A 144,179-nucleotide genomic window follows, 5' to 3' on the forward strand; every position below is an offset into this window, starting at 1 on the left:
CCCGGGCCGGGTCGCGGAGGAAGCCGTAGGAAGGCGTCCAAGTCCCCTCAGGCCGCCCCGCGCCCCGCTAAACGCCAGGCCAAGCGGCGCTCCTGAGACGGACGGCTCAGGGATGGGAAATTCTTTCGAGGAGATGGTAGCAGGACCACTCCTTCCCCCGGTGGAGGGCCGGGGGAGAATCCTTTGTTCAGCTGCTGGCCCCCGGGTCAGCAGCACCCTATGTTGGTCAAAGAAAGAATTAACACTCCCATCCCTGAGCCCACAGAGTCCGGTGATGACGGTGCGCGCCACCCACGGGTCCCGCCACTCGCATCCCACTCTGTCGCCAGCCTCCTGGCAGAGCAGACCCCAGTGGAACGCTGGTCCTTCCCTGGTCTCCTCTGTCAGGACGCAGCTGTCAACCGTGCCCCCGCACCGGGACGCCCCACAGCCTCCCATGTCCGGGCCGGTGACGCTGCATCGCTGCAAGCCCACACCGGGTACGTCTGTACACCGTATGACCCCGCTGGTGCAGTTTCTGGATGTCTGGCTTCAGCTTCCAGGGCTGTCCCGCTGGGTCGAGCGGACCGTCAGGCGCGGCTATGCGATTCAGTTCGCACGGGTTCCTCCCTGCTTCCAGGGAGTCCGTTCCACCATGATCGGGGCCAACGCCCCCGTCATGCGAGCGGAGATTGCCACCCTACTGGCGAAGGGTGCGATCGAACCTGTCCCTCCAGCCGAGATGAATTGCGGGTTTTACAGCCCGTACTTCATTGTACCCAAAAAGACCGGTGGGCTACGGCCAATCCTGGACCTGCGCATCCTGAACCGTTACCTTCACCGGTTTCCGTTCAAGATGTTGACAGCGAAACGCCTTTTCGAATGCGTTCGTCCACACGATTGGTTTGCAGCGATCGACCTGAAGGACGCCTACTTCCATGTCTCCATTTTGCCTCGACTCAGACCGTTCCTACGGTTTGCTTTCGAGGGGCGGGCATATCAGTACGCAGTTCTACCATTCGGGCTATCTCTGTCCCCTCGCGTCTTTACGAAGATTGCCGAGGCAGCCCTTGCGCCCCTTCGGCAGCACGGGGTCCGCATCCTGAACTACCTCGACGACTGGCTCATACTGGGTCCCTCTCGAGAGCAGGTTTGCGGACACAGAGATCTGGTGCTCCATCACCTAGCCCGTCTGGGCCTTCGGGTCAACTGGGAGAAGAGCAAACTTTGCCCCGCGCAGAGGATCTCTTTTCTCGGTATGGATATCGACTCGGTCGCCATGTGCGCGCAGCTTTCGAGCGAGCGCGCGCAGTCTCTGCTGACTGCCCTTCGACAAGTCGAGGGCCAGAGTGCGGTTCCACTGAAACATTTTCAGAGGCTCCTGGGGCATATGGCATCTGCAGCCGCGGTCACGCCGCTCGGATTGCTTCATATGAGACCGCTTCAGCACTGGCTACGCGATCGAGTCCCGAGATGGGCATGGCGGTCTGGCACGCTCCGGGTACTAGTGACTCGGGCCTGCTTACAGACACTCACCCCGTGGTCGAACCTCAAGTTTCTACGGACCGGAGTGTCCTTAGAACGAGCTTCCAGGCATGTTGTTGTGACAACAGATGCATCATCCACGGGCTGGGGTGCCATGTGCAATGGACAAGCAGCCGCGGGCTCCTGGACAGGACCCCAGCGCCTTCTGCATGTCAATTGCCTCGAGTTACTGGCTGTACGGTTCGCCCTGCACCGCTTCCGAGCGTTGCTGAAGGGTCAACATGTGCTAGTCAGGACAGACAACACGGCCGTAGTAGCGTACATCAACCACCAGGGCGGTCTACGCTCCCACCGTATGTCTCAACTCGCCCGCCATCTCGTTTTGTGGAGTCAGAAGCGCCTGAGGTCCCTTCGTGCTGTCCACATCCCTGGAGACCTGAACTGTGCAGCCGACGAGCTGTCACGGTTTCAGCCTCTCCCCGGAGAGTGGAGACTCCACCCCCAGACGATCCAGCTGATATGGGAACGGTTCGGCGACGCACAGGTAGATCTGTTTGCCTCCCAGGACTCTTCCCATTGCTCCCTGTATTATTCCCTGACCGAGGGCACCCTCGGCACGGATGCTCTGGCGCACAGCTGGCCGTCCGGGCTACGCAAGTATGCGTTTCCCCCAGTGAGCCTTCTTGCACGGGTACTGTGCAAGATCAGGGAGGACAAGGAGCAGGTCGTCTTGGTCGCCCCGCTTTGGCACGGCCAGACCTGGTTCCCAGAACTCTTACTCCTTGCGACAGCCCCTCCCTGGCCTATCCCTCTGAGACCAGACCTTCTGACTCAGAGACGGGGCACCTTTTGGCACCCGCGTCCAGCGTTCTGGAAGCTCCACGTGTGGCTTCTGGACGGGACACGGCAGGTTTGAGTAGCCTTCCACCTGCGGTGGTCGCTACCATCACTTCCGCTAGAGCTGAGTCTACGCGACGTCTCTACGCGTTGAAGTGGAACCTCTTCGTCACATGGTGCTCTTCCCGCCAAGAAGACCCCTGGAAATGCCCGATCGGGTCCGTGCTATCGTTTCTCCAGGAGGGGGTGGAGCGAAGGCTGTCTCCCTCCACCCTGAAAGTGTACGTGGCCGCAATATCTGCCTACCACGATCTCCTGGGAGACAAAAAGGTAAGTCAGCACGACCTGGTCATCAGGTTCCTGAGGGGAGCGAGGAGACTGAATCCTCCTCGCTCTCCTCTCGTTCCCTCTTGGGACCTCTCAGTAGTCTTAAGTGCTCTGCAGAGGCCTCCCTTTGAGCCTTTGCGGTCGGCCGAGATTAAGTTCTTGTCTATGAAGACGGCTCTGCTGACCGCATTGGCCTCGCTTAAGAGGGTCGGGGACCTGCAAGCATTTTCGGTTGACGAAGCGTGCCTTGAGTTCGGGCCGGCTAACTCTCACGTGATCCTGAGACCCCGGCCTGGATATGTGCCCAAGGTTCCTACCACTCCGTTCCGAGATCAGGTGGTGAACCTGCAAGCGCTGCCTTTGGAGGAGGCAGACCCAGCCTTGGCATTGCTCTGTCCAGTACGCGCTCTCCGCGCCTACGTAGACATGACGCAGTGTTTCAGGACCTCAGACCAGCTCTTTGTCTGTTATGGTGGAGAGCGGAAGGGAAGTGCTCTCTCAAAGCAGAGGTTGTCTCACTGGGTGGTGGACACCATTGTTTTGGCTTACCAGCAGCAAGGTCGACCATGTCCCCTTGGTGTGAGGGCACACTCCACCCGGAGTGTGGCCTCCTCTTGGGCTCTAGCGCATGGCGCCTCGCTAACAGACATCTGCAGAGCTGCAGGCTGGGCGACACCCAACACATTCGCCAGATTCTACAATCTCCGAGTGGAGCCAGTGTCCGACTTTGTACTCGCCCCCCCGAGGGGCCGGTAATGGACCACGCTCAGGTGTCTTCGCTTGCTCGCCATTCCACTCCCATGACTGGATACGTGCGATATTTTCCTCAGGTGAGCTCCCCGAGAGCCCTGAGCTCCTCCAGCACTGTCGACGCCGACATCAGTTCAGTCTGCCCTTTCGAGCCCAGACCCTCATGTCCGGCCAGGTGCTCCGTGTGCATGGTTCCCCTCTGGCGACCCCCACACGAGTATTCCCACCGTAAGCCTCCTCAGTGAGCAGGTGTCTTTCCCTTGGCAAGTCCCTGCCACCCCTAGGGTTAAAAATCCACCTTCGGCTGGTACCCTAGAGATCTTCCATATGCAACCCTCAGCGGGTCATATGTGTATTCTCTAAGTCCTCCCTACGGTAGGCATCTTGGCATTCCCTCACTGGGATATGCTTCCCAGTGTACCTTGGTAATCCTGTGATAAGTGGGAGTCCTAGGGCCTTAAGTGGCGGGATCTCACACTTACGCAGGGCACTGGTTGACAGCTGAGTGGCGCTGTTTTACAGGTTCCCCCATTCGTTAGTCACTAACGTACGTCGTAGTGACTGAACGAAAGGGAACGTCCGGTTACGTATGTAACCCTCGTTCCCTGAGGAGGGAACGGAGACGTACGTTTCCTTAGCCACGTCAGCTGTGCTGCCTGGAACGCTAGGAGTTCAGTCTTGGCTCCTGCAGCAGTAACATAATGCGATGTTCGCAGCGTACTTCCTTATATACCCACGAGGTGGGGCGGAGTTACGCATGCAAATTCCGCATGCCCATGGCATTGGCACTGCCATTGGGCGCTGTTGAATACGATGAAGATGATTGGCTTCTAAGCGAAACCCCCATTCGTTAGTCACTAACGTACGTCTCCGTTCCCTCCTCAGGGAACGAGGGTTACATACGTAACCGGACGTTTTCCAGCTGCCTGTAAGATGTATTATGAATCGACACGCCGCAGCTTCAGATCATAGTTGCCATGTCCGCGTATAACACGCGACTTTGGGCAAGTCGCGTTAAAAAATCACGAGTCGCGGGTTGTGGTTTTTTGGGCTTATTTTAAAAAATGTGGTTGCTTGTTAGGAAAATATAATAAGCAACTTCGTTTCTTTACATTTATGGTCGCTGTTTTGTCCAATACATTGACTGACACTGTCTTCTCACAGCTAATAGCCATTCAGTGCAACGATAAGTGCTGTAGTAATCCGTCCTTTTATATCCCGCCTCCTTCTCCCCCTCATTGAAGAAAAATCGCGTTCCACGTGCAGGTATGTGACGTTATAAATGCACGTAATGATAGTCAGTAGACATAAATAGACGTATACATTTTTACAAACAGTAGCACAAGCAGAGATGGAGAGGAAAGAGGGAGGAGAGGCACCTATTTTAATTAAAAAAATATTTTTGTGTATGTAATGTATTTAAAATTACAGGCTATTATAAAAAAAACAAGTCTATTAATAATAACAGTAGGTATGGTTCGAATTTATTTTATTTTAAATATGTGGCTATATTGCAGCGCTCTAGTGCTTGTGTCCCAATGTGCACACTATCCATCCTAAATAGTGTGAAATTAGTAATTTTCAGTACTATTTAGGGCAGATAGTGTGCACAATGAGATGCAGGGCTTGTCTTTTTCACGGTTTGCAGTGTGCATGTTCACTACTTACTGCCCCTAATATGTGTGCACTAACTCCGACTATGGGTTACCATAATTGGCCTCCATGTCACTCTTCACTCTTCAAACCTCTTCTGTTCACAGCTGATCGGAGGATATTGTGTGTCCTTTATTGGAATTTGATGATTTTTATAAAATCACATCTGTTTTTGCTTTTCAAACTCTGAGAGGTTTCAGTTTAATATGTTGCAGGCTCATTTATTGATAAAAAATGATTTATTATAAATAATATTGATGATAATAAATAATATAATAATATGGGGCTTGTTTTGGGCTTGTTTTTGAAGCTGCGGTTGCTTATTTGTCTCGCGAGAGTTGGCAACACTGCTTCAGATCCAAACTGAACTTACATAGCAGGCGGAAACTGCGAAGTTTAGCTCGGAGTCGATCAAGAAGAAAAAGGGTAAGATTTATTATATTAGATCCGTTTTTTGTCAATGTGAGTATTTTTCAGGTTGCTTATTGTCTTTATGGATTGTATTACAGTTGCTGGAAGCGAGAGTGTGCTGGATGAGGTGGACGTTTGGAAGTGCGCGAACATTGAACTCATGTCTGATGAGGAAGACGGCTTTGTTGACGGGGTGTCTGGATGGATTGTGCGGCCACCGCCCTCTCGCAGCCTGGAGCTCTCCGAACTTTACATTACGAGACATTACTGCTGCACTGTACATAGTTGTGTGTTTAACAATAAAGCTCTTTCTTTGAATGAACAGCTGTATGCTTATAAATAAAGCTCTTTCTTTGAATAAACGGCACGGTCCGTATAATTTTCCCATATATTCCTTGATGGTATGAATATTTCATAGCACAATAACATTAATATAAAACAAATTATTACAACATAAATTATATATTTATTATTATTATTGGGGTTTACATTTATAATGAGCTAGGGGGACCAATAATGATTGGTTTGCAGTGATCTGCCAACCAATCACGAGGGATTTTTCTTTTTTAAATGTAGTGGCTTCAGCCAATAGTGAGTGAGTAAATTCAAGTCTGGCCGTTGACTCTCTGGTTTCGCTGCTATTCATATGCTAATTAGAGGCGTCGCACCTCCGCGGGCTCTCTCAGCGGGGGGCTCTCCACCTACGTCATGGTTCGTTTACGACAATTTGTGGCACAGACGAACGCGACGTTCGCTGCCTCTAAATTGTCGAAAACTGCCGAAAATTAGGGAGATTTCCGGGAGTATACAGGCGTTTATGGGGTCGAAAATCCCACTTTTCATGCAGTGTATGGTTCTTTTTAAAAATGTTTGATTTTAAAACTCTGATATCATGTTTTTAGGTGTGAATATTCCCAAACTCTCTAAAAAAGGCGATCTCTCTGTGGGTTATGTGATTGTTGTCATATTTATAAATATATATATATATATAAAAACATGTATGTAGGCCTAATTAAAGTAAAAATGATTGATAAACACGTCTTTCGAATGGAAATAAATAACAAAAACTTTGGGTATCTTGTTCATAATATTTATTTTCATATAAAAGTAACAGAACTTAAATTACATCCAGTTTATCAGCAACAAAGCGCACAAGTGTGAATCCCGCGATATCCGCCTTTGATCTCGCAGGTGTCGGATCCACTACGAGAAGAGAGAACTGTCCGGCTTGCCTGCACTTTTTTCACTCCTCCCCTCACTGCAGCCGCTTAGTCTCGGCTGAATTTCAGGCGAGGCGAGGCGCATCTCAAACAAGCCTATTTTCACACCTCTAAACAGCTTTGCCTTCCACCCCCTATTGGTCCTTCATCTCAAACTGGATTGGTTGTTTTTTTAAAACCACTCCCAAAACCCAGACTGCTATTGGAGGACAGGACGCATTGAAAACCCAGTAAAGTGATTTTATTGGTTACTTCTAAGGCTAAGGGTGGGCTAGGTTTAGTAGCATAGTGACTTGATTGGTTATAGGCCAGCTATGCAGATTTTGCTCAATAATATATGATATATATATAAATAAAAATAATCCCCTCTCCCTCCCAAAAGAAAAATACACACAAAACAATATGAGAAAGTCTGAAATATTTATTAAAAAGGTATAAAAAAAAACAAACATTCTTAACAGCATTATAAATGAACATTAAAACAATGGTGAAACAAAAACAAGTGAACTAAATGTATTTAAAAGGGATGAAAATGTAAAGGAACAAATGTAAAAATATAAACAGTCCAAAGAACATAAACATACGTTAAAATGAATTGGTAAAGAAACAAGAAGGAAAAAAAAGTGAACAAAATGCAAAGGAGGAATGTTTAAAGGACAGAGATGTAAAGGAATAAAATACACAGTGTACATAAAAAGGAAAAGAATAAATATACAAATTAAACAACATAAAATGAGAACAATAAATGTATAAGACAAAAAAAAGTGTATGTAAAATACACATACATATTCAAAGTAAACAATATAACCAAGTAAAAGAACAAAGAGCATTATAAACATACATTCAAATGAATGGGGGAAAAGATAAGTGAACAAAATGTTTCTAAAGGAAGGCGACTTAAGAGGAACAACAATACAAAACGTGGAGATCAAAAGCAACATGGATATCTAAAAAGGAACAAACATACAAAGTATACAATATAAAACAAGACAAAGAAATCTATAAATTAAAAAGTGTATATAAAATATATGTAAATATTCTATATATGGAACCAATAAAAGTATAAGTATATAAACAAAGTAAGAAAAAAATAAGTATATAAAATGGAACAATTGAATATTAAAATTATAATTATAAAAGAATTGTGACCAACTCTAACACAATGTTGTTTGAGTTTTGAACATTTTTCAAACTGGCGTGATGGGCTGGTGATGTGATGCGTAGTGTCGGTCAGCCTAGTCTGGTTTGTAGTAGCCTAACCATCCACACTGGCCTTCCATCAACAACAGCATCATCATCTTCATCATCATCTTCAGACATCAGGTCTATAGTTGCGGTCTTCCACAGGTTCTGTGTTGGTTTGTGCAACCCTGGACCTGGGGCCCGTTTCAGAAAGGAGGTTCAACCAACTCTGAGTTTAAACCTGAACTCTGAGTTGACTTACTCTGAGATGGGAAACTCTGAGTTTTGGGTTTCAGAACAGCTGAATTGAGGTAGTTCAATCAACTCTGAGTAGACTGACTCTGAGTTAAGCTCATGCACTCCAACTATGAAAAGCCACGATCAATGGAGCTCCGAAATTACGATTCACCATGGCAACAGCACCCAACAAAAAGACGTTTGCATACTTCCGGGTCAATACACAAGTTTAATTATTAATTATTTTAATTAAGTTTAATTTACATGGTATCCAAAAGGCAAACAAAGAATGTGGCAGCAGCTAAAAAAAACATAATTCAATCAGGAAAAGCTTTAAGCATAAAATGTTCATGGGTGTAGGTTTAATGACTTTACAAACATTTGACATATTAAATAAATATTCAGTGTCCAATGTGCAGCAGCTTTTCCCACATAGACCCTTTTCATGGTGCTTTAATGGTCATCAATATCGTAAATCCTGCAACGTTATTTTTATTTTTTTTTAATGTATGTACATTTATAACACTAATACTTTGTATTATATTACTTTTACATGAAATTACAAAAATCAAGTTACCGCTGCTGTGAGAGTGTTTCTAATACACCATCTATGGGAGTGATAGTTAAAATTAACATCTTTCTCTCTTTTCACTTCCGTTATCAATCTCACTCTAATTTTTCCATCTTTTTGAAAGTTGTGAAATCACTATTGTGGAGTTTTTCTTTTGCTATTTGAGCAAATGGAGACACAAAAATATTTATTTAATGTATTCTCTCTTTCACCGCTATAAGAGTTAACCCAACTATGACGACTTCAGTTTCGGAAACCCAGAAATGTGAAAAGGGTCTGTGCTCTTTCACATAATGAAATATTCTCTGATCCCACCTGTTACATTTATTAATCAGGGTAATGACATTAACATTTGACTTCTACTCTCAGGCCAGCCAAACACCAGCACCACTGACAGTTGAAGAGGAGATGGAGGAAGAATATTAACACCCAACAGGAAAAAGAATAAAGTATTTGTAGGAAATAAAGATGACTATAAACATTTTTTAATAAATGTATTTAACAGCTGTGGTGGTGGTTATGGCATATATCTCGTACTACCATCTGGCAGCATCCTTCCATCCCATACAGTAATCAGTTTTCAAAAAGTGTGATGATGGGAATATGAGTGTCATCAATGCGTCCAACCACTGGAAATCCTAAAGGAAATTCTAATTATTAGGATACTTCTAGAGGATTATCAAGTGAACGTCAGGATCCTGTATAAAAGGATATGCCATTTTTGTCACTTTGACAGTGTCCTCGTGATGAAAATATGAGCAATGAATGTTCCTGCAAAGAATGCTTTTCTTACTTTGTATTTTTGTCAAGTGGCAGATAATTTAATTTGTTTTAAGTAAACTTCGCTTACTTTAGATTTAGATTAAATTCATAATTTTTGGATATTTATACTTGAAATACGACCAAAATACTCAGTAAGAAAATAATTTGTGCAGTTTGAATGAATGAATAAAGTATTTAAACACTGCTGGTGCTTTAAAAAGGGGGAGGAGAACGAAAGAAACTCTGGGTTTACCAAAGAAAACCTGCTCCAGACCAGGTTAGGTTCACAGAGTAAGTTACCGTGGTAACTGACTCTGAGTATAAGTTACCTCTCTTTCAGAAACGGGCTTGACTTAACCTGCTTTCTCGGGTTTGACATACCTCCCATTCTGAAACAGAAAACCCAGAGTTTCCCTTATTTCAGGGTTAACCTACTCAGAGTTTTCACTTAACCTCCTTTCTGAAACGGGCCCCTGGTCTCCAGCAACTGCAAAACATGACAGTAAATTAACCACTAAAACTCAGAGAGGAGTATAGTAACATTCTGGAGGGAAAACTGCTTAACCGGTTTCTTAACTTACCCGTCTCTTTCTCTGACGGTTCTGTGTGATGTTCTTCATAGTGTTTCTTTTCTGGGCCTTTTCAGACTGAGCCAAAGAATACTTCCTCAGCAAAGTCTCACAAAATAAAATACATCTTGCAACCTGCCAAATAAATCATGAATAATATATAGTTCATGCCAATAAAAGTAAGTAAAACAATTCAATTAAAATGTATTTGTATAGCGCTTTCACAATACATATCGTTTCAAAGCAACTTCACAGAAAATGCATGCGTCTACATTACAGAAAAAAACAGAGAACATTAAAATAATTACAACATTTTTAAGATTACCTTTTACACATTCAGGGTCAACATCTGTAAAAGTTCTTCAGGATCATGATCCAAAACTTCTGGATCATTAGGGGGGAAGAAACATGCACACACACAAATGAATATTAATTTGTTTGATAAAACATTAATATTAATTATCAACTTACTGACATGGACTTGCAAAACGTACTCACCAGGCCCATACAAAAACTTCACAGTAGAACCAAAATCCTGGTTTGCCTGTAATTCTTCAGAGTCCAAGGATGGTGTTTTCCTGTCCTCTCTGCTGAATGAGTGAACATGATCTCAGATTACTCATTCCAAAGCTCCTTTACATTTATGACGAGCTTGATCTTAAAACTAGCTGACAGTAGGGATGGGCATTATGACCATATTATTCTACATACATGAGACATTTTATTTCACAATAACGATATCACAATATATTTATTTTATTTTGATAGATATTTTATTAAAATGCTACAGAATAATACTGCTTTAAAAGTCTTCACTGTATGATATTCTATGAATTAATATCAATGGATTCTTAAAGAAGCAGAAGGTCTTCTCTATTCTTTTGTTTGATTAAAATGATGACAAACAGCAGTTTATTAATCTGCTGCCCCTTTCAGCACAGAATGACACGCATCCGGGTTTCCCCACGTTAACTTGAACTGTTTAACTTACTTAAGACAAAACTGACTGTTTAAATCAAGTGAAAACCTCACATGACAGGGTTTCTGAGATAACTGTGTGCATTTTACAGAAAGATAATTCATTTCGGGATCGCATGCTGTCTGAGAGAGGCTTCCCACCCAGCCCCAGACGTCTTTTGGACGTTGTTTTTTGGGCTAAATCAAGTCGGCCCGTCAAAGCCTTCATTTAGCCCAAAAAAAGACGTTGAAAACTGGGCTCTGTTTGGTCTGTCAGATTTGATCGGATTATCAAATAATTCACTCCATCAATTTGACATTTATGTAAATTTTACGTGACTTCTACGTGTTTTAATGGGCGCGCGCTGAACATTCACGTCACATTTGAACTGGCGCAGAGGGCGTTACCATGGAAACGGAGCATCAACTCAACTCAACTCAACTGACAAGAGACAAGCTGCAAAACTCCGTCTCTCATTGTTGTTTTCATAATTTCAGGTAAGTTTAGTGCCTAAAATTACACAAATTGTACATACAAATGTTACTGACACTTTCTTTCATGTAAATGACACGCTTGCGTTGAATATTACTTTATAGAAATGGTTTAGTGTCTTCGGAAAAAGTCCTTTAGCATCTACTGTTGCAACCGTTATGCTAACGTTAACTATTACGGTAGGTTCACTATAGACTTGAGCTCTTGTTTATGGAAGTTGGGGCTTTTAAAATAACATCTTATGTGTAGATGAGATATTTTGATAGTTTTGTTTGGAAGTAAGCTAATTTTAACCTAAATATATATCACCATGCTTTTGTAATTTTCTTTTGCAAAATTATAAAAATATATATATATATATATATATATACAACATTTTTTTGTTCTTTTAAAAAGGCTTTTATTGTTTACACTGTATTAGTATTACTAAATAAGTAAACCTAAAAATGTAAATTCTGTTATTTTAGGATATTTTTTTGCATATCTGTATATTACTCTTTTTCTATTCTGCATTTCACCTCTGCTATAGTTTATTTCTAATAAACCTGGTATTGTACAGGCTACTAAATATTTTTGACTAATGTGTGTGTATTCTTCCTGGCTGATGGCCATAGATGGAGCATACTCCTGTCGAAGAACATCTCTAGACATTATGAACCATATGACTGGTAAGTAATACCAAAGTCCCTTTATGAAAACATACATTAGCCTAACTCTGTCTGTTTTACGTGTTGTTATTTCCATATTAGAGATGTGAATGCGGCATCAGATTTGAGATGAACCGCGGCGCTGAACATGCCAAACCGTGGGTGGAAAGCGGTACAGTTCGCTTTCTTTTGCCGAGAACTTTTACACCTTTACACTTTTACTGTTAAGTTAAAGCTACATATTCATGCATGAAGGTAAAATCATTGTTATTCTGTTAACAAAGACATTCTGACAAGATTCTGTCATTTACTCTCCCTCATGTTGCTATATATGACTTTCTTCTGGGGAATACAGACAAAGCCATTTGAGATTTGAAGAACTGTTTTGCCCATACGATGAAAACAATGTTGTGTCCCGTTGACTTTCATTGTATTGACAGAAAACCCATACATTTTTAAATCATACCATTTTTGGTGATGACATGAGGGTGAGTACAAGATGACCGTATTTCCAGTGTACTGTCCTTTTAACATTTCAGCAGTTGACTTGTTTTTTCTTTTCTAATTGTGCAACATTTGCAATGTATAGGCAGTAACAAAACTGTTGAAAATGTTAGTAAATTGTTCTCATGCTATTAGTCAGTTTCCAGTCTTTTGTGCCCTGAGGTGGAAATGCCCTAACAGTGATGGTGTATACTTTACATTTTGGACAACCATTGTTTTTTGGGGTTTTTTTATTTGTATTTACATTTCTATTATTGTTTTCATTCTCACTTTAGATGCTGGAGAAAAACAGTCAGGCTAAAGCACAAAGTGGAAGCTTCGGGATTGGGATGGTGGAAGCAGCAGAAGAACAAGAAGATGATTGAAGTTGTCTGATTTACCTAATGTATAACATTTAACCAAAATGTTTCATCACTCACCTTCATGTTGTTCCAAACCTGTAAGACTCTTGTTCATCTTTGAAACACAAATGAAGATCTTTTTAATGAAATCTGAGAGATTTATGTCCCCCCATTTCACAGTTTACCCCAGTAAAGACATTAAAGTAATCCATATGACTCCAGTGGTTTAACCTCGATTTTATGAAGCGACATGAAGGCTTTGTGTGCGCAAAAAACAGCATCTTTATTCACAAAATGTATATCTGACACATGTTCAGCACCATGCATCCGTGTTGTGTTGCTGTGAGAGCTGGTGCACTTGTGAACATGCGTCAGAGATACATCATTTGTGAATAAAGATGCTTTTTTTTGTGCACACAAGGCATCTGCTAAAAATATCTTCATTTGTTTTTTTCACAAAAGTCTTATGGGTTTGGAGCTACACGAGGGTAAGTAATTAATGACAATTCATTTTTGGGTGAACACCGCTTTATTTAATTTTAATGTTTTTATAATTAGCCATTGTTCTGTTTTATAAAAAAAATTAATATTTGAAAAAATATATATATTTATACAGAAAAAATTGATTAATTTTATCAAAAGTCACAGTAAAGACTTTAATTTGTTAAAAAAAATCTGTTCCACAAAAATATGCAGCAGCACAACTGTTTTCAACATTGATAATAATCATAAATGATTCTTGAGTATCAACTCTAGAATGATTTCTGAAGGATCATGCGACTCTGAAGAGTTCAGCTTTGATCACAGGAATAAATTACATTTTACAATGTATTCATATAAAAGTTATTTTTTATAGTAATATTTCACACTATTATGGTATTTACAGTATGTTTGATCAAATGCAGGCTTACCCAGCAAACATGCTCCTTTGGGGCCCGTATGGGGCCCTTGCGGGTTTCCCACTGTGGGCCCAGATACCAGTGTGAAATGCGGGGCACGTGTGGGGCCATAGTGGACTAAGTAGAGTGGGCCCCAGTTGATGCCATTTGGGCAAAGTGTGGGTATTCTGTGGGTACACTGGAAAAAGTGTGGGCAATGCACAGATGTGTCCGAATAGACCTGTAGCCATAACAAACAACAAGATTAGTTTGGTTCTACTTTGCATTTGCCACAATACACACACAATAAATTCACTTGTTGAAAGTAGAACAAATAAATTGTAAATCATGTTTCAAATAATTTCATTTATTCACAGTCATGTAAAAAAAATAAACTATACTATATATTAACATTCAAAAGTTTGGGGTCAGTAAGATTTTTAAAATACTTTTGAAAGAAGTCCTTTCTGCTCATCAAGGCTGCACTTATTTGATAAAAAGAAACTACATTAAAGAGTGTAATATTATTGCAACTTAAAATAACTGTTTTCTGTTTTAATATATTTTACAAAGTAACTATTTTTCGAGTAACTATGTAAAAGTCTTTACTGTCACTTTGATCAATTTCATACATCCTTGCAAAAAATTCTCTCTCTCAAAACAATAAAAACATTTTTTTTATAAAACAGAAAAATGAGCAATTATAACCACATCACAACACATTAAGTGGATTATGAATTCTCTAATAAAATATATCAATTCCCTCGGATACCAGTAGATCTTTGCCTCATCTCCAGTCTTCTGGTTCTTCCTCTTCTTCCACCATCCCGGTCTCTTGCGTTATTGAGCCATGATTTAACAGGAGTTTCCACTTCAGATGCTCCGGCCGGGCCGCTTTTTGTGCCAGCATCTAAAGTGAAGAAGAAAAAAATAAATAAATATTGTTAAAATGATTAAAATGTTAACATTAAAAAACATTTTTTTCTTAAAATAGTTCCTGGTGTTGTTGTTTTTTAATATTCAAAACAAATTTAGGCTGTGTTGTTAAAAAAAGAAAGATAAAGAGAGCAAACAAATTGAGGGCATAAAGAACTGAGAACAATATACTAAAATTGTCAACACAATGTAAAGAAATTGTCAACTTAAGCTTGGTACAAACTCCGCAAGAACAAAGAAATTACTTTTGTATCAAGCTTTATACTCACCCTCATGTCATTCCAAACCTACAAGATTTCTTCTGTTTTAAAAAATTATAAAATGAATTGTCCTTACAATAAAAACATCATTGTTGATCCCATTTACTTTTTATTGTATTGACAAGACAGTCGAAACATTATTCAAAAAATATATTTTGCATTCCACAGAAAAAAGTAAGTAATACAGGTTTGGAAAAACAGGAAGAACTATCCCTTTAATGTCTTTATTAAGAAATCATTGATGACTTTAACTTGCAGCATGAATACGTTTTATTAAAATAAATGCAAACACTTAGAATGTTTCTGACAGTCAAATATGTATTTACACAGTAAAAGATGCAGTGACCTGTGCCCGAGTGTAAAACAATTCAAGGTAATGAATTCAAGCAGTTTTAAAGTATATTTTACCTCAGAGATTAACAGTAAATGGCCTAGTTGACCGTTATAACCGTTAAGTTAGTCGTTTAAACTTTAAACGGCAGGAGAGTATAACGTTAATCAGATAAACCACTAAAATGAGAGAGTGTAGTTTAATATCAATTAATTCGTTACCATTTTGGCCTGTTTCTCTAATTATAATAGGAAACTCACATATTAATATGGAAACTTAAAAAGCTTAAATTACCTGTTTGGAGCAGAGTTTGACGGTCCCAGAATCCGGAATGACAGCTGAGCTCATTAGCGGTGCAGTTCCAGCAGTCTCATTGGTTAGAATTGATCACGTGATGACGCCATCTAGCGTATTACTAATATGTAATTTCTTTTCTGTTTTTTTTTTGTTGCCATTTCAGAAATGTAATAGTATATAAAAATATAAAATTCATCAGTGATGTTTTTATTATAATAAAAAATAAAATAAAAATAATGTATATAAAAATATAAATGTAGAAATATAACAAATAATGTTATAAATATCCACTGATGAATGGCAACAATAATAATGAACAAATCAGTGAATGATCAACCATTTGCATTGTTTTATTGTGACAAATGTTTCTTTAATTTAATTAATTACATTTAAATATTATTTAATAAATACAGTAAACAAAATTAATCATGGACTTCATAGAAAGTTTTGCATTACAAGATACAATTTATAGTATTATAATAATTTAGTGTTATTTATGAATGTATTAATATAAGTGCTGTGATTTATTGAAATCTAATGGTCTAATGGAGTTTAAACTACTGTAATATGGTCCCTCTGACTTTATCAGTCTGTCTGGGAACAGCTGCAATGGAGGCTTCCCTTATGGTGGCCTCAAAGTGGAAAACTACTGGATGCCCACAGTAAACCCTCATTGGGGACCAAATGGGCAAATCCACTCTGGGCCCCACAAGGGCTAAACCACTGGGGGCCGGTGGGGTTTTGCCCACAGTAATCCCACATGGGCCCCCAAAGGGTTTGCCCTTGCCCACACTGTCCCACAGAAAACCCACACTTACCCACAGTGAGCCCACACTTGCCTGTTTGCTGGGTAATATGTGATCAGGAAAGTGTTTTTGATGTGTCAATAAACGATACTCTTTTGTAAATTGTCTTATTGTGACAGTAATTATGAATATTAAATATAATCATACATTCACGGTTGAAATTAGGCCTGAAAAGACGTCTTTTCACCTTTCACTTTTCAACCAAATTTGAACGTTGTTTAAACGTCTGGCAATGTCGTCTTTTCGACGTGTTTTTGCTGGGTGGGACAGTGCTTTCGTGCTCGTACACACACACACACACACAGTCACACACACTCACTCCCTCTTTCCCTCTTATCACTGCGCTAAACGAGGCTCTAACTGCTGCAGTGAACTCTTCAACTACCGCCCAACATCCAGATCTCAGCGCCACCTGCTGGACAGACGCCGCACTGCAGCTCCACTCACTGTTGAAGACAGCATTGTTGTCCTTGAACTCCTTCCACTGCTGATACCATTTAGAGTCCTTGTGAAGCACAACGCCCATCGCCTCCCTTCAGGAGAAAGAAAACCACTACGTTAAGATGCTATTCATGAGTAAATGCGTCAAAGTCATTCAGAGTTCATATATACATATACACCAAACAGGCATAACATTATGACCAGCTTCCTAATATTGTGTTGGTCCCGTTTTTGCTACCAAAACAGCCCTGACCCGTCGAGGCATGGACTCCACTAGACCCCGGAAAGGCTGGACATGGTCTCAACAATGCTTAGGTAGGTGGTGTGTGTCAAAGTAACATCCACATGGATGGCAGGACCCAAGATTTCCGACCATATGTGTAATATTTCTGTTGCTCTTTGCACTGTTTATTTTCTGTTCAGTAACGCAGTTGTTAGTGGAGTGTTTTGCAAACTGCCCCATGTGTGTGTGGGATCGACGATGCTGATAATAAACCCCTGAGAAATATCAGATACGTGAGTTTTGCTTACACTTGGCTACAACCATTCAGGCCAGCTATCCGGCCTCTCTGTGAAAAGCGTTACAAACACATAATCAAGGCACGAAAACGCTCCTTATGCTCCCAAAATGTATTCTCTGCAACCTCAAAATTCGCACTGCACAAATTGACCGATGTTATAGTTAGATATGACGGCACTACTGCAGCACGCATCGCCGCAGACGAGCAGCTGAATATCTCTAAAGCAAACTGCCACAAATGAAAGTAAAAGTTGCAGACGCTCAATACACAATCATCATCATTAAAAGTAAAGAAACTAAATGATCAGTGCTAACGCCACTCTCTCTCTCCTATTGCGGTCTTTGCATTTTCAATAAAATGCAGCTCATATTTGTTAATTTTGGTGACGTGAACTTCATTAAAAATCATATAGCGTGGGAATTGAAGATCAGATTTATATCCGTTTTGCGGAGAAACATTTATGTGACCAAGTGTAAATGGAATCGTTCTGATAAATCAGATCTGTAAAAACACATGAAGTGGACCAGGTATAAATAGTCCCAGCAAGATAACTGTTCGGGGTGCTTGAAATATAGGAAGAAAAATATAAATATTGAATTGGGCAGGGGAGGGGGGTTACATGAATGTATCTCTGAACGAAACTGTCTTCAGAATAGTTTCGATGGCATTTTTACAGCGGTCCCCAAAGAAACGCTTCTTTTCCATAAGCAGCACCTGCTGTCAGAGAGTGAATTAGCATTTTTATTCAGTCCATCTGCTTTTGTTTTGTGCAGGTGTGTCCTACGTAACAATTTCACAAGCTAAAGTCAGACCATTCTGTATTTGCTCTAAGTCTTGAAATTATGCAATCTAATTCAAATAAAAAAACTCTGCTCATGCTACATGTGTGTATCTTTGTTTGGATCGTGATTAAAAGGCAGTGGTTGCCTCACATTTCAAATGGCAATTGTTTTAAGGCTAGTTTGGCCTGTTATAGAGCAAATAAACAACAAATAAATTTGCTTAAACAAAAAAAAAAAAGTCTCGTAAATAAAAAGAAACTGGGCCATGAAAAATCTATAGGTAGATCTTGCCTTTCATCAAGGCTGAGGTCAGGGATCTATGGCTTGAAAAGGTTGGTGACCACTGGCCTACACCTACCCCAACCCTAAACATAACCTTACAATAATGCAAATACAGTAATTAAATGACACAGTATTGATGTGCGCATGCCCAGTGCCCGTAGCTGTATCTCTTCAGGTCTTTCCTGCGCAGGACGTGGTGTGATGACATCACCGTTTCACAAAATATACGGATTGGCTTTACACACGAAAACACAAGGGTGTCGTTTTCAGATTTATCCACTCTGGGACCCGATTTAAAAAAATATCGGTTTCATGCTCCCAAAAAGCCAGATCCGTGTGGACGAAACGCTGATACGGTACAAAATTTTAACGTATACAGCGAAACGCGTTTCTGTGTGGACGGGCCTTAAAGACTTTATCATCGCCTGATGGAGGAAATGGAGCAGCGATATGTTGTGTTTATGTATTTCACTGTGATCTCAGAGTATATTATAATGAGTCCCAAATCAGTATTTTCTCAGGTTAAAGATGTTTTTGTTTATTATTGTGGATTATGCCACTTTATATGTGGCGATCTGCTGAAATTGTTTAAATATATATGAATTATTCCTCCAGGAGGCGCTCGACATCATAAATAATAAAACATGAGAGACTCTTGAACCTCAGAGCGAGAAAACTTTATTGATAAAGGCAAGAAAATACATTTGGCAAATGGACAGCATGTTAGATCGAGCCAAAATGTTAGTTCTGATGGATCTCCACGTCAGAAATATCAGAAATATCAAATATCCTTGCCAGAAGGTATAAGTCTATCAGCCGGAGAGTTGGACTGAGAAAGCAGGAGACGAAGTGATGATCATAAAAGAGCAGAGTTTGTTGAATAATCTTAGTTGCATATGTTTCAATGCTCAGAGTCCGTCCAGATGTTACACCACTCAATGCTCTGGCTTCATCTGACCAGTACATTTCCAACAAGTGTTATTATACCAAGAGAAAAACAATGGAGAATTACTGCTTCACAACATCGTCCTGTGACGATAAAAACCTTGAGACATTCTGTGATCTCCTACTCGTGAAGACAAACATCCCTTCAAACACACAATCATAAGATTCAACAACAAGAGCAAGCAAATGAGGGAAATAAGTCATATAACACATCAAATGACAAAAATAAACAATAACATTATTAAATGATAAGTGAAGGAAATCAAATCATAATCATTTGAATACATGAATGACTAATGCAATTAATATAAAACACAGAAAATAAAACAACACCAATGTATGGTTGCTTTCTTCAAATAAAACACAGGTTGTTGTTGAAAACCTTTAGATCCGTCAGCAGTATTAAAGTGAGATCTGTGTGACTCTTTATTATTTTATATCATTGTTGGATCAGAGAGAAATATAAACTTACAAATAAGATTTTAAAAATCTGACACTGAAAGAGAGCAGAAGCTCAAATAATCATCAGTATTTATTATGACAAAAACACACTTGAAGAATCTTTAAAGTTCAGCGTTCTGCTTTAGATTCAAGCACTTCCTGAAAAAGATGAACATATGAAGCCATGAATTAATAAATATCACAGATATTAATATATGCAGAATCAGTTTGTGAGAAATGACATCATCAATCATGTACCTGATGTGTGAATATGAGCTTGATCTCGTTCAGCTCTTCTGGATCTGATGTCATAAACCACAATCATGACAGTAGCCACGCCCACCAGAGCAGCGAGGACCAATCGAATCACAGCTTCAGTGGGACCACAACAGTGGACAGGGCCTGAGGAATAAAAACATCAAACTGAGATCAGCTCAGTCAATAAACGCTAATATCAGCGCTGACATCAACTAATATCAGCGTTGCTGCCGTACCTGAACATGTGTGGCAGAGATGAGTGATGTCCAGATGTTGAGTCTGGTGGCTGATGGGATTGTTCAGCACACAGCTGTAGGTGTTTTTATCCTGATATTCCACCTCCAGAGGTAGAGAGAGACTGATGCTGAGATCAGACACACTGATGTTGGACAATGAACTGTTTCCTTTGTACCAGGAGAGAGTCACATGACTCACATTCACCACTGAACACACCAATGAACAATATGAGGATGATGATGATGATGATGAAGAACATTGAGAAGAGTTCCTGCTGATGACAGGAACAGGCAGACGAGCTGGAAAACATCAGAGAATAAAGAGAAATGAGGATGAATGAAGACAGGGACGTGCACAGGGGGGTTGCTCAGGTTGCTCATATGCCCTTCTCGACTCACGTTGCCCTTCTGAGGTGGAAAAAAATAAATAAAAAAATCGTACAATGGATGCAGAATTTCACGTAGGCCTAGATAAAAAATAAATAAATAAAAAAACATTCGCTAAGCCTCATTCACTTCCACGAGCCCCCGTCCGAAATTGAAAGTCAGTAAACTCTGTTTCCGTGGCTGCACGCGACCGGCACCTGAGCTGAGCATGAGCGGCACTAGAAGGAGATTGTCGCGGTTGTCGGGTGAGACGACTTATCTTATATTACGAAAGGTATAACAAATGGACGATCATCATCATCAAGTTATATGAAATGAATTACAATCTTCATAAATCCAGGATGAGTTTGCCACGTTTAGCCTAAATAATCAGACAGATAGCTTGCAGACAAGCAGCCTAGGCTACTATGTTTTTGGTAGGCATTAGGCAAACTAAGCTACATGTCTGCTGATAGTTAGTTTCTCACATTTCGTTTTAGCAAGAAGAATGTATGATGGAAGTAATGCATCACATTAATTATTTTATTCAAAATGGTTAAATGCCTAAATCCTATCACTATTTTGGGTATTGTTTGAAGCCAAGATGCCCACTGAAAAGAGGCGGATTCAGGAGAGGGAGAGACGATTCAGGGAGGCAGCAAAGGGCAGCACAAAACTGCAGAACATGGCTGCAAAAAAGCCAACCAGCAGGTGATACAGAGACTTTGCAGAGACTTTGATAAAGATGACATGACACTGTGTAGGTGAATTGATTAATTAATCAGACTCATATTTTAGCCTACTAATGGCAATGTTTCATAATTACATTCCATTTAAGATGAGGAGGAGCAGTCACATGTAGGGATTTTCATGACTCAAGTCATGTTTTTCTATGTTATTATTAGTAGTAGGTGAGAGCGGGGCACAACCAAACGCTTTTTGACTTTCCCAGTTTGTGTAAATCCACAAGTATTTATTGTTTCCCACATTAATTGCACACGTCTAGTACAATTATGTGGTTTTGTTTCATTAATACAGTGTATACTTTTTTCTTGATTTACCCCGAAAGAATGGAAGTGAAATGTGACAACATGCCCCATAGGTGGAGTACACTATAACATGACCAAATAACAGCTTAAAATGTTACCTGATGTAATCAAAAAAATATACAAGACTAACTAAAATATTTTGCCAATAATACAATTATTAACTTTTTAAAATAAAATAATGGCATTTTTTAATCATTAAAATATAAGCATTTTTGAGTTTGACTACAAACACATCGCTAAATACAGCTATACAGCATAGTTCAAAACATAATAATTAATCATTTCTGAACATTAACTCTAAGTCATTATTCACATTTTCTCATGGTTTCTCACAAGAATTCATAAAAATATAGAATATAACGGCATATTTCTAATAGGGGCTCATTGTAACGCAGTGTTAACACACACCCCATCTGCACAACTGGGATTTAAACCGCGGCTCGTGTCTTCTGCTGTTAAATCAGCATTAAAGAACCATCTCAACTGTTAAATAACAGATAGAAGATTACAATAATATCAGATTTGTCTTATTTTAAATAAACACAAAAAACAGAGATGAAAACTAAACTTAAGTAAGAAATTTACTTTTGCTATGGTTAAATACATGTTCAGTGATATCTTCCAGAGATGTTTTAGTTTTGGCGCTATTTTTTCTCTAAATAATGTTGATATGGCAACTAGTAAGTACACCAAGTTTCATCATTCTGGCATGTGTGGAAAGGGTTAAAACAGTGTTACAACTAACCCCGCGTTAGGTTGTGCCCCGCGCTCCCCTAGTTAAGGTGATTGAGTGCTGTATTTCAGTGTTTTACTTATTCGATATATATTTTAATAAAGACCCTGTTATTCTAAGTCCTTCATATAGCCCGAGAGTTTTTTTTTCTTTTTCGGGTGGGGGGGTTGGTAGGGGAGTACCCTTTTTTTAGGTCAGAGCAACTGCCCCTCAAAATTCCTGTGCACGTCCCTGAATGAAGATATTCAAGCAGACGAGGAAGAAACATCGAGAGGAACCAAGATGATCAAAAGTAGAACATTTAAAACAATTTGATAGAAAGTTCAGGATAAACCTGCTGTTAATGTAAAAGAGTAAGAGAATTAGTAATTTTAACTCATTATTCATGATAAGATACTGTCACGGGGTGACCAGGGCCGGAACCTTTGTTACATGGGAGTTGTTGTTATAGGGGAACACTTCCGGTGCAACACCAGGCCGGTTCCGGGCGCGATATTTTTTTCCCCAGGATGGTAGGGGAAGGTACCGCCTTTTTCGTCAATGATTGGCTAGAAGGGCTCTCCTCCGATTGGCTATTTGATTTGGCCGTGAAACGTCATCTCACGTTCATGGCAGGCCAGGCTGTCGTGTGCGTGCCATCAGATTTATATTCCAAGTTCACATGGTGTATCTAGTTGAGGCAAACACTATGGGTAAAACACTATTGTGTGTGTGTGTGTGTGTGTGTGTGTGTGTGTGTGTGTGTGTGTGTGTGTGTGTGTGTGTGTGTGTGTGTGTGTGTGTGTGTGTGTGTGTGTGTGTGTGTGTGTGTGTGTGTGTGTGTGTGTGTGTGTGTGTGTGTGTGGGCGTCGGAAGCAAAAAAAATGTGGGTGGGTCCTCAGAAATGTTTTACTGGAGTAGATGCCAATTACATTAAGTACAAATATAACGCTTTACTTGGTAAACGTATAGGTCGGAAAGACAAAATTACGTAAATCGCCATATCATTGAGAGTGACAGTAGTGTAGGGGTAAGATGTACAGCATCTAGTTTTGACACAAATCGACCCGCGGTTCGAGTCCGGCTTTCGCCGAAATCAATCTTCTCCGTTTTCCCATCACATATCAAATCGGAAAGGCATTTATTTTCAATACAAATTAAGAAAATATTAGAAAAGTGGAAATAAAGCGTCTAATATGTGTTTAATAATAAGTCTTTATCGATTAGGGGTAGGTAAACAGACATATGCTGAATGTTAGAGACGATAAAAGAGAGTGGGTCCAATATCATTGATCGTAAAAAGTGGGTGGGTCTTGTCCCAGAACTTGGAGAACATCATACCGGATCATCTTGAGGTTAGGATTAGGTATAAATCAACGGACAGGGAGAACAGCTCCAGTAATAAATGGTTTTGGCGCAGGTATTGAGAGGTTAGGGTTAGGGTTAGGAAACAGCTAAGACTAATCTAAACAGGCTATGAAATTGTGAACTTGAAATATAAATCTGAAGACACGCACATATAGTGCTTTTCTTAGTAGGCTATGTTGGATTGACTTCGTTTAACGACGATCAAAACAGACTAGCTGACAGCCTGCCATGAACGTGAGATATATAACCAATCGGAGGAGAGCCCTTCTAGCCAATCATAGACGAAAAAGGCGGTACCTTCCCCTACCATCCTGGGAACAGTGTTGCCAACTTAGCGACTTTGTCGCTATATTTAGCGATTTTTCAGACCCCTTTGGCGACTTATTTTCAAAAAAGCGACTAGCGACAAATCTAGCGACTTTTTGGACAAACGTTAGCTACTTTATTTTACAAATATCGCCAGTACTGTTCTGCGAGCGCGAGGTCTTGCTTTCTCCCTGCTGTCACACCTCTCTCTGCGTTTACCCTGTTCAGTGAGTGGCTGTGGCTGAGACACACACACACACACACACACACACACACAGCAGCTGACAGACGTGAATGAGCGAGCTACACATGCGCACACAGGGGTGCCACGGACCAATCACTTATCTGCTTCCTTTTTTTTATATTTAAAGAATTTAGTTTGACCCGTTATGATTTCAATTCTTCTCTTGTGCTTATCACTTATATATTACTCACTCTCACAGAGCTTTAGTTCATCCAGTTTCAGACATCTCTCAGATTGTTAAAAAAAAAAATTTAATTCACTATCATACTCGTTCTACTGTATGAAAAAAAGATATAGGAAATGAGAACATATTTATTAGACAGTTGGCTGTATTGTATTCTTTTAAAATACAGTATGTGAGCACATTAGGCAGGCAGAACGCAAGGACGACGCGGTGACGTCACGGATATGCTAATTAACGCATGACGTCATCTAGCGACATTTAGCGACTTTTTGGGCTGGCTTTAGCTACTTTCCTTGGAAAATAGTTGGCAACACTGCCTGGGAAAAAAAATATCGCGTTCCGGGCTCCCGAAAGGGCGGAAGTGCAGCGAGAGCTGATCAAGCGGAATCACCGGCACGTGTGAGAGGAAAAGCCCATGGCTGCGTTCGAAACCGCATACTTCCCTACTATATAGTATGTAAAAAGCAGTAGGCGAGCGAAGAGTATGCTCGAATCCTTTGTATTCATAAAAGAGTAGGCGAGAACTACCAGGGTTTTGGAGTATTTCTCGCGAGATTCGGACGTGCGTATACTGATGTTGCGTTCGAATATGCCTACTTACCTACTATATAGTAGGCGAAAACAGTACGTGAAAGGAGAAGTATGTTCGAAACCTCAGTAATCATAAAAGAGTAGGCGAGAAGTTCCCGGATGGCTTACTGATTCCGCCCAGATTGTGAAGTACCCATCGTCGGATACTTTTCTATCCCTGCCTTCCCATGAGGCCACAGGAAAGGAGACGTCAGGCGGAGAAAAGCGAATCAAATGTGAGTATTACAAACCAAAATCACGGTTCCTTGTGTTAAAATCGCATTTGTTGAACTACTGTAGAGTAAACTGTTAAATTGTTGAAGGTGTAAAGACGACAGACAGTATAGTACAGTTGTTATTGGGCTGTAAAAACATGTTTTATTATGAATGAGCTCCAGTAACACACACGTCTCCAAAGTGGATTTACATAAACGATATACTTAAAGATAAAGATGTTTGCTAAGTGTTTATTTAACATCTGACAGGAACATTTTCGATAAGTATTGCAGATGACACCACAGCATTAAATAGACATCTGATCAGAGTGATGTGTGTGGGCTATAATGTAGTTCTGTTGTCAACAATGTTCACTTTACATGAACGTCAGTAATGTTAATAAATCTACATAAAGTAACTAAACATAAGTTATCTTTTTTATTTGTCCATTAGTACTGTTGATGAATTGAGGAACATTAACACATCAGCAACTACCTCAACATTTAAATGTAGTATTGAGCACAAAAACTTTTGTGCTTTTATCAAGGTGTTGTTTAAGATACAGGTAACGTGAATGTTGTCTGATGTTACAGGGCCAGAAGAGCACGTGTGTGTTTATCTGGTGGAGACTGGAGAGAGGGTGATGAAGGAAGCCTGTCATCAAAGGCTTTGAGTATACTACAGAAATGAATAAAACATCAATTTAAATATTAAGTTGTATTTTATTTTAATTTCAAACAGAGTTATTTAAGCACTTTTCTGATTCTTGATGTCTGTGCGTTTGCTGCAGAGCTTCTGTGGTTGAGCCTTGCTCAAGGAAACCTTCTGCTTATCAGTTCAGTGTTTAGCCCACTACACCACAAAAGTCATAAAGCTACAATACAAATAGCATGTAATTGTAAAAATATTAAATCAAATATGGCAAGAAATGGGATGCTGACAACATGAATTGTAAAGCGTTTTCAGTAGTCATGCTGATGGAGAGCAGACACACGGATGTTTGGAGCAGACATCAGCAGTCAGAGATTGTCCCGCACATGTTCTCCACTCCTGCTTCAAGGTTGTGGGGTTCAGGAGGGACATGATGGAGGGCTAGGACAGGCGAAGGCGTTCACGGTGGTCAACTGCTTCATCAACATAAAGCCACAGAATTGGCACAGCTGTGTTGAGATGGCAGCAGATGTGGGGTTCACCGTCTGTAAATGTGTGATGGTTTGTTAGAACAATACGTTTGAATAAAGCTTTGTTTCATGGTGACTTATTCATTTGTGATGTTTACTTTTATTCATTCTTTTACTCATTAATTCATGTTTCCTATTGTTGTCAGTAAATAAAATATTTTATTAACTCATGCATTTATTCATTGCTTGACTGAAAATTGGTATTCACATCGGCTGCATTTGTCTAGTGTGTATTCATGCATCGCTATGTCATATGACATCAAGTTGCATTTTGCTTGTTTTACTAAAACAATATAATTTTCAGTAAAAAAAAAAAGTAATATAATTAAGTATTGGTCAGCATTTGTTATTATTATTATTATTGTAAGTGTTTTAGTGGGCTAGCAATGCAATTCATTCTGAGGTAATCTTAATTTTGAATAGTGAACTTACATTTTAAGAGTATAAAATCAACAGTGTTCTCCCAAGGTGAGATCCTCGAGCAGCTGAAAGACGTCCTCGTTGCAGACTCTGAGGGAAACTGCACAGGTCGGGCTGTGGAGTTACTGATGCTTTGAGCTGTTACTGCACCTGTCACTCATAGGCCTATCTTTTATTTTATAATTACATGGTTGTATCTTTAACAATCCTAATAATAAAACAAATATAATGGGGTTGCATACATTATATACAAAGAAAAAACAATAACAAGGTTAGATATCTTTGAATAATTCAGCATAATGCAATTAAATTTTATTTCATAAGCTTGAGGGATAAAACAGGAGTTAAATTTAAAAAGAAAAAGGAAAATATAAAGGAGATTTAGGCCAATTTTGCTTGTGGATGAAATGTTTTGCATATAAAATAAAGAAATTAACAACATATTTAAGAGATCACGATTGTGGGTTTTGGTAAGGATAAAACTGGGTCAGATTAGTAGGGTTAATATCAAATATCAAATAAATGGGCAGCTGTTTCTTCAACAAGCCCACAAAATTAACAAGTTTAATCAATATTAAGATATTTATAGATCGATGAATTAAACCTGTCACTCGTCTTTCAAGTTGTTGCGCTTGAGATAACGTCGTAGGTCACATGATAACGTCAACATGGCGCATAAAGTGCGGATCGCATTCATACTTAACGAGATCAGGCAATATAGTACCTACTCTTTTAGAGCTCGTTAAGTAAGTACTTATTGAAAATGAGTACCTACTCAATGAGTATGCGGTTTCGATCGCAGCCCAACTGTGGGGGGAAGAGGAAGAAACAGCGGGAGCCGCAGTAAAGGCGCAAGGGAAGGACTGAGGACTGAGGAAGCAGGATTTTTTTAACTTGCTGTGGCATTAATGTTAGATGAGGAAGATAAGTGACGTGGAGATGATGGTGCAATAGAGTCCTGTTTTATGCCAGCGTGTGAAGATTCCGTGTATCAAGGTGTCCATCTGAGCCCGAATACTGCCTTATTCATTGTGAAGTTTGGAGTGTTTTGCAGTGCTGAGTTGATATTTTCACGTGTGGAGTTGAGTATGTTTACAGTGTACACCGGCCTGTGACAATACTTCTTTAGATCTCGCTGTAATAAATAAAACATGTGGAACTGATATTTAACTCACCGTAGACAGAGAGACGGATAAAAGAAGACCACAAGTAAGGGTTGATCGGTCTATATTCTCCAGCATGTTTGGTTGTGATGTTTGTGATGGTCAGAGATCCAGTTTGCTTGTCCAGCTTCAGTCTGTCTCTGAATCTCCCATCAGGAACATCATCATATACAGTGACGCTGTCGGCCCGTTTATTGATTTTAGCGATTACAGTGTTTCTAAACCACCACTGAATCACATCATCATCCTTCACTTCAGTGAGACCAGACTCTAGAGTGACTGAATCTCCTTCCGTCACTGACACTGAATCATCAAACACACAGAACACACAGAAACAGGGTTTGTCACAGATCAACAGATTATAATGCTTTATTAAATTAAATAGTTCAACATTTGAAATAAACAAAATCATAAAACAACAAAATGGTGTGTGAATTCATTTTAATTTTGTCATTAATAAACAGGTGTAAATGTTCTTTAACTCACCAATGAGAGTGATAAAGAAATCAACCGTCTTATAGTTGTTGATCTGTAGTTGATAATATCCAGCATGTTTGATTGTGATGTTTGTGATGGTCAGAGATCCAGTTTGATTGTCCAGCTTCAGTCTGTCTCTGAATCTCCCATCAAGAACATCATCATATACAGTGAAGCTGTCGGCCGGTTTATTGATTTCAGCGATTACAGTATTTTCATATCCAAACCTCCACTGAATCAGATCATCATCATCATCATCCTTCACTTCAGTGAGACGAGGCTCTAGAGTGACTGAATCTCCTTCCGTCACTGACACTGAATCATCAAACACACAGAACACACAGAAAATGGGTTTGTCACAGATCAACAGATTATAATGCTTTATTAAATTAAATAGTTCAACATTTGAAATAAACTAAATCATAAAACAACAAAATGGTGTGTGAAGTAATTTCAGTTTTGTCATTAAAAAACAGGTGTAAATGTTCTTTAACTCACCAATGACAGTGAGAACGAAATAAACCGTCTCATAGTTGTTGAGCTGTAGTCTATAACGTCCAGAATGTTTGGTTGTGATGTTTGTGATGGTCAGAGATCCAGTTTGATTGTCCAGCTTCAGTCTGTCTCTGAATCTCCCATCAAGAACATCATCATATACAGTGAAGCTGTCGGCCGTTACATTGATTTCAGCGATTACAGTGAATCCTTCATATCCAAACCTCCACTGAATCAGATCATCATCCTTCACTTCAGTGAGACCAGACTCTAGAGTGACTGAATCTCCCTCCTTCACTTCAATCCCTCCTGCAGAACCTGAAGAGTTTTTCACAGATTAAAGCTTTAAAATCTCTTGATGTTGGTTTGATGAAGCTTCACTAAAATACTTTAAATTAATTTATATTTGAAGTGAATAATATTCTGCAGGACAAAGACAAAAGATGATGAATGAAAAGAGAAATAGATTTATATATGGAACAATAACTAAATAACAGAGGTGTCAAGTAACGAAGTACAAATACTTTCAGCCTATTTTTTACTTCTACTCCTTACATTTTCAAGCAATTATCTGTACTTTCTACTCCTTACATTTTAATAATAGCCTCGTTACTCTTATTCCATTTCGGCATATTTTCATTCCTTTCTTTTTTTTTTATTTTTTTTTTTTTATTGAAAATAATAAGATTTACAAAACAAACATGGCTGCATAGAAATCGTTTCTTCAGAATAGAATACATAGCCAGAGAGAGCAGCTCTTAATACAGGCAGGAAATTATAAACAGTCTTCGTGATAAAAATAAGGGTGAATTATGAGGAAGAGAAAGAAAACCAAAATAAAAACAAAAACAAAAAAACAAAGATTATAATATGACACAAGGAGATTTCAGTCATTGTTCAGTTACTAACCTCAGTTGGGAAGTGTTTTAGGGTATCAAATATTTTTTGTGCTTTAGGACCTTTTAAGATTTTCAAAGATTTCATATACATTTTAAATTCATTTAAAAAAACAACAAATTTGGGAGATGATTTCACAATTCTACATTTGTGAATGAAAAATTTAGCTAGACATACGATTGTATTAATACAAAGCTCATCACCCTTGTTTTGTAACATCAATCCAAATGTTATGTCGTCTCTAGAGAAAGAGGTTGGGAGTGAAGACATCTTTAGCTTAACCCAATTATACATATCACACCAAAATGTCTGAATCACATTACATGAGAAAAATACATGGTCCGTAGTTTCAACATCATTTTCACAGAATGTACATACATTATCAACTATACCAAAGCGAAAATTCAGTAAATCTTTAGAGGGGTAAATATTGTTCATTACTTTGAAGTGTGTTTCTTTCACTTTAGGAGGTATAGGGAGTGTTAGATACATTGTTCTCAGCTTAATGATTGAAACTTTATCAAATTTTTGTAGGATGCTATTTTTATTTTGGCTGTTAGGGTAAAGATAATCAATAAAACATTTTCTAATAAAGTGATTAGTGCATTTTTTATCCAGAATATAGATCCCTTGAATTGATAGTGGGGCCAATTGTGGTTGAATCGTATAATATGTCAAAATGCTTCTTGTTAGAAGGACAAAACCTTGGGGTATTGCTTTATGTAATTTTAAAAAGTCTGATTTTGAGGGATTGAATTTATGTTTAATGCAAAATTGTTCATAATTAAAAAAATGTCCATTGGTATCCATTAAGTCGGACATGGACCATATGTTTTTCCCATACCAATCATCAAAGAACAGAGATCGGTTGCGGTGCAAAATATATCTGTTGTTCCAGAGTACACATGTATGGGGTGAGAAGTTATGTGTGTATAGCATTTTCCAATACAAGAGTATTTGTTTGTGAAACTCTGACAATGATATAGGTAATTTATTTATATTAAAGTCCGCTCTAAGAAGAAATTCTAATCCTCCAATTTTCTTGAATAAGGTCTTTGGAATACAATACCAGAAAGAGTTGCTATGTTTGATTCAAGATTTTAGCCAATTTATTTTTAAGGTTCCATTAAGGCAATCGAAATCAATAACTTTTAGTCCTCCATCTTTTGTGTCTTTAACCATATGGCTTTTTTTCATATAATGTGGTCTGTTTCTCCAAATGAAGTTTAGGTTGATTTGGTTGATAGATTTAATCAATTTGTTTGGAATGGCATTGGAATAGGCTGGGTAAATACATCTTGATAAACATTCCATTTTAGTTAGGTAAATACGACCTATGATTGATAAGTCCCTCTGTAGCCATCTATTTAATCTTGATTTGCATTCTTTAATTTTATTTTCTATATTCAGAAGTTGGCTTTGCTTTTGGTCTTTGGAAAGGTAAATTCCCAGGTATTTGATTTCTGATTTAATAGGGATATTACAGATGTTTTTCAGTGAAGTGTCGTGTACAGCAAGCAATTCACATTTTTTTAAGTTTAATGTTAGACCTGAGGCTTTTGAGAATTTTTCAATTTTGGCAATAGTTGTTGAAATTTGGTATCTATCTTTTAAGAATATCGTTGTGTCATCCGCTAGTTGGCTGATTATTATGTCTGTGCCAAGTACATTAAGTTTTTTAATATCATTACAGTTTTTAATATAGATTGCTAGCATTTCTGTGGCTAGGATGAATAGGTATGGTGAGATGGGGCAACCTTGAGGGATACCCACATTAATCTTGAAGCTTGGGGTGGTACCACTAGGTAATAGGACACAGCTACTAATATCTCGATATAAGCCACCAACCCATTGTCTAAATTTGATTCCAAACCCAAAGTGTTTGAGCACCAAGAGAATAAATGGGTGTTCCACAGAGTCAAATGCTTTATAGAAGTCTAGAAATAGAAGGAAACCATCATCTTCTATTTGGCTTCTATACTCAATAATGTCCATTACCAATCTTATATTATTATGAATTGACCTTCCTTTTAAGAATCCTGACTGTGTATCTGCAATAATATCTGAAATCCCTGTTTGAAGACGAGAAGCAAAGATGTAAGTTAGGAGTTTGTAGTCTGAATTTCTGAGTGTAATGGGTCTTCGGTTATCTATAATTCTGGGATCTTTTCCAGGTTTTGGGATAGAGATGATAACTCCATGTCTCATTGTTGGTGGAAGCACACATGTTTCGAATATTTCAGTAAAGACTTGTAGCAGCAGGACTCTTAAATCAACCCAAAAATGTCTGTAAAAGTCACCTGTGAGACCATCAGATCCGGGAGCTTTGTTAAGAGAGAGACTACCAATTACTGCGTCTAGTTCTGTAATTGTTATTTGATTATCAAATGTTTGTTTGAAGCCATCCTCTAATTTTGGAATATGTTTTGCTATATCCTGAAAGAAATTCTGACAGTCCATGCTAGAGAATTTAGAGCTATAGAGTTGGCTATAGAATTTCCAGATTTCTGAAGATATTACTCTTTCATTTGTGACCTCATTATTATCAATCATCAGGGATCTGATGCTATTTTTTTCTTGTCTTCTTTTTTCAAGACCACAGAAATACGATGAATTTTTTTCCCCCTCCTCAATCCACTTAGCTCTGGATCTAATAAATGCCCCTTGGGCCTTACGACTGTAAATTTCATCTAGTTTAGGTTGGAGGCTTAATATCTTCTGTTTATCATCTTCAGTTGGGTTTGGTTTATTGCAGTACATATTTAACTGATTAATAATGTCTACTTGTTGTTTTTCACTATCTTTTTTAAGGATTTTACTGAATGAGATGGTAAATTGGCGTATTTTATATTTTAGGAATTCCCATTTTTTGGTAGCAGTTGTTAGCTCCTCAGAATTGGCATATTCTTTCACTAATAATTTGATTTTTTGGCAGTAGTCATTATTTTTGAGCAGACTGGAATTGAACTTCCAATATGTGTGTGTGTGGACATTGTTATCATTGGGTTTGATCTGTAGTAGAATAACACTATGATCTGTTAGTGGTGCAGCAGAAATATCAGAACTAATATTATAAACTAGCAAATTATTTGCAATTAACCAGTGATCAATTCTGGATTTATATTTGTGGCTTGAACTAAACCAGGAGTATTTAGATATTTCTGGGTTTAAGTGTCTCCAAGCATCAACCAAATTGTGTTTTTCGCAGAAGTTCATGAATATGGTGTTTGGATGACTTACAGAGTATCTACAAGGGTATTTGTCAAGAAATTCATCATGAACTAGGTTTAGGTCGCCACCAATGATAATGTTATCAGTCGAGTGTGTTAATTTAAGATTGTCTAACTCTAAACCAATTTGCTCAAGTAGGTTTCGGTTTTGTCTACTGATGTTATATCCATAAATATTGACAAAAATAAATTTCAGACCATCTATGTTTATGATAAGAATCAACCAGTGACCAAAATCATCTGCCATATGGGACACAATATGACCTTTGAAATTATTTAGGAGGATGGCGACACCTGCTGATCTTGAAGTGCCATGGCTAAAGTAAACTTCATCTCCCCATTGTTTAGACCAAAATATAACATCATCAACCTTAGAATGGGTTTCCTGCAAAAAAATCATATTTGATTTCTTCCCTTTACAAAATAAAAAAATACTTTTTCTTTTTGTCATGTCTCTTAAACCCCTTGCATTAACAGAAATGAATGAAATGTTACTCTTTAAACTGAACATAGAAAAATAAAAATATATATTAATAAAAAAATATATATATATAAAAATCTAGAACAAAGGATTACTGAACTTACTTAGAACAACAGTAGAAGCTTCCTATCAGGAACATAGTAGCAAAACCCTGAGAATACGTATTCATTTAAACTCACTTGTTTTCGGGAATCAGAGAAAAAAAAGAGAAAAAAAAAAAAAAAACTGACTATGGTGAGACTTTTTCCATTAATGAAAGCATCTGGAGTCAAAAAAACCCTGGACGGTTGTGACTATGGTGAGACTCTGTCTATTAATGAAAGCATCTGGAGTAAAAAAAACCCTGGACAAATGTGACTATGGTGAGACTCTGTCCATTAATGAAAGCATCTGGAGTAAAAAAACAAACAAAAAAAACCCTGGACAGTTGTGACTACTGTCTATGGTGAGACTCTTTGACCATTAATGAAAGCATGAGGGCCCCGGAACACTGTCTTTAGACCTGCCTTCCTTGCTTGTTCAACTTTTGGCCATACAGCACTCCGTGCCTCTCTGTCTTCCTTGGTGAGGTCTTCTGCGAAGCGGATGTTGAGATCCTTGCATACGCGGTGAAGTTTGGTAATCCGCCAGAGTTCGTCCCTGAAGTGGCGTCCTGTGAACTGCATGATTATTTGACGAGGGCGGTTGGTGTTACTCGGCCCCAGTCGGTGCACCGAATCCAGGATGAAATCCATCTTCTCCCTCCAGTGTGGCGCAATCTTCCCGATGATATCAGAGATGATTTGTCGTGTGTTTTCGTCTTTTTCCTCCAGTAATCCATTTAAGGTTCCATCTTCTCTTATAACGCTCCAACTCTACAGCTCTTTTTCCCACTTCTGTTACTTTTTTCTCCAGATCCGTGTTCTCCTCTTTCAGTTGTTTCACCTCGGCGTGCAGTTTTTGGCACTGTTCTTTACAATCTTTGATCTCGGCAGAGTTAAACTCTACCGCTTTCGCGATGTTTGCTATGGTCAGCGTGTTCTGCTTTAGCTCCGCTTTGAAGTCCTGCATCATGTTTTGAAGAGTTCCGATAGCAGCCAATATCGCAGCGTTAGAGGCGTCTTCAACATGGGCGCCAGCAGTCATAACTTCCTCTGGTTTGGACTTTTTCTGTGGTGCTGGTGTTTTGGAAGGGGATGTTAAGGTGTTTTAGTACCTCTGATGTTAGTTTCCATCCTTTCTGGTCCACCATAGTCGTGTTCTTGGAGAGCTTTCAATTTAGCATTAGCTTTCGTGCTAGACATGTTATGGTCTGCAATATCGTCCTCCAGGAGGTTCGCAGGGTCGTTTACAGGATTCTGAATTATTATGATGAGATCTCTACAGTTCTCTATCTGATATTTCAGGGTTTGGTTAAGTTTAAAGTTAATTCCATTGATTTACAAGGCTTTGCTACTCTGAGCTATTCACAGTGCGTCCACTCTCTCCGCCATCTTGTCACCGCCCCCCATTTTCATTCCTTTCATTTTCCAAAAAAAAACTATCCAGATAAATCATGCCATCCGGATAGAGTGAATTTGATTGTGGTTGGATGAGAAGGATAAACACAAACCATTCCGACACCCTATTGGGTTGTAGGTGATCAATCACGCCTGCACCTGCACAAATCACACACAGTGTTGCCAGATAGGGCGGGTTCTCGCCGACGAGCACGCACTTTCAGCCAATCAGCGATCAGCAGGCAGACACGCTCATTCATGACTTTAACAGGTGTTGTGCCGAAATTCGACTGCCTGCCAGAATCAGGCTGCCCACCGCGTGCGCGCCCATGACGTCATTCGTTGCATTCGTGCAGCCAATGACTTTAATATTTTTTTGTCCCCCTTTCATTTTTATTTAATTTAATTTATTGTATGTAGTTATTGCGTCCTTGTGCTGATAAACATTGTTTGTTAAATGTCTTGAGAACATACTGAATTGTTTTGTATTTTTTAAATCCAATAAAAAAAGACGAATAAATAAAATAAATAAATAAATAGAGTTCCGCACTTTTTGCTATTCAAAGCTTTTTGTAACCAAATCGTTTCCTCCCAAGTTACACAACGTCACGACAAACTTTCAAATCTCATTTTTTGATAAACAAATGTAATCTTGTAAGGCCTATTTGGCTGTAAATAAAAGGAAACATAGGCCTATCCAATATAAGTGCAAATAACCGAACACAGTGAAGAAAAGTCATCTTTAAAACTCGAGTAATGGGTCTACAGTATTTCATGTGATATGTTTGTTATACACATTTAAATAAATTTGATACATTACATTGATCATAAGTGACAGCTGTTACATTAACATTCTTTAAAAAAAGATAAATTTCTATTTCTATTCAAAGAGTCATGGAAGACAAATGTAATATGGTTTCCACAAAAATACATTAATACTGATCATAAATGTTTGTTGATCATCAAATCCTCATATGAGAATGATTTCTGAAGAATCATGTGACACTGAAGACTGGAGTAATGATGATAAATTCCGTTTTGATCACAGGAATAATTGACATCTTAAGTACATAAAAATATTATATTATTTTGAATTGTAATAATATTTTACGATTTTTATTATTTTGTAAATATATTTAGACACAATCTTCTCATCAAACACACTTCCCAGCCAGAAATGTCTAGAGGTGTAGAGGGCAGAATCATTTTGGTAGGTCAATTTTTTTAATACTGACAAAGTAATGCTGGACCACTGGAAACCTCTTGCCTTCTACTGTCACAGTCTTCTCAGCAAGCACACTCCATTGCAGAAATCACCAGCATGAGTATGATGCTTGATATTATATTTGATATACTATGGCAGGGGGTAATAGGCAGCAGAAATGAGAATCATTTATGTACAGAACTAAGCAGAGTTGATTGCACATCGGATTATATTGCACTAATTGAAATCGAAAAGCTTATGAAAATTGTTTATGAACATTTTTTATATAAAATATGTACTTTATAAAACATGTTGAACTCAAAAACTGCTAGAAAATCAAAGCCACGCATCTAAACAAATTGTGCTACATTTGAGGTTGATATCTCAAAAAGTGAGCTTTCAGTAAGATTTTATTTGGGCGCAGTACCAGCAAAGAAAAATTTCGGCACAACACCGGGTTTTTAGCGCGATGACTCGTAGCTGTATATTCCAGTGATCGCTATGCCAGTGGCATAAATATACAGTAAGTTGTATCTACAGTAAAGAGTGGGAGAGTGACTCAACTCTCAAACGTGAATTACACCTGTGACTCGAAGACTTTTTATAAATATAACCGTGACTGCTGTCCATGATGATTATTGTACAGTATCAATGAATTACGCATTTTGACAGTGCTGTGTGCATTAACGTGTGAAATGCCTGTTAATTACATTGCTTTTTCCAATCTCTATATTGGGCACTTTTTGCACGTAAATTGGCTTCTTACTGTTGACATTGTGTTTTTCTGAGGGATTGCCGTTTTGACAGTTTCTACCTGGACATATAGCCCAGTCATATTTGATCCGTTTTACTGGGAAATTGATTTTTTTTTAATCATCAATGTTATGTTTTAAGGAGATAAAATGATAACTTACTTATCAACATTGATTGGTATGGCAATAAAATAATATCACATTATTTTGGCAGTTAAAGTTTTGGGATTTTTCTTGGAGTGACTAGTTGCCTATAAGTATTGTAAAGGTGCAAAAAGTCAAAATTCAGAGGAATGTTATCAATAACCATTTTTTTTAATATAAATGTACTTTTGGTGAGTTTTTGGGCTGGAAATCATCGACCCAATCTGGCCACATTGATCACATATTCAAATAATGGTTATTGATAACATGCCTCTGAATTTTGACTTTTTGCTCAGTAGTACTCATATGGTTCTTTAATGTATTTGCATTGTCCTAAAATGCATTGATTTTCAATGGGAATATATGCGGCTGAAACGGGTAGCCTATGCATCTAAAAAATTTCAACATGAACTTTTTAATATAACATTTTAGTCGTTATGGCCTTTAGAAAAAAGTTTTTTTGAGGAGGTGGGGTATGCACTGTGGTGCAGCCTAATCTTTTGTCCTTAAAGGGATACTTCACCCAAAAATGAAAATTCTGTCATCATTTACTCACCCTCAAGTTATTCCAAACCTGTATGAGTTTCTTTGTTCTGAAGATATTTTGAAGAATGTTTGTAACTAAGCAGATTATATGCAACCATTGACTGCCATAGTATTTTGCCCCTACTATGGCAGTCAATGGTTGCTCTATCTGCTTAGTTACAAACATTCTTCAAAATATCTTCAGAACAAAGAAACTCATACAGGTTTGGAATAACTTGAGGGTGAGTAAATGATGACAGAATTTTCATTTTTGGGTGAACTGTCCCTTTAATGGCATTTTTTTCCCCTTACATTACTTTTACTTTTATACTTTAAGTAGTTTTGAAACCAGTACTTTTACACTTTTACTTGAGTAAAAAGCTTGAGTAGATACTTCAACTTCTACAGAAGTCTTTTTAAACCCTAGTATCTATACTTCTAATTGAGTAATGAATGCGAATACTTTTGACACCTCTGCTAAATAAAAAGACACTTTAATGTTTAATGTCACACTAAAACTAATGCTGTTGAGGATTTGAGCTTCATATTTACTTTATTTTATTGAATTTATCCATAATAACTGAATATAGACCTGAATTCAAACTTGATCTGACAGTAAAATCACAGATGAATTATTTCTATATGAGAATAACTGTAAATGTTAAATCTCTGTCAATCATTTACAGTTTTTTTATTCGTTTTGGTACTATTTTCACAAGTAAGGTGTACATTTTCAAAACTCTTGGTACAAAAATACAAACTGATCACACTTGTAACACAGCTCGTCATTCTTTCAAAACCTGATCTCATGCTTTCATTCAGTTGCACATATTTTCATTTCATATAATCATTGTTTCAAACACAAGATTATTGTAATATGTAATGAGAACATTTGGTTTAATCACCGAAACACAACGGTGTGATCTTCTTTCAGTTTAGTGCTTTAACAATCAGTTCATTTAACAGCAAACAGTGCAAGAAACATGTTTCAAATCACCCTTCACATAAGAGAATACAATTACATTATCTAACTTATGTAACTGAATCCATAATGTTTAATAATATCTATTCAAAAGGTCAAAAGGTGTGATGAAGTTACGACATGGCCATGAGGTTATGGGCTATAGAACAGAGTTTGCTGCCAATACAATAAATGTTCTCATTATACCATATGACTGAATCTATACTGTAGTTTAGCTTTATAAGGGTGAGTTACAGTAATGTGACAGTCTCTACCATGGTAATCAGTTTACAGTATCACAAGGCATATACTGTAATGTAAAATGCTGTATTTGATGCCATCTGTCTTATCCATCCCTTATACTCTATTCTGCTCTATGTTCATACACACCTACACACACACACACACACACACACACACACAGTGTATACATAGGCGTAATAGTTTCTATACTGTACAAACTGTATATTCTCTCCCCTTACACTAAACCTACCCATCGCACAAACACGGTGTATTACTAAGACTAAGGTGATTTAAGAGGACTGGATCTTAAACACAATACACAACTGCACAATCCACCATTATAAGCACGTGTGTGTTAAACGGTACATGCCACACACACACACTAACCTGAAAACACTGCGTATTACCAAGACTAAGGTGATTTAAAGGATTAGTTCACTTTTAAATAAACTTTTGCTGATTATTTACTCACCCCCATGTCATCCAAGATGTCCATGTCTTTCTTTCTTCAGTCGAAAAGAAATTAAGGTTTTTGATGAAAACATTCCAGGATATTTTACCTCTTATCAGACGAACGTGATCATCTCTGAGCTCCGCCATAACTTCCGCTAAGTGAGGTCAAATACGATCGTGGTCATAGATGTATACGTAGATGCCTCATTAGCGCTTGCACTGATCAGTAGAATGAGGCATCTACGATCGATATATCTATGACCATGCTCGTATTTGACTCACTTAGCGGAAAATATGGCGGAGGTCAGAGACGATCACGTTTGTCTGATAAGAGGTAAAATAATAGCATAAATACTGCTCGGTTTCTCGCAGAAACTGATCGTTTTGCTAGATAAGACCCTTATTCATCGTCTGGTGTCATTTAAAGCCCTTTGAAGCTGCACTGAAACAGTCATTTGGACCTTGAACCGTTTGGAGCCCATTTAAGTCCTTTATATGGAGAAATATCCTGGAATGTTTTCATCAAAAACCTTCATTTCTTTTCGACTGAAGAAAGAAAGACATGGGCATCTTGGATGACATGGGGGTGAGTAAATTAACAGCAAAAGTTTATTTAAAAGTGAACTAATCCTTTAAGAGGACTGATCTTTAGACACAATACACAACTGCACAATCCAACATTATAAGGACGTGTGTGTTTAATGGTACATGCCCACACACACCTGACGATATGGTTCATTACCAAGACTAAGGAGATTTAAGAGGACCGGATCTCCAATACATTACACAAAAAAGCATACAACATTACAGGGACCAAAGTGTTTTAGAAGTACTTTAATTATGACTTAAAATATTAATATAACATTTTTTCCAGTTTTATCATGTGATGCCATTTTAAGAGGAAAATGACACCCTCAAACATACAAACATGTTTCAGAAAGCATACAACATCATTACAAAGCTTCGGAAAGATTGACAAAACAAACAGGCACATTTGAAATCAGTCATTAAACAGGCTTTGATATATATTAAATGAACTCACTCGACATGCAATAAATGCTGCAGCATATAGAGAAACAACTTATAAGAGACGCTTTACCCAAAAAGACAATTCTGCACAATTGTCGAGTCAGAGTTTCAAAGCAGCTAACAGGAATACAGTGATAACAGAAAATTATGTATTATATTACATTTATTAAAATGATATTTGATTATGAAGTTAGTTTGGGCTGTAGAGCAGCTCTAGAAGAGTATAGTGTCGTCGTTCAGTGTTGATTGAGTTATGTTGTAGAAATCATCAGTTATTCCTTTAGTTCATATCATCTATAGCATGGGCGCCGGAAGCAAAACAAATGTGGGTGGGTCCTCTCAGAACATTTTTACTGCAGTAGATGCCATTTACAGTAGAAATATACCGCCTTGTTTGCTAAATGTCTGGTTGGGCAAGACGAAAATAATGGAAATCACCATATCAGTGAGAGCAGCAATAGTGTAGGGGTGAGACGCATGGCATCAAGTTGACACAAATCGACCCGCGGTTCGAATCCGCCTTTTGCCGAACTCGCTCTACTCCCTTTTCCCATCACATATCAGATCGGAAAGGTATTTATTTCCAATAGAAATGAAGAAAATATTAGAAAAGTTGAAATAAAGCGTCTAACATGTGTTTAATAATAAGTGTTTATCGGTTAGGGGTAGGTGAACAGCAGGGCCGGCCTGTGGCAAAGGCGGAATAGGCAAATGCTAGGAGCTCCACTCATCCATAGGGGCGCCAAAATTTATTACTGATACTATTATATTCATATTCATTTGAAATATTACCAAATAAAGCGCAAAAAAAGTCCCCCGCATCTTCCCGGTGCGCCTCATCAATCTCCCCCGCCGAGCTACTTGAAGTGTGTACACTGCAAAAATGAAGGGATACACTGCAAAAATGCTCTTCTTACTTAGTATTTTTGTCTTGTTTCTTGTTTCTGTCCCAAACAGAAATAATTTCATTTTTCTCACCCCATTTGGCAGATAATTTTGCTTGTTTTAAGCAAAAACTCACTTCATTTTGCACTGGAAACAAGAAAAAAATACTAAATAAGAATAGCATTTTTTGCAGTGTAAAGACAGAGGTAAAGTAAAGTAGGCTAATGAATGAACAGTTTATTTAATTGCATAGTAAAATACTAATGTTCGCTAATTAATTCCAGTTCTACCTTAAACTATATTCAAGCAGCCGTTCTGGGTTCTGCTGCCCTACATAACAGGGCCGTGCAGAGAGTTCTTCAGGGGCAGGGGCTCAAATGTAAAAAAGGGGCAATATGTATGTATATATATATATATATACATATATATATATATATATATATACATATATATACATATATATATATATATACATATATACATATACATATATATATATATATACATATACATATATATATATATATATATATATATATATATATATATATATATATATATATATATATATATATATATATATATATATATATATATATACATATTGTCACAATCACAAGTGAGAGTGCCCCTCATTACCACCTGAGGGCACTCCAACCCGGACTGTCACTTCATCATAAACTACATTACCCATCATCCTGTGCCCGGACTCATCATCATTCATTGTTTGCACCTGTTTCATCACCTCATTACCCCATTACCCCAGCCTATATAAAACCATGTTCACTCTGTCTTTAACTGCGAAGTCTTGTTTGTCTATACTGCATTTCTGAGCATCCTCCCTGGTTTCATGTTTCTTGGTTTTGGATTTCTTGCCTGTTCTGTGGATTACCCGTTTGCCTGTCTCTCCTGTCTTGTTTGCCTGTTTGGACTGCTTACCTGTTATGACCTCTTGCCTGTTTTGACTATGAGTGTGGATTACCCCTCCAATAAAGCTGCATTTGGATCTTCTACCTTCTGTCTCAGAGCAGTACGTTACAGAAGACTTGGCCATCATGGATCCAGCACTTCAAATAATCCGTCTACGTCAAGGTAACCAGTTACTCGAGAAACACATTCAGGACTTTTTAGCTATTGCTAATTTCTCTGATCTCCCAGACTGTGCACTCATTGATTTCTTTTGTTATGGTCTTAATGAACAATATCAATCAAAGTTGATCCGTGATGGTCCTCGTGGATCACTCACTCAGTTTCTGGACTATGCACTGTCGTTAAGTGGTTCCTCCTACACTGTTGGCGAAATAGAAGAGGACGTTTCCCCTAAACGGTTTTTGGGAGGGGTACCATGTATCAAGCTCCAGCGAGGAGCTGTGAACAAAACCTAACACCCTGTTCGCCATGTCCGGTGCTGAGGATCGCTAGTCCTAGGTTTTCTGTGCCTCCTTGTCCTGTATTCACCATGCCAGAACCCTCTGCCAAGATGGCCGCCGCCATGCCAGAACCCTCTGCCAAGATGGCCGCCGCCACGCCAGAGATGCGTCCAGAGACGGCTCCAGCCACTGACCTGCGTCCAGAGACGGCTCCAGCCACTGACCTGCGTCCAGAGACGGCTCCAGCCACTGACCTGCGTCCAGAGACGGCTCCAGCCACTGACCTGCGTCCAGAGACGGCTCCAGCCACTGACCTGCATCCAGAGACGGCTCCAGCCACTGACCAGGGTCCAGAGACGGCTCCCGCCACTGACCAGCGTCCAGAGACGGCTCCCGCCACTGACCAGCGTCCAGAGACGGCTCCAGCCACTGACCTGCGTCCAGAGACGGCTCCCGCCACTGACCAGCGTCCAGTGAGGGCTCCGGCCCGTGTCCCGAGTCCAGTGAGGGCTCCGGCCCGTGTCCCGAGTCCAGTGAGGGCTCCGCCTCCAGTCACGAGTCCAGAGAGGGCTCCGCCTCCAGTCACGAGTCCAGAGAGGGCTCCGCCTCCAGTCACGAGTCCAGAGAGGACTCCGCCTCCAGTCACGAGTCCAGAGAGGACTCCGACCGTGCCATCTACTGCTCCGCCGTGGAGGTCTTCAAACCCGTCTCCGCTGCTGTGGTGGTCGTCTGCTCCGCCGTGGGGGTCTTCAACCTCGTCTGCGCTGCTGTGGTGGTCGTCTGCTCCGCCGTGGGGGTCTTCAACCTCGTCTGCGCTGCTGTGGTGGTCGTCTGCTCCGCCGTGGGGGTCTTCAACCTCGTCTGCGCTGATGTGGTGGTCGTCTGCTCCGCCGTGGGGGTCTTCAACCTCGTCTGCGCTGATGTGGTGGTCGTCTGCTCCACCCTGGCTGCCTGCTGTGCCTACGCCAGCCTGGTCATCTGTCCCGCCTACGCCACCCTGGTCATCTGTCCCGCCTACGCCACCCTGGTCATCTGTCTGGCCTGCACCACCCTGGTCATCTGTTCAGCCTGCTCCTTCCTGGTCTTCTGCTCGGTCTCCAGGCCCTCTTCCGCTCCATGGGCCTGGCCCTCCATCCCACCCCCGTGTCCACCTCCCTCCTTGACAATTTTAGGAGCGTCTGGAAGCCGCTCCTTTGAGGAGGGGCTATGTCACAATCACAAGTGAGAGTGCCCCTCATTACCACCTGAGGGCACTCCAACCCGGACTGTCACTTCATCATAAACTACATTACCCATCATCCTGTGCCCGGACTCATCATCATTCATTGTTTGCACCTGTTTCATCACCTCATTACCCCAGCCTATATAAACCATGTTCACTCTGTCTTTAACTGCGAAGTCTTGTTTGTCTATACTGCATTTCTGAGCATTCTCCCTGGTTTCATGTTTCTTGGTTTTGGATTTCTTGCCTGTTCTGTGGATTACCCGTTTGCCTGTCTCTCCTGTCTTGTTTGGACTGCTTACCTGTTATGACCTCTTGCCTGTTTTTGACTATGAGTGTGGATTACCCCTCCAATAAAGCTGCATTTGGATCTTCTACCTTCTGTCTCAGAGCAGTACGTTACACATACATACATACATACATATTGTGAAATATAACATTATGTTCTTTTTAACTTTTTATTAATCAAAGAATCTTGAAAAGAGTATCACAGTTTCCATCATTGACATTAAATCCTCATATTAGAATGATTTCTGAATGATCATGTGACACTGAAGAGTGGAGTAATGATGATGACAATCCAGCTGTGATCACAGGAATAAATTATATTTTAAATTATTTTAAAATAGAAAACCATTATTTTAATAATATTTCACAATATTGCTATTTTTTTATCAAATAAATGCAGGCTTGATGAACATAAGAGACTTCTTTCATAATGCTGCATAATATCCAAAAATGGTCATATAATAAAGTCCTTTCACGGAACCATTTCGCCAGCCTACACTTCACATAATAGGCCTGTAGGTGCCGGTGGCACTTGGGTTTTGTTAACTTTGATCGTTTCATGAAATAGTAAACGGTGTATCAATATTAATACAAGTGAATTTAACACCATTAATGCGACTTTGGCTGCTGCTGTGGTTTTGTGCAGATTTGTTTGTTGTCAGTTAAAATCCATTTAGTCAGTGATGCAATTTATAAAATGAGACAAACCGCAGGAAATCATTCCACAAACGTTAGTTCGTTTGTCCATGTCATTTTCAACCGATTTATGAATAAGAACAGAAAATTACCGCTTCACATCGCCCAATGGAATTTGAACTTGCTTTGCCAGATCACGATTGGTTGGTGTTCTATACATGACAAACGGGCATTGGTGAATTGTGTAATACTTTAAAATATACAATATATAGATTTGTTATTAAGTCAACACATTAGCTCTGATTATGGATGAAAAAAAAAATATTGGTTTACTTTTTTCCCGTAAGGCCACACACTCTCTGAAAGGACCATATTTGGCTCGAGAGCCGTTTCCGAACAGTGGAAAATCAGCTGTCAATCAAAGCGCACGCGACCCATAGCAACCGGATAGCAACACGTTATGGCAACGCCTCAACAGAAAATGTCCGACTTTTGAGCCGTTCGTTACTATTGTATACATTGTCATGTTATAATAATCACAATTATTTAGTTTTATTGACCACTATATTATCATTGATATTTGTCTGAGAGGGGCACTTTTGATTCATTTTGAAAAAGGGCAGGGGCTCGAGCACCCAAAGCCACCCCCCCCCCCACCCTCTGCACGTGCATAGAATGAAACTAACAAAAACCAACAACCAAAATAAAAATCCAGCATCAAATGAGACACATGATGTAACATCACTTATTTTAGGCTTTGCTTTTCAAGGTAATTCCTCGATTTCTTACAAAATATCTTATGTTTTGTACACTGTGCTTTCCCAAAACAGGATCCTCAGCGATCTTACACTGCGGTCTTTCAGTCAGTGTGGCCAGTTCTCCTTTGGCTATATGAGCCTTAAAATGTTCAATTACAGCTGTAAGTTCAGCATTTGACCAGCACACGTTTTGTCCTTTCAGTTTCGGCCTCGCTGTCATTGTCTGTACAGAAGAACACATGCTTTAGTAAGCTCTAACTATATGAGAGCTCCTGTACTTACACTGATGGAGGTATTCTGATTTAAACCTCAGGTACCTTGAGAAACTTCAGTGGCTTTCTCATCTTCTGAACACCTGGAAGAAATACACTGTTATACACTGATCAGAAACTCAGATATAACTCAAACCTGTATCTAGAACCTAAAACTGCTTATACACCTGATATATATATATATAAAAAAAATATCATTCTGGAATTGAAATGTTATATTAAACACCTCTTTTTTAAGTTTTTGACCAACATGAACATGATCAACTTATTGGTATAGTTCAGCATTACAATGTTGGTGCAACACTGATTCCATTAATGTTTCACTAAATAAAAGTGCAAAAATCTGATTATTGATAACTCATTATTACAATTAATGGCAAAAGGAATGTTTAGAAATGTAAACTGATATTACCTACTGACACACTGTGTGCAGAATTATTAGGCACGTTGATTTTCTGATCATATTTTTTTCCAGGGACATCTGACCAATTCCAAACCACAGTGATCCTAATAACTACTATTCATTTAGTATTTAATAATGTATAAGTGATATATATAATTGTTCATGAAGGCTGGAAATGAAAAACACCTTATATTCAGGTGTGCAGAATTATTAGGCATGTTTACTTTTACAGATAAAATGAGCCAAAAAAGAGATTTAACTCAGACTGAAAAGTCTAAAAGTATTAAATGCCCATGAGAAGGATGCAATACTAATGCAATACTAGACATTGCAGTTAAGGCATGACCATTGGACAGTGAAATGCTCGTTGGGTCAGCAGGGTCAGACAAAAACATGTGGCGGAGAAAATACAGATGTTAACTGCAAAAGAATTAAGAATTAAGGTGAATAATTAAGTGTGAAACCATCAGGAACCCTTTAGTCTCCAGCGCCACCATTTTCCAGAGCTGCAACCGACCTGGAGTCTCCAGAAGTGCAAAGTGTCAGGATTATGTCAAGAATTCATCTTCCAGAATCTGGCAGTACGTTTTTGGAGTTCATTTAGTCCATCCTGAAGTCCGTTTTGCAGAGATGGACTAAACATGAACTCCCAAAACATACTGCCAGATTCTGGAAGATTAATTCTTCAAACAGTGGTATTAGAGGATGTGGTGCTGGTCCTTCAAGAGTCACTCTCAACCTATCTGTCCATAAAGCCTATAAAAAAACAGTCTTCATGTATTTTACAACACTTCAGCTTGTGATTCTTATTTAGTGGGGGTCATTTTTTAGGATTCTTTACCTAACTGAAGTCTCTGAGATCCTGACACCTTGCACTTCTGGAGACTCCAGGTAGGTTGCAGCTCTGGAAAATGGTGGCGCTGGAGACTAAAGGGTTCCTGATGGTTTCACACTCAATTCTTCACCTTAATTCTTCATTCTTTTGCAGTTAACATCTGTATTTTCTCCGCCACATGTTTTTGTCAGATCCTGCTGACCCAACGAGCATTTCACTGTCCAATGGTCATGCCTTAACTGCAATGTCTAGTATTGCATTAGTATTGCATCCTTCTCATGGGTATTTAATCATTTTTTACTTTTCAGTCTAGGGCTGAACGATTAATTGCATTTGCGATAATATCGCGATATGACAAAACACGATTTCGTAACCGCAAAGGCTGCGATTAAAGTCTGGTCATGTGACACGCGAGAGTAAAGTCTGCAGAAGAAGCAACTTGGCACGTTACACATGCCTGGCCTAAAAGGGGAAAAAAACTGTTTGTGTTTGATCTATCTAATATTGTGTTGTTCATACTATAGGCTACAATAGAGGTGGGAGAAAAGATTCTTCTCCAATGATTCTGGATCGATTCTAAGCTTAGATTTTAACTGCAGATGCGCGGTGGCGCTGCGTGTGTTTTAGAAACACCCGTATTCTGATTGCTTCCATTATCTCTCTCTTTCTCTCTCTATCTCACACACATACACACACACACAATCACACACGAACCATAAAATAATATTTCATAACGTCCGGAACGGTTGACGGCGCGAATCGCAATGACATTCGCAGGCTTCTTTGCACAGGATAAGTGCTGTGAGAAACTTAGCTTTGATGTCACGCTTACAGAGTGTGTTCTCGCCCGCCGGTATTTTCCTTACAAACGCTCAACGAAGGCTTCATTCATGTCGTTAGGAATGCAGTGTGCTTGTATATTAAAAAATAAGTAACTCACTGACAGAAGGTTTTCCATTTCAAATGCTCACGCGGCGCTTTGTGAAGAGTGCTCGCGAGCGCACGTCTGTGTGAGTCTCAAAATGCTTTTATGACGCAAAATTAATGTAAACACCGTCAGTAATGTCTTAATTAATTAATCAGACAGGGCAAAAACATCTTATATTTCAAAAGACATCTGTGCATTAGTGTGAATGCAGGTCTCCCGCTGTCTATGATGATGTCATGATTAATATTCAAACAACAGTAAAGCTGAGAAAGAAAAAAATCACTCACAGTTCAGACACTCTTAAATACTGAAAGCACTCTTTGTTCATTGCTTGTAATATGTTTTTTGTTCCTCTTTATGATTTACTAGCTTATGTTTTGCAGCTATATTAGTTTATATATTTAAAATTATTAACATGCAATTGTTTTAATTAAAATGTTATAATGTCCTAGTTATTTTAAAAAGCTTATAATTACATATATCAGAATAAAAAACATTTTAAGCTTTTAATAAATTAATAAGATTAATTAATAAGGAAAAAGTTCAAGAATTGTTTTGGAATCGGATTGTGACTCCCAGAATCGGAATCGGATCGTGAGGTACCAATTAAAGATTTCCACCATTACCATACAATGATGTATTGTTGAATAATACAGAAGATAAAGAGTTTAAAAAATAATCGCATGTTAAATCGCAATCGCAATATTGGTTAAAAAAATCGCAATTAGATTTTTTTCCAAAATCGTTCAGCCCTATTTCAGTCTGAGTTAAATCTCTTTTTTGGCTCATTTATCTGTAAAAGAAAACATGCCTAATAATTCTGCACACCTGAATAAAAGGTGTTTTTCATTTCCAGCCTTCATGAACAATTATATATCACTTATACATTATTAAATACTAAATTAATAGTAGTTTTTAGGATTACTGTGATTTGGAATTGGTCAAATGTGCCTGGAAAAAAAATATGATCAGAAAATCAACGTGCCTAATAATTCTGCACACAGTGTATATATATACTGTATATAACTGTCTTATAACCACTGGCTTAAAATGAACCTTTCTAACTCATCATCTTACTCTAAAGGTAAAAATTCTGTTGTGTACCTTATCAACATTATTTAGTATTAAGCAATTGATTTTGGGCTGTAGGCAAACATAATTCTAAAGTGGAAACCATCTAAACATCAACAGACAGGTTGTTCATGTTTATACACACTTTACTATCATCACTAACATTCAACAAAGCATTTATTAATGGATTTTGTTACCCTTGTTGTAAAGTGTACACTATTTCAACATGACCTTATGTGTTACTAACATTTGTAGACTCTTTATCAACATGACTTGTCATTAACAAAGCATTTATTATTATTTAAAGAACCTACAAATGTTAACATATCAGTTAATGTTGAAATAGTGTACACTTGATAATAAGGTTCTCAAAATCCAATAATATACATGCTTTGTTTAATAATGTTGATAAGGTACACAACAGCATTTTTACCTTTAGAGTAAGATGGTGAGTTAGAAATATTCATCCGCAGTGTGTGTCAACTGCTGTGTAAACTAATGTAGATAACCTTACAAAAACAGTAAAGCTACAGGCATTGTTCATGGTTAGTTCATGTTAACTAATGCATTAACTAATGTTAACTAATACAACCTTATTGTAAAGTGCTACCATAATAACTATATTACTTTTAGATCACTATTATTAGAATTGTTGCTAAGACACTAATATACTACCGTCAATGAAAAATGTATATCATTTTTCGCTTAAGCTGTTATACTGGCAGAAACCTGCAGTTTCAGTGAAAACAGGTTTATAAACGCATTGTCACATGCCTGTCCTGTCTCGTGTAGCACATGTGGTGTTTTTGTTATTCTCCTGTCTCTGTCTAGATCCCACCCCCCTTGTTATCGCGTTATTGGTTTAATTTGCCCCACCTGTGTTCCCTCATTCCCTGCTTGATTTGTCCCCTTTATAAGTTCCTTTGTGTGTTCAGTCTTTGTCGGATCGTTGTTATATCTACGTCTCCCGTTTCCCCCATGAATTCTGTTTAGTATGTTTTCAGTTTGTTTTGTTATTTCTAGTTCAGGTTGCCCCCTCGTGGGTTTTGTTTTGTTGTTCTAAATTCCCTATATGGGTATCCAGGAAGGACTTTTATTATGAAACGTGTATGCCGCTAGGTGACGTTAGTTTCCGCTATTCCGCTATTGTGTTGACTTTCACTTTCACCAGCCGTTTGCTCCGCCATTTCTACAGGTGTTAATGTGCGTGATTGGATAAAGATCACATTTAATACCTCTTGTATCACGAGTGTACAACTGGATGATGAAAATGTATGTGGAGAATACATTATATAAAGAGTTGAACAGTTCCCTGTCTCCTGTCACGCTTCTTACCGGAGCCCCGTAGTGGATGAGCATTCGACTACCTATATTCAAATACAGTCCCCAATAGATGGTCCTTCGAGCCGGATCGCTACACTCATTACGGTGATATGGAGCAACAGAGCCAGCATTACTCTCCTGATACTACACATCCTGTTCGACCACAGGCCAGAGTACGTCAGCTTTCAACACGTCTGCAAGCTTATGACCACGCATTACCTAAATCTCTCATACCAGAGCCTGCGCTGTATGACAGTTCATACCACCAACGAAGGATGGATCACCCAACAGCACAGCTAAACCTCAGTGGACAGGCCGAGCCAGTCTCGACTGTGGAGCAGCTTCCTATGAGTGAGTTATCTCTGGTGCAGTATGGAGCAGGTCAAGCTACAGGTTATTTGGGCAACATTGATAATGGAGCTGGTGTTCGTGCCAAACAGCTAGATGCAGAGAGATCTTATAGTCATTCTAGTTTACCAATAGCTCAACGAGAATATCACAGTCAATTCGAATGTGGGTCACTCAGCAGTGGCACTGTTTCACCTTCACTACATGAGGAAGAACAGGCTAGAGCTATCTCACCACCTGTGGTCAGACTTAAAGCTACTGCAGCGCCATCTATCCCAATCCTGTATCCAGGACAACCATTCCCAGCTGTTGTGGCAACCAGAGACATTTCTCAACAGTCAGCGCCATGGCACATGACACAAACTACGCCTAATGCCACATATGGTACGACTCCGCCATATCTTGGTGTCTCCCCTTTATCTGCCCCACATGCAACGCTGCATCAGCAACCTTTATCTAGTACGCTAGATTTTCGTCCTTCATGTCAGCTTACACTGCATGAAAACACTGAAATCCGGCACTATCCGGGCATGGTATACTCATGTGTAATTTGATGTTTACCGGATGTATGTGGGAAAAAGCGGATCAGAGTAACACCGAACAGTATATTTCCAGAAAAACCCGGAAACCTCACGTATGCGGACGTATACAGGAATCCGTGAAATTTCACGGACATATACAGCTGAAACACTGCTGGGTGTGCTAGGACTGAAGACTGTTAGGTGTGAAGAAGACCTTTCATATGTTAATGACTGACCCTTGTGCTGGCTGTTCTCAGAGGGAGGGGGGGCAGGGGAGGACTTCAGGATTGAGAATTATCTCTGGTCTACTGTAGGCTACAGCAAACAAGCTTTTTACACAGAAAAAATAATTCTTAAGGCCCTGAAACACTAAACTGAACTAGCAATGACTAAAGCCGACTGTGGGGTTGGTTCACGTCTGGGTCTGGGTCAAACCATCAGAATGGTGTGGCAGGGCCTTAAAACCACTGCATGAAAAGAGTCTCTTAATCAAATATTTTTTATAAAAACAGTACAAAATAAAAACCCTGTCTGAACATATACGTTCACAAAAAAATCTGAATATGTAATGAAATAAACAAAGAAATGTAATGGAATTAACAAAGGATAATTAACCAAACATTTTAGACTATCCCCAAACAATTTTTGCAAAGTTTTACAAATTGTAGGCAATAATAGAATTAAATAAAAAGGAGATGAAATGTGGAAAATGAAAAAGTTTGTTTTAAAAACACCAAAAACTGATATGCTCAAAATAAAAATATGGAATAAAAAAGAGCAGGGATTCACTTGCTCAAGAAACACAGAAACACAAGCAGATCTTTCAGCTCTGCAACTATTAACAAAAAGTGTCACTCCAAGATTCTTAACTTTAACAAGATGCAAAAGAGGGGCGTTTTAAGGTTTGAAATCCACCACTCACAAAAGATGTTGGTGCAACCAATAAGGTTACCAATAAAAATAAGGCAACCAATAAAAATAATCCTAATTTTACAGAAAAAAACAGTTTTCAGTTTTTTACAGTATTTTCTTGTAATTTTGAATTATGTTTAAAACGATGTAAAATTACAAACAATATCTAAATAAACAACTTGACTGTTATTTTAAGGATTATATCATTAATGACAAATTACAGTAATTCTCATTTTTTTATACAGGAACATCACTGTATTATTTTTCTGTTTTCATAAATAACAAATTCATGCAAAATTACAAACAATATCTGTAAATTAACAACTGTAATACAATATTTAGCTCATTATATTAAAGGTTTATGTTTATGTCCATACTAACAATTTAACATTATTCTTTGTCATTTTAAAGTAAATCTTATTAGTTTTATATTTACACTGTAAAAATAAAAACCTAAAAAAAACAGCAGCTACAGCTGCAAAACAAAAACCGTAAAATAAGTCAAATATCTTAAGTCAAATAAAGTTAAAAAACTTCACAGAAAACTTCACACAAACTAAATATCAAACAATAATTGTTTTTAAAGAGTACAAATCTGCACTGCTCTCCAGGTTGAAACTTCCAGGCATCTGCCAGTGCCCACACCACAAAACACCATTTGACCAATTAATTAAATATAACAGCAAATAAAAATAAATATACACATTTTCTAACTGTTGTTTAAAACAGGTTTTTTTTCTATATTTGCAAGGCTATTTGCTGTCTTTCCATGTTCTTTTGAGCGTGATTGGTCAATCTGAACGTCATCCAGAAATCTGACCAATGACAGTGCGCGCCTTCAGTTTGAATTATACACCCGTTGTTGTTGGAGTTGCTCGTGGCTCGCGGGGACGCGACGCGATCGCGGCTTCTAATCTTCAACAGGATGGCTTCTTCTGTCCATTAATGGCATTGCATGGATCATTTTAAACCTGTTAAAAGCTTATTTTGGACGAATTTTGATTGTGGGATGTCGACTGAGAACGAAAAAACATGAATACGAACAGACTAAGTTTCCAATGGCGGACAGCAGACGGCAGAAGGTAACGTAAATCCCTTTATATTTTTTCTACTGCTCATCAAGATATAACGTTAGTGCATTAAAGTCATATGCTAATCGTGATTAACTTACATATTCTGTTTCTGTGTTTTGTTGTAATATTGTTAAGATAGGGCTGGGTGTTATGGCGATCTGATGATACTGACTATTGTTAGCGATTTTGCTGTAAACGTTAACATTAACGTTACCTTTTTATATTGCGGAATGGGAATATAGCGTATATAACGCAGCACTGACTGTACTAAAACTTTTTGACATTTTGACAAGGAAACATGCATGAATGTAGAATAATGAACGGGACATGCATGTGTTAAAATAAGCCTCTCTCAGACAGCATGCGATCCCGAAATCAATTATCTTTCTGTAAAATGCACACAATTATCTCAGAAACCCTGTCATGTGAGGTTTTCACTTGATTTAAACAGTCAGTTATGTCTTAAGTAAGTTAAACAGTTCAAGTTAACGTGGGGAAACCCGGATGCGTGTCATTCTGTGCATCAGTTCTTAAAGGGGCTGCAGCTTTGTCATAATTTTAATAAAACAAAAGAATAGAGAAGACCTTCTGCTTCTTTAAGAATCATGTGATATTAATTACTTGAATATCATACAATGAAGACTTTTAAAGCAGTATTATTCTGTAGCATTTTAATAAAATATCCATCAAAATAAATATATTGTGATATCGTTATTGTAAAATAAAATTTCTCATGTATGTATAATTATATGGTCATAATGCCCATCCCTACTGTCAGCTAGTTTTAAGATCAAGCTTGTCATAAAATGTAACAGTTTTGGAATGAATAATCTGAGATCATGTACTCATTCAGCAGAGAGGACAGGAAAACACCATACTTGGACTCTGAAGAATTACAGGAAAACCAGGATTTTGGTTCTACTGTAAAGTTTTTGTATGGGCCTGGTGAGTATGTTTTGCAAGTCCATGTCCGTAAGTTGATAATTAATATTACTGTTTTATCAAACAAATTAATATTCATTTGTGTGTGTGCATGTTTCTTCCCCCCTCATGATCCAGAAGTTTTGGATCCATGATCCTGAAGAACTTTTAAAGATGTTGACCCTGAATGTGTAAAAGGTAATCTTAAAAATGTTGTCATTATTTTAAAGAGCACCTATCATGGAATTTTGAAATTTACCTTTCATGTAGTGTGTAACATAGATCTAAGTGAACAAACACATCCTGCATAGTTTGAAATATGACAGTGCACCGTATATAGTTATTTTCTTTCAAAAGTAAGAGTCGACTCTGAGTCACTTTTAAGAATCGTTAGAAGACCGAAGCTTTTTCTCTGACTAGATGACGTCAACTTGTCAAGTTATTTGAATACGATACGCCCACTTATTGCGCTCCAAGACGCCAGTGAAAAATAGAAAACATCATGGCGACGAGACGCTGTGTTCTGAAGTGCCACTCAGAAGCAAACTTTTTTCATCTGCCCAAGGATGAGCATTTGAAGACTAAGTGGCTTGAAGACAAACCATACATCGTCGCGATTGAGTGTTTATTAGTCGTCAAATGTATGTTTCGCGATCTCAGGAAGCTTTTATTATGGACTTCTATTATGGCACATGGTTCTTCTTCGTCTGTCTGTACATGGACTACATGTGCACAGAGCGCCCTCCGGCTGCCAGTATGAATTGAAAACAACACATAAGAGACTCAATCGCTCATGATTAGGCTATCTGCGCATTTTGAGGAAGTATTGAATAAAAAATACTCCTCTGTTTAGAAATTTGACACAGACATATGAGAATCTATCAATATATCTCCTCATCTGCACACTTTTGAACTAAAAGCCCTGAGGGATGATGATTTGTCGCGAGTCTTCGTGAGGAGAATAGAGGAGTTATTTTATGAATGAGATCAGCTGAGGCTCATATTACAATCAAACGTACAGACGCGGTTTTCATATTCATAACTCCTGACACATATTAACAAATTACTGTCACTATAAAACTTTGATGGGCGTTCCGTTTCCGAAAATATCTGCACAGACTATACCAATCACAACTGACTGGGTCATCGGACCAATCACCGCAGATTAGCGTCACGTAAAGGCGGGGTTTTGAAAAGTGAATCACTAAAGGAATCATTTGAGAATCGCTGTCAAAACAGGTAAAAATTTATGCATATTATAAGAAAACTAAAGTCTTTTTTGTCATTGCATGCATGCAAAACTGTTGTTGGGGACTTCTAAAACAATATTTGGAACATTTTAGATGCCATGATAGGTGCTCTTTAATGGTCTCTGTTTTTTTCTGTAATGTAGACGCATGCATTTTCTGTGAAGTTGCTTTGAAACAATATCAGGGTTTTTCCTACATTGAACATTTTTTGCCAGCCGCCAAAACAAATTTTTGTCCCGCCAAAGCCTTATTTGTTGAGTTATTGTGATTTATGATTGATGTAGTAGATGACTGCTGCGCTTGCGTTAACTGAGTGACAGAGAGAACGACCAGTGAGCTCATCCCCCGCTCACACGCTCTCTGTCTTCAAAATAAGCATTCTTAGCTTTCTAATGTTTCACATTTTACGTTAATCAAAATCAAAAGGTCGGAAGTGTCCGTGCCACTACGTGTCACATCACCAGCCCATCACGGCAGTTTGAAAAAATGTTCAAAACTCAAACAACATTGTGTTAGAGTTGGTCACAATTATTTTATAATTATTATTTTAAAATTCAATTGTTCCATTTTATATTTTCTTTATTCCTATGTTTATATACTTATACTTTTATTGGTTCCCATATATAGAACATTTACATATATTTTATATACACTTTTTAATTTATAGATTTCTTTGTCTCGTTTTATATTGTATACTTTGTATGTTTGTTCCTTTTTAGATGTCCATGTTGCTTTTGATCTCCACGTCTTGTATTGTTGTTCCTCTTACGTCGCCTTCCTTTAGAAACATTTTGTTCACTTATCTTTTCCCCCATTCATTTTAATGTATGTTTATAATGCTCTTTGTTCTTTTTATTTGGTTATATTGTTTACTTGGAATATTTATATGTATTTTAATATATTTTTAATACACTTTTTTTTGTCTTATAAATTTATTGTTCTCATTTTATATTGTTTAATTTGTATATTTATTCTTTTCCTTTTTATGTTCACTGTGTATTTTATTCCTTTATATCTGTCTTTTAAATGCATTTTGTTCATTTTTTTTCCCTTTTTGTTTCTTTACCAATTCATTTTAACGTATATTTATGTTCTTTGGACAGTTTATATTTTTACATTTGTTCCTTTACATTTTCATCCCTTTTAAATACATTTAGTTCACTTGTTTTTGTTTCACCATTGTTTTAATGTTCGTTTATAATGCTGTTAAGAATGTTTTTTTTTTATATATATACCTTTTTAATAAATATTTCAGACTCTCATTGTTTTGTGTGTATTTTTCTTTTGGAAGGGAGAGGGGATTATTTTTATATATATATATATATATATTATATATTAATGAGCAAAATCTGCATAGCTGGCCTATAACCAATCAAGTCCCTATGCTACAAAACCTAGCCCACCCTTAGCCTTAGAAGTAACCCAGGGCCGGCCCGTGGCATAGGCGGAATAGGCAAATGCTAGGGGCGCCACTCATCCATTGGGGCGCCAAAATGTTTTACCGATACTATTTTATTAATATTAATTTGAAATATTACCAATTAAAGCACAACAAAAAAAACGTAAATAAGTCCCCGCCTCTTCCCGGTCCGCCTCACCAATCTCCCCCCGCCGAGCTACTTGAAGTGCGTCAGAAATATAACGTGCGATCAATTTGTTGTGTCGCGTCGCCTCTCGCCGCATCCAACGCAGACAGGATTGCTTTCATTTTTTAGGGTGCTTGGCCGCTCGCGCCAGGTGTTGACACAGTTAAAGTTGCCTGAATATTTATGACGGATGGCCGAATTGAAGTGTCAAAAAAGACAGAAGCCTCTGATGCACGGAAGATTAGGGATACACTGCTCTTCTTACTTAGTATTTGTGTCTTGTTTCTAGTCTAAATATCTAAAAATTCTTAAATCAAGGTGCATTTAATAGATAAGTAAAATGACAGAAGATATTTTTCTTGTTTTCTTGAAAATAAAATCAAAATGAAGTGAGTTTTTGCTTAAAACAAGCAAAATTATCTGCCAATGGAGTGAGAAAAATAATCTTGTTTCTGATTGAAATCTTGTTTCTGTCCCAAACAGAAATAAGATTATTTTTCTCACCCCATTGGCAGATAATTTTGCTTGTTTTAAGCAAAAACTCACTTCATTTTTATTTTATTTTCAAGTAAACAAGAAAAATGTCTTCTGTCATTTTACTCATCTAGTAAATGCACCTTGATTTAAGAGTTTTTAGATATTTGGACTGGAAACAAGAAAAAAGATTCTAAATAAGAAGAGCATTTTTTGCAGTGTAAAGACAGAAGTAAAGTGATGTAGGCAAATTAATGAACAGTTTATTTAATTGCATAGTAGTAAAATACTAATGTTTGCTAATTAATTCCAGTTATTTTTAAACTTTATGCAAGCAGCTGTTCTGGGTTCTCCAGAGGCCACAGCCAGTGTGATTTTGTAAAAAATAAATAATATAAAAATATTAAACGCATGTAATATAACTTTTTTAATAGCCTAATGTTTTTACTCTGCAGTTGTGCAGTTTTAAGGGGGTGTATAGACATTTTAAAATGTATTTGCCGAAATTAGTAATGATATTTATATACAGGTTTATTTAAAATAGCAACATTTTATGTAAAATTCACATTAAATATCAAAATTTCTCAGTTTAATTTCTGGTGAAAACATGAATGCTCATAGTTTAGTGGAAGATTGCTGCCATCTACTGGAAAACAAACACTTTTGCTAGTTCTCAATGAATAGTTTGTGCATGAATGTTAGATGCACTCTTGCTCTTTGTTTTTAGGCTGTAATGTGGCATAGGTGCAATTTTTGTACAGTTTTACTATCATCAGCCTTTAAAAAATAAAAAATAATAATAATATCATGAACATAATGACGGGGTAGAATGGACTGGACACAAAACAACAACAATAAAAATAAAACATCAATGCATTACAAAAATAAAACAGTACGAGTGTTTCCACAACTTAGACTGATAACGTGTAGTGCTAAACCTTGATACAAGGGGCACCAAGTAAAATCTTGCCTAGGGCAGCAAATTGGTCAGGGCCGGCCCTGAAGTAACCAATAAAGTCACTTGACTGGGTTTTCAATGCGTCCTGTCCTCCAATAGCAGTCTGGGTTTTGGGAGTGGTTTTAAAAAAAACAACCAATCCAGTTTGAGATGAAGGACCAATAGGGGATGGAAGGCAAAGCTGTTAAGAGGTGTGAAAATGTCTCCTGGGAAAAACTTGATGGGATTATTTGCCATGGCAACAAATGGCTGTAGCATGGGAGTATACGGCCACAACATACATCCGATTTGGTACCATTTCGGATGAATACGGACATATACGGATCCATGGAATTTGACCTATCCGGCCAGTATACTCCTGGATTCTTCCGAATTTCAGCAGTGTATACAGGAGTATCCTGGTCCGGATACACCTTTTTTCATGCAGTGTTACCTCATCATTGCCACGTACTGTTACATCAGTGAAGCTGCCTTTAACTACAACAGCCCACATAACTCATGTTCCATCTGTCTATCAGTTGCAGACTACTGTGCCACGCCAACTACAACGACAGTCATTCACTGTGCCAGACCCTTATTGCCCTCCACCATCAGTCACAGGGCATTATGTCACACAGCCTTCTACTTATATTCCAGGACAGACCTGGTATGGCTCTCCTGCGATGTACCCGCCATCACCTCCAACCCCTGTTTACCAGTCAACACCTGCAGCACTTCCGCTCCAGCCAGTTCCAATCCCAACATTACCTAAGCTTGTCAATGATAGTGAGAGAGAGTTTACGGATCTAAAGATGGCTTTGGACAATCTCCTCAATCCTCACACTGAGCTTACTGAACATTATAAATACAGGGTGCTAATGGAACAATTAGTCCTGGAGGAAGCAAGGCTAATCGCCCAAGCATGCCGGCATCATCCTGCGCCCTATGCAGTAGCCATGGCAGCATTGCAACGTCAGTATAGCCAACCACATCAGTTGGCACAAAGTGAAATTGCATCCCTGTTGAATTCGCCTGATATTAGAGCTGGGAATGCAAAGGCTTTCCAGAGTTTTGCACTCAATGTTGACTTGTTGGTAGGCATGCTAATGTCACTAGAGGGGCCACAGGGACGAGAACTCACTTGCACGGGCCATGTCGACAGACTACTCAGTAAGCTCGCCAAGCACTACAGGGATAGTTTTATTGAACATCTCCAGTTGCGAGGCAGACTGAGCACTGACAGCCTAAACCCGTATAACCTCCATGACCTCGCTGACTGGTTGAAAGTGAAGGCAGAAGCACAGCGTTTGTCATCTAAAATGGTACAGCGCTACCAAACTGAGAGAGTTCAAATCCCACGCAGAGAACGCCAACCCATTCCGAAACCTCAAACTCGAATCACTGCAGTTTATCATGGCAGCGAACATACCGTACATTATGTCCACACAGAGTCTGCTCATGCTCAGCAATCATTTAAGAAACTGAAACGTCTGTGTCTGTTCTGTAAAAGTCAAGAGCACTACTTGTCGCAGTGCAGTGAAATCACTGAGCGCTCACCCGAACAGATACTTAAGTGGATAAAGGACAGCAAGAGATGTTGGAAATGTGGACGTACAAGTCATAAATGTGAGGAATGCACACTAAAGAAACCTTGCAGAGAATGTGGCAGTATACACCTCAGTGTCCTGCATTCCATCGCCAAGGAGGGTCCCAACCTTGTGCTACTTACCACATCTGAGGATCGAGCATATCTGACTTCCCCTAGTTCAACAGGACGTGTTTACCTGAAAGTCGTCCCAGTGTTACTGTGGAAGGGCCAGAGGTCTGTACCTACATATGCTATCCTGGATGATGGGGCCCAGCGGAGCATTGTTCTTCCAGCAGCAGTTCAGCAGCTAGGACTTGCGGGTAGGGAAGAGATTATGGCCCTTCGCACCATCCGACATGATGTCACTGAGTTAAAGGGACAGTCAATCGATCTGCTGCTTTCCACACCGTCAAGTCCACAAGAGAAGTACAGCCTCAGAAATGTGTTTACTGCTCCTCTCCTTACATTAACCGAGCAAACTTATCCCATCAAGAGGCTCCAGCGATGCTATCACCACCTCAGAGGGATTCCGCTTCCATCCTTTGAGAAGGTGCAGCCCCTTCTACTAATTGGGTCTGACTGCCCAAACCTGATCACAGGTAAGGAGCCCATCAGACTAGGACCAGCTGGTGGACCAGCAGCTGTACGTACACAGCTCGGTTGGGTTCTCCAGGGACCAGATGGACTTCTCCCACATCAAGTGCCTTCACCACAGTGCTTATTCACTTCCCTTACCCCAATTCGAGATCCTGTCTACCAACATGTTGAGCGACTGTGGCAACTGGATGTCCTCCCATACCGCAGTGAAAAGCTGGTAACACGATCAAAACAGGATCAAGCGGCTGTGAATATGCTGGAGACCAGAACACAACGTGTGGAAGTTAATGGTATCTGTCGTTACGCTACTCCACTCCTTCGTGCACGGGATGGCCCACCGTTGAAAGGAACCAAGGAATCAGTCTTGTCCAGCCTCAGGAACACTGAGAGGCGTCTCAGCAAAGATGCAGAAAAGGCGAAAGTGTATGAAGCTGAGATACAGAAACTCCTCGATTCAGAGTACGTTGTCAAGGTACCACCAGAGAATCTGCAGCCCAATGAGGAGTCATGGTTCATACCACATCACCTTGTACACCACAATGGCAAAGACCGGCTGGTTTTTAACTGCTCCTTCGTGCATTTGGGTGTCTCCCTTAACCAGCAGCTGCTTCCAGGTCCCACTCTTGGTGCCTCATTGCTGGGAGTTCTCCTTCGATTTCGGCAGCATACGGTTGCCGTTAGTGGGGACATACGCGGAATGTTTCACCAGGTGAGACTCCTACCTGAAGACAAACACCTGCTGAGGTTTATTTGGAGGAATATGCGTAGAGAGGATCCGCCTGACATCTACGAGTGGCAAGTCTTGCCTTTTGGGACGACCTGCAGTCCCTGCTGCGCCACCTTTGCTCTACAGGCCCATGATCGCAGCCAGCAGCCAGGAAATGAAGAAGTGCTGCATTCCATAGAGCGAAGCTACTATGTAGACAACTGTCTACAGAGTCTTGCCAATGCTATGGAAGCTAAGCAACTGATCGACAAGATGAGACCTCTTCTGGCCTCAGGGGGCTTTGAAATAAGACAGTGGGCTTCTAATGTCCCTTCAGTCATCCAGCACTTACCTTCAACTGCTCGATCAGAGAGCATCGAACTGTGGTTGCAGCAGTACAAGTCGGATCCTCTGGAACCAGCTCTGGGTTTGATGTGGCACTGTCTAGAAGATCATCTGGGCTACCGGCATCGTGCAATGGGAGAGCACCCCCCAACGATGAGAAACATCTATAGGGTCTTGGCGTCACAATATGACCCCCTAGGGTTTATCATTCCCTTTACCACACGGGCCAAGATTCTTGTCCAAAAACTCTGGGCCAAACCAAGGAATTGAGATGATCCGAACCTCCCCAAAGACTTGCTAGAGAAGTGGAAAACATGGGAGGAGGAGTTGCCTGACCTCGGCAAGATCAAGCTTCCCAGATGCTACTTGCCTTCGAACTTTGATGTGGAGACATCGAAATTTAGCTTGCATGTGTTTGGTGATGCTTCTGAGGTGGCCTACGGATCAGTGGCTTACCTCCTGATTGAGCAACACGGAGAGATCCATACCTCCTTCGTCATGGCCCGCTCTAGGGTAGCCCCCAAACGGCAGCTGTCAGTGCCACGTCTCGAACTATGCGCGGCTCTGACCAGTGCCCAACTCGCCAATCTCCTCAGCCAGGAACTGACCATCCCCATAGAGGAGGTGACATTATGGACTGACTCTACCACTGTCCTGACCTGGATACAGTCAGAGTCTTGTAGATATAAGGTTTTTGTTGGGACAAGAGTGGCGGAAATCCAAGAGTTGACCGAGCCTCACTCATGGCGGTATGTGGATTCCTCCAATAACCCGGCGGATGATATTACGAGAGGGAAGACGCTTACAGAGCTGGCGAATCCAGGCAGGTGGAGTCAGGGTCCAAAATTCCTTCATGAACTACCAGATCAATGGCCAGTTATGCCCTTGATGGAGGCCCAAGATGACATCTCGGAGACAAGGAAAGTTGTCTTTTGTGGTCTAGTTGGGAATGATCAAAGTTCTGGAAATCCTGATGCATCCCAGTACACTTCCTGGAAAGACTTGGTTGATGCTACTTACCAGTTTCTTCACGGGGCGGCTACCCAAGACATGAGCACGCAACACCCTGATTACCGAAGTGCGGAAGCACTCATATTGAGTCAATGCCAGGAGGAGACCTTCACAGAAGAGTTTAGGGCCTTGAAGGCAGTGAAACCTGTGCCTACATCCAGCCGGCTGAACACACTTGCACCAGAGTTTGATCGCACACTGGGAGTGATACGTGTGGGAGGAAGACTGCGTAAACTGGATGGCTTAAGTCAAGCTGAGATCCACCCAATAGTTTTACACCCGCAGCATAAGGTGACTAAACTTCTTATAAAGCACTTTGATGAACACCTTCTCCATCCAGGACCTGACAGGGTTTTCGCCGAACTCCGTCGCCACTACTGGATCCTGAGGGGCAGACAAGCAGTAAAGCAACATCAGAGAGAGTGCGTGGAGTGTCAGAAGTGGAGAGCCAAGCCGACTGTGCCTATCATGGCTGACTTGCCTTTAGCTCGCCTGCGACTGTACCAACCGCCTTTTTTCTCAGCTGGAGTTGACTGCTTTGGTCCCTTCATTGTGAAGATTGGCCGACGCACTGAAAAGCGATGGGGAGTCATTTTCAAGTGCTTGACGACCAGATGCATTCACCTTGACCTCCTCAACAGCATTGATACGGATGCATTTTTGTTGGCACTTAGACGCTTTATAGCCCGCAGAGGAACCCCATCCGACGTCTTCTCGGATCAGGGGACCAATTTCCGAGGAGCTGAGACCGAGCTAATGGAAGCCTTCAAAGTAATGGAACCCAAACTGCAAGAGTTGCTGGCTGGTTATCAGATCAACTTTAAGAGGAATCCTCCTGCCGCACCACACTACGGAGGTGCATGGGAGAGGGAGATCAGATCAGTAAAGTCTGCCCTGCGGGTAGTTGTTGGGAGCCAGTCCGTTTCAGAGGAAGTACTACGCACAGTACTGATTGAAGTAGAGGGCATCCTCAACAGCAAACCATTGGGATATGTCTCATCTGATGTGGCAGACATAGACCCGGTTACCCCTAACATGCTGCTTATGGGGCGGCGAGATGCCTCACTCCCCCAGGTAATCTACACTCCTGAACCACTATCCAAGCGCCGCTGGCGTCATTCTCAAACAATTGTTGACCACTTCTGGGCCTATTATATCCGGCATTACCTCCCAAGTCTCCAGACTCGCCAGAAGTGGCAGCGGGAAACCCAAGATTTAACTGAGGACATGGTGGTGATGATTATGGATCCGCAGCTTCCCAGAGCCCATTGGCCAGCTGGTAGGGTTGTCAAGTTGATACCCAGTGCTGATGGACACATTAGGTCAGCTCAAATCAAGGTCAATGATCGCGTATACCTACGACCTGTGGCTAAACTGGTCAGACTTCCAGCACTTCCGGATGGATTTGACACTGGGCCCAAGGACTAGGGAATTTATCCTTATGCATATTAGCTTTGCTAATCTGGGGGCGGCTGTTCTAAATTCCCTATATGGGTATCCAGGAAGGACTTTTATTATGAAAGGTGAAACCTTTCACTTTCACCAGCCGTTTGCTCCGCCATTTCTACAGGTGTTAATGTGCGTGATTGAATAAAGATCACATTTAATACCTCTTGTATCACGAGTGTACAACTGGATGATGAAAATGTATGTGGAGAATACATTATATAAAGAGTTGAACAGTTCCCTGTCTCCTGTCCCGCTTCTTACCGGAGCCCCGTAGTGGATGAGCATTCGACTACCTATATTCAAATACAGTCCCCAATATTTGTATTTATGTTTATTTTTATAAATCCTTTATTTCTGCACTTGAGTCCTTGCACCAGTTTCTTCTTGTTTGGACGTGACACGTATCTTATTACAAATGGGGTGAAATACTGTAATCAACTGTCCACAAAAATGTTGGATATAATGCAAATGTGCTAATAGAGTGTAAGTGGTGCTCGCTGCGTGTTAAACTCAAGGCACATGCAGAGATGGAGTTCACTGCATTCATTGGCTTTGAAACGAGGCGTGGACAATGCCAGATCATGAGCTGATGGAGTGAGGAAAGTGTGCGGTTCAGTTTGAAACACACAGCACAACAGACTGTAGACATACTTCATTATCGTCTTGTGTGATTTGATAAGGGCACTAAGCCATATCGTGCTTTTGATTTTAGTTCGTTTCAGAGATGCTTTGCCAAAGCGCATGCAGCAAAATACAAAGACAATTTATGTTATTACGCAAAACACATTTGGAGACAGATTTAAATCCGGTGACTCAAAGCACTTCAGGAGGTGGTCTGAGACGCATTCCAGATGAAACTGGACAAGTGTAAATGCAGATGATTCTTGAAACCACATATGGGTTACCACAACTTTACTCCTCAAAAAAACTGCCAAATAATAAACAAGTGAGAGCGTGTTTTAGGCTCATGTCATGTTATAGTCAGATATGACAGCGCTCATCTTCATTTAAAGTAGTGAGAATAAAGGATTTGACCAGTGCTGATGCTACTCTCTCTCCTATTGATCTTATTTTAAATTAGCTGATGATAAATAAAATGCTGCTCATAGCGTTAGTTTTACAATGACGTGAACACCGTTAAATCAGCGTATAGCATGGGAATTAAAGATCGGTATGGATGCTCTGATCGATCGGCCGGGGATCAGTATCAGCCAATAATCATATTTTATGACTCAATCGGTACTCACTAACTTGGCCGATCTCACAAACCGATCCTAATTTGATGATGTCATCGCGTGAGGGCGTACGTGACGTGTGGGGTACGTAGTAGCAAATATTCAAAGAAGAGCTTTGAAGGCCGAAGTGGAGAAGGGTTCCATGTGAACAGCAGTTGAACATGGGTCAGTCGGTCCTAGGGGATGGGCGAACGCCGTTCTTAAAGGGGTGGTAAACCACGATTTCACTATTCTAACTTTAGCTAGCGTGTAATGTTGCTGCTTGAGCATAAACAACATCTGCATAGTTACAACATTCAAAGTTTAAAGCAAAGGGAGATATTTGCTTTTAAAGAAATCAGTTTCTAAGGACTACAGCAAACGGCCGCTAGGCGACTACACACATTCCTCCAGGGTTGGTGACATCAACAGGCTCAATATTTACATAAACCCCTCCTCCGAGAATATTAAATAAGGGGGGGTGAGGCCATTTTGTATCGCGGCGCTGTTGTGGTATAGTTAGGCTGGAGTGTTGTTGCCGCGATGCCAAGGAAACGCTGTTATATTCATCCGGATTGCAGGTCTGGGGTACTTGCTCTGTTCAGCCTTCCTTGGGACGGGGGTGCGTTGCAGAGTGTTTAACACACAGCATGTTATATGCACGTGTGTTTGAGTCAGCGGGGAATCAGGCGCGCGCAGGGCTCCTGCAGCACATCTAACAGAGGAAAACATCCACCGTCTTCGCGATTTCAATGCCGGATTTGCACAACGTCAGCTGCGTGAAAAAAACACTGCCAGTGCGTGGATGCACGACGCGCGCGCTGCACATTTCACGGAGGAAAACTTCCACAAACTTTGCGAGTTCAATACAGGATATGCACAACGTCTGTCCTGAAAGCTGGATTTACAAACAGAAGCTGTTTACAGGCCACAACCTGTAAGTCTGATTTATTTTTCATCGATGTGTTTTCCTGTAATAGGTTGTACATTGTAGCAAGGAAGTAAACAGATGACAGCGCTGTTCTGCAAACCAGTCTGTTAAATGCTCATTCATACTTAACGTTATCCGACGAACACCTAACGTTACAAACACTAACGTTAAAATCTCAACAGCGAACCTGGCATTAGTGTAAATTATTCTTTGATTAGAGCTTTTATGTATTGTTTATCTACAGGCATGCTAATCATGGTTCTGTGTGTGATTTGGCTAACTTACTAGTAAAGCCAGTGCTTAGTGTTCGTTTTGGGTTAGTTCTTGTGACAGATATTTGGCTATAATCGTTCTAAAAATACAAAAGTTAAAGTGCCATTCAGTAGCGATCATTATAGATCCGCAGTCTTTACTCTTGAGGACTGAACAGGTTCTGCTCGATCATCTTCACTCAAATGTTCTGGGTCTGATTCGGGCTCAGATGGTTTTATTGACGCCGTTGTTTCTAATACTGACCAAAGCACAGCCTCCGATAAAGGTAAGGGGCGTGACGTTTCCGACAAACGTGCACTAGGCGGTTAGCGAATCACAACACACTGGGCCAGCTAACCAATCAGAGCCCATCGCGTATTTTTGAGGGACTGGCTTCATACAACCCGGAAAGCATCAGACCGTTTTACAAGGAGGGACAGAGCAGTGTAGAATAAAGGTCAAATATATGAAAAATAAGGCAATTTTTTTTTTAAACGAAGCATGAACACATGTTACAGTGCACCCCACAAACACAGTCAAGCCTTCAAAAGAATGTGTTTTCCCACCCCTTTAAGTATCGATATACAGTAGATTCGAGCGCATCTGAAAAATAGCGGAGTAGGCTACGCAGAATGAGCTGATGGAGGGAAAGTGCATGATACAATTTTTCCTAAACATGACACGTTTTATATTAAGAGCTTTAAAATAACTGGTAAGATATAGTTAACACGTATAGTTTAAAGCAGCTCTCCCTGCGGACGCTCTGAGAGATACTTGTGCTGACAGACAGATAAATACCTGCGGTGTTCAATGCACTTTCCTCAGTGCATAACTTACATTTCACAGGTATATTCTCCATCTGCAAATGTTAGAAAGTCATGCAAATATGTCCATTTGGCTGTCAGGAGACGACGAGCCTTCTGCATGTGAATCTCCGCTAAAATTCAGGCTTCCGCGAGCGCCGCCGCGTGCACGCGCGCCAAACTGACGGAACGCAAGAATTCTGAAAGTTATACATATTTCTAAAATATTTGTTGTTGGACAATAAATGTGCCATATGTAGAATTTTAAACCTACAAGTATGTATATTTTTATGAAAGTGACTATTATAATTGGGTAATAAAATGTAGGCTAATATGCTTTTGTTTTTATTTTAATTTTTAGTTTAGTGAATTAAAAAACAAAATTATTAATACATGCCTACATTACATTCACTGTATTTGTTCATAGCCTTCAATATATCAACATTGTTTTAAGGACATCATTGGGCAGGATGTGAAATAAAAGTATTGTTTAAATAAATACAGATTTTTTTTTTTTTATCCAAATAGAAAAACTTAGAAAATACAGCCCTATTAAGTATCCTGATATGCATAGTGGTATGCAGAAACTCCATTTAAAAGGCATATTAAAAAGGTTAACAGTGATCAGACAGCTTACAAATCAGTGGAGCATTGGAATCGGGATCGGTATCGGCCGATCACAATGACAAGAAATCGGTACTCTGTATCGGCAGCAAAAATCCTGATCGAAGCATCCCTAAAGATCGGTTTTAAATTAGTTTTGCAAAGGCCCATTTATGTGACCAAGTGTAAATGGAATTGTTTTGACAAATCATATCAGTAAAAACACATGAAAAAGTTCTTACTAGACTAGCATTTTCTAAAATGATGCAATGCTCTTTTTATTACCATCTCAGCACAGTCTTGATCATCCAATGAGAACTGGTCCTTCTCAGGGCTCACCTGAAAGCAAGGTAAAGAAAGAAGAGATAAACATTCTACTACAGACAAAGATTCAGAGATGATCCAAATGAAGCAGCACAGACACTGGACTCCATCTGATAATAAAAATGAGGCCGATATATTAAGAATAATAAATAATGGATTATTTCCTTCAGCTTCAGATGTGCGCTGTTCACCATGATGGTTGTGAAATGTTTAAATCACTTTGAAAAGGAAGATACAGTCAAGGTGCATCACAAATCTGTGAAATCAGCGGGGCGTTACAGGGAGAGCTTGTTTGTGCATTCGCAGCATTTTGTGGAATTGTAAGCTGTAATATTTTGAAAATGTTGTGTATATCTGATTTCAGATAGGATGAGTTTCTGAACGCTGCAGTAAAGTGCTTCACTGTAGACCTACCGGTGATCATCTCTTCCGCACGCGTGCTCAAACAGCAATGCAGAACAATAATAACTGACTGTCATATACACTCACCTAAAGGATTATTAGGAACACCATACTAATACTGTGTTTGACCCCCTTTCGCCTTCAGAACTGCCTTAATTCTATGTGGCATTGATTCAACACGGTGCTGAAAGCATTCTTTAGAAATGTTGGCCCATATTGATAGGAGAGCATCTTGCAGATGATCAGGGCCGTGCACAGACCTTTTGAGGGGCATGTGCTGAAACTGAAAAAGGGCACCCCCTCTGTTCAGCCGCCCCTAAAGGCCTTTGCACACTGAGTCCGAAATTTTCCCATGCGTTTTTTCGTATTCGTGATCCGAAAAGTTCGTCACGCACAGAGACCTTGCACACGGAGTCCGATGCGTAGCCTATTAATGAATGCGTTACAGAAAAAAACGCAAAACAACACAAAATGCCGTCTTCCACCTGCTTATCAAGGAGCTGCGGATTATCCAGACCGATTCAAAGTTGAATGTCAGTGGCTCCGTTTGATGCTTCGCTAGCGATACTGGAGCCACAAATTAAAAAGAAGACCACCAATTACCAATCCTGAACAGAGACTGGCAGTATGTCTAGGATCCGTGCGCACACACACACACACACACACACACGCGGTTTACAGGGAGTTGGTGTGCTATAATTATAGCTGTGATATTGTAGTATTTTTGATACAATAATATTTGTATATTTAATTGTAGGTATCTGAGGAGCACTGGCGATTCATTCACCAGCATTGCCAGCAGTTTTAGGTTGGGCATCAGCACTGTAGATGGGAAAACGGATGCGAAAACGCAGAAAATCGAACCTGTTCCGATTTTTTTTTTTTGACGGACGAAAGTTTCGGAGGCAGTGTGCAAGCGTGATTGACATAACGTGAGGTCGAATTTATTTTTTGACGTGCGAAAATTTCGCAGGGGAATTTCGGACTCAGTGTGCAAAGGCCTTAACACTTTATTATCAAACACACATGACATGCTTTATTTACATTTTTTGAAGATTTTCACTATTTATTGGGGGGAAAAAATGCCTTTTTGAATTTCTGTGTGATGGGAAAATGAAGTAGAGCAAGTTCGGCAAAACGCGGATTCGAACCGTGATCAATTTGCGTCAAAACTTCAAGCCATGCGCTTTACCCCTGCACTATCACGGGTATTATTTACATGAGCCGCGTTTCCACCACAGGAACTTTACCCCGGAACCAGGAACTTTGGGGGGGAACTCGGTGTGTTTCGACCGCAGGAACCAGGGTCTAAATGAAGTTCCGGGTAAATATTTCCCCCTCCAAACGGCCCTGCTTGCGAGGTGGGACTTTTCAAAAGTTCGCGAACTTTCGGGGGTGGGACTTGGGCGCTGAACATGCTGATTGGTTGAGCTCTCGCAGCTATTTTTTTTTCCACCGCCATATTTACAAGTCTTTTGCGAGGTGGGTTCCGTGGGTTTTGCGTTCAGTAAATATTTTTTTTGCAACAATGGAGTTCAACAAAAAATTCGACCGATGGACCGACGACGAGGTTCAGGCTTTATTGAGCATATATGCGGAGGAGGACATCCAGTGGGAACTGGAAACGGCGACCCGTAATGAAAAGGTATACCTGAAGATATCGACTCGGTTCCAGTCACACTGGAAAACAGTGCAGAGAGAAGCTGAAGAAATTAAGACAAGATTACAAGAAATTAAAGGATCATAACAACCGGAGCGGTTCCGACCGGCGTATCAACAAGTGGTATGACCGCCTGGACGCGTTGCTGGGACACAGACCGTCCTTTTCTAGGGCAGCGGTAACGAAAGACTCGGCTAGTGCGTTGTTGGAAACCATCCAGGAATCCGAGTGGGTTGAAGGTAAATATCTCATCTTGGTATCATCTATTAAACTCGTTGCAGTGTTTAAATACGTTGCAGTAACTTTTTTCAACGTGCTTCTCCAGACGTAACGAGTGGCCCTGATGAATCGCAGGCAACGGAGACCAGCGTGTTTTCCCCCGCGGTCACCAGTACGTTATAAAGCTGACAAAAATGTGTATATATTTAAAAACTGATGTGTAATCCTTAATGGTTTTGTGGTTTTTAATTGTAAACTTAAATTGCCCATGAAAAAAATTGCACACTGGGCATTGTTCAAGCTGGGCAAACAATTGTTCATTATTTGTAGTGAAAACACTTTAAATAATTAATTGATGGTTTCTATTGTTTCATGGTTGCCTTGTGTATTAATTTCCATGTGTTTCTGTGCAATTTTTCTACTTAGAGAAAAAGAAAAGTTGTTGTTTTCACATTTTATATTTTCATTTTATTGTTCTAGTAATGTATTTGTCTTTGCACACTTTTATTTTAATTTTGTAAGAACTAATCTGTCTAAAATAAAGTAAAATGTGTAAAATGTCACTGTGTCTTTAATTTCCACATTCTAACTATATAACCACATTCTAATTGTATTCATATAGTGTAGGAAGCAAATAAAAGGGCTGCTGCTCGCAAGTCTTTCTGAATATGCACATAAACGTATCTAGAAAACCCAAATATTATATTTTTAAATGTATAACTATGTGAATGTAGTATAATAACTTATAACCACAACTTAAGTGAAGCCATAAGTGTGGTCCTGCTTCATATCAAATTTGAGGAAGAAGTCTCTAAAATTATGCATTTAATGAAGCATATTGTAATACTAGTCATGTGAATTTTTTTTTTTGTGAATGTTAAGAGATGTTATTGTGATAAAAAATAAAATACTTGCAGTCTAGTACCTAATCTTTCAACTGCTTAATTCAGTCTATTGTTTTCATTCAATTAACTTTTCACACATCTGTCATGACTGAAACCTCATTATCCTTTTATAGAAAATGTTTTGTTTTGGAATTGAGCTATTACAACACATTCAGATTTTGGATTGCCCATAATCCCATTTTGCATTAAAATGGTCAAACCAGGTGAAAGTGCACGTTTAAATAAACAGTGTTGGTAATGTGTGTACATAATCAGCAAAAGCAGCGCTGCTTGCATCACCTACACTTGTATCGCGCAAAAGTGATTACTGTCCGTCGGTAACTGGGAGAAGCAGTCGCGCGCATTCCCACGTCACCGAGCTAATTTGCCTAATCTCCCCGGTACTTTAGACCGCGGTGGAAACGCAGATTGTAGCAGGTCTGGGGGAGAAAAAGTTCCTGGGAAAAAAGTTCCTGGTACAAATAGTTCCGCGTAATTTCGGTGGAAACGCGGCTATGGTGTCTTCTGCAATTCTGACTGACCCTACCAGACCTTTTGTGAAAAAGACGGCCTATTTGCACTTAATGTAACGTCAACATTACTGTAACCATCTTTTACTACACATGTGAAAACGAGAGAGTATATTCAAAGATTCTAGAGATTCAAAAATTAGAGAATATGTGCATATATCAACAACGTAAATGAATTAAACATGCGACCATCATATTATTACATGTTAACAAATTAATTGTATTAGCAATCATAAATCCAAGAACAAATTTCTACGAAATATATTTGACCTAGATGACGAGGATCACTCAGTCACTTTGTGTAAGTTCCAGTAGGAAACAGCGCGGGCGCTCTTGACGGTCTATGGGCGCACCTTTGCTTATTTATGATTTTTCGGTGGCAAAAACAAATTAAATGTGGTTGTATTACTTATCAATATATTATTAACATTTTACAAAAGTCAAACTCAAATGCACTTACCAAAACTATTGATTTATTGAAGCAGGAACAAAAAACACTACCACCAAAAAAAAGGGCACTTCGGAGTGTAAGGGCAAAAAGGGCATGTGCTCTGCACAGGTTGAGCCCTACCTGTGCACGTGCCTGCAGATGATGGAGATTTGTGGGATGCACATCCAGGGCACGAAGCTCCCGTTCCACCACATCCCAAAGATGCTCTCTTTATATCCAATATCCAATCACTAATACTATACACAGTGCTAGACACGCTTGCATTGCTGGAGTCAGAGAGTTATACTCACGGAACACTATAGTTATTCACAATCACGAAAGTTAATTATTTGCATGCGTTTTAAAGCCTTGCCGGTTATTGGCGTGCTATGCACCGCTTTAACGCGCAGAGCGCACGCAGACTAAAAGCCTGTCAAACACTTGATTACTGGACTAAGTAGTCTTACTGTGCAATGTGTCATACTGTCAAATACACACAAGGTTAACATAAACACAGTCGGTTATGTGTAAAGTGAAAGTACATTTGCGTGTGTCTGTATAATAGATGCACGTCTTAAATTGACAGCAGCACAGCCTAGTGAACACGCTGTCCTTAAAGGGACAGTTCACCTCTAAAATTCGTCTCGGGTTATGACTATAACCCTTGTTCCCCGAGAAGGGAACTCGCACTGCGTCGTCGAGTGACAACACTCTGGGAACGCCCACAGTGTTACGCATCTGAAGTATGAATGAAATCAAGCCAATCTGATTGGTGGTGCGTCGTGACGTAGTAGATGAAGCATACCCGGAAGATACAAAAGGGAAGCTGATGCAAACACATACCAGCTTTTGCGATGAAGCGAGCGCTCTAGCCGTGATAGGTGTGGCGACGAGACGCAGTGTCTCGTTCCCTTCTCGGGGAACAAGGGTTATAGTCACAACCCGAGACGTTCCCCTTCGAGGGAACTCGCACTGCGTCGTCGAATGACAACACTCTGGGAACGTTAATACCCACTAGGCCACACCGACATCACCCCACGTCCCAGTGTGAAGCTGAAACCCCAGGCACACTTAGGACGCAAGTACTCGAGCACCAGGCGTCACCGGGAGGTGCAGACTGTAAAATCTTATGAAGGTGTGCGGGGTGGCCCACCTTGCCGCCTCGCATACCTCTTGAAGCGAGATGCCAGAAAGGAGGGCCACTGAGGAGGCCATGCTCCTAGTGGAATGGGCCCTCACGGCCATGGGTGGAGGCAAATTGCGCACCCTATAAGCCGCGGCTATAGCCTGGACAATCCAATTACTGATCGTCTGCATTGACGCAGGCACCCCCTTCTTGGGTGAGCCAAAGCACACCAACAATTGGTCTGACCTTCTCCAATGGGAAGACTTCTCCGAATAAATACTCAGAGCTCTGACCGGGCAGATCAGATGAAGTCTCCCCTCTTCCGCCGTCAGGTGGGGAGGGGGATGGAAAGCCTGAAGAACCGTGACCGCCAAGGCCTGGAGATCTCCCACTCTCCTAAGAGAGGTAATAGCGAGGAGAAAGGCCACCTTCAGGGTCAGGTTCTTCGGCTCAGCCAACTCCAGTGGCTCGAAGGGGGCCTCAGCCAGCCCTTCAAGAACCACCGCCAGGTCCCAGGTTGGGACTCTGGAGCGAGCCGCAGGCCTCATCCTCCAAGCCCCATGGAGGAACTGTACAACCAGATGGTGCTTCCCCAAGGGTCCATCACCTAGAGGTGCATGGAAAGCCCCAAGGGCAGCCACGTACACCTTCAGGGTGGACGGGGTAAGACCAGAGGAGAAGCGATCTTGGAGGAACTCCAGCACTGAAGCCACTGGGCAGTTAATTGGATCCACCTCACGCTCTCTACACCAAGTGGAGAATACATTCCACTTGAGGCTGTACAGTCTCCTGGTAGAAGGAGCCCTGGAGCTGAGTAAGGTCTCGACCACCTCTGCTGACAGGCCCGCCTCTAGGTACCGAGCCCCCTCAGGGGCCAGACCCAGAGGCTCCATAACTCTGGCCGGGGGTGAAATATTGTGCCCCCTGCCTGAGAGAGCAGATCCCTCCTCAGAGGGATCCGCCACGGAGAGCCGTCTAGCAGAGCTATGATGTCCGAGAACCATACTCGAGTGGGCCACCGGGGTGCTACTAAGAGCAGGCTGATGCCCTCCCGGCGGACCCGCTCCAGAACTCCCGGGAGCAGAGCGATCGGGGGAAATGCTTACAGACGAAGCCTCGGCCACGTCTGCATCATGGCGTCCAGCCCTAACGGAGCTGGATGCCTGAGAGAAAACCACAGTGGACAGTGGGACGTCTCTCGAGACGCGAACAGGTCCACTTCCACTGGGCTGAATCTCTCGCACATGGCCTCCACCGCCTCTGGGTGGAGTCGCCACTCCCCGGGCCTCAGCCCCTGCCTCGACAGGACGTCTGCTCCCTGATTTTGGTCCCCGGGAATGTACATCGCCCTGAGAGATGATAACTTCCCCTGGGACCACAGGAGGATTTGATGCGCCAGTTTGCACAGATGGCGCGACCTCAAACCCCCCTGGTTATTGAGATACGCGTCAACCGAGGTGTTGTCTGAGCGTATCAGGACATGGTGGCCGCGGAGGTCCAGGAAAAAGCTCCTCAGAGCTTTGTAGACTGCCAGCATCTCCAGGCAGTTGATGTGCCATGAAGAATGCCGGGTCTCCCACAGACCTCTCGCAAAGCGGCCTTCCATGACTGTGCCCCAGCCAGTGAGGGAAGCATCTGTTGAAACGGCTCTCCGGCAACATGATGCTCCCAGCACTGGTCCTTGGGACAGGAACCAAGGTTTCCGCCATATGACGAGGGAACGAAGGCATTTGCGCGTTACCCTGATCATACGAAACAGATTTCCCCGCGGGGTAAACCCCTTGGCCCTCAGCCACCACTGTAGGGGTCTCATGTGCAGCAGGCCAAAAGGTATCACGTTGGACACTGCTGCCATGAGCCACAGCAGTCTCTGAAACTGCTTCACAGTGAGGCTGCGGCCTGGCTTCACTCTGGAGACCATCGCCAGTATGGACTCCATGCGCGCGGGGGACATATGTGCCCGCATCGACGTGGAGTCCCATACGACTCCCAGGAACGTAGTCCGCTGGGAGGGCGTCAGCACGCTCTTCTTCGTGTAGAGTCTCAGCCCCAAGCACCTTATGTGGGCCAGAACGACATCTCGATGCCGAACCACCATCTCGCGCGACCTGGCCAAAATGAGCCAGTCGTCGATGTAATTGAGTATACGGATGCCCTGGAGTCTCAGCGGAGCCAGTGCTGCATCCATACACTTGGTGAAGGTGCGAGGGGAGAGTGCCAGGCCGAAGGGAAGAACCCGATATTGGTACGCTTCGCCCCCGAACCTCAGCGAACCTCAGGAACTTCCTGTGAGTTGGAAGGATGGAAATCTGGAAGTATGCGTCCTTTAGATCTATCGTGACGAACCAGTCCTCGGACTGGATCTGACTCACGATGGCTGGAATTGTTAGCATCCTGAACCTGAATCTCCCTTAGAGACTGATTCAGGAGCCTGAGATCTATTATCGGACGCAACCCACCATCCTTCTTGGGAACTATGAAGTACCGGCTGTAGAACCCGGAGTCCCTGTCTGCCAAAGGAACCCGTTCTATGGCTTCCTTGGCTAACAGGTCTTGTACTTCTTGTTCCATAACCCGAACCTGCTCTGGGCCGACCACAGTCCGGACCACCCCGTTGAACCTCGGGGTAGGAGAACCGAACTGAAGTCTGTAACCCAGCTCTACAGCCTGCAGGACCCATGTAGACACACTCGGAAGGCATAACCATGCGCCAAGATAATCTACTAAGGGAACCAGCTCTCGAGGCTGGCATCGGGTGTTAATCGAGACTCGTTCCCGACCTCCTTAAGCGGTTGACCGGCAGGGAGAAGTCGAGAACGATTTTCGGTGGGTGCACACGTTTACTGTCCAGTCGCAAGTCCTACCTACCTGAAGCGTCTGTGACGGTGGGAACACAGCACTGATCTCCCGAGAGCTCCGGGGGGAAAACGACCTCGGTCGCTCCGCCCCGGGGGGGACAGCTCTCAGCGGCAGCTGGGAGCTAGGACCGCTTGTTGGAAGCCTTCTTTGCCTGAAGGACGGTCCTCAGATCGACCTTAGGCTCGGAAGGCTTACCACGAGAGCGCCGCCTCTTTTGCCAGGCTCCCTCAGGAGGGGCGCGAGAAGCAACGCTCTCTTTTTGCACCTGCCGGTGCCAGGAGCTAGCAGACGGCCGAGGCTGTCCCTTTGAGACAGCCTTCCCCGAGGAGCTGGACCGACGAGGGAGATACTGCTGGAAAGCCGCCGACTGTTTCTTCACCTCCTGGAACCTCTCGACGACCGTGTTAACTGCGCCGCCGAAAAGTCCAGAAGGTGAAATCGGGGAATCCAGGAGAAAGTGTTTCTCTCTCTCCTTCATCCCCGACAGATTTAACCAGAGATGCCTCTCCTCACACACCATATCAACCATGGAGCGGCCGATGGAACGGGCCGTCTCCTTGGCGATGCGGAGAGACAAGTCGGTGGCTTTCCTGAGTTCGAGGACATCGTCCAGAGACGGGCCCTCGCCCTCGTCGAGCTCCTTGAGGAGGTCGGCCTGGTAGGCCTGCAGTACCGCCATGGTGTGCAGACAGCTACCAGCCCGCCCAGCCGCCATATAAGCCCTACCCACCAGCGCTGATGTATCGCGGGATGGCTTGGTGGGTAGTACCGGGGCCTTGAGGGACGAAGGCTGAATAGGGTTTATCCCAAGAAAAAAAGGCAGACCCCGGCGTGGAGGTTGAGGCCTGCGCCTGAAGAACCGTTCATCCAGCTTACTGGGCGGCTGGATTTCTGGTTCTTCCTGTGGCCAGTCAATGTTTAACTTGGCCACGGCGCGGGTCAAAACCTCCACTAGCTCCTCTGGAGCGGGTGCGTGAAGCGATGGCTCAGGCTCCACATCACCCGCCTCGACGCTCAGCACATCTGACTCCTCGGAGCCAGATAGCTGAAACATCGGGTTCTCCGCCCCGCGGGAAGAAGCCGCTTTGCGGGCTTCCGCACGGGGTGGGAGAACATCGGAATCCTCGGACGAGGATAGGGAAAGTGCCTCAAGATTCAAGATTCAAGAGTTTTATTTGTCACATACACAGTTATATACACAATATACAACTGGCAGTGAAATGTAAACAGGTCCGCTCCATGGACAGTGCAAATAACAGTTACAAGAAATTAAAATAGAAATAGAATAATATTAGAATAAAAAGTATTAACATAAGTAGAATTATAAATAAATCAAGTAAAAGATAAAAATAGGAAATAAGATAAAAATAAAAATATAAAAATTAAAATATAAAAATATAAAAAAAAATAAGTGGATATGATAAGTGAGATAAACTGTAGACTTAGAAATAAGTGGTTAACATAAATATATATATATATATATATGTATATATAAAGAAGTATAATGTGCAAGGTTTATTACAGGTTGTTACGCAGTAACAATAGGAAAGTAAAGTGCAGTGCAATGGCAGTATGTGGATGTTAATGTTTAAACTGGATGTTTATGCGTGTGCGGGGTGAAGTGAAGTCACGTGACTGAGTTCAGGAGTCTGATGGCCTGGGGGAAGAAACTCCTCCTGAGTCTTTCAGTCTTTGCCATCAGGCTACGGAAGCGCTTACCAGATGGCAGCAGGGTGAAGTGAGAGTTTGCAGGGTGATTAATGTCTCTGATGATTTTAGTAGCTCTACCTCTGCAGCGTTTGGTGTAGATGTCCTGCAGAGACGGGAGAGCTGAGCCTGAGATGCGCTCGGATAAGCGCACCACTCTTTGCAGGGCTTTGGAATCGTGACTGGTGCTGTTCCCGTACCACGCTGTGATGCACTGAGTCAGGACACTTTCTATCGCCCCTCGATAGAAAGTTTTCAGGATGGCTGGTGAAACCCTGAATTTCCTCAGCTGGCGCAGGTGGTACAGTCTTTGCCTGGCTTTTTTCACCTGTGTCTGGATGTGTGTAGTCCAGGTCAGATCCTCGGAGATGTTCACACCCAGGTATTTGAAGCTGCTCACTCTCTCTACCGGTGTCCCGCTGATCATGAGAGGGGAGTATGACCGATGCTGTCTCTTCCTGAAGTCCACAATCAGTTCTTTGGTCTTGTTAACATTCAGAGAGAGACAGTTGTCCTGGCACCATGATGTCAGTTGCTCCACTTCGTCCAAGTATGCCGTCTCATTGTTGTTGGAGATGAGACCCAGGACAACAGTATCATCAGCAAACTTGATGATCGAGGTGGAGCTGTGTGTGGACAAACAGTCATGGGTGTAGAGAGAGTAGAGCAGGGGACTCAGCACACAGCCCTGTGGAGCTCCAACACTCAGGGTGATGGAGGTGGAGGTGAACTGGCCTACTCTCACCGCCTGGGGTCTGCCAGTGAGGAAATCTTCAATCCAGAGGCAGAGAGAAGAATTCAGGCCTAGATCCAGGAGTTTGTGTGTTAGCTTAATGGGAACTATGGTGTTAAAGGCTGAGCTATAGTCAATAAATAGCAGCCTGACATAGTTCCCACTTTTGCTGTCGATGTGAGTGAGGCAGGAGTGAAGGACGTGAGAAATGGCATCTTCAGTCGATCTATTGGGACGATAGGCAAACTGAAGAGGGTCCAAAGTGTCAGGAATGGAGGAGCAAATGTTGTTTTTAATGAGTCTCTCAAAGACCTTCATGACTAAAGATGTGAGAGCCACTGGACGATAGTCATTTAGGCAAGAGGGTTTACTGATCTTAGGTACAGGGATGATGGAGGATCGTTTGAAGGAGGTGGGGACAACAGATGTAGCAAGGGACTCGTTAAATATGGATGTAAAGAGCCCTGCGAGCTGATCAGCACAGGACCGCAGAACACGACCTGAAATACCATCCGGCCCAGCAGCTTTCCTGACATCCACACGTTTGAGTGCCCTCCGAACCTCGTCCTCCGAGACAGAGATCACGTGACCGTTGCTGCTCTGAGGGACTCTCTCTGACGCGTCACTCGCCGGAGTCGCGCTGCCGCGATTACCATCAAAGCGAGCGTAGAAAGAGTTTAACTCGTTCACCAGCAACGGATCAGCTCTCACCTCTGCAGAGGATTTAGTTCCAAAAGCACAGATGGTCCTCAGTCCCTGCCACATCCGCCGGGAGTCGTTGAGTTGGAAATGAGATTCCACTCGGTCTTTATAGCGGAGTTTTGCGGCTTTAACGGCGCGCCGGAGGGCGTAACATGAAGCTTTGTACTCCCTCATATCCCCCGTTTGGAGACCGGCATTGTACGCGATAGTGCGCGTGTTAACTGCAGTGCGGATTGAACTGTCCACCCACGGTTTCTGATTAGGGAAGGACGTTATAGTTATTGTTTGTGTGGCTTGCTCTGTCAGTGTGTTGATAAAGCAGAGCGCCACTTCTGTGAACTCGCTGACGTCTTCAGAACTCGCGCGGAACATGTCCCAGTCGACGTCATCAAGAGCTGCCTGTAGCGTGATCTCTGAATGGGATGACCAGCGTTTGACTTCCCTCCTCACCGGGGGCTCTTGAACGAGCCTTTGTTTATATTCCGGTGTGAGGAAAATGGCGGCATGGTCCGATTTGCCAAAAGCTGGCTGTGAACGAGCTTTGTAGGCGTTCTTAAACGGAGAGTAGCAATGATCCAGTGTGTTTGCTCCTCGTGTGGGACAGGAGACATGCTGGTGAAAGTTTGGCAATACTTTCTTTAGGTTAGCTTTGTTAAAATCACCCGCGACGATGAAAGCAGCGTCGGGGTGTTTGTTTATGAAGCCGCTGGTCACATCATGGAGGGCAGATAGAGCCAGCCCCGTGTCTGCCTGTGGTGGAATATAAACAGCAGTGGCGATGACCGAGGAAAACTCCCTCGGCAGGTAGAAAGGCCGGCACATGAGAGTTAAATGTTCCAAGTGAGGCGAGCAGGATCGCGAAAGAATGGAGATGTTCCTAGGATCGCACCATTTCTTGTTTATCATGAAACACACTCCACCGCCTTTAGATTTCCCGGCCTCGGCTGTTCTGTCCATCCGAAAAACAGAGAAGTTCTCGGACGGCGTCACGGCTGTATCCGGGACCGCTGGCGTGAGCCATGTTTCGGACAGACAATAGATGTTGCAGTCTCTCATGTCCCGTTGAAAACTTATCCTGGCTCTAAGATCGTCCATCTTATTCTCCAAGGATTGGACATTTGCGAGCAAAATGCTCGGGAGAGGAGGACTGAATGCTCTTTTTCTCAGTCTGTTGCGGATCCCAGCGCGTTTCCCGCGGTGTTTTTTGAATCTTCGCCGTCGACTCGAGTGGCCATTGTTCAACTCGGCGTCCCGGCGAATATCAGATGGAAGATTGGAGAAAGTGTCCTGAAACAGGTCAGTGTAGCGGTAACCAATTTCCAGAAGTGTTTTGCTGTCGTAACAGATCAAAGCAGATGATCCGTTGGAAAAAATAGAGAGTAAAAGAGAGTAGAATAATAAATAAAAGCAAAGTATTAGCGGAGCGACCTGAACGGCGACCGAGCACGGCGGCGCCATCTTACCGAATGACAAGCTCAGCATTCCCATATCCTGTCGCGAGGTCCCGCTGCGAGCCCCATGATCTACGGCGCCGCTGTGCCTCAGCAACAGCGGGCCCAGATCCCTGGGGCTCGCGGGCTTGGCCGGCCTCATCGAACACGACCAGCCGTGAGCGCAATACCCTGAGCGGCAGCTTATCACATTCACTACAGAGCCGCCCTAGCGTGCTGCACGCCCAGACATTGCACACAATAAAGGTGTGTGTCCGTGCCCGAAAGGAATCGCGGACACGGGTGCACACTTTTAAACTGTTGCCCACTAGCCATCTTTTTTCTATATATATAGACAAAACAACACCAAATAGACAGACAATTCAACATAGAGCGCTTCGCTGAAGAGCAAAAAAGCTGGTATGTGTTTGCATCAGCTTCCATTTGTATCTTCCGGGTATGCCGTCATCTACTACGTCACGACGCACCACCAATCAGATTGGCTTGATTTCATTCATACTTCAGATGCGTAACGCTGTGGGCGTTCCCAGAGTGTTGTCACTCGACGACGCAGTGCGAGTTCCCTCGAAGGGGAACTGTCATTATTTACTCTAATATTGTGGCGGCAGTGGCTCAGTGGTTCATGTAGGTTGTCTACAAACCGGGAGGTTGGTGGTTCGATCCCCGGTTCCACCTGAGCAAGTGCTGAGGTGTCCATGAGCAAGACACCTAACCCCAGCTGCTCCCGACGAGCTGGATGGCGCCTTGCATGGCTGACACCGTCGTTGGTGTGTGAATGAGTGTGTGAATGGGTGAATGTGAGGCAAATGTAAAGCGCTTTGGATGGCCGTAGGTCTGTTAAAAGCGCTATATAAATGCAGTCCATTTACCATTTACCATTTACCATTGTTCCAAACCTGTATTCATTTCCTCTGTTGAACACCGACAGCTGATGGTAGCCATTGACTTAAATGTTAATAAAACTACAAAAGACATAGAAAAGCACTCTCTGCTCTTGACTGAAAAACATTAATACAGTAGCCTTAATAAGAATCAATTTATTTTATAGTGTAGTCTATGTAGTGTTTAATTTTTACATTTATTCATTAAATTTCATACTTAAATGCTGCTGTACAGCTTTGAGCTGCCAGTGTAAATCTTTATATATATTTATTTTATATTATACTATACACTAGGAATGTGTACATGGTTTTTTAAAGTAAAGTTTTAAGTTTAAGTAAGGTTTTACAAGTCTTTTAAGTAAAATAAAAAAATAGCATTTTTTTTTCTCAACATCTTTCTGTCCCCGTCGCCTAAGAATAGAATAGCAAAAAACTGATGTGACTAGCCATCAGAACCCAACCGAACACTGTGGTTAAAAAAAGCAGAGGTATGTATAATATATATTATATATCTTGTATGTTATACCTTTTGTACCCTTCTGTCATTGTATTCATCATTTTTATTGTTAACAAACAAACCACATCCATCCCCCACACTTTTGAAAAGCTTGCTACGCCTCTGGCCGCATACCGGATGTTTTTCCCTTTTCACTACATTCTTTGTAAACCCTAGAAATGGTTGTATGTGAAAATCCCAGTAACTGAGCAGATTGTGAAAAACTTAGACCGGCCCGTCTGGCACCAACAACCATGCCACGCTCAAAATTGCTTAAATCACCTTTCTTTCTCATTCTGACAGTCAGTTTGGAGTTCAGAAGATTTTCTTGACCAGGACCACACCACTAAATGCATTGAAGCAACTGCCATGTGAATGGTTGATTAGATAATTGTATTAATGAGAAATTGAACAGGTGTTCCTAATAATCCTTTAGGTGAGTGTATTAATCAGTGAAGCTGACGGCAAAATGAATCTCTTATTTACATGTCTACACTTTATAAGAGAGGATTAGAGCGTGTGCAGAACTGGACAACAACTCGAGCGGTGAGTGGATTCTAACTTCAACACCTGTGATTGGCCATTGCGTTTTTAGAAATCAATAAACATGTCTGTGATTGGCTACATTACTCACCGAAGGGGAAACACATTGGAAATTTAATCATTTGACGAGTGCAAATTCAGAAACGCACGGGTTCTTTTGCCAAATCTTTTTCGCTAATAAGATGCTATTATTACAATTTCTTACAGTGGATTACAGATCCTAGATCAGCAGTGTTGGGCAGCTTTTCCCTCTAAAAGCAGTGGATCCTGAGGGCCAGTGCACTGCCTGGGCAGTGGTTTGAGTGCGAAAATTACACGCTATTATCAAGTCAGGTCCGGAGGGGGGCACAGGGATGTCCATGGGGTCCGTGGACAAAGCCCCCCCCCCCCCCCTCTGACATCTGGCCTTGTTTTGTGTGTTTTTTGCGGCATTCACGCTGTAAACAAATGCTGCCTCTCAGTCGTTTTTCCACTCAATGTGGCGTAACCGCAGTCACTCCAGCTAAAGGTGACGTCACGTGCATACCCTCTATAAGTGTGCTAGCACCGTTAGCATCACGCGCTAGCTGCTTTCTAACTGTAAAACGAGCTGGGAAGAGCTAACAGGACATGCACAAATAAGCCAAACGGACCCACAGGCTATTAGAGAAGCATTACAACATTATTAAACAGTATTATAACTTACCTTTCAAATAACAGTTGTCTTCATCAGGTCCACAGACGTCTTCTGTTCTCATGTCCGATCCAAACAGGAAATTAACTTGACCCATACACCTCTGACTACACCAAACTTATTATAATATAAACAGGATTTTACCATATATTTAATTCACAATTAATATTACTTGCAAAAATACTTAAATAATTAGTATTTTGCATTATGTTGCTTATTATACAGACTTAAGGCATGTACACACCGGGAAGAATATCGTGCGCGCTTATCGCCAGCGTTTTTCGTGACGTTTTTCGGCGCGTCTTGAGATTTCACACCCAAGCGATTTCCACTGGCGATGCGCAGAGTGAACGTGAACATTCAGTAGATGCGCTACCGGTACACAAGGTGGTGCTGCGGACTTTGCGCTTCTGACACTCGCTTGTCACACAGAAGAAGAAGAGAGACAGTATTTATGTGCTTGCCAAAACCATAGATATATTATGCCATTCATACACACTTTTTGCTAAATGGTAAGCTCATCTTCTTCTTCGTCGGATCAATGCGTGCTCGGCAAGACCGTTTTGTGATTGAGCGCCACCAAGTCGTGTTTTACTGTCACTTCAGCAGCTCCAGGCCCATGAACAAAAGCGCCGATCTTATTGGTCGGCCAGTGTTTAACGCGCTGCATCAAAATAAAAAACGCGTTTTGCGCGTCGGTGTGCACACTCACATTGGCGCCCTTTGTTTAGTCACGAGGCGTTAAACGTCGGCGATAAACGCGCGCAAAAATCATCCCAGTGTGAACAGGCCTTTATGCTGAAGCGGAATGAAGCTCCGCCCACCGGCGCCATCTTGTTTTTGCGATTTCCCGCCTACCAGTACCGATCTGTCCAATCAGAGGCCTCAAAACTTACACTTGTGTGTATTATGCAAATGTTTGATGACGCAGGTGTTATACCGGGACCGGGCTCCAGGGGCGCACTCTCGAAATCAGGGATACACTGTGTATAGTAAAATTTCAGGGTTTTGTGGTATGTAAGGACATCGCGCCAAAATTGGAGAGGGTGCTTCTGGGACATAGTAAATGACATCCATGAGGACATTATGAGGACCGGAATTATGCCGGAATTATGAGGACATGGTCCCTGTCCTTAAACCCAAATGTCCCCGTAATGCTGGTGCGTAATCAGGTCAAAAGTCCTTGTAAACCACAAAAACATACACACACACACACACACACACTTTGAACATAGTAGTTATAATCTAAAATAAATTGCTTATAATATAAAAATAATGAATTAATTACAATAATTACATATGGTTATCCATATTGGAAATTGCAAACAAAGTAAAAACTATTTCTATAGAATCAATATCTAAAGAAATCTATAGGTGTACCAAATGATTCATTGATTAACCTTTAAGATCATTTGGATTAAATAACAGACAAATGTATTAAACTGAACGAGAAGAGATGCAAATCAAAAGTTTGATAGTAAGAGCTTAATTAAAGGCAGTTACTGTGAACGAAACATTTATAAAGATGAAACAGTTATTTTGTGTAGTGAAAAGGATACGTTGTGGTTTTGTGTATTGTACTAACACAATTGAACTAACACAATCCGCTTCGCGCCAGGGTCCTGATCACTCTGTCAGGGTTTATTCTGCGATAACAACCGGCTAGATGTACATTACCCCCTACTTATAGTAACAGTTACTCAGTGTGTTAATAAATGCTTTACTATCATGTATTCCTGCTGTAATTCATGATTAATTCAGGTAGTTATGAAACATTTAGTAGTTGTCAGTGAACTATTTTTGTGAGCTCATCTAAAGTGTGGACTATTTATGCCTCATAAAGCTTTACAAAGGAGATTTAAAGGCTCAGTTATCTTCTCAAGAGAAAGGAAACAAACACAACACAGAGTGATACAGAACATAGAGATATTTATTTCAAGATGTACACTTGATATAACATGAAATATAAACCTCTGCAATGTCATAAAGGAACTAAACAAGATACAAAGTGAACAAAAAAGAACAAAATAAGAAAGCAAGTGAAATAAGATGCTGCTTGATGCTTCACTTGGGCTGAAAAAATCCCCCAATGCTGAAGTCTTCTCATCAGATCTTCATGCTTCTTCCCTAAATAATAACACAAATGTTATAAACAAAGTTTATTTTTAAAATCAATTTGATTGCCAATTATCAGTAAGATCCAATCAAATCAAATTCTATTTTATACATCTGGGGTTCAGACAGTTGTGACTGATGAATAAGAGGTTTTTGAAGAGAAAGATGTTACCTCCATTTTTTTCTCTTTCTTTTTTTAACCCTTGCCTGTACCAACTACATATGAGTAGTTTTATTTATTTAAATGATATATTGCTATTCTTAAATATGCTTTATGTAATATTAATTACTAATTAAATAATATATTAAACATAATTTGTTAGTTTAGGTGTAATTCTGTGTCTGTCCAGCTGGTGTCCTTCACGAGTCTCTTACTACTTAAGATGCACTTTTAAATGGATATAATAATATCATCATCAAATCATACTTCACTGCGCTTAGGTTAGGCAAACTCTCTGTGTACGAGCGCAGAACAAAACCAATAAAGCTATCGTATGCGGTGGAGCTCACAGAGACAGAACAGCAACTGCACAGTTCATGTGTGATTCCTAGTGTTCATGCATGAGCTTCATCTGTTCATGAGCGGCTAAATCACATCTTTTTCTTTTTTGGCACCAGGTCCAGATCATCAACATTCAATGACATTTACTCTCTTCATTGACTGTCGGCTAAATAAACACATTTTACATCCCTCCCAAAAGCTGACTATGATTTGTAAGCTAGCTTAAACAAACTTAAAGTGTCATGAAAATTCTTACCTTTTACGTGTCTCGAAAGCGCCGACTCCCTCATGGTGAAAAGCTGAATGTTCTTTTTGCAGACTTTGGTCCTCGTTTCAACCATAATTTGTTTCTTATCTTTTTTCAAGCCAACAATCATTGAAGCGGCGACCGCCCGTCATGTTGTCTGTTCATCTGTAGCGTCACTCGCACAGAATCAGAGCGGCAAGAGAGGCTCGAGCAGAATGAGTGTTTCATGAGAAAGCCATTTAGGCCTTTTCTGACTAATTTTATTTTAAAAGCGAACTATTGTCACATACAAATTATTATAAAAGCAAACCATTAAAATTTCAAGCAGTTTTAAGCACTTTATCCAAAATACAAGCACTTTCCAAACCTTGAAAACTTTAAAATTAAAGCTCAAGCGTTTTCAATGATTTCCAGCACCTGTACGAACCCTGTCTATCATTAGTTCATTAATCCCAGACCTGTTTCTGTTCTTCCAATGATGTCCCTGTTATTTAAACCCTGAGTTCTGTTCAGTTCATTGTACGGTATCGTCTACGTTATGTGCTTGTGTTTCTCCCCATGATTCTCCTGTGTATTGTGTGGATTATGAGATTAAAGACTGTTCTTTGAGTTATTTCCTGAGTCGTGCGCTTCAGTACAGCCACCGTCGCTCACACTAACAGTGAATGTTAATCTTCTCCAACTCATTTAACCAGTAATTTATCACATGATACAGAACAGAAACAACTGAAGCCATAAAAACACATTTAAAACTCACCATCCAGAAGACACAGACAGAGCAAAAGTAATTTGAGGAACATTTTCTTCATCGGTTCACTGAAAAGCCCACGATAGTGACTCTTAAAATGTCTGAACGCCTCAGATTGATCTGAAACACTGAACTGTGATATTTATCTGGTTGTGTGTGTATCCTCCCCCAACCTCAGTTAGTTTCCACTCACACATCCGTCTCCTTTAACATCACGGAAATCAACAAGCTTTTGCTGATCTTACGTTTTCAAATGAATTCTGGCCCTGAATGAAAACTAATATCAGAAGAGTGAAATATTGGATTAGATATCTGGATCTACTGGTGTGCTGTGAGCTGTCAATCATATCTGACCTCTGACCTGTGACTCTTATTTGACTGTTGATGGCCTCACTTTATTTCATAATAATAATCATTTGAAATATTACTTTCAGACTTTAATGTCACAAACAGCGTATCACTCTCGCTCACACACACACACACACACACACACACACACACACACACACACACACACACACACACACACACACACACACACACACACACACACACACACACACACACACACACACACACACACACCTTTAACATCACGGAAATCAACAAGCTTTTGCTGATCTTACGTTTTCAAATGAATTCTGGCCCTTTAATGTCACAAACAGCGCATCACTCTCTCTCACACACACACACACACACACACAAACACACATATGTTGGGTTTTCATGTTTTATGGGGACTTTCCATAGGCGTAATGGTTTTTATACCGTACATACCGTATATTCTATCCCCCTGCACTGCCCCTGCCCCTAAACCTAGCCCTCACAGGAGACATTCTGCAATTTTACATTTTCAAAAAACATCACTTAGTCTGATTTATAAGATGTTTTCCTCATGGGGACCTAAAAATGTCCCCACAAGGATGAGGATTTCGGATATTGCTATCTTTGTGGGGACATTTTGTCCCCATAACGTAAGGATTACCAGTCCACACACACACACACACACACACACACACACACGTTTCTTTTTGTGAAATGTGAGGACATTCCATAGGCGTAATGGTTTTTATACCGTACAAACCGTATTTTCTATCCCCTTACACTGCCCCAGCCCCTAAACCTACCCATCACAGGAGACTGTGCAGTTTACTTTCTGTGAAAAAAACCTCATCCTGTATGATTTATAAGCATTTTGAAACGTGAGGAAATGGGTAACGTCCTCATATTTCACCCTCTTTTTGTAATACCTATGTCATACCCATGTCATTATACACATTTGCGTCCTGATATTTCACAAAAACATGTCCACACACACACACACACACACACTCACACACACACACACACACACACGAGCTGCACACTGCAATGCAACAGAACTTCACTTGCAATTACAATCACAGAAGCATCTATATTATGGCATATCTACACTGTCAGCGCACTCGTTCATTACACAACACAATAGGCTTGCTGTGATAGTCGGTGTTGTGAACACTGGTAACATCACTTGCCTACCGTGGCACTGCCCACATTCATAATGGCTGTATTAAAGGGGACATATTATGCAAGATTCACTTTTATAAGGTGTTTGAACACAGATGTGTGTCCACAATGTGTGTAAATAACCAGCCTATAATGGTAAAAATCCACCTACTACTTTGTTTTATAATCCCTATCAATCATTATCAATCTCTCAGAACAGGCTGTTCCAGATTTCCCCCTCATATGTAAGAGTAGGGAAGCTCCGCCCATGACTGTTGATGATTGGCCCTTTTAGAATAGACACGCCCCTGAGTGAGAAGCACAAAGACGCCATTTCCACTTACTCGCTGTATCATCGCTCGAGTATTACAATGTCTGCGGTCAAAAGCACATTACTAATGTTCTGTTGTTGATGTACCGATGTACGAACATACAAGTATTTTTGAAGGGAATGTGGTCAGTTCAACGCTGGATTTGTATCCACTAACCATTCAGAAACGTCCAGGTGCAGGTCTTACTGAGTCTCTCATCTGTGTTCAACTCCGGTTCAAACATGTACGGCTGCACTGCACAACTGGTTATTTCTGTCATTTTAGAGTGAGTTTTTTTGTTGTTGTTGTATCTGAAGCTCGTGTAAAGGATCTGCGCTCTTCTGGAAGGGGGCGAAAAGCAGCAACTCATTTGCATTTAAAGGGACACACAAAAACTGCAAGTTTTTGCTCACACCCAAATAGGGGCAAATTTGACAAGCTATAATAAATGATCTAGGGCAGTCGTTCTCAAACCTGTCCTGGAGTTCCACCAGCCCGACACGTTTTGTATGTGTCCTATATCTGACACACCCATTTCAGGTCTTGCAGTCTCTACTAATGAGCTCATGAGTTGAATCAGGTGTGATAGATGAGGGAGACATACACACTGTGCAGGGCTGGTGGTACTCCAGGACACTGATCTAGGGGTATTTAAGCTGAATCTTCACCAAAACATTCTGAGGACACCAGAGATTTATATTACATCTTGTGAAAAGGGGCATAATATGTCCCCTTTAATATTATTTCAAAACTCAGCATATCGTGAGTCTCTGGCGATGCCCACCCCTATAAACTACTAGTACACTCATAAGTTCACTTGTAGTAAAGATTCAGTACAAAAGATTGAGCAGCCATATCACCCTGTAGCCCCATCCTGGCCAAATTTGCCCATTGGCCCCCATCCATCATGGCCTCCTAATCATCCCCATATATATATATATATATAGTGCTGGTGTGTGGTGGGCGTTCTGGTGCAACATGGCTGCCTTCATATCATCCAGGTGGTGCTGCACATTGGTGGTGGTTGAGGAGATTCCCCCCTTCTAAATGTAAAGCGCTTTGAGTGCCTAGAAAAGCACTATATAAATGTAACAAATTATAATTAATTATTAATTAATTATTAATTTAATGAGAAACGTAGATGTGCACTTAAAGTTTGCTACTGTTACACTTATAGTACACTTAAACATATACTTTTATATACTCAAAGTGGGCCAATTTAGATCCAATAAGTATTAAAATAGTACACTTAAAAGTAAACTACTGGTACATTAATATTAATATACTTACTACATGAAGTACACTTAAAAATATACTGGAACATTACTTTAGTATACTTCTTTTTCTTAAGGGTTGTGTGGTGTGGAAGATTGTGAGAAACGCTTTCTTATCAGAAACGCTTGTGGGTGAAGAAACGCTTCACCCACAAACTCCTGACACACACAGAGACGAAAAACATCCTGCAGACGCTGTTTATCAACCAGCAGATCAAACCAGACACACTGATGTTTGAACAGATAAAATTAAAAGGAAAAAACATCACATGGTTCATTTGACTCAAATGCCATTAAATCACATGTATAATAGGGGGGGTTGGGGGGGGGGGGTCTACCGGCAGACCACGAGTTCAGATGTTTTTATATACCATATTTCATATATTATATACCATACCTTCAACATTTAACCTTCTATGGCATGATTTTTTATATTTGGAAGAAAAAAATATTTCACCTCATTTTTTGGGAGCTTGGAGCAAATATCAATCGCAAATGGTTCAAACAGATCACAAACAAGAAAAAGTTCATCAGTCCGATCAGGCATAACATTATGATATATGCATAACATATAGGTAAAGTGAATAACACTGATGATCTCTTCATCTCCTGTTAGTGGTTGGGATATATTAGGATGCACGTGGAGAGCGAAGGCTGGCCCGTGTGGTCCGATCAAACAGACGAGCTACTGGAGCTCAAACTGCCCAAGAAGTTAATGCTGGTTCTGATAGAAAGGTCTCAGAATACACAGAGCATCTCAGTTTGTTGTGTATGGGGCGGCACAGCCGCTGACCAGTCAGGGTGCCCATGCTGACCCCTGACCCCGCCCAAAGCACCAACAGTGGCACGTGAGCATCAGAATTGGACCACGGAGCAATGGTGATCTGATGATCACGTGTTCTTTTACATCATGTGGATGGCCGGGTGCGTGTGTGTGGCTTACCTGATGAACACATGGCACCAGGTGCACTATGGGAAGAAGGCAAGTGGACGGAGGCAGTGTGATCCTTTGGGCAATGTTCTGATGGGAAACCTTGGGTTTTTGCAAAAACAAAAATGCTTCAGGAATCGTTTGAGAAGCACAACAACGGTTTTGAGGCGTTGACTTGGCCTCTGATCTCAATCCAATCGAGCATCTGTTGGATGTGCTGAACAAACAAGTCTGATCCATGTAGGCCCCACCTCACAACTTACAGGACTTAAAGGATCTGCTGCTAACATCTTGGTGCCAGATACCACAGCACACCTTCGGGGGTCTAGTGGAGTCCATGCCTCAACGGGTCAGGGCTGATTTGGCAGCAAAAGGACACACACACACACACACACACACACACACACACACATTACTTTGCTGACTGACCCCTGACCTCCTAAATGTCTCTCAAACCAGATTCAGGGATCCAGTCTTCCTGACTCTCCTCAAGCTCACTGTCCTCACTTAGAAGGAATGACTCTAACAGCTCGATCATGTTCCTTCCACCCATAAAATGTGTAAAATTGGTGCATTCATATTGCCAGAACAAAAGTGGCCTAACTGCACAGTGTTGCAGTTAAAAATCAGTTAAAAATCGCCTGTCTAATTCAGCCAGCACAGTGTCTAAAACAGGGAGATACGAATGACATTTAAATGTCTGTGATTCTGATTCCCATTGCGTCTCATTTTCATCACGCTGTCCAAGTGTGGTTGGTACTATATACTGGGAAAACCCCTGGTGGTTGCCACAAAGTTCTTTTTTGTTTTCCTGCAGTTTGGGGGGCACTCTCTGCACAACCATCCACATCCCCAAGGGTGTTAACATATCCAGATCCAGATGGCGGTTCTGTCAATGCTGCATTGGCTCTCTATTAAACATCACATACATTTTAAAATCCTGCTGATTACTCAGAAAGCACTGATGGTTTAGCTCCTCAGTACTTGAACAAGCTTTTATCACTTTATAGTCCTTCACATCTATTGCGATCTCAAAATTCTGATAATACCTAGAATATCAAAATCAACGGCAGGCAGTCGATCCTTTTCCTATTTAGCACCCAAACTCTGGAATAGTTTTCCTAGCCTGGTTCGGGAGGCAGACACACACTAAAAACACATCTCTTTAACCTGACAAACACATAACACATGATCAATTTCTATAATTCAAATCCATTAAAGGATTGTTTGGGTGCATAAATTAGGTCGACTGGAACAGGAACACTTCCCAGAACACCTAAGAGGAATCTACGCTAATATTAAATTAGCATCTATGCTAATATTAGTCTGTCTGTCTCCTTTTTATGAGAGGTTACGGTAGTCAGCCGGATTCGGTCCATATCCAGATCAGATGGTGGATCTGCACCTAGACACGACCACAACAGCCCTGAATGTCAGTAGAGATCATGCCAACTAGACGAGCCCTAGAGACACAGCGCCTGTGAAGACCTCATCAACTAGACAGCCATCGGCACAGATCCTCAGCAAAGACCACGAGAACCAGACAAGTTCTCTGCACTAGGGTTGTCACAATACCATAAAATGCCTCACATTAGCACAGAAGCTGCACATGAAATGACATTTAGTTGTGGTATTTATGCATTTGCACTACAATTACAATTGCATAAATCATGTTATGAGATATAAAGATATAAAACTCTGAACATACAATGTGAAATGTTGGACAAAATTAAATAATAGGCCTACTTTTAGATGGGAAACTAAAGCCGCCAGTATGTGGCAGCAAGTTTTAATGATTGAGTTACTGTCACAGTTCATGAATTCACTGTCTCATTCTGTGTGTGTGTGTGTGTGTGTGTGTGTGTGTGGTGTGTGAGTGTGTGTGAGTGTGTGTGTGTGTGTGTGTGCGTGTGTGTGTGTGTGAGTGTGTGTGTGTGAGTGTGTGGTGTGTGAGTGTGTGTGTGTGTGTGTGTGTGTGTGTTTGTGTGTGTTTGTGTGGTGTGTGTGTGTGTGTGTGTGTGTGTGTGTGTGTGTGTGTGTGTGTGTGTGTGTGTGTGTGTGTGTGTGTGTGTGTGTGTGTGTGTGTGTGTGTGTGTGTGTGTGTGTGTGTGTGTGTGTGTGTGTGTGAGTGTGTGTGTGGTGTGTGTGTGTGTGTGTGTGTGTGTGTGTGAGTGTGTGTGTGTGTGTGTGTGTGTGTGTGGTGTGTGGGCTGGTAATGCCTACGTTATGGGGACAAAATGTCCCCACAAAGATGGCAATATCCGAAATCCTCGTCCTTGTGGGGACATTTTTTGGTCCCCATGAGGAAAACATCTTATAAATCAGACTAAGTGATGTTTTTTGAAAATGTAAAAATGCAGAATGTCTCCTGTGAGGGTTAGGTTTAGGGGCAGGGGCAGTGCAGGGGGATAGAATATACGGTATGTACAGTATAAAAACCATTACGCCTATGGAAAGCATAAAACATGAAAACCCAACATGTGTGTGTGTGTGTGTGTGTGTGTGTGTGTGTGTGTGTGTGTGTGTGTGTGTGTGTGTGTGTGTGTGTGTGTGTGTGTGTGTGTGTGTGTGTGTGTGTGTGTGTGTGTGGTGTAGTGTGTGAGTGGGAGGCGTGGCCACTGATTACCGGCTCATCAGTTCATCATCACCACCTGCTGCGCTTCATTACCCGGTCTACTTAATAGGCTTGTTTGAGATGCGCCTCGCCTCGCCTGAGATTCAGCCGAGACTAGGCGGCTGCAGTGAGGGGAGGAGTGAAAAAAGTGCAGGCAAGACGGACAGTTCTCTCTCCTCGTAGTGGATCAGACACCTGCGAGATCAAAGGCGGATATCGCGGGATTCACACTAGTGCGCTTTGTTGCTGATAAACTGGATGTAATTTAAGTTCTGTTACTTTTATATGTAAATAAATATTATGAACAAGACACCCAAAGTTTTTGTTATTTATTTCCATTCGAAAGACGTGTTTATCAATCATTTTTACTTTAATTAGGCCTATATACATGTTTTTATATATATATTTTTATAAATATGACAACAATCACATAACCCACAGAGAGGTCGCCTTTGTTAGAGAGTTTGGGAATATTCACACATAAAAACATGATCTCAGAGTTTTAAAATCAAACATTTAAAAAAAAGAACCATACATCACGGTTGTTTAAACCAATAAGCATTAAGCTGTGTCGTCAGCAAGTCGTTTCCCATCATGCTTTTGCTCAGCGCAGTCGGTGGAGAGCAACTGCGCTCGACTGCAGAATCCGACACATCTGCCTTTCGCCCGCGAGAGTTTTTTGACATACGTCAGCATGACATCAGAGCAAGGCGGACCGCCCTCGGACACTTTTCTAACCGGAATGCATCTCGCGCTGATCACCGGTGATCGGTTCTGCGCAGATTTCGCTCATCTCAAACAAGCCTATTGTTTTGCTAGCCATCTTGTGTTTGTCAGATTGTTGGTTGTTCTTCCTGTGTTCCAGTCCTGTCTGCCATCCGTTTCCCTGGTGTTTCGCTGTTCCGGTGTGTTTCCTGTCTGTTCTGAGGATTTGTTTCACCACGGTGGATTGTATCACGGAGTTGGTTGCCCATTGCGTCCCTGTGCCACCTGGATCAACGCCTGCCTTCGATTCTGACCGCCTCTGTTATCACTAACTGTGTTTTGAGAATAGAGATCGCTAAGACATGTGACCAACTGGGCGGCAACGTCATCAGAATGCAAAGAATTATGGGTATGTTTGGCCCGTTTACATGGCCTGGCATAGCAGGTTAGTGTTCTGGCATGAAAATAATTAAAAATAAAAACGGAAAAACAGAAAATAATCCTACAAAATGCAGCGGGCTAAAGGAAACATTGTCAGACCATATCGCCTAAAACTAAATCCGAATGCAAAGACGAGATCTGATGAGAAAATAAAGGGAATCAAAGGACTGAATCCTTACGAGCTGAGCGACTGGTCAAGGGACGTTGTAAGACCGCATGAATTCGCTCCAATGATCGGTAGCGAACCGCGGTGAAGGCCTTACGCGTTCAGTGTCTCAGCTGGAAGAATGGATTTGATTATAATATTCTTTATCTGACTCCATTTATCATAGTGGTCGCATTTAGAAGAGAATCCCAACCGATTGTTTGGTCATCTATATTTGGTAGTTAATCATACATTTGATCGTATTATAACGTTCCACATTGGAGATAGTTAATAATTACGGATTAATTCAGAAAGGATCAAAATGTAACAATTTATTAACAATCAAGTAAATGTAAAATGTCAATTACATCATAGACATAAATCTCTTCTAAAAGGAAACACAAATTCTGGTTATGGTTACACTTAAAATCGTTTCAAATAAATGTAAAACATAAACCCTTAATTATGCTCTGTAGGCCTCTGCCTAGAATGTTACCTGTGAGAGAGAGAGAGAGAGAGAGAGAGAGAGAGAGAGAGAGAGAGAGAGCTAAAGAATAGCTCTCTCCAGAGAAAGCCAGAGAAACCAAAAGAGAGCGAGCTACAGATGAAATCTTCTTTTATCCTGTTCCCTGAAGTCACCAAATTCAAATCTGACTCTTGTAAAACTGACCAATCAGACCAACCCGTGAGACATTTGAAAATAACCAATCAGACAAAACTTCCCCCATTGTATCAAAGGTGCGAAAACCTGTTGGCCAGCCGGCCAATCATTCTTTTGTCTTTCTAACTCAACCTGGCCCTTCTGATGGCGTTAAGGGGGAAGCGGGTTGAGTCAATTTCAATATCTTGATCACGACGATGGCAGTTAACAGCAAAGCAGATGATTTTGTTCCATTTCAAATATCTTTGATTATTTTCCACCTTACAGTTCCCCGTTTGGCACCATTGGCCACAACCATTGAGTCCAAAGGTGGCATTGTCCACAAAGATATGCTTTCTGTTGTGTGTAGATGTTATTCTTCAGACTTCTCGTCCAGACTTGTTGCAAAAGCAGCTGATCAGTTTTCAGCCTTTGTTGTCCTTGTAGCCCTGCATGAGAACTTCATCATTGATATGCAAAACGTCCATTGATTACTTCACACCTCAAGAACAGTCACTCTTTTTGAGGACACAGGAGCGAACTTTTGCTGCAGGTATTCTGTGATTAAGCACAACAAAGAACAAAAGCATACATGGCATTTTTCATTGGTCAGAAGTCTGATGTGGTCATATCAAAATGGTCTCCGGCAATAAGCCCTTAAATCGATATACTTAATAAAGTGGTCAGGGTTTGAGAATAAAAAGAAGATTCCACAAGCTCGTACATTGTTTCAGGGAACATTGAAATAAAATGCATTATAACAAAACAAATCATTGTTGATTTTAAGTCCCCCTTTTCATGAGGAGTATTAGCAAAATATTCAGTGTAACCAAGACTCGGAAATCAAACTCAAAGTTCATGTAACTTTCCACTATTTCGGTGGTAGTGGAATTTGAGCATTTTGGTCTGAATTTCTCGAAGGAAATGTAGCAAAAGTCAGTGCAATTGATACATTAAAAAAAGATGGTACTCATCAATAAACCATAAAAGAAAAACAACAAATCAATCACATTTATGAAAACATATATATATATAATAACCACTGTGTTTGTTCAGGAATCTTCCAATGTAATTAATGTAGATCTAAATATGATTAGTCATACAATAATGGGTATTCCTGGTAACTGTGTGTGTGTGTGTGTGTGTGTGTGTGTGTGTGTGTGTGTGTGTGTGTGTGTGTGTGTGTGTGTGTGTGTGTGTGAGTGTAGCTATCTGGATCTGTTAGTGTGAAAAGATTAACAATAGATCTTTAGTGAAGTAACACTTTTAGACTCTATGTCATCTTTGTCGTTTATGATGTGTAGTGCTCAGCCTGAATAGATTTGGTCTATTCCAGGTGATGTTGTCGTGAGTGTAGGGTGTGTTCTGTGTTAATGTTTTGGAGATGCGTGGAATCTAATCAATATCAATCTGTGTTGCATAATTTAATTCCAGTTTTTTCACTGGGAGGTCATGTAGACATATTGTGAGGTGTGATTGACCCCATCAAATATATATAAAGATATTCGCACCCATCTCTCACATCTCCAGTTTTGAGATGCAGGGGGAGGAGGGCCTTTTGGCCGTCCGTCCTCCAAGGAATTGCAATTGTCATCCTGAGATAGAAACAAATTACAAATTTAAAGAGAAACAAATTTAGAGAGAAACACAGTTAATTGTTGCTGCTGTTTCTGTGTATTAACACTTAAGACTGTTCTGGCAGTCGAGCCTTCACAATCTGAGTGAAGGATGAATTGGTTATGAATTGGTTTTCTATTGTCTGTGCCACATTTAACTATGAATTGGTTTTCTATTATCTGTGCCACATTTAACAGCACAATTCCACTCCTTTTTGGCACTGGGAATTGAACCAATGAAAAGTATTATAACTTGCTCAAATTAGAAATAGCAAAGGTCAGAGTTATTGAGTCCTGTTGCGATGAAGACATTTTCATGGTTAATGCAATTGTAATTCACACTGTAGCCAGATGGCAATTCTATGTTCCTGTTTATGGTTTACTGCAGCTATATGGGAAATAGCAGAGCTTCCACTATAGGAGACAAACAAATTCAACATTGACACATGCAACTTGAAATTGCTGTACAATTCCAGTATTAAAGTTATTCCAATTTACACAAGATACATGGCCTAGAATGCGCAGCATCTACGACCTTTATCCTAAGTGTTTCATCACTTACAGTAAAGCAATCATGTGTTTTAAAGAATAAACTTGACTAGTCTATGTGTATCTTGTAACACAAACAACTATTATGTGTAATCAATGCGCACAATGTGTTATACAATTACAAATTTGAAAATACAAACAGGATCATTGCAATCTGGATGTTTTATTATTAAACTCCTTGCTAAGAGGCTGCTAGCCCGCTGGCAAGTGAAGTTAATAGCTGAAGGCCTTGCATGAACACTGCAGTTAGCTCACTGAGAGTTTTACCTGCAAATGAGCGCTTTTCTTTGCCTTTAAAAAGTAATTTCCTATTTTTCTGAAAATACGGTGGAGGTCGCCCGTTACCCAGTGACCAGCATTTTCCATCGACATGTCCGATTTTCTGACAGGATCTGCAAAACCTGTTCTTTTTGCCATTGGGTTGTCTGTTGGGTTGTCTGCTACCTTCTCCTGGAGTTTCAGTATATTCATGACTCTCGGATGCTTGCAAATCATCCTGCATCCCCTTAAGAGCTAAAATAGACACACTTTCTTGTGCATTTTCTGAACTACATGCTTCAGATTCATTAGAGCAAGTCACCTCATCTACGAAGTGAACATGCTTTTTAATCCCATTGCTGTTAAGCATTATGGGAGTCATGCACTTTTCAGCATTTAGCTTAGATTTCCATCTATTTTCTATTCTTGAGCCCCAGTCTACTATGGATTGGAATGTGTTTTTAACTGGATCGACGCCATTTGACAAAGCCCGTTGGATTGGGATGTCAGCATTATTTTTCACAAGTTGTAATAACGCGTCATGGTCTCGATCTGCATTTTCTAATCCTGAGTGTTCTCTGTACGTTACCCATAACCGCTCGGCGTATGTCTCAAATGTTTCATCACTCGCCTGTTGGATTTCTAGTATTTTGCTCCAATCTGCGTGTGTCGGTCCCCTCATTTCTAATAATGCCTGTTTTAGTCGTTCATATATGGCTTCGTCTGTTTCGTTGCGGACTCGTTCGATTATGCTGCCAGACTTCATGCCTTCGGTTAGTTTTGGTCTGAGCTCTTCAGGGAGAGTGAGAAGTGCTATTTGCCACACGTCTCTAACTTCTAGCTTATACACCGTAGCCTGTAGCATCAATGTTTCCCAGTAGGGTTGAAACGGCCCTTTTCTTGGCATTACTCCAACGACTTGTTTGTGTCTGGAACATTCTTCGCAGGTTAACGGACGGCTGATTGTTGTGGTTTCGTCGTTCGCATTAGTCATAGTTTTAAGCACGGCGACCTTAACAGATTTCTTAGCTGTGTCGTTAGCTTTTGTGCGAGTCTTTATCAGGCTTCGTTGTTTTGGATGTTCAGGCATTAACACAGGAGCTCGGTTATGAGTTTCTCTCTGTGGCCTGTATCCTAACGCAGCATCATTGTCATCATTATCATTTGGCTTCGCTAGCTCAAAAGTTTCATTCAGTGCTGCTTGTTTTACCGCGGCCACTGGAAATCCTGCATTATCACAACAATCTTCGAGAGCAGATATGTAATTATTGCCGGTTTGAAGTTTTCCTTGTAACTGATCAATTTTTGTTGCCATAATTTTCACGCTGCCTAGCCCACTCAAGTTGCTCGTATGAGACTGATTCGACTTTTGATCTTAACTTTTGTAATTCGTCAGATCGCAATCTTTCAATTTCTTTGATATTTGCTATCGTTCGTTCGCTCTCGACCATTGTCTTGAGATCGTTACGACGAAGCAAATAAACAATTGCAGCGGGGATTTTCTTGTATTTTGATTCAGATTTGAGCTGTGCGCCCTTAGCAGAATACCAGGATATAATTTCGGTGTTACTCCATTTCAGGTTCAATCCTTTATCGCTTAATCGAACGAGGAGATCTTGTAATTGTACGCCTAAAAGTGCCATAATTTCCTCATCTACACTGCTGCTGTTATTTCCCTGAAAAGTCATGTTTCACGTCTAATTCTTACACAATATCGGATTTCTACGGTTCCGATCTATAGTGGGCATACCGACCCGTTCTAGAAATGTGTCTATATGTGTGAGTTGCAAATAAAACTTTCCCTCAACAATTCTAAAAGGCAAAGAAGGTTTACTTACTCATTCTGGTCGGAGGGTCCGCTTTAATCCATTCACAAGATCAACAGAACAGCTGAGGAAAGAGAAGCTCAAATCTCTTGTTGATTTTAAATCCACTACTTCGCTGAAAACACGTTGCTCGTCTGCTCGCAACATCACGTCGCGGTCACCAACTGTAAGACCGCATGAATTCGCTCCAATGATCGGTAGCGAACCGCGGTGAAGGCCTTACGCGTTCAGTGTCTCAGCTGGAAGAATGGATTTGATTATAATATTCTTTATCTGACTCCATTTATCATAGTGGTCGCATTTAGAAGAGAATCCCAACCGATTGTTTGGTCATCTATATTTGGTAGTTAATCATACATTTGATCGTTCCGTTTTAACCCTTTGTTACCATTATAACGTTCCACATTGGAGATAGTTAATAATTACGGATTAATTCAGAAAGGATCAAAATGTAACAATTTATTAACAATCAAGTAAATGTAAAATGTCAATTACATCATAGACATAAATCTCTTCTAAAAGGAAACACAAATTCTGGTTATGGTTACACTTAAAATCGTTTCAAATAAATGTAAAACATAAACCCTTAATTATGCTCTGTAGGCCTCTGCCTAGAATGTTACCTGTGAGAGAGAGAGAGAGAGAGAGAGAGAGAGAGAGAGAGCTAAAGAATAGCTCTCTCCAGAGAAAGCCAGAGAAACCAAAAGAGAGCGAGCTACAGATGAAATCTTCTTTTATCCTGTTCCCTGAAGTCACCAAATTCAAATCTGACTCTTGTAAAACTGACCAATCAGACCAACCCGTGAGACATTTGAAAATAACCAATCAGACAAAACTTCCCCCATTGTATCAAAGGTGCAAAAACCTGTTGGCCAGCCGGCCAATCATTCTTTTGTCTTTCTAACTCAACCTGGCCCTTCTGATGGCGTTAAGGGGGAAGCGGGTTGAGTCAATTTCAATATCTTGATCACGACGATGGCAGTTAACAGCAAAGCAGATGATTTTGTTCCATTTCAAATATCTTTGATTATTTTCCACCTTACAACGTCAAACTGTTGCCCAACTTCCAGCACCCATATGTACACACACACACACACACACTAAGTTTTCAGAATTCAAGTCGCTGCAGTCTTTTTTACAGATGGATGGGTCCAGGACCTGGAGATTGTAAAAGTGGGGCAGAAAACTGTCGTCCGTTCTAAGTTATGCTAATGTTTTAAGCACCACACTCCTCGTTTTCTCTCATCTATCTGCATGCAAGTCAGAATTCAACAAACCTGCGTGTGTGTGTGAGTCGGTGAGGCCAGCTACACACTGCAAGCATGGCGTGTCCGTTTTTATTTCGGCTCCCATGTTAACAGGTTAGAGCGTGCACACTGCCTGCGTGAGACGCGCTGAAAACTCGTGCATGCTAGAAATAGAATCGACGCCTATCTTTCACGCGACACGCAAGCGTGTTGGAATTGTTTAACATGAAGTATAGATATAGGCCTTCCCCTATGTCACCTAGCAGCAGCATCGCCGCGTCAGACATGCTTCTGGTGTGCAAAGACACAGAAAACGCCACGCAGCTGACACACAACAGAAACGCCACGCTTGCAGTGTGTAGCCGGCCTGAGAGAGGGGGCGTGGGCGCAATCGAACAGTGGACACATAAAAATATACTCCGTCATTTTGTTCATACAGGACATCATTCAAACTGCAAAGTGTTTCCTTATATTTGTATATCTAGTGATGTTACGTCTGACACCGACACTCCGAAGCGTGCTTCAAACTTGAACGGTCCTTGCAATGAACCACTGCTTCGGAGCTTGTATCATTACGTCACTAGTCACGTGAAAATGACGTCTGAAGCAAACACACTGGTTCACTCCTGTAGTGAACCACCTGACTGCTTTGACAGCCCAATCCAGTGTTGACAGGTTTGGAACCTGGCGGCTGAATTTCTTATAAAAGTGAAGCCAAACCATGGCAACACCGTGGGTTATAGTAGTCGGCGTTATTGTTGAGGAGAGTGGATTGAGTTTATTTCAGTGTCACCCTCTTCCACATTTTTCATTTTTTATTTTTTTATGTTTATTATTAATTAGAGAACATATGAACATTGTTACATAAAACCATGCATGAAAGACAGAAACTTCAAAAACCCTCTGCTACATTATACAAGTACAACCAGTTACACAAGCACATCCTTTTCAACATACAAAAATATCAGTCCCACCAGTTAACAAGTTATAGAGTTCTGCTTCCCACAGCTAAACAAGATAAAGCTTTCACACATGATACTGCCCTGCTTAAAAAACTATAGAAACCATTACAGGAATTCTATTGGATTTAATGGTTTTCATGGGAATTGTATTGGTTGTAATGGGAATTATAGTGGTCTCTGTGGGTCTCTACTGATATGTGTTGGGTTCTATTGGTGGGGGCATTAAATCCTAATGGAATATGTCCCAAACACACTACAAAAAAGAATTCTGTAGTGGTTTAAATGGTAAAAGCCAATGGTTCCTATTGGTATTTTAATAGAAACCATTAGAATTTATGTGATGGTTTCCAACTTTTTTTAAGCTGGTCTGATCTTCTGTCCTTGTCTAAAGAAATAATTACACACACACACACACACACACACACACACACACACACACACACACACACACACACACACACACACACACACACACACACACACACACACACACACACACACACACACACACACACACACACACACACACACACACACACACACACACATCATGCTTAATGTTTTATTATCAAGGTGAACACATGAAATGCATCAGAATCTCTAAAATGCCCCTACATAAATGAGTTTCACAGCACTAACACTGTTTCAGCTTTGATCGCCTCGGTAAACACGTAATAAACGGGGCGTTAACATATAAAGGCAAATTTATACTTCTGCGTCGAGTGTACGCCGTAGTGTACGCCGTAGGCTACGCGCGTAGCCGACGCCGTCGTGAGCATTTATACTTCTGCGCTGTTGTCTGCGTCAATGTGCAATTCCACATGCAGACGCTAGAAGGCAGTGTCCTCGGGCATGTTGGTGTAATCAAGACAACAGCCGAAGAAGAAGCAGCTTGATGTGTAGAATCTGTACATTCATGTCGGAATATCAGCAGCAGTGAGAGAGCGGCTTTTATTGCTGCTTGAGTTGTTGTATCTAATACAAATTAAGCATCTCTAGTTGATTAGTAAAGTTAAATAAGGCGATCGGGCGCTGGAATGTGTTTGTGAAATCATGCAGAGCTCGTGGCCGCTGTTTTCAGTATCGGTGGCTCAGCAATCGATTGCTGTTGCGGAGACTTCATTCACGAAATATACCCTAATGTGTCCCTGTTCTTACAATTACTGATTTACATCTTTGGTTTTAATGAGAAAATAAATAAACTATATTCAGCGGATCTATGTATTTATTTACTACCATAAAGAATTGCTGGACTGCAAAATATTGTGTTTTAGCAGACGTAAGGAACTATCATCCAATTTCTGGACACACACACACACACTCCTATCGCAGATTTTTTATTTATTTATTGACCTGAGGGAAGGGTTCTGGCAGACTAATCACAGCGCTTGCGGTCCGCATAGAATTGACGCGTTGTTACATTTTTGGAGAGGTGCGCGTCAGGCTACGGCGTAGAGTACGGCGTATCCAACGCGTCTATGCGTAGGGTACGCCGTACCCTCTGCGTGCACTCGACGCAGAAGTATAAATTGGCCTTAAGAAGCCTACTTGCATTTTATGGTTGTCAGCTTTGTTGCATTACATTTACTTCACCAGGAGATGGTGCTGAAATTTCTATATGAATGAAGCTTCGAGTAATGAACCATTTTCGACACAATTGTATCAGAAAGCAATAATGCTTCGAAACGCTTCATTTGGCCATCACTATGTATATCCCGTTCTTAAGCTTTATGCCACTTCTATCGTGAGAACGACTATTGCAGTTTATAACACAGCAGGTAGACGGCATCTTGAACAGAAGTCTGGCGACTGGCACCCGTTTGTGCTGCGGATTCCCAAAATGCTTTGTGTTTACCACTGGGAATACGTCATGATGACGACACATTAGCAATCTCTATTAAACTCTCTCTAATTTCACTCGCATCTGAATCCGTCTCTGTTTCATGACAGTCACTGAATCCTTCAACCGATTCATTGAAAATGGCTGATTCATTCAGGAACATAGCAAATGAACATCTTAGTGATTCAGTGATTCACTTTATTTGTTCGCGCAGGTGCTTCCTGCCCTTTCTTTGTGGAAGACCCTGGCATGACCTGATCCAGGTCCTTACCAGCGGCCGGATTCATGTACACGATAAACTGATTCATGAGCTCGGGAGCTGATTGAGACACACACTGAGAATGAGAATACTACCCTAAGGCTGCAGGCAGGATCTCACCTCGGATAAATCTATAAAGCAGTTATTCATGTAACGGACATAGGCCAGTAAGAGCTGTGCGTGTAAACCTCACTCCCCTCATTAGTTGTAGTTGATTATTACAGCCGCTATTATGAGTATGTGATACTCCAATCCACTACAGCTGATAAAGTCATTGACAGCTTGGAGGAAGTTCAGTCTTCATGGTCTGACCCTTACCATCAGATCAGACTGTGGCCCACAGTTCATGTCTGCTCAAATGCAACAGTTCTGTGAGGAAAATGCCTTTCTACATGTGAAGACAACACCAACATGGGCGCAGACAAACGATGAGGTGATGCGTATTAAAAGGCATATGAATATCTCAGGGGGAGGGGCTAGACTGGAAAGAGTCCATGTACAGATTTACTGACCACAATACTACTGGAAAAAGACCTGAGGAGTTGCTTTCCATCAGGAAAATCATTGGGAAGCTGCCATACTTTACCACACCGCACAATGACCAGGACACAAGAGATCATGATGCTGATGAAAACTTTACACCGATCACCACCGAAGGGTCAGAGATTCACAACTTGAGGTGGAGGACCAAGATCTGGCAGGACAAGAAAACACCAACAACTCCATTCAGCCAAGATCCATAAACTACTGTGTCCAAAGAGAAATTCTGTGTTCACAATATAAAAGGAATACCAGGTTTGTGAAGAAATTCTTTAGTGAGAAAGCAAACGACACTCCAGCTGAACAGCAAAACCAATCAGACAGAACTAGTGGAGTCAGAGACAGAAGATCCTGAGCAAATAACTCCTGATAACATGTCAATTCAGGCTGAGCCAGTAGGAGGAGCTGTTGCTCCGCAGATGAGACCACAGAGACAAATCACACTAGAGATTTAAAGACTTTATCATCGCCTGATGGAGGAAATGGAGCAGCGATATGTTGAGTTTATGTATTTCACTGTGATCTCAAAGTATATTATAATGAGTCCCAAATCAGTATTTTCTCAGGTTAAAGATGTTGTTTGTTTATTATTGTGGACAGAAAAACAACAAGAAAAATTAATGAGCTAATAATAATGTGAACATTTACAAATCATGTTTTAAATTACATTTTAAAATTGTAAAGCTTTATATGTGGCGATCTGCTGAAATTGTTTAAATATATATGAATTATTCCTCCAGGAGGCGCTCGACATCATAAATAATAAAACATGGAGAGACTCTTGAACCTCAGAGCGAGAAAACTTTATTGATAAAGGCAAGAAAATACATTTGGCAAATGGACAGCATGTTAGATCGAGCCAAAATGTTAGTTCTGATGGATCTCCACGTCAGAAATATCAGAAATATCAAATATCCTTGCCAGAAGATATAAGTCTATCAGCCGGAGAGTTGGACTGAGAAAGCAGGAGACGAAGTGATGATCATAAAAGAGCAGAGTTTGTTGAATAATCTTAGTTGCATTGTAACAGTCTTGGCCTGTCACATTAGTTTCCCTTTGGTATGTAAGGCTACTACCTGACATTAGGGGGAGGTAGTGGGCCTATTGCTCTAGGATATCAGTAAGGCAATGATAGAAGGAGAGAGAGATGTTGGGGGACTAACAGCATGGCGTGACACTCTTAGAGTCCAGACTGAGAATCTATGGGATTTCTGCTCAGTCAATGTAAGATTTGTTATTTTGTTTGTTTTATTCATGGTTATTTTGGGCTTGTGTGGATTCACAAATGATATGATGTTGATTTGTGTTTACTTGTTTGTAGAAGGACTCTTTAGTCCTTCCTGATAATATCCAGGAGGATTGTACCACAAAAGGACTGTTTAACCCCAGGACACCTTACTTCTATTCTCCTCGTTAGCCTCTGGGTCGATGTACAAGGACAAATGTTTCGTTGCTTGATGACGGATTATAGTGGATTGATTCCGGCCTTGTGAGTTACGGACTTCCGTGCACTTGAGTACGACAGAAAGGACTTTGAAGGACTTTCATTTCTGCCTATCCAGATAATAACTTTTGTGCTACTTTTGTAAATAATGTTATGATATGTGTGATTTCCTATCATGTAATGACGGTCGTATGTATTCCTTACCTCTTGTTTTGTGAATAATACTCACTTTTGCATATTGCCTGTCTTTCTGAGTATTTGAACTAATACAGACCATAGCCGGTGGTTCCCTCCCTAATATGAATCTTGTGGCAATTGGTCTGAGTGTGAATACTAGACGAATTGTTACAGCATATGTTTCAATGCTCAGAGTCCGTCCAGATGTTACACCACTCAATGCTCTGGCTTCATCTGACCAGTACATTTCCAACAAGTGTTATTATACCAAGAGAAAAACAATGGAGAATTACTGCTTCACAACATCGTCCTGTGACGATAAAAACCTTGAGACATTCTGTGATCTCCTACTCGTGAAGACAAACATCCCTTCAAACACACAATCATAAGATTCAACAACAAGAGCAAGCAAATGAGGGAAATAAGTCATATAACACATCAAATGACAAAAATCAACAATAACATTATTAAATGATAAGTGGAGGAAATCAAATCATAATCATTTGAATACATGAATGACTAATGCAATTAATATAAAACACAGAAAATAAAACAACACCAATGTATGGTTGCTTTCTTCAAATAAAACACAGGTTGTTGTTGAAAGCCTTTAGATCCAACAGCAGTATTTAAGTGAGATCTGTGTGACTCTTTATTATTTTATATCATTGTTGGATCAGAGAGAAATATAAACTTACAAATAAGATTTAAAAAATCTGACACTGAAAGAGAGCAGAAGCTCAAATAATCATCAGTATTTATTATGACAAAAACACACTTGAAGAATCTTTAAAGTTCAGCGTTCTGCTTTAGATTCAAGCACTTCCTGAAAAAGATGAACATATGAAGCCATGAATTAATAAATATCACAGATATTAATATATGCAGAATCAGTTTGTGAGAAATGACATCATCAATCATGTACCTGATGTGTGAATATGAGCTTGATCTCGTTCAGCTCTTCTGGATCTGATGTCATAAACCACAATCATGACAGTAGCCACGCCCACCAGAGCAGCGAGGACCAATCGAAACACAGCTTCAGTGGGACCACAACAGTGGACAGGGCCTGAGGAATAAAAACATCAAACTGAGATCAGCTCAGTCAATAAACGCTAATATCAGCGCTGACATCAACTAATATCAGCGTTGCTGCCGTACCTGAACATGTGTGGCAGAGTTGAGTGATGTCCAGATGTTGAGTCTGGTGGCTGATGGGATTGTTCAGCACACAGCTGTAGGTGTTTTTATCCTGATATTCCACCTCCAGAGGTAGAGAGAGACTGATGCTGAGATCAGACACACTGATGTTGGACAATGAACTGTTTCCTTTGTACCAGGAGAGAGTCACATGACTCACATTCACCACTGAACACACCAATGAACAATATGAGGATGATGATGATGATGATGATGATGAAGAACATTGAGAAGAGTTCCTGCTGATGACAGGAACAGGCAGACGAGCTGGAAAACATCAGAGAATAAAGAGAAATGAGGATGAATGAAGACAGGGACGTGCACAGGGGGGTTGCTCAGGTTGCTCATATGCCCTTCTCGACTCACGTTGCCCTTCTGAGGTGGAAAAAAATAAATTAAAAAATCGTACAATGGATGCAGAATTTCACGTAGGCCTAGATAAAAAATAAATAAATAAAAAAAAATGTGCAAAGCCTCGTTCACTTCCACGAGCCCCCGTCCGAAATTGAAAGTCAGTAAACTCTGTTTCCGTGGCTGCACGCGACCGGCACCTGAGCTGAGCATGAGCGGCACTAGAAGGAGATTGTCGCGGTTGTCGGGTGAGACGACTTATCTTATATTACGAAAGGTATAACAAATGGACGATCATCATCATCAAGTTATATGAAATGAATTACAATCTTCATAAATCCAGGATGAGTTTGCCACATTTAGCCTAAATAATCAGACAGATAGCTTGCAGACAAGCAGCCTAGGCTACTATGTTTTTGGTAGACATTAGGCAAAATAAGCTACATGTCTGCTGATAGTTAGTTTCTCACATTTCGTTTTAGCAAGAAGAATGAATGATGGAAGTAATGCATCACATTAATTATTTTATTCAAAATGGTTAAATGCCTAAATCCTATCACTATTTTGGGTATTGTTTGAAGCCAAGATGCCCACTGAAAAGAGGCGGATTCAGGAGAGGGAGAGACGATTCAGGGAGGCAGCAAAGGGCAGCACAAAACTGCAGAACATGTCTGCAAAAAAGCCAACCAGCAGGTGATACAGAGACTTTGCACTGTGATAAAGATGACATGACACTGTGTAGGTGAATTGATTAATTAATCAGACTCATATTTTAGCCTACTAATGGCAATGTTTCATAATTACATTCCATTTAAGATGAGGAGGAGCAGTCACATGTAGGGATTTTCATGACTCAAGTCATGTTTTTCTATGTTATTATTAGTAGTAGGTGAGAGCGGGCACAACCTAACGCTTTTTGACTTTCTCAGTTTGTGTAAATCCACAAGTATTTATTGTTTCCCACATTAATTGCACACGTCTAGTACAATTATGTGGTTTTGTTTCATTAATACAGTGTATACTTTTTTCTTGATTTACCCCGAAAGAATGGAAGTGAAATGTGACAACATGCCCTATAGGTGGAGTACACTATAACATGACCAAATAACAGCTTAAAATGTTATCTGATGTAATCAAAAAAATATACAAGACTAACTAAAATATTTTGCCAATAATACAATTATTAACTTTTTTAAATAAAATAATGGCATTTTTTAATCATAAAAATATAAGCATTTTTGAGTTTGACTACAAAAACATCGCTAAATACAGCTATACAGCATAGTTCAAAACATAATAATTAATAATTTCTGAACATTAACTCTAAGTCATTATTCACATTTTCTCATGGTTTCTCAAAAGAATTCATAAAAATATAGAATATAATGGCATATTTCTAATAGGGGCTCATTGTAACACAGTGTTAACACACACCCCATCTACACAACTGGGATTTAAACCGCGGCTCGTGTCTTCTGCTGTTAAATCAGCATTAAAGAACCATCTCAACTGTTAAATAACAGATATAAGATTACAATAATATCAGATTTGTCTTATTTTAAATAAACACAAAAAACAGAGATGAAAACTAAACTTAAGTAAGAAATGTACTTTTGCTATGGTTAAATACATGTTCAGTGATATCTTCCAGAGATGTTTTAATTTTGGCGCTATTTTTTCTCTAAATAATGTTGATATGGCAACTAGTAAGTACACCAAGTTTCATCATTCTGGCATGTGTGGAAAGGGTTAAAACATGAGTGTTACAACTAACCCCGCGTTAGGTTGTGCCCCGCGCTCCCCTAGTTAAGGTGATTGAGGGCTGTATTTCAGTGTTTTACTTATTCGTGTAGCTATACATATTTTAATAAAGACCCTGTTATTCTAAGTCCTTCATATAGCCCGAGAGTTTTAAAGAGGAAGAGGAAGAGGAAAGAGGAGGAAAAAGCGGGAGCCGCAGTAAAGGCGCAAGGGAAGGACTGAGGACTGAGGAAGCAGGATTTTTTTAACTTGCTGTGGCATGAATGTTACATGAGGAAGATAAGTGACGTGGAGATGATGGTGCAATAGAGTCCTGTTTTATGCCAGCGTGTGAAGATTCCGTTTATCAAGGTGTCCATCTGAGCCCGAATACTGCCTTGTTCATTGTGAAGTTTGGAGTGATTTGCAGTGCTGAGTTGATATTTTCACGTGTGGAGTTGAGTATGTTTACAGTGCACACCGTCCTGTGACAATACTTCTTTAGATCTCGCTGTAATAAATAAAACATGTGGAACTGATATTTAACTCACCGTAGACAGAGAGACGGATAATAAAAGGCCACCAGTAACTGTTGTTGTCTAGTCCATATTCTCCAGCATGTTTGATTGTGATGTTTGTGATGGTCAGAGATCCAGTTTGATTGTCCAGCTTCAGTCTGTCTCTGAATCTCCCATCAAGAACATCATCATATACAGTGAAGCTGTCGGACCGTTTATTGATTTTAGCGATTAAAGTGAATTGTCCTTTATATCCAAACCTCCAATGAATCAGATCATCATCCTTCAGTTCAGTGAGACGAGACTCTAGAGTGACTGAATCTCCCTCCGTCACTGTCTTCTCTTCATAATTCCCATCAACACGAATCCCTCCTGCAGAACCTGAAGAATTTTTCACAGATTAAAGCTTTAAAATCTCTTGATGTTGGTTTGATGAAGCTTCACTAAAATACTTTAAATTAATTTAAATGTGAAGTGAATAATATTCTGCAGGACAAAGACAAAAGATGATGAATGAAAAGAGAAATAGATTTATATATGGCACAATAACTAAATAACAGAGGTGTCAAGTAACGAAGTACAAATACTTTCAGCCTACTTTTTACTTCTACTCCTTACATTTTCAAGCAATTATCTGTACTTTCTACTCCTTACATTTTTATAATAGCCTTGTTACTCTTATTCCATTTCGGCATGTTTTCATTCCTTTCATTTTCCAAAAAAAACTATCCAGATAAATCGTGCCATCCGGATAGAGTGAATTTGATTGTGGTTGGATGAGAAGGATAAACACAAACCATTCCGACACCCTATTGGGTTGTAGGTGATCAATCACGCCTGCACCTGCACAAATCACACACAGTGTTGCCAGATTGGGCGGGTTCGCACTTTCAGCCAATCAGCGATCAGCAGGCAGACGCGCTCATTCATGACTTTAACAGGTGTTGTGCCGAAATTCGACTGCCTGCCAGAATCAGGCTGCCCACCGCGTGCGCACGCATGACGTCATTCGTTGCGCAGCCAATAAATTTTATATTTTTTTGTCCCCCTTTCATTTTTATTTGATTTAATTTATTGTATGTATTTATTGCGTCCTTGTGCTGATAAACATTGTTTGTTAAATGTCTTGAGAACATACTGAATTATTTTTTATTTTTAAAACCAATAAAAAAAGACGAATAAATAAATAAATAGAGTTCCGCACTTTTTGCTATTCAAAGCTTTTTGTAACCAAATCGTTTCCTCCCAAGTTACACAACGTCACGACAAACTTTCAAATCTCATTTTTTGATAAACAAATGTAATCTTGTAAGGCCTATTTGGCTGTAAATAACAGGAAACATAGGCCTATCCAATATAAGTGCAAATAACCGAACACAGTGAAGAAAAGTCATCTTTAAAACTCGAGTAATGGGTCTACAGTATTTCATGTGATATGTTTGTTATACACATTTAAATAAATTTGATACATTACATTGATCATAAGTGACAGCTGTTACATTAACATTCTTTAAAAAAAGAGAAATTTCTATTTCTATTCAAAGAGTCATGGAAGACAAATGTAATATGTTTTGTTTCCACAAAAATACATTAATACTGATCATAAATGTTTGTTGATCATCAAATCCTCATATGAGAATGATTTCTGAAGAATCATGTGACACTGAAGACTGGAGTAATGATGATAAATTCCGTTTTGATCACAGGAATAATTGACATCTTAAGTACATAAAAATATTATATTATTTTGAATTGTAATAATATTTTACGATATTTATTATTTTGTAAATATATTTAGACACAATCTTCTCATCAAACACACTTCCCAGCCAGAAATGTCTAGAGGTGTAGAGGGCAGAATCATTTTGGTAGGTCCATTTTTTTAATACTGACGAAGTAATGCTGGACCACTGGAAACCTCTTGCCTTCTACAGTCACAGTCTTCTCAGCAAGCACACTCCATTGCAGAAATCACCAGCATGAGTATGATGCTTGATATTATATTTGATATACTATGGCAGGGGGTAATAGGCAGCAGAAATGAGAATCATTTATGTACAGAACTAAGCAGAGTTGATTGCACATGGGATTATATTGCACTAATAGAAATCTAAAAGCTTATGAAAATTGTTTATGAACATTTTTTTATATAAAATATGTACTTTATAAAACATGTTGAACTCAAAAACTGATGCAAAGCCATGCATCTAAACAAATTGTGCTACATTTGAGGTTGATATCTCAAAAAGTGAGCTTTCAGTAAGATTTTATTTGGGCGCAGTACCAGCAAAGCTCCACTGGTACACATTTGAGATGAGTTATTTGCAGTACAGTATAATTTCTCATTACATGCACACAATTTTTAGTACACACATAACCACACTCAGACATCTGCACCAACAAAGCCTACCCACACAATTATAGCTGCATAATTTAATGAAGCTACAGTATATAACATTTGATTTTGAAGCTTAACAAAGACTGCATCATTTTATAGTTAAATGGCCTTCAGTTAAAAATTGCTGTTTTAGTGTAACTGTGTTTACATAGCGTCAAATATTTAGGAAAGGATATAAGGGTTAAATATTAAAATTCCAATAAAAATACACACTTCTGCTAAATGTATGCAGTTGGCACTAAAAAAAAGAAAACACAAAAATGTCAGTAAGATGTAGGGTTAATTCACACATTCCCTTATACTTTGTGTTGATAAACCCACCATACCCCAAGTGGAGTATTCATTTCAGTTCAACTTTACTTTTCACTATTTCTTAATGCTTTTTTGAACGTTTGATGTTGATGGTGTAACTTGGGTGGAAAAATTTGGTTGCAAGAAGCTTTGAAGAGGAAACGTATTAATTTTTACAGAATTTTAATTGGATTTAAAAAATACAAAACAATTCAGTATGTTCTCAAGACATTTAACAAGCAATGTTTATCAGCACAAGGACGCAATAACTACATACAATAATTACAATTAAATGAAAATGAAAGGGCAACACAAACATATTAAATTCATTGGCTGCACCGATGTCAACATATGACGTCATGCGCGCGCACGCGGAGGGCATGCTGATTCTGGCAGGAAGTCGAATTTCCGCACAACACCTGGTTTTTAGCGCGATGACTCGTAGCTGTATATTCCAGTGATCGCTATGCCAGTGGCATAAATATACAGTAAGTTGTATCTACAGTAAAGAGTGGGAGAGTGACTCAACTCTCAAACGTGAATTACACCTGTGACTCGAAGACTCTTTATAAATACAACCGTGACTGCTGTCCATGATGATTATTGTACAGTATCAATGAATTACGCATTTTGACAGTGGTGTGTGCATTAACGTGTGAAATGCCTGTTAATTACATTGCTTTTTCCAATCTCTATATTGGGCATTTTTTGCACGTAAATTGGCTTCTTACTGTTGACATTGTGTTTTTCTGAGGGATTGGCGTTTTGACAGTTTCTACCTGGACATATAGCCTAGTCATATTTGATCCGTTTTACTGGGAAATTGATTTTTTTTTATCATCAATGTTATGTTTTAAGGAGATAAAATGATAACTTACTTATCAACATTGATTGGTATGGCAATAAAATAATATCACATTATTTTGGCAGTTAAAGTTTTGGGATTTTTTTGGAGTGACTAGTTGCCTATAAGTATTGTAAAGGTGCAAAAAGTCAAAATTCAGAGGAATGTTATCAATAACCTTTATATATATCAGAGGAATGTTATCAATAACCTTTATATATATATATATATATATATATATATATATATATATATATATATATATATATATATATATATATATATATTATATAAATGTACTTTTGGTGAGTTTTTGGGCTGGAAATCATCGACCCAATCTGGCCATATTGATCACATATTCAAATAATGGTTATTGATAACATGCCTCTGAATTTTGACTTTTTGCTCAGTGGTACTCATATGGTTCTTTAATGTATTTGCATTGTCCTAAAATGCGTTGATTTTCAATGGGAATATATGTGGCTGAAACAGGTAGCCTATGCATCTAAAAAATTTCAACATTAACTTTTTAATATAACATTATATTCATGATTCGGATCGTGTGTCAAACCGCCAAACTGCTGAAATTTGGCGATTCAAACCGCTGAATCGACTCACTGATTCATAATGCTTCGAAGCTTCATGATGCCTTGTTTTGAAATCGTCATCAGTAAGTCGTTATTTAGGGTTTTTTTGCGCACAAAAACTATTCTCGCCGATTCATAAAGTTATTGTAGAGTCACTGTAGTGAGATGGACTTTGTAACGACGTCTTTAGTGTCTTTTAAGGGTCTTGAGAGTGAACCGTGCATTGTGCCAATGGAGGCCTTTCAGAGCCATCAGATTTCAACTAAAATATCTTCATTTGTGTTCTGAAGATGAACGGAGGTCTTACGGGTGTCGAACGACATTAGGTAATTAATGACAGAATTTTCATTTTTGGGTGAACTAACCCTTGAATGAACGATTATTTTGCTTGTTTTATTTTTGCCCGCATAAGGTTTTTGAGTAAGTTCACTGATAAGGTTTGTACTGTAAATATTTTCTACTATTAAAGGTGGAATTTTCTAATGAAAAAGTGCATGTTTGTAACTAAGCAGATTATATGCAACCATTGATAACTCATACAGGTTTGGAACAACTTGAGGGTGAGTAAATGATGACAGAATTTTCATTTTTGGGTGAACTGTCCCTTTAATGGCATTTTTTCCCCTTACATTACTTTTACTTTTATACTTTAAGTAGTTTTGAAACCAGTACTTTTACACTTTTATTTGAGTAAAAAGCTTGAGTAGATACTTCAACTTCTACAGAAGTCTTTTTAAACCCTAGTATCTATACTTCTAATTGAATGCGAATACTTTTGACACCTCTGCTAAATAAAAAGACACTTTAATGTTTAATGTCACACTAAAACTAATGCTGTTGAGGATTTGAGCTTCATATTTACTTTATTTTATTGAATCTATCCATAATAACTGAATATAGACCTGAATTCAAACTTGATCTGACAGTAAAATCACAGATGAATTATTTCTATATGAGAATAACTGTAAATGTTAAATCTCTGTCAATCATTTACAGTTTTTTTATTCGCTTTGGTACTATTTTCACAAGTAAGGTGTACATTTTCAAAACTCTTAGTACAAAAATACAAACTGATCACACTTGTAACACAGCTCGTCATTCTTTCAAAACCTGATCTCATGCTTTCATTCAGTTGCACATATTTTCACTTCATATAATCATTGTTTCAAACACAAGATTATTGTAATATGTAATGAGAACATTTGGTTTAATCACCGAAACACAACAGTGTGATCTTCTTTCAGTTTAGTGCTTTAACAATCAGTTCATTTAACAGCAAACAATGCAAGAAACATGTTTCAAATCACCCTTGATGCTGAATGATCTACTACAGTACCTATAGTAACAGGCTACAGACGCCACATAAGAAAATACAATTACATTATCTAACTTATGTAACTGAATCCATAATGTTTAATAATATCTATTCAAAAGGTCAAAAGGTGTGATGAAGTTACGACATGGCCATGAGGTTATGGGCTATAGAACAGAGTTTGCTGCCAATACAGTAAATGTTCTCATTATACCATATGACTGAATCTATACTGTAGTTTAGCTTTATAAGGGTGAGTTACAGTAATGTGACAGTCTCTACCATGGTAATCAGTTTACAGTATCACATGGCATATACTGTAATGTAAAAGGCTGTATTTGATGCCATCTGTCTTATCCATCCCTTATACTCTATTCTGCTCTATGTTCAAACAAACACACACACACACACACACACACACACACACACACACACACACACACACACACACACACACACACACACACACACACACACACACACACACACACACACACACACACACACAGTGTATACATAGGCTTAATGGTTTCTATACTGTACAAACTGTATATTCTCTCCCCTTACACTAAACCTACCCATCACACAAAGCTTTCTGCATCTCTACATTTTCAATATACATTTTGTATGATTTAAGATTTTTTTTTTTTTAGGATATTTAGGATATTGCCTAAACACACACACACACACACACACACACACACACACACACACACACACACACACACACACACACACACACACACACACACACACACACACACACACACACACATACACACACACACACACACACACACACACACACACACACACACACACACACACACATACTTGTTTTTGTGGTATAGAAGGACTTTGATGGCCAAACCAGTATGGTGGTGGTTTAAAGGGACACCCCTTTCCCAATGCCCTACAGTGATGAAAAAACTATCAAAAATGTCAAATATTCTATAGATTAGATTAGATTAGATTAAACTTTATTGTCATTACACAAGTACAAGTACAAGGCAACGAAATGCAATTTAGGTCTAACCAGAAGTGCAATAGCAGCAAGTGCAGGATATACAATGGTTGCATAAGTGCAGGACATGGAAATATACTGAATATATATAAATATGTATAAATAGAGAGATGGTTATTACTATAAACAGAACTGAATTTACAGGTGAGTATGTACAGTGAATTAATATACAGATGGCTATTACTATAAACAGAATTTACAGGTGAATATGTACTATGAATATAATATACAGATGGCTAGTACTTTAAACAGAATTTTTACAGTTAGAGGTATACAATAATATGTTAGGCAAGATGAGGAATATAGCAGTGGATTAAGGTAGTGCAATAAATTATGGACAGAGCTATCCGAAAAAAAGTGTAAAGTGCAGTGGAAAGTGGTTGCATATTACAGTTAGAAGTACGGTGCAAAATGCAAATGTAAACATTGGTACTATAAATACAGTCGGCAGTGCAAATGAGCATAATCCAGTTAAGATATGGTAGTGCAGAATGCATAAGTAAACAGTTGTTACTGTAATAAAGAGTCGGTAGTGCAAATAACAAAGTGAAGGCAGATGTGAGGTAGGAGAGTTAGCAGTTTATGAGGGAAGTGGATCAACGGGGGTTTGAGTTCAGTAAAGAGACAGCTCTGGGGAAAAAACTGTTCTTAAGTCTGCTGGTTCTGGTCCGGAGAATCCTGAAACGCCTGCCGGAGGTAAGGAGAGAAAACAGTCTGTGGGCTGGGTGAGAGGAGTCCTTGAGGATGCTGCGAGCTCGATGCAGACAGCGTTTCCTCTGGATGTGCTCGATGGCAGGCAGTGGAGTTCCTGTGATGCGCTGGGCAGTTTTCACCACCCGCTGCAGTGCCTTGCGCTCCGCAACAGAGCAGCTCCCATACCACACTGCGACACAGTTGGTCAGGATGCTTTCTATTGCGCAGCGGTAGAAGTTCACCAGGATAGCCGAGGAGAGCTGATTCTTCCTCAGTGTCCTCAGGAAGAAGAGGCGCTGGTGAGCCTTCTTGACCAGGCTGGAGGTGTTGGTCGTCCACGACATGTCCGCCGAGATGTGGATCCCCAGGAACTTGAAACTGGAGACACGCTCAACAGCCATTCCATTGATGTGGATGGTGTCGTGTGTGCCTCTTGACTCCTTCCTGAAGTCCACGATGAGCTCCTTCGTTTTGGTGGTGTTGAGGAGCAGGTTATTATCAGCGCACCATGTGGCCAGGTGCTGGATCTCCTCCCTGTAGGCAGTCTCACCGTTGTTGCTGATGAGACCAATCACCGTAGTGTCATCAGCAAACTTGACGATGGAATTAGATCCATACACAGGCTTGCAGTCGGCGGTGAAGAGGGAGTAGAGAAACGGGCTTAGCACACAGCCCTGTGGTACGCCAGTGTTGAGTGTGATGGATGTGGAGCAGGTGGATCCTGAACGAACATTCTGGGGTCTGTCAGTTAGGAAGTCCAAAATCCAGTTACACATTGAAGTGTTGATGCCCAGGTCTCCAAGTTTGGCTTTTAACTTGGTTGGGATGACAGTGTTGAATGCTGAGCTGAAGTCAACAAACAGCATGCGTGCATAAGTGTTCTTATGGTCCAGATGGGTGAGCACAGAGTGCAGTGCCATGGAAACTGCATCCTCTGTGCTCCTATTGCTGCGGTAGGCAAACTGGTGTGAGTCCAATGTGGATGGTAGAGAGTCTTTTAGGTGTTCTAGGACCAGCCGCTCAAAGCACTTCATAACGATGGGTGTGAGTGCTACAGGGCGGTAGTCATTAGGGCACCTCGGGCTAGAGTGTTTCGGCACTGGCACAATGGAAGTGCGTTTGAAGCATGTTGGTACAGCTGCTTGGGCAAGAGACAGGTTGAAAATGTCCGTAAAAACCCCAGCGAGCTGCTCCGCACATGCCCTGAGAACACGACCAGGGATGTTGTCTGGTCCAGCAGCCTTGTGTGTGCTGATCCGGCTCAGTGCCTTGCAGACATCTGTGGAGGAGAGTGTGATTGGTGGGTGGTCAGCTGAGGGTTTGAGCTTGGTGGCAGTTTCTCTGTTGTCTCTTTCAAAACGAGCATAAAAGTAATTTAGCTCGTTCAGGAAGTTGACATCAGTGGCTGCGGGGGTGGAGTGGGTGGGTTTGTAATCACTGATGGCCTGAATGCCCTGCCACATGCGTCGAGGGTCAGAGTTGGAAAAGTGTCTCTCTATCTTTAGCTTGTAGCAGTGCTTGGCCTTTTTGATCCCCCTCTTGAGGTTTGCCCTGGACGTACTGTAGGCTTGTGCATCTCCTGATCTGAAGGCAGTATTGCGTGACTTCAGCAGGAGTCGAACTTCCCTGTTCATCCAAGGCTTCTGATTTGGGTATGTGGTGATCTGTTTCTGGGTTGTAACTCTGTCAATGGTGGTATTGATATGATCCAGTACAGAAGAAGTGTATGAGTCAATGTCCGTGTGAGCGCCACTGGTGGCTTGAGAAGCAAACATACTCCAGTCTGTGTTTAGAAACCTTTCCTGGAGTGTGGAATCTGCCCCCGCAGGCCACACCTTGATGGTCTTTACTGATGGCTTCACACGGTTGATGAGGGGTGAATATTTGGGGCTGAGGAACAAAGAGAGGTGGTCTGACTGTCCCAGGTGGGGGAGGGGTGTTGCAACGTAAGCTCCAGCAATGTTTGTGTAAACATGATCTAAGGTTTTGTTTCCTCTGGTGTGGCAGGAAACATGCTGGTGAAACTTGGGTAGCACTGACTTTAAGTTTGTGTGATTAAAGTCACCTGCAACAATAAACGCAGCTTCCGGGTGATCAGTCTTTTGTTTACTGATGGCTGCGTGAAGTTCTTTCATAGCAAGCTTGGCATCAGCATCCGGAGGAATATAGGCTGCAGTGATAATGGTGGAAGTGAACTCCCGCGGTAGATAAAACGGTCCACATTTAACCATGAGAAACTCAAGTTTAGCTGAACAATGACTCCCAACAATAGCAGAGTTTGTGCACCAAGCTTTGTTAATGTAAATGCACAATCCACCGCCTCTGGTTTTACCGGAGCCATCTAATGTTCTATCCGCCCGGAGTGTGTGGCGTTCCGCTAGCTCAATAGCGGTGTCCGGTATTCCGCTGTTTACCAGGTTTCCGTGAAGATTAGGACGTTACAGTTCAAAAGTTTCTTACTGTGTGTGATGCTGAGTCGAATCTCCTCCATTTTGTTCACTAGCGATCGTACATTGGCAAGGAAAATGCTGGGTAAAGAGAGCCGGTAAGGAGTTAGCCTTAGCTTAGCTCTTAGTCCTCCACGCTTACCCCGCCTTTGTTTACGATCACAGCGCCGCCTCCTAGCACTTCCGCCCGGCCGGGCAGAGCGCATCGCCTCGGGCGTCCTAGCGATCTCAGGAAGGAGTCGAAGATTGTCCATAAAACTGTCGGAAATTCGCAAACCAATATCCAAAAGCTCACAGCGGGTGTACGTTGTAAAGGCACAACTGTTCTGTACGAACAGACCCGAGATGAACAAGAAAAATACCGCAAAATTGCAGAATCTGGAGAGAACCCTGAGCCTCGCGATCTACTCGCGCCGCCATCTTGGTATTGAACACACAATAGAACAGAAAATATGACAATATGATATTTTGGTGGTACACAAGGACATTCCCGCCCATCCTGAAATGTTCCCGCCAATGACATAATTGTGATTTTTGGGGCCCGATGAGGACACTCGTTTTACAATACACAAAATATGTAATTTCAGTGGATTACAGGGACTAGTGTGTTTTACAGGCACATGACCACACACACACACACACACACACACACACACACACACACACACACACACACACAAATGCAACAACACGGTGTATTACCAAGACTAAGGTGATTTAAGAGGACTGGATCTTTAAACACAATACACAACTGCACAATCCAACATTATAAGGACGTGTGTGTTAAACTGTACATGCCCACACACACACACGGAAGTTATGGCGGAGCTAAGAGATGATCACGTTTGTCTGATAAGAGGCAAAATAATAGCATAAATACTGCTCGGGTTTCTCGCAGAAACTGATCGTTTGGCTAGATAAGACCCTTATTCATCGTCTGGTATCGTTTAAAGCCCTTTGAAGCTGCACTGAAACTGTCATTTGGACCTTGAACCGTTTGGAGCCCATTTAAGTCCATTATTTGGAGAAATATCCTGGAATGTTTTCATCAAAAACCTTAATTTCTTTTCGACTGAAGAAAGAAAGACATGAACATCTTGGATTACATGGGGGTGAGTAAATTATCAGCAAAAGTTTATTTAAAAGTGAACTAATCCTTTAAGAGGACTGATCTTTAGACACAATACACAACTGCACAATCCAACATTATAAGGACGTGTGTGTTAAATGGGACAAGCCTACACACACCTGACGATATGGTTCATTACCAAGACTAAGGTGATTTAAGAGGACCGGATCTCCAATACATTACACAAAAAAGCATACAACATTACAGGGACCAAAGTGTTTTAGAAGTGCTTTAATTATGACTTAAAATATTAACAGAAACATTTTTCCAGTTTTACCATGTGATGCCATTTTAAGAGGAAAATGACACCCTCAAATGTACAAACATGTTTCAGAAAGCATACAGCATCATTACAAAGCTTCGGAAAGATTGACAAAACAAACAGGCACATTTGAAATCAGTCATTAAACAGGCTTTGATATATATTAAATGAACTCACTCGACATGCAATAAATGCTGCAGCATATAGAGAAACGACTTATAAGAGACGCTTTACCCAAAAAGACAATTCTGCACAATTGTCGAGTCAAGAGTTTCAAAGCAGCTAACAGGAAAACAGTGATAACAGAAAATGATGTATTATATTACATTTATTAAAATGATATTTGATTATGAAGTTAGTTTGGGCTGTAGAGCAGCTCTAGAAGAGTATAGTGTCGTCGTTCAGTGTTGATTGAGTTATGTTGTAGAAATCATCAGTTATTCCTTTAGTTCATATCATCTATAGCATGGGCGCCGGAAGCAAAACAAATGTGGTTGGGTCCTCTCAGAACATTTTTACTGCAGTAGATGCCATTTACAGTAGAAATATACCGCCTTGTTTGCTAAATGTCTGGTTGGGCAAGAAAAAATAACGGAAATCACCATATCAGTGAGAGCAGCAATAGTGTAGGGGTGAGACGCATGGCGTCAAGTTGACGCAAATCAACCCGCGGTTTGAATCCGCCTTTTGCCGAACTCGCTCTACTCCCTTTTCCGATCACATATCAGATCGGAAAGGCATTTATTTCCAATAGAAATTAAGAAAATATTAGAAAAGTTGAAATAAAGAGTCTAACATGTGTTTAATACTGAGTGTTTATCGGTTAGGGGTAGGTGAACAGCAGGGCCGGCCTGTGGCAAAGGCGGAATAGGCAAATGCTAGGAGCTCCACTCATCCATAGGGGCGCCAAAATGTATTACTGATACTATTTTATTAATATTAATTCAAAATATATCCAAATAAAGCGCAAAAATAGTCCCCCGCATCTTCCCGGTGCGCCTCATCAATCTCCCCCGCCGAGCTACTTGAAGTGCGTCAGAAATATAACGCGCGATCAGTTTCCATCCATCCATCCATCTTCTTCCGCTTATCCGGGGCCGGGTCGCGGGGGCAGCAGTCTAAGCAGAGATGCCCAGACTTCCCTCTCCCTAGACACTTCCTCTAGCTCTTCCGGGGGGACACCGAGGCGTTCCAAGGCCAGCCGGGAGACATAGTCCCTCCAGCGTGTCCTTGGTCTTCCCCGGGGCCTCCTCCCGGTTGGACATGCCCGAAACACCTTCCCGGGAAGGCGTTCAGGAGGCATCCGGAACAGATGCCCGAGCCACCTCAGCTGACCCCTCTCGATGTGGAGGAGCAGCGGCTCTACTCCGAGTTCCTCCCGAGTGACTGAGCTTCTCACCCTATCTCTAAGGGAGCGCCCAGCCACCCTGCGGAGAAAGCTCATTTCGGCCGCCTGTATCCGGGACCTTGTCCTTTCGGTCATGACCCAAAGCTCATGACCATAGGTGAGAGTAGGAACGTAGATTGACCGGTAAATCGAGAGCTTCGCCTTACGGCTTAGCTCTTTCTTCACCACGACAGACCGGTACATCGACCGCATTACTGCAGAAGCTGCACCGATCCGTCTGTCAATCTCCCGTTCCATCCTCCCCTCACTCGTGAACAAGACCCCTAGATACTTAAACTCCTCCACTTGGGGCAGGAACTCTCCACCAACCTGGAGTGGGCAAGCCACCCTTTTCCGACTGAGGACCATGGCCTCGGATTTGGAGGTGCTGATCCCCATCCCAGCCGCTTCACACTCGGCTGCAAACCGTCCCAATGCATGCTGAAGGTCCTGGTTAGAAGGGGCCAACACGACAACGTCATCCGCAAAGAGCAGAGACGAAACCGTGTGGTCCCCAAACCTGACACCCTCCGGCCCTTGGCTGCGCCTAGAAATTCTGTCCATAAAAATTATGAACAGAACCGGCGACAAAGGGCAGCCCTGCCGGAGTCCAACATGCACCGGGAACAAGTCTGACTTACTGCCGGCAATGCGGACCAAACTCCTGCTTCGGTCATACAGGGACCGGACAGCCCTCAGTAAAGGACCCCGGACCCCATATTCCCCCAGCACCCTCCACAGGACGCCGCGAGGGACACAGTCGAATGCCTTCTCCAAATCCACAAAACAAATGTGGACTGGTTGGGCAAACTCCCATGAACCCTCCAGCACCCTGTAGAGGGTATAGAGCTGGTCCAGTGTTCCGCGACCAGGACGAAAACCACACTGTTCCTCCTGAATCCGAGGTTCCACTATCGGCCGGATTCTCCTCTCCAGTACCCTGGCATAGACTTTCCCGGGGAGGCTGAGAAGTGTGATCCCCCTATAGTTGGAACACACCCTCCGGTCCCCCTTCTTAAAAAGAGGGACCACCACCCCGGTCTGCCATCCCAGAGGCACTGTCCCCGACCGCCACGCGATGCTGCAGAGGCGTGTCAGCCAAGACAGCCCCACAACATCCAGAGACTTGAGGTACTCAGGGCGGATCTCATCCACCCCCGGTGCCTTGCCACCGAGGAGTTTCTTGACCACCTCGGTGACTTCAGCCCGGCTGATGGACGAGTCCTCCTCTGAGCCCCCAGCCTCTGCTTCCTCAATGGAAGACGTGACGGCGGGATTGAGGAGATCCTCGAAGTATTCCTTCCACCGTCCGACAACATCCCCAGTCGAGGTCAACAGCCGCCCATCGCCACTGTAAACAGCGTTGGTAGGGCACTGCTTCCCCCTCCTGAGGCGCCGGACGGTTTGCCAGAATCTCTTCGAGGCCAGCCGATAGTCTTTTTCCATGGCCTCACCGAACTCCTCCCAGGCCCGAGTTTTTGCCTCCACGACCACCCGGGCTGCAGTCCGTTTAGCCTGTCGGTACCTGTCAGCTGCCTCAGGAGTCCCACAAGCCAGCCAGGCCCGATAGGACTCCTTCTTCAGCTTGACGGCATCCCTTACTTCCGGTGTCCACCACCGGGTTCGGGGATTGCCGCCTCGACAGGCACCGGAGACCTTGCGTCCACAGCTCCGAGCAGCCGCTTTGACAATGGAGGTGGAGAACATGGTCCACTCGGACTCAATATCTCCAGCCTCCCTCGGGATCCGGTCGAAGCTCTGCCGGAGGCAGGAGTTGAAGATCTCTCTGACAGGAGACTCGGCCAAACGTTCCCAGCAGACCCTCACAGTACGTTTGGGTCTACCGAGTCTATCCAGCTTCCTCCCCCGCCATCGGATCCAACTCACCACCAGGTGGTGATCAGTTGACAGCTCCGCCCCTCTCTTCACCCGAGTGTCCAAGACATACGGCCGCAGATCAGATGAAACGACCACAAAGTCGATCATTGACCTACGACCTAGGGTGTCCTGGTGCCATGTGCACTGATGGACACCCTTATGCTTGAACATGGTGTTCGTTATGGACAAACTGTAACTAGCACAGAAGTCCAATAACTGAACACCACTCGGGTTCAGATCAGGGGGGCCGTTCCTCCCAATCACGCCCCTCCAGGTTTCACTGTCATTGCCCACGTGGGCGTTGAAGTCCCCCAGTAGAACGACGGAGTCCCCAGTCGGAGCACTCTCCAGCACCCCTCCCAGAGACCCCAAGAAGGTCGGGTACTCTGCACTGCCGTTCGGCCCGTAGGCACACACAACAGTGAGAGACCTATCCCCGAGCCGAAGCCGCAGGGAAACGACCCTCTCGTTCACCGGGGTAAACTCCAACACATGGCAGCAGAGCTGGGGGGCTATAAGCAAACCCACACCAGCCCGCCGCCTCTCACCATGGGCAACTCCAGAGTGGTAAAGAGTCCATCCCCTCTCGAGGAGTGTGGTTCCAGAGCCCAAGCCATGCGTGGAGGTGATTCCGACTATCTCTAGTCGGAACCTCTCAACCTCACGCACAAGCTCAGGCTCTTTCCCCGCCAGCGAGGTGACATTCCATGTCCCAAGAGCCAGTTTCCGTGTCCAGGGATCGGGTCGTCTAGGCCCCCGCCTTCGACTGCTGCCCGATTCGCTTTGCACCGGCCCCTTACCGTCCCTCCCGTGAGTGGTGGGCCCACGGGAAGGTGTCCCCACGTCGCTCCTTCGGGCTGAGCCCGGCCGGACCCCGTGGGGGAAGGCCCGGCCACCAGGCGCTCGCATACGAGCCCCAACCCCAGGCCTGGCTCCAGGGTGGGGCCCCGGCTGCGCCATACCGGGCGACGTCACGGTCCTCCGTCTTTTTGTCATCATAAAGGGTTTTTGAACAGCGATCAGTTTAACGTTGGGAATTTGTTGTGTTGCGTCGCCTCTCGCCGCATCTAACGTAGACAGGATTTTAAAACAAGCTAAATGATCTGCCAATGGGGTGAGAAAAATAATCTAGTTTCTGATTGAAATCTTGTTTCTTGTTTCTGTCCCAAACAGAAATAAGATAATTTTTCTCACCCCATTTGGCAGATAATTTTGCCTGTTTTAAAGGGTAACTAAACCCCTGCTCAGAGCTTAACTCCACCCACTGGCAAATTTTGAAAAATGCTGGAAAAGTGGGCAGAGCCCAGCGGAGACAGAGGGGACGAACCGAGGGCGGGGCTGAGCGGAGGGTGTGCACATGAGACCCGCAGTAACGGGTTGATTGACCGCTGTCAGACTCGCAAGTCGCAGAGATGGAGAATGACTAGAGTGACGCCAGCTTTGCAACAGAGCGGTCATTCTCCTACCTTCACCTGAAGTGGAGGAGGGTGAATTGTCTGTAGAGTCAGACACAGACCCAGAGCCTTATCAATGCGAGCCGCTGGCTCAAACTGCGTTCACAGCACGTTACAGTATTGTTATTCTTCACCGCGTGATCTATCTGCGTCCGCGGCAACCACTTGCGTGTCAGGGTTTGAAAGCGCGTCTCATGTATGAAACTTATCTGTACACATGACGGGCGGCAATAATATCGCAAGAAAAGCCTGACGTGCTGACAACTTCATTATTTAACCGCATTTTCTTCAATAAAATGTTAAAGCAAGTGTCATGTCAGTTTCATTCATAATGTTTCTACTTCATGTAACATACATGACAGTTCATACTGGAGTGAAGCCGTTCTCATCATGTGATTGGGGGAAACATTTCTGAGGGCGTGGTGAGCTCGTGCTAGGGGCGCGGATAGTGAGCCGTTGGAGGTACCATCCTACGTCATGATGTACCACAACGTCCAATAGGAAAATTCAACTGCAGTAGCCACCGTTCAACCTTAAGAGGGCAGCACTTTGGCGGTTTTACACCATATTTTATAGAATTAAAACACTTTATACTCAAATGTCAAAACATTTACTTGAATCAATGAACAGCATTAATAAAGCCCCAGTATTACAGATCATTAACTAAAAAAAGTTGGTTTAGGGTTTAGTTACCCTTTAAGCAAAAACAGTTTATTTAATTGCATAGTAAAATACTAATGTTCGCTAATTAAATCCAGTTTTACCTTAAACTATATGCAAGCAGCCGTTCTGGGTTCTGCTGCCCTACATAAGTTTAGCTATAGAATGAAACTAACAAAACCAACAACCAAAATAATAATCCAGCATCAAATGAGACACATGATGTAACATCACTTATTTTAGGCTTTGCTTTTCAGGGTAATTCCTCGATTTCTTACAAAATATCTTATGTTTTGTACACTGTGCTTTCCCAAAACAGGATCCTCCGCGATCTTACACTGCGGTCTTTCAGTCAGTGTGGCCAGTTCTCCTTTGGCTATATGAGCCTTAAAATGTTCAATTACAGCTGTAACTTCAGAATTTGACCAGCACACGTTTTGTTCTTTCAGTTTCGGCCTCGCTGTCATTGTCTGTACAGAAGAACACATGCTTTAGTAAGCTCTAACTATATGAGAGCTCCTCAGGGCCGGCCCGTGGCATAGGCGGAATAGGCAAATGCTAGGGGCCCCACTCATCCATAGGGGCACCAAAATTTATTACTGATAATATTTTATTAATATTCGAAATATTAAAAAATAAAGCGCAAAAAAAACTTAACTAAGTCCACCGCCTCTTCCCGGTCCGCCTCATCAATCTCCCCCGCCGAGCTTGAACTGCGTCAGAAATAGAACGCGCGATCAGTTTAATGTTAGGGGAATTTGTTGTGTTGCGTCGCCTCTCGCCGCATCCAACGCAGACAGCTTTGCTTTTATTTTTTAGGGTGCTTGACCGCTCGCTTCAGGTGTAGACTCAGTGAAAGTTGCCTGATTATTTATGACAGATGGCCGGATTGTAGAGTCAAAAAAAGACAGAAGCCTCTGATGCAGGGAAGAGAAGGGATACACAGCAAAAAATGCTCTTCTTACTTAGTATTTTTGTCTTGTTTCTAGTCTAAATATCTAAAACTTCTTAAATCAAGATGCATTTACTAGAAAAGTAAAATGACATAAGATATATTTTCGTTGACAAAACTAAGTGAGTTTATGCTTAAAACAAGCTAAATGATCTGCCAATGGGATGAGAAAAAAAATTTAGTTTCTGATTGAAATCTTGTTTTTTGTTTCTGTCCCAAACAGAAATAAGATCATTTCTCACCCCATTTGGCAGATCAACCCCCACAGAAAACAAGAAAAAAATATCTTATGTCATGAATAATGTCCATAGAGTTGTTTACTTCGATATTTATTAGCGAATTAATGGTTAAGTAAATGTTTATATAATTAATTATGGTGTTTTAAACAAGTGAATCTTGTTTCACACACACATGATCTTATTATTTAATTGCAAATACTATCACTTTTTTAATAGCCTAATGTTTTTACTCTACAGTCGTGCAGTTTTAAGGGGACATATGGACATTTTAAAATGTATTTGCCGAAATTAGTAATGATATTTATGTACAGGTTTATTTAAAATAGCAACATTTGATTTAAATTTCACATTAAATATCTACATTTCTCAGTTTAATTCATGGTGAAAACATGAATGTGCGTAGTTAAGTGGAAGATTGCTGCCATCTATTGGAAAACAAACACTTTTGCTAGTTCTCAATGAATAGTTTGTGCATGAATGCTAGATACACTCTTGCTATTTGTGTTTGGGCTGTAATGTGGCGTAGGTGCTATTTTTGTATAGCTTAACTATCATCAGCCTTTTAAAAAATAAAATAATAATAATAATAACATGAACATAATGACAGGGTAGAATGGACGGGACAACATATAAAACAACAACATTAAAAATAAAAACATTAATGCATTACAAAAATGAAACAGTAGTAATTCCACAACTTAGACTGATAACATGTAGTGCTAAACCTTGATACAAGGGGCACCAAGTAAAATCTTGCCTAGGGCAGCAAATTGGTCAGGGCCGACCCTGGAGCTCCTGTACTTACACTGATGGAGGTATTCTGATTTAAACCTCAGGCACCTTGAGAAACTTCAGTGGCTTTCTCATCTTTTGAACACCTGGAAGAAATCATACACTGTTATACACTGATCAGAAACTCAGATATAACTCAAACCTGTATCTAGAACCTAAAACTGCTTATACACCTGATATCTAAAAAAAAAAAAAAAAATTCAAATGACATTCAAAATATTATTCTGGAGATGAAATGTTATATTAAACACCTCCTTTTTAAGTTTTTGACCAACATGAACATGATCAACTTATTGGTATAGGCCAGCATTACAATGTTGGTGCAACACTGATTCCATTAATGTTTCACTATATAAAAGTGCAAAAATCGGATTATTGATAACTGATTATTACAATTAATGGCAAAAGGAATGTTTAGAAATGTAAACTGATATTACCTACTGACACACTGTGTGCAGAATTATTAGGCACGTTGATTTTCTGATCATATTTTTTTTCCAGGGACATCTGACCAATTCCAAACCACAGTAATCCTAATAACTACTATTAATTTAGTATTTAATAATGTATAAGTGATAAATAATTGTTCATGAAGGCTGTAAATGAAAAACACCTTATATTCAGGTGTGCAGAATTAGTAGGCATGTTTTCTTTTACAGATAAATGAGCCAAAAAAGAGATTTAACTAGGACTGAAAAGTCAAAAATTATTAAATACCCATGAGAAGGATGCAATACTGATGCAATACTAGACATTGCAGTTAAGGCATGACCATTGGACAGTGAAAAGTCCTCGCACCAGTTTCTTCTTGTTTGGATGTGACAGAACGATCCGACCTTCAGAGGACTCCGCAGAATGGGCATCTTTCTAGTCCCATCTCCCTGCCCTTCCGCTGCATCAAGGGAAGCACAACACAGCAGACTCCTTTCCCTCCGGTAGGAGGGAACCAACATAAAGGTGTTTGCTCACCGGTTCCTGTTTGCAGCGGAGGGGCTTAACATCAGTCAGGCAGAGCTCAAGGACATTTTTAACAACCGCTTCAATGAGCCTATCAGCGCCTGGGAGATGGGAATGCTGGGGACGCTATCATTTTGGCAGTTTGTGGGGTATGTTTACGATCGTGATGGTGGAGGAGTGCCCTGGAGGGGTGGTCTTCCACCTCTTGGGCCTCCCCCATTTTTCCCCACAGACTGCCAAGTCCCCAGTCCTTCGATGACCCCTTCGGGGAGAAGGAGGAGGAAAAACGGGGTCACCACATCCGCCACCTACCCGGTGGTCCCTGTTCCGGTGGTCCCTGTTCCGAAACGGAGGAGGAGAAGGCCAGTTCGGGTGGTCCCAGTTCGGGTGGTCCCTGTTCCGGTGGTCCCAGCTCCGGTGGTCCCTGTTCTGATGGACCCAGTTCCGGTGGTCTCTGTTCTGAAACGGAGGAGGCGAAAGGCTCCCTCCATGCCTGCTCCGGTGGTCCCTGTTTTCCGGTGGTCCCAGTTCTGGTGGTCCCTGCTCCGGTGGTCCCGAGTCCGGACACGGCCTGGAGGGCTGTGATGGGATGCTTCGTGGTGGCAGTCCTGCGTGCTTTCTCCAAAGCTCTGGAGGTGGTTCCTGTGATACCAGTTCCGGTGGTCCCAGTTCCATTGGACTCTGTTCCAGGGGTCCCAGTTCCGGTGGATCGTGTTCCTGTGGATCGTGTTCCGGTGGTCCCAGTTCCGGTGGATCGTGTTTCGGTGGTCCCAGTTCTGGTGGATCGTGTTCCGGGGGTCCCAGTTCCGGTGGATCGTGGTCCCAGTTCCGGTGGATCGTGTTACGATGGTCCCAGTTCCGGTGGATCGTGGTCCCAGTTCCTGTGGACTGTGTTCCGGTGGTCCCAGTTCCGGTGGATCTTGTTCCGGTGGATCATGTTCCGGTGGTCCCAGTTCTGGTGGATCGTGTTCTGGTGGTCCCTGTTCCGGTGGTCCCAGTTCTGGTGGATCGTGTTCTGGTGGTCCCTGTTCCGGTGGTCCCATTTCCGGTGGATCGTGTTCTGGTGGTCCCAGTTCCGGTGGATCGTGTTCAGGTGGTGGATCGTGTTCCGGAGGTCCCAGTTCCGGTGGATTGTGTTCCGGTGGTTCCAGTTCCGGTGGATCGTGGTCCCAGTTCCGGTGGATCGTGTTCCGGTGGTCCCAGTTCCGGTGGATCTTGTTCCGGTGGTCCCAGTTCCGGTGGATCTTGTTCCGGTGGTCCCAGTTCCGGTGGATCGTGTTCAGGTGGTGGATCGTGTTCCGGTGGTCCCAGTTCTGGTGGATCGTGTTCTGGTGGTCCCTGTTCCCGTGGTCCCTGTTCCGGTGGTCCCAGTTCCGGTGGATCGTGTTCTGGTGGTCCCAGTTCCGGTGGATCATGTTCAGGTGGTGGATCGTGTTCCGGTGGTCCCAGTCCCGGTGGTTCCAATTCCGGTGGTGGATCATGTTCCGGTGGTCGCTGCTGTGCCGGACGTGCCACCCAGGCTCCTGCCTCTGCCCGCGCCGCCCTGGCCACCGACCTCCGCGTGCTGCCCGGGCCGCCTGAACTCTTTGTTTGGTTTGTCCCTCCCTGGTCTGTCCTTCCCGTCCCTAGTGGAGCATCTGGTAGCCGCTCCTTAAGGAGGGGGTAATGTCACATGCCTGTCCTGTCTTGTGTAGCACGTGTGGTGTTTTTGTTATTCTCCTGTCTCTGTCTAGATCCCACCCCCCTTGTTATCGCGTTATTGGTTTCATTTGCCCCTCCTTTGTTCCCTCATTCCCTGCTTGATTTGTCCCCTTTATAAGTTCCTTTGTGTGTTCAGTCTTTGTCGGATCGTTGTTATATCTACGTCTCCCGTTTCCCCCGTGATTTCTGTTTAGTAGGTTTTCAGTTTGTTTTGTTATTTCGAGTTTAGGTTGCCCCCTCGTGGGTTTTGTTTTGTATTTATGTTTATTTTTATAAATAAATCCTTTATTTCTGCACTTGAATCCTCGCACCAGTTTCTTCTTGTTTGGACGTGACACGCATCTTATTACAAATGGGGTTAAATACTGTAATCAACTGTCCACAAAAATTTTGGATATAACAACATGACATCATGACTTTGCGTAAACATACACGGCACTTTCTAAAGCCAAATGGCGTGTTATCTGTACGCATTTTGAGCTATCCGCGTGTATGTCTACGCTGTGTGATTCCGCGTGTATGTGTACGGCGTGTGATTCCGCGTGTATGTGTACGCCGAAACGAACATCATCTCCGCGTGTATGTCTACGGCGTGTGATTCCGCGTGTATGTGTACGCCGTGTGATTTCGCGTGTATGTCTACGGCGTGTGATTCCGCGTGTATGTGTACGCCGTGTGATTCCGCGTGTATGTGTATGCTGTGTGATTCAGCGTGTATGTCTACGCCGTGTGATTCTGCGTGTATGTGTACGCCGTGTGATTCCGCGTGTATGTCTACGCCATGTGATTCCACGTGTATGTGTACGCCGTGTGATTCCGCGTGTATGTGTACGCCGTGTGATTCCGCGTGTATGTGTACGCCGTGTGATTCCGCGTGTATGTGTACGCTGTGTGATTCCGCGTGTATGTGTACGCCGTGTGATTCCGCGTGAATGTAAATGCATTTATAAACATACTAAATTATGCTTTTTTGAAAATGTAAAAATGCAGAATGTTTCCTGTGATGGGTAGGTTTAGGGGCAGAGGCAGTGTGTGTGTGTATGTGTGTGTGTGATGGGTAAGTTTTTGGCCGATCTCACGAACCGATCCTAATTTAATGACGTCATCGCGTGAGGGCGTACATGACGTGTGGGGTAGGTAGTAGCAAATATTCAAACAAGAGCTTTGAAGGCCGCGTGCACGTTCGCCAAACTGACGGAACGCGATAATTCTGAAAATTATACATATTTCTAAAATATTTGTTGTTGGACAATAAATGTGCCATATGTAGAATTTTAAACCTACAAGTATTTATATTTTTATGAAAGTGAACATTATAATTGGGTAATCAAATGTAGGCTAATATGCTTTTGTTTTTATTTTCATTTTTAGTTTAGTGAATTAAAAAACTAAATTATTAATACATGCCTATATTAAATTCACTGTATTTGTTCATAGCCTTCAATATATCAACATTGTTTTAAGGACATCATTGGGCAGGATGTGAAATAAAAGTATTGTTAAAAATACAGATTTTTTTTTTTTTATCCAAATAGAAAAATGTAGAAAATACAGCCCTATTAAGTATCCTGATATGCATAGTGGTATGCAGAAACCCCATTTAAAAGGCATATTAAAATGTTCACTGTATAATGAATACTTTTTGTGATTATTTAGTACCCTGTTAAAGCAATAATTACATTACATAATTACCATAAACATGTAAAAAAAATATAATAAAGGCAACATCTATAGTTTTTTTTTTAATCTGAAAAAAGGTTAACAGTGATCAGAGACCAGACCAGGCAACATTTTTCCAGTCTTCAACTGTCCAATTTTGGTGAGCTTGTGCAAATTGTAGCCTCTTTTTCCTATTTGTAGTGGAGATGAGTGGTACCCGGTGGGGTCTTCTGCTGTTGTAGCCCATCCGCCTCTAGGTTGTGCGTGTTGTGGCTTCACAAATGCTTTGCTGCATACCTCGGTTGTAACGAGTGGTTATTTCAGTCAAAGTTGCTCTTCTATCAGCTTGAATCAGTCGGCCCATTCTCCTCTGACCTCTAGCATCAACAAGGCATTTTCGCCCACAGGACTGCCGCATACTGGATGTTTTTCCCTTTTCACACCATTCTTTGTAAACCCTAGAAAATGTTGTGCGTGAAAATCTCAGTAACTGATTGTGAAATACTCAGACCGGCCCGTCTGGCACCAACAACCATGCCACGCTCAAAATTGCTTAAATCACCTTTCTTTCCCATTCTGACATTCAGTTTGGAGTTCAGGAGATTTTCTTGACCAGGACCACACCCCTAAATGCATTGAAGCAACTGCCATGTGATTGGTTGATTAGATAATTGTATTAATGAGAAATTGAACAGGTGTTCCTAATAATCCTTTAGGTGAGTGTATTAATCAGTAAAGCTGACGGCACAATGAATCTCTTATTTACATGTCTACACTTTATTAGAGAGGATTAGCGCGTGTGCAGAACTGGACAACAACTCGAGCGGTGAGTGGATTCTAACTTCAACACCTGTGATTGGCCATTGCGTTTTTAGAAATCAATAAACATGTCTGTGATTGGCTACATTACTCACCGAAGGGGAAACACGTTGGAAATGTAATCTAGTTTTGTGTGTTTTTAGCGGCATTCACGCTGTAAACCAATGCTGCCTCTCAGTCGTTTTGCCACTCAATGTGGCGTAACCGCAGTCACTCCAGCTGAAGATGACGTCACGTGCATACCCTCTATAAGTGCGCTAGCACCGTTAGCATCACACGCTAGCTGGTTTCTAAAGCCTTGTTTATACTTGACGCGTCTGCAAGAGCGCGTGGGTGCGCATGGCAAAAATGACGTCAACGCGGAGTGGGCGGTCCTGTGCATTTGTGCGCCTTGGGTGCGCAAGACCCCATTTCGCCTGGCGGTGTGCAGCGCATTTTTTGTAACAGCGCGCGGGACTCCACATCCGAAGTTGAACGTGTTCTAGGCCAATCTAGCCGAGCATTACGTCTCAGCACACCGGCACCCCGTTTGCACATACAAATTAGGTGCTTATATTTACAAAATTAGTCTACAAAAGCAGAAATAAGCCCTTTTAAATAATGATCCATGTTTAATTAAAAAAAAATCACGAAACTAAATGAAAATGTTTAAGAGATCGTTAATTTAGTTGTATACATTTACATTTACATTTACGCATTTGGCAGACGCTTTTATCCAAAGCGACTTACAGTGCACTTATTACAGGGACAATCCCCCTGGAGCAACATGGAGTAAAGTGCCTTGCTCAAGGATACACTGGTGGTGACCGCTGGGATCGAACCAGCAACCTTCTGCATATCAGTTCCATGGTTTAACCCACTGGACCACCATCTCCACATACATGTGTGCATATATTTTGTTCTCATGTCACAAGTTATATCAAGGTTTACTGAATTTTACACAATCCTTTTGTAGTGTGGTTTTTGGTGAAGCGTACTAAAATAAATATCATCACCTGAGTACATTAGCCATAGACAGTAGACATTAGCCCACTTCTTATCAACGCTTTTTCCTGATGGTTTATAAAACAATTACTCCGAGTTGCCCTCTGTCGTTTCAAAGAATAGCACAACGGCGAGCGCGTCGAGTATAAACGCCTCGTCCGTTTGGGGAGGAGCGCGCGCAGTCAGCGGAGGCTCGCGCTGCGGAGCCAGGTGAAAGTATAAACAAGGCTTAACTGTAAAACGAGCTGGGAAGAGCTAACAGGACATGCACAAATATGCCAAACGGACCCACATTTTATTAGAGGAGCATTACAACATTATTAAACAGTATTATAACTTACCTTTCAAATAACAGTTGCCTTCATCAGGTCCGCAGACGTCTTCTGTTCTCATGTCTGGTCCAAACAGGAAATGAACTTGACCCATACTTGACTATACCACACTTATCATAATATGAACGGGATTTTATCTCATATTTCATAATTAATATATTACTTGCAAAAATACTTAAATAATTAGTATTTTGCATTATGTTGCTTATTATACAGACTAAAGGCCTGTACACACCGGGACGAATATCGCGCGCTTATCGCCAGCGTTTTTCGTGACGTTTTTCGGCTCGTCTTGAGTGTTCATACCCAAGCGATTTCCACTGGCGATGCGCAGAGTGAACGTGAACATTCAGTAGATGCGCTACCGGTACACAAGGTGGTGCTGCGGCACTTTGCACTTCTGACACTCGCTTGTCACACAGAAGAAGAAGAGAGACAGCATTTACGTGCTTGCCAAAACCATAGACATTTTTTGTCTTTGTCTATTTACTTCTTCGTCGTATCAATGCGTGCTCGGCAAGACTGTTTTGTGATTAAGCGCCACCAAGTCGTGTTTTACTGTCACTTCAGCAGCTCCAGGCACGTGAACAAAAGCGCCGATCTTATTGGTTGGCCAGTTTTTAACGCGCCACGTCAAAATAAAAAAACGAACCCAAGGCGTTTTTTTAAAAATGACGCTTTTACGCCTGCCGTTTTGCGCGTCGGTGTGCACACTCACTTTGGCGCCCTTTGTTTAATCACGAGGCATTAAATGTCGGCAATAAACGCGCGTGAAAATCGTCCCGGTGTGAACATGCCTTTATGCTGAAGCTGAATGAAGCTCCGCCCACCGGCGCCATCTTGTTTTCGCGATTTCCCGCCTACCAGTACCGATCTGTCCAATCAGAGACCTCAAAACTTACACTTATGTGTATTATGCAAATGTTTGATGACGCAGGTGTTATACCGGGACCTGGCTCCAGGGGCGCACTCTCGGAATCAGGGATACACTGTGTATAGTAAAATTTCAGGGTTTTGTGGTATGTAAGGACATCGCGCCAAAATTGGAGAAGGTGCTTCTGGGACATAGTAAATGACATCCACACTGCCGGAATTATGAGGACATGGTCCCTGTCCTTAAACCCAAATGTCTCCGTAATGCTGGTGCGTATTCAGGTCAAAAGTCCTTGTAAACCACAAACACACACACACACACACACACACACACACACACACACACACACACACACACACACACACACACACACACACACACACACACACACACACACACTTTGAACATAGTGGTTATAATCTAAAATAAATTCCTTATAATGTAAAAATAATGAATTAATTACAATGATTAAGGTTATCCATATCGGAAATTGCAAACAAAGTAAAAACTATTTCTATAGAATCAATATCTAAAGAAATCTCTAGGTGTACCAAATGATTCATTGATTAACCTTTAAGATCATTCGGATTAAATAAGAGACAAATGTATTAAACTGAACGAGAAGAAATGCAAATCAAAAGTTTGATAGTAAGAGCTTTATGAAAGGCAGTTGCTGTGAACGAAACATTTATAAAGATTAAACAGTTATTTTGTGTAGTGAAAAGGATATGTTGTGTTTTTGTGTATTGTACTAACACAATTGAACTAACACAATCCGCTTCGCATCAGGGTCCTGATCACTCTGTCAGGGTTTATTCTGCGATAACAACCGGCTAGATGTACATTATCCCTTACTTATAGTAATAGTTACTCAGTGTGTTAATAAATGCTTTATTATCATGTATTCCTGCTGTAATTCATGATTAATTCAGGTAGTTATGAAACATTTAGTAGTTGTCAGTGAACTATTTTTGTGAGCTCATCTAAAGTGAGGACTATTTATGCCTCATAAAGCTTTACAAAGGAGATTTAAAGGCTCAGTTATCTTCTCAAGAGAAAGGAAACAAACACAACACATAGTGATACAGAACATAGAGATATTTATTTCAAGATGTACACTTTATATAACATGAAATATAAACCTCTGCAATGTCATAGAGGAACTAAACAAGCAACAAAGTGAACAAAAAAGAACAAAATAAGAAAGCAAGTGAAATAAGATGCTGCTTGATGCATCGCTTGTGCTGAAAAAATCCCCCAATGCTGAAGTCTTCTCATCAGATCTTCATGCTTCTTCCCTAAATAATAACACAAATGTTATCAACAAAGTTTCTTTTTAAAATCAATTTGATTGGCAATTATCAGTAAGATCAAATCAAATCAAATTCTATTTTATACATCTGGGATTCAGACAGTTGTGACCGATGAATAAGAGGTTTTTGAACAGGACAATGTTACCTCCATTTTTTTTCCTTTCTTTTTTTAACCCTTGCCTGTACCAACTACATATGAGTAGTTTTATTTATTTAAATGATTTATTGCTATTTTTAAATATGCTTTATGTAATATTAATTACTAATTAAATAATATATTAAATACAATTTGTTAAAATAAAAAACTATTCTTTCATTACAGGCAAGCTACATCAAGGATCCTAACTGTAAAGTTTAGGTGTAATTCTGTGTCTGTCCAGCTGGTGTCCTTCACGAGTCTCTTACTACTTAAGATGCACTTTTAATTGGATATAATAATATCATCATCAAATCATACTTCACTGCTTTCACTGCGCTTAGGTTTCTACATCTATGACTATAATCTATAACAGTTAAAGGTTTAAGTTTAGATATGGAAATGATCAAATCATGCACTGCAGGAACAGACAGCGGCAGGAAGAAACAGACACAAACTCTCTGTGTACGAGCGCAGAACAAAACCAATAAAGCTATCGTGTGTGGTGGAGCTCACAGAGACAGAACAGCAACTGCACAGTTCATGTGTGATTCCTAGTGTTCATGCATGAGCTTCATCTGTTCATGAGTGGCTCAATCACTTCTTTTTCTTTTTTGGCACCAGGTTCAGTTCATCAACATTCAATGACATTTACGCTCTACATTGACTGTCGGCTAAATAAACACATTTTACATCCCTCCCAAAAGCTGACTATCATTTGTAAGCTAGCTTAAACAAACTTAAAGTGTCATGAAAATTCTTACCTTTTACGTGTCTCGAAAGCGCCGACTCCCTCATGGTGAAAAGCTGAATGTTCTTTTTGCAGACTTTGGTCCTCGTTAATTCGTGTATCATTCGTTCAGTCGATTTTTGATTTAATATTGAAAGTTGAAAAATGAGAAAACTGATTTCGACTTGATTTTTAGTTTTTTGTTCAGAGGTAGAAAAATGAATAAACAGTTTGAATATTCGATTTCTACACGTGGGCGGGAATTATACGTCCCTTTCTGCTGATTGGTCAGCCGAAGATCAAACTATTCCGTCATCGGTTCTTCCTCAGTCCCGCACAGCAGAATAAAAGCCATGCGCTTCTGCAGCTGTACGGATTCTTAACGTGTTTATACTACATTTCATATTTTTCTCATCAAACAACCAGACTAACGAATGGCTCGACACAACCCATACCGGGGCAGAGCCTAGACAGGGCTTTCTTCTGTGTAGACCAGCGGTTTTAGTCCAGGAAAGTGCAAGGGGTCCGCAAAATAATTTGCTATATCCTACAATATTTTCCGTAGGCCTACTGTAAAGTCACGTTTTTTTTATCGTGAAACATGCCGTGATTTATTCCAAAGTGACTTATATAATGCATTTAAGGTCAAATAATCGAAATGTAGACTTTTTAAAGTAGGCTGTTTTAGTTCATGTTGTGCGTTTTACATTTTACACATGTTACTACATTTTGTAGTCATTTTAAATGTACACAAATAAAATAAATATTTTACTGTTTCGAATGAGGAAAAAATTAAGAGATAGCGCCGGCAACTCGCGAACATATAAAAAGTTTGGTTTAATTGAATTTGTCTGTTGTACAATATTAAGGCTGTGCAAGTCAGTACTTGCTGTTATTCCAAACTCATATCTCTGCATGTGAAGATGCCGATTTAGCCGTATGGGACTGGACTGGACTGAAATACGAAGCCTTCTTTACATAATAGCATCCAAATGTTACATTGCAAATATGGAAACTTTGGACCGAATGAAAGATGCACGAGCGACGAGTCCAATGTCGATATGTTTCAATTCAAGTAAATTCATTTAGGCTTGGTGTTTAAACTAAATGTTGTTTGTAAACAACAATAAATGGCATAATATATAGACTATTTTATATAGGCTAGGCTTCTATGTATATTTTTATTATGTGGCTACTTATATTTTTCATTCTTGTTGTTTTCTGAATACCATTCATTTAAGGATTTGTCATACAGTGATGGGAAGTAAAATAGCCTACACATAGCCTACATAGCGTACGTGTTAATAGTGTTTATAATGTTAATGTTGTATTTTATTTACCAGTATTTTTCTGAATATAGCCTATGCTATCCTATGTTTCTCTCTCAACATGACCCGGCGTGTGAATTACACTCGGTGCAACTTTTCTGGCAAATATGGTCAATTATAAAATATTCTTTATTATTACAAAATGCATACGATGCGTTATAGGCTATACACTGTGTTAATTATCCCCACCCTAAATTTTTTGGCCTATTTATTTTTTAAAGCGGATGCAAATATAGACTATCGTAACATAATCTATATCCTATGCAACTCATATTCCAAGCGCTCTGAAGGTATACTGGTTTGAGAAACAAACCGAAATGGCAAGTTATTACATGCTTTAATGAAAATCTTTTGGGATCAATTTTAATAAAACATAAATCATAAAAAAAGAAGAGTATGTATTTTAATATCTCTGTTCTCCGGTTTTTCTGATTCCAGCGCATCATTCTTTCCTTTTTGCATTAGTGTTTAATATATATATATATATATATATATATATATATATATATATATATATATATATATATATATATATATATATATAATATTTACTTAACCAAGGTAGGCTATGACGGCCGTCTTACACTGCCAGCTGATGCAAAGAGGTGAATAATATCTACACAGAAGAAAGCCCTGTCTAGGCTCTGCCCCGGTATGGGTTGTGTCGAGCCATTCGTTAGTTTGGCTGTTTGACGAGAAAAATATTAAATGTAGTATAAACACGTTAAGAATCCGTACAGCTGTAGAAGCGCATGGCTTTTATTCTGCTGTGCGGGACTGAGGAAGAACCGATGACGGAATAGTTTGATCTTCGGCTGACCAATCAGCAGAAAGGGGCGTATAATTCCCGCCCACGTGTAGAAATCGAATATTCAAACAGTTTATTTATTTTTCTACCTCTGAACGAAAAACTAAAAATCATGTCGAAATCTCGTTCCTTCTCGTCAGTTTTCTCATTTTTCAACTTTCAATATTAAATCAAAAATCGACTGAACGAATGATACACGGATTCCGTTTCAACCATAATTTGTTTCTTATCTTTTTCCAAGCCAACTATCATTGAAGCGTCGACCGCCCGTCATGTTGTCTGTTCATCTGTAGTGTCACTCGCGCAGAATCAGAGCGGCAAGAGAGGCTCGAGCAGAATGAGTGTTTTATGAGAAAGCCATTTAGGCCTTCCGACTTATTTCATTTAAAAAGCGAACTATTGTCATATACAAATTATTATGAAAGCTAGCCATTAAAATTTCAAGCAGTTTTAAGCACTTTATCCAAAATCCAAACACTTTCCAAACCTTGAAAACTCCACATTAAAGCTCAAGCGTTTTCAAGGATTTCCAGCACCTGTACAAACCCTGTCTATCATTAGTTCATTAATCCCAGACCTGTTTCTGTTCTTCCAATGATGTCCCTGTTATTTAAACCCTGAGTTCTGTTCAGTTCATTGTACGGTATCGTCTACGTTACGTGCTTGTGTTTCTCCCCATGATTCTCCTGTGTATTGTGTGGATTAAGAGATTAAAGACTGTTCTTTGAGTTATTTCCTGAGTCGTTCGCTTCAGTACAGCCACCGTCGCTCACACTAACAGTGAATGTTAATCTTCTCCAACTGATTTAACCAGTAATTTATCACATGATACAGAACAGAAACAACTGAAGCCATAAAAACACATTTAAAACTCACCAACCAGAAGACACAGACAGAGCAAAAGTAATTTGAGGAACATTTTCTTCATCGGTTCACTGAAAAGCCCACGATAGTGACTCTTAAAATGTCTGAATGCCTCAGATTGATCTGAAACACTGAACTGTGATATTTATCTGGTTGTGTGTGAATCCTCCCCCAACCTCAGTTAGTTTCCACTCACACATCCGTCTCCTTTAACATCACGGAAATCAACAAGCTTTTGCTGATCTTACGTTTTCAAATGAATTCTGGCCCTGAATGAAAACTAATATCAGAAGAGTGAAATATTGGATTAGATATCTGGATCTACTGGTGTGTTATTTAGTGCTGTGAACTGCCAATCATATCTGACCTCTGACCTGTGACTCTTATTTGACTGTTGATGGCTTCACTTTATTTCTGTGTAAAGATGTTTTGTGTGGAGATGAAGATTGAAGATTGCTTCTTATTAGCAGGAGAGAAAATGAAGAAACGCTTCACCCACAAACTCCTGACACGCACAGAGACGACAAACATCCAGCAGACGAAACTCATGAGTGAACATTAATGCAAACATACATAACCTTCATTTACATATATGTGGAAGATGTCGAACAAGCCTTTTGCTTCAGTCAGCATAGCAAGAGCAAAAAACATATTCGACAGACTACACTTTAAAGTTTGTTTACAAGATGAAGCAGGTGTGACTCAGCCATACACACTTACCAGACCGTCTCATGCGGATGTTTTACACACATTTTAGTCTGTTTTACACACATTTTAGTCTGTTTTTGCTCTATTTTGTGAAAATAGTTTCAAACATGTTTGTTCTGTTGTGCATCTCCAAGCAACCGTGATTCTTGAATGAATCTGCGTTTTGAGCAATTGAATGAATGACTCGAACATTAAGGCCTAGTCCACACGTACACGGGTATTTTTATAACCAGAGTTTTTCCTCCTCTGTTTTAAAAAACAATCACGTCCACACAAGCGCGGATTAAAAACATCTCTGTCCACATGAAAACGCAAAACCACGCTATGATTGGCTGCCTGATTTCCACATGGGTCCCATCCACGCCACCGAAGCACGGAGGGATGCCATGGGCTCAGTGAAACCCTTCTACAAGTTTACTTTGGACTCAGTGACAGGTAAATGTATGGGGGCAGGGCCCAAGTGGACTGTAATAGCTTCACACACTTGCCTTACTATTTTGTATTATTGCATTCTGGCGCCTCTGTTCTGCAATACAATGAGATAACTGCACATGTCTCTGTATACATGTGATAAGCGCTGTTAGCAGAGTTATTAAAATCTACGTCCGCCATTGCATAGACTCGACTCATGTAAACAAAAGAGATAACGGCGCACAATCTGACGTCAAACAAAGGAGAGAACAGCGCACACTTTGACTTCACAAGCCGAAATCTCCGGTTTCACCATCTACACGACAACGCTGCAACCGGAGTTTCTAAAAATCTTCACCCTGACCGGAGTTTTCAAAAAAGTCAATTCCACACAAAGATGGATCTTTTTAGGCTGATTTCATCTGATTGGTAACTGTCTGATTGTGTCTTATTGTTGTAAATGAATTTATTGTTTAATATTTAAAAAACTATTCTATTTTAATTTAAGAAATTGACAAAAGATGATGTGTACATTTAATAAGGTTAGAAAAATGTGCTCTTGTGATGGTAAAAATGTCCCTGGAAATGAATTTGAATTCTATTTTTTTTTAAAGAAAAGTGTTAACGCAGAGCCCTGCTACCTTCTGTGGATTTTTTTAGAACTATATATATGAAACTGTGAATTGTGTCTAAAATGTAACTCAATGTTAATTTTTGTTTGTTGAACTGTTGCATAAAATCAGTATCACATTTGCAATCGTGCTGATGTTCAGAAAAACAGCACTCTTACGACATAAGTCTAAAAAGATATGAAAAGTCATCCAGATGTTATCCTCATATCTTGATATTTTGGGGGAATTCAAACTGCATCATAATCACGCAGTGAAAGCGTGCACTCTTAAAGCGCACGTGCAGGAGTTTATCTAAACGCTCCACAAACATCCAGCAGAAGCTGTTTATCCACCCAACAGATCAAACCACATTTCTGTGCAGATAACACAAAGAAGAAACCATCGCAGCATCCATGACCCCCAAACCAGTGAAGAACATGTATAATGTTTGCCTGCATTACAACAAAATGAGAGAAATCTGAATTTGGTTGCCAGAGAGATGAAGTATTTCGAGTGAAATACTCGAGTTTATAACAAGAACTCGTTTTTTTGATCGCAGACTTTGGTATTTTGTCAAATCTGAGTAAAACAGTTCTTTTTGAAAGTTAAACGTGAGTTGGTCTTTTCTTCTGAAGAAACTGAGAAGTGTCGAGGCCTGGATCAATGTTTCCTGAATGTTCAAGCATGATGAGCTTACACAACAATCCTCATAGTTTAACTCTATACTATGTTTGCTATATAACCATAACAAGACTTATTTATCCACTCCATGTCGGGGCTTTTGTATTCCTTACTGTAAGCTACAGAAATTGCACACATTAGGCCTACTCATCTTTCATTATTAATATTCTAACATTTTATAAATATTGCAAAGTCATCAAAACTGACTCGTGTCATTAAACCAAATTAAGTTGTGACCAAAAAATGTGACAAATAAATCTAAATGATCTATAATATAAATGATATATATTTAGCTATAAGCAACCCAATTGGTGTAGATCTGTAATATTACTTCCCTTGTGTAACGAGATTGTCTTAATTATGAATTATATTGCATTTTTATTATGTATTTTATGCTTTTTGCGAGTGCTCAGTCTCACAGTCTGTGATTTAGTCAGCTTGTTAATTGTTCCAGCGAACTGTTGCATAAAAGTATTATGTAAATAAATAAACATAAATAAACTGCGAAAAAAATAGCACAACAGAACTCAAATCAATGTTTACAAAAAGCAACCGCCCCGTCCCCTCTTTTTTTTTGGACAGTGCGCACCAGTATTGAGTTCTCTTTTGC

The 144,179-nt window shown here is 41.0% G+C and overlaps 1 protein-coding gene across 1 annotated transcript; it reads right to left on the bottom strand.

The window, feature by feature from the left end:
* Nucleotides 1-26,059: 26,059 nt before the first annotated feature.
* On the bottom strand, nucleotides 26,060-87,355 carry LOC307120422 (contactin-4-like). Its single transcript, XM_079807451.1, has 5 exons — nucleotides 87,241-87,355; nucleotides 29,094-29,408; nucleotides 28,605-28,910; nucleotides 26,968-28,421; nucleotides 26,060-26,550 (listed from the first exon to the last, which is right to left on the bottom strand). Exons 1-4 carry the CDS (start codon nucleotides 87,290-87,292, stop codon nucleotides 28,081-28,083), a joined length of 1,014 nt encoding a protein of 337 aa, XP_079663577.1. The 5' UTR covers nucleotides 87,293-87,355; the 3' UTR covers nucleotides 26,060-26,550; nucleotides 26,968-28,080.
* Nucleotides 87,356-144,179: the final 56,824 nt, after the last annotated feature.

The sequence above is a fragment of the Gobio gobio genome (assembly GCF_949357685.1).
Source record: "Gobio gobio genome assembly, chromosome: 24".
NCBI classification, from domain to species: domain Eukaryota; kingdom Metazoa; phylum Chordata; class Actinopteri; order Cypriniformes; family Gobionidae; genus Gobio; species Gobio gobio.

Excerpts from the sequence above, each read along its gene's own strand:
- LOC307120422 (XM_079807451.1), bottom strand. The coding sequence starts at position 87,292 with ATGAAGAAAATGTTCCTCAAATTACTTTTGCTCTGTCTGTGTCTTCTG. Across the intron at positions 28,911-29,093 it reads TTTCGTTCTCACTGTCATTG|TGTCAGTGACGGAAGGAGAT; the intron begins GTGAGTTAAAGA and ends TTGATGATTCAG. Across the intron at positions 28,422-28,604 it reads TTTCTTTATCACTCTCATTG|TGTCAGTGACGGAAGGAGAT; the intron begins GTGAGTTAAAGA and ends TTGATGATTCAG.